This window comes from Oratosquilla oratoria, chromosome 12 (genome assembly GCF_046742065.1).
Source record: "Oratosquilla oratoria isolate Oo_2021 chromosome 12, ASM4674206v1, whole genome shotgun sequence".
NCBI classification, from domain to species: Eukaryota; Metazoa; Arthropoda; class Malacostraca; order Stomatopoda; family Squillidae; genus Oratosquilla; species Oratosquilla oratoria.
The window spans coordinates 61,274,735-61,402,007 of record NC_134788.1 but is presented as its reverse complement, the minus strand read 5'-3'; the positions used below and the strand labels follow the sequence as shown (position 1 = coordinate 61,402,007).

Below are 127,273 nucleotides of genomic sequence, written 5' to 3'. Positions count from 1 at the left end.
TTTGCGGTTTTTTATATAATTGTATTTCCAATCGATGTAATACTTTTGGTATTCCTCGTGACAGCTTTTACCACCACTCATAGTGAAATTCCTGTATCCTGCAAGATAATGTTTCATAAAGTTTTCCGATTCTTCCTCTTTAATTTCTCCGTCGAAATCTATTATGAGATCGTACTTCATCAGAGTACACTTAATTTTTGTTATTTCGTAACCTATTGTTGAACCCCAATATTTTCCCATGAAATCTCTTAATTGTGTCTGTTACTGCACTGAGTATTTTTTTTTTTTTTTTTTTTTTTGAGTGAGGCGTAAAGTTGGAAAAACTCATTCCTGTGCTCGTTATGAAGAGCATAGTTTTTCTACACACTTTCTTTTGGGTAATTCTTCGTCTTCATCTGTGCACTGCTCTTTGAACCGTGTTCATCCATTGCAGCGATGCTTGATATGGTACATGGTAGCTTTAAAAATATTCCTACACCATGGGGGGACATTTTTGCCGGATTTCGGAAGGAAACGCCAGGAAATTTTCAAAACTGAAATTTTTATTTTTTTATATACATAAGTACCACTGTTAATATCAGTATTAAGAGCCATTTGTTGCCTTTCCCTACTACATTTTTGTTAATGCCCCACTGTATTTGTTTATGCTCGTGTTACACCTTTTACAAGCTCTCAAAAAGTTAATGTCGAACTTATTTTTTTCCTACAGGTCGAGGGTAAATATCAACATCTTGGAAAAGGTATCTAAAAAATCTGTATATTCATCATGGAACAAAGAGAAACTCATGTGGCACACCTATTTCATGAGTCATCTTAAATATCACATGATGGCCCAAACTGGAGATAAGCCTTTCCATTGTGACCTGTGTGATGCAGCTTTCTCAGGAAAGAGTCATCTAAAAAATCACATGATGACCCACACTGGAGAGAAGCCTTTCAAGTGTGACCTGTGTGATGCAGCTTTCTCAAGAAAAAATACTCTCAAAAATCACATGATGACCCACACTGGAGAGAAGCCTTTCAAGTGTGACCTGTGTGATGCAACTTTTTCACGAAAGAGTGGTCTCAAAAATCACGTGATGACCCACACTGGAGAGAAGCCTTTCCAGTGTGACCTGTGCAATGCAACTTTTTCACAAAAGAGGAATCTCAAACATCATATGATGACCCACACGGGAGAGAAGCCTTTCCTATGTGACCTGTGTGATGCAGCTTTCTCAGTAAAGAGTCATCTCAAAAAACACATGATGACCCACACTGGAGAGAAGCCTTTCAAGTGTGACCTGTGTGATGCAGCTTTCTTATGGAAGAGGTCTCTCAAACTACATATAGCGACCCACACTGGAGAGAAGCCTTTCAAGTGTGACCTGTGTGATGCAGCTTTCCCAGAGAATAATGCACTCAAATATCATGTGATTATCCACACTGGAGAGAAGCCTTTCAAATGTGACCTGTGTGAAGCAGCTTTCTCACGGAAGGGTTCTCTCAAACGACACATGGTGAGCCACGCTGGAGATAAGCCTTTCAAATGTGACCTGTGTGATGCAGCTTTCCCACGAAAGGGAAATCTAAAACAACACATCATGATCCACACTGGAGAGAAGCCTTTCCAATGTGACCTGTGCAATGCAGCTTTCTCAGCAAGGGGTAAACTCAAACGTCACGTGATGACCCACACTGGGGAGAAGCCTTTCCAATGTGACCTGTGTGATGCAACTTTTTCACAAAAGAGTGATCTCAAACAACATGCACTGACCCACACTGGAGATAAGCCTTTCCAGTGTGACCTGTGTGATGCAGCTTTCTCATGGAAGATCTCTCTCAAGCAACATTTGATTATCCACACTGGAGAGAAGCCTTTCAAATGTGACCTGTGTGATGCAGCATTCTCATTAAAGAGTTATCTCAAACTACATATGGTGACCCACACTGGAGAGAAGCCTTTCAAATGTGACATGTGTGATGCAGCTTTCTCAGGGCCTAGTGGTCTCAGATATCATGTGATGACTCACACTGGAGAGAAGCCTTTCAAGTGTGACCTGTGTGATGCAGCTTTCTCAGCAAATAGTGTTCTCAAAAATCACATGATGACCCACACTGGAGAGCAGCATTTCAAATGTGACCTGTGTGATGCAGCTTTCTCACAAAAGGGTAATTTTAAACGACACTTGGTGACCCACACTGAGGAGAAGCCTTTCAAGTGTGACCTGTGTGATGCAGCTTTCTCAATGAAGAGTTCTCTCAAACTACATATGGTGACCCACACTGGAGAGAAGCCTTTTAAGTGTGACCTATGTAATGCATCTTTCTCATGGCGTAGTGGTCTCAGATATCACATGATGACCCACACTGGAGAGAAGCCTTTCAAGTGTGACCTGTGTGATGCAGCTTTCAGAGTAAAGGTTAGTCTCAAACGACACTTGGTGACCCACACTGAATAGAAGCCTTTTAAATGCGACATGTGTGATGCAGCTTTCTCAGGAAAGAGTCATCTCAAACTATACATGGTTAACCACACTAGAGAGAAGCCTTTCCAATGTAAACCATGTGATTCAGTTTTCCAACAAAAGGGTCCTCGAATGACACATGATGACCCACAGCGGAGAGAAGCCTTTCAAGTGTGACCTGTGTGATGCAGCTATCTCAGGAACAACTGCGCTAAAATTTCACGTGATGACCCACACTGGAGAGAAGTCTTTCAGTTTTGACCTGTGCGATGGAGCTTTCTCAGGAAAGACTGTTCTCAAACATCACATGATGACCCACACTGAAGAGAAACCTTTCCAGTGTGACATGCGTAATGCAGCTCCCTGAAGAAAGAGCACTCTCAAACATCGCGTGATGACGCTCACTGTAGATAAACCTTTCATGTGTGAACTGATGCAGCTTTCTCACGAAGAAAATAGACTTCACGTGGTGGCCCATACAGGAAATAAACCTTTCAATCTTCTCACGAAGGACTCAGTTCAAATATCACGTAGTGACTCTCACTTCCTCACGAAAGGTTGATATGTATTGGGTGATGACCCACGCTGGTGGGCGGGTGCACCGGTAATTTCATTAGACATGCATACATTATGAATCTTACCTAGCCCTTTCATGAATCTTCATTATGTGTGCATGCCAAATGGATCTGTTATCCGTGTGTTTAATCAGGAATTCATTATTGGTGTTGCACATTTTATGATTATTGATCTGTGCAGATTCACAGTGTGCGTTACATATGCTACCTAGGCCCTTAGCTTAGGCTTATCCTGTGTTGCTGGCTTCGTACCAAATGCTGCATTGCAAATAGCAATGCCTCGCCTCTAGCCTGCGGCGTTTGTTGAAGGCCTGACTTCTTCGACCTTTGGTCAATCTAGGGGTCGATCCAAGGGCTGGATTGAGTGCGAAGGTCGATGGGATCCCATCTGCCTTTAGACGAGGCCACACAACTCCCGAATATCCAATAGAATAAGCCAGATGCTTCACAAGACGGGCTCATAGTGATTCAAGCAAAATTGAGAATGATCCCTTTTTCCCGGTTATGCTCACCTTCCGCATCCATATAGCCCTTCGATCTGCATCACAGGGGAATTGAAAGAAGCTCCGACCACTACTTTACCCGTTGTTACAATTGGCAGATACACAATAGACCATAATTTATTCAATTTTCCCACAATTATTCAATGTTGAACAATGACGTGTGAATAGCGATGGTTAGCTACTCATACGTCACTCCTCCGAAGATTCTTGACAATAGCCGAATTGCTAACGATTTATTTAGGCTTGAAAAATAGCGTTCATGTGCCTGAATTCTAATTGGCAAAACTGTATCGTGGGTATGGTCGGCAATGTTTCTTTATTTACTCTCCTTGGAGTTTTAGAAAATTGTCTTCCGTTTTGCATTGTGACCTCTAAGTGTTCCATGAAGTGCACGGATCGTTTTGTAATTACGAAAAATCAAGAATATTAGGAAATGGTGCAACTGGTGGATATAGATATATGTACGTCATGACGGATAAAGTTCAGTTTGTCTTAGTGTTGTGTAAAGTTCTTTGGTGTATACGACATTGTTACTTGAAATCTGTGTTACTGTAAATATATCTACGGTAATATATTTAGCAGTGTTTATTGTATCCTTTGAGACAACTCTCGTATTTCAATAAAGTCTTTCCAAGAGTAATATCCGATGTCATATGATGAATTGTTCATTGTTGACGAATAATGAAATTGCCGAACGGTTTATAATTAATTATGCCAAGAAGAGCTTGTTCGTGGTGTCTAGTAGTATTATTGCATGTGCTTGTTCTCTCGTAACTCCTGAGGCAGAACCTTGCTGCTGCAAGTGTAGTTGCAAAGGGGCGAGAGTGAAACGCACCTAAGACTAATTACACGTTTATCAATCATTGGGTTATGTGTACAGGAGGGTGCGTGGTGCACGCAGGAAGACAAACGGGTATCTGTCGGGCTGGGCCCCGAAGGCGCGCGTCCCACCTCATGCCGAAGACTGCCGACAATCCATCTAGATATGTTCGGTTACGTGCATGTGACATCATGCTTCTGAATGTCTACACGCCTACGTTCCTTCTTACTCCTATTAGGTACCTATATAAGTAGTCATTCGTGTCTATGTGGCACTGTGGTCACGCTCGTAGAACCATCGCGAGGGGTACATCTATTCGCGAGCCGAGACGACCGACGGAGAATCATAGGGAATCTACACACGAAGACCGCGGGTCCTCCACCGAGGGATGGGACGCGACGGGGCCGACGGTGTCGGGAGTGCAAGGGGACACTGGGCGGAGGCTGCGCCACCAGAGTCTCCCGCTCGGGAGGTGGATTTCCTTGTCCTTGGACCTATCGCGGCCCATAAGCACCCCGATCTTGTCCCAACGGAGGGACAACCGGTCCTGAATCTGGTTGGGATGGCCAACACTCAATTGGAGGAGGGGCCGGGCGTGCTCGTTGTACCGGGGTTGCACCTGGTCAGCTTGAGCGGCGGCGCGGCAAACAGACTCCTCCGAAAAGGAGTCCGGGTGGGTCGGGACGCAAGTGCAGAGAGGGGTAGCGGCCGGTAGGAGACGGGGTGTTGCGTAATTATAGGAGGCCTTGGTCGAACTCCTCGCACTCGATATTACCGGTGGGCGCTGTCTTTAGGATGAGGTGCTTAGCGGCCTTAACTGCGGCTTCGGTGTGCCCATTGGACTGGGGATACTTCGGTAAGGTGACCATATGGTGGACACCCCAGTGTTCCGTGAAACGGTCGAATTCAGTGCTGGTAAAAGGGAGGCCACCTTCGGTGAGAAGGGAGAGGGGGACGCCTACCTTAAGTAGCAGCAGAATTTCCGGATGACTGGTAGACGTCATGTCCTGGTCGCAGGGTGCGATGACGGGTCAACCTGAGAGCTTGTCTGTGTTAGCTCCACCGCCAGCCACTAACAATTAGTCACTTGTGTTATTCATCTGTAGGCCCCATGCCTCTTCCTTCTCTTAAGTATGTTTCTATCAAAGCTTCGGTCACGAGTTATTAAAATTTCTTGATGGGGTAAATTAATATGAGACATTATCTCTTATCTTCTTTCTTCTTAGTAAATACACTTGGTTCAATCTACAACAAGGAACTCTTGGGATCCTTGTACATCCCACCATTCAAGTCTGCTCCGACGTCACAATTTAATTCATCCAATAACTCTGAACGTCACAAATAAGTGCTGCCCTTTTATGGGTGTGACTTTACCTCCATGCATCAATAATTTCTCTCCTCCTCCACCCTTTTCTCCAATCAGAAAGACTGTTATACTGTCTCAAGCAATACTGTTTACGTAAGCACTTATGTCGCAAGCGGAACATGGCTTGATGTATACATTTCGTCACATCAGCACTCTCTCGATATCCTAACCTATGTTTACAAAACGCAAGACGGCAAACGAGAATATGCAACTCTGCACTTCCTATCGGCCATTGTTTCAAAACATCCAAGTGATTAAATTTGCATATATTTTCATTTACACCTCTATCTACTTAAATGTCTCCCTCTACCGGCCTCTTACAGGGCTCGCTATTATATGCAGAATGTGAAGCAGGTGAATCGCGCCTTTGCTCCATGTTGCCTTGCTGGGTGGGTGTGGCCTGCATGGGTAGGCTGGTGCGTCGCGTGATGCCATGTTCGCTCTGTACTGTATATAGGTCACGGTCGCGGCGGGAAAAGCTCTGCCGAGAGGTTCAAGATCATGGTGAGTGGGATGAAAGGCCCCTATGTCAGCACCACTACATACCTACGAAAGCCTTACTCCACGTAACGTGGCGTCCACTGTCTAGGCCTATTACATCACAAATTTCCACTCCATCTTACCAAGTTGCTAAAATCCTCCATAACATCATTTCCCCTTATATCCCCACCACCTACTCCGATCAACCGAGGAATTCATTGACCTTTTAAATACCAACCAGACCAAAGGTTCCATAGCATCTTTAGACGCCCAAGAATTGAACAACAATGGAACTCTCCCCTTTCTAGACATATTAGTAGACTCTATACCCAATAGATTTACCTTGAATGTATACCGAAAACCTACTAACTTAAACAAATGCATGAATGGAAACGGGGAATGCACAGACAAATACAAAAAAAAAAAGGTGTCATCAGAGCTTACATAAAAAGAGCTTTGCTAGTGTGCTCATCATGGAAAGCTCTACACATTGAACTTAAGCACATAAGACAAATGCTCACAAACAATGGTTATTCTAATACTGATTTTGACAATATGACAAAAGAAATGCTTCATAGATTTTATTCCCAGAACACCCCCCAGAGTAAACCCAAAGCAAAACACCAAATAGATATATTTTATCATAATACTTATACAGAGACGTACAAAAAAAAGATGAGAAAGCAGTTAAAGACATAATAAAGAAAAATTGCCACCCCGTAAAAAAGGATGAAGAAATTAAGGTCATCATATACTATAAAAATCCCAAAACATCTTCACTAGTTATGAAAAATAACATGTTCACACCGGAGGCATTACAAAGGACCAATGTAATATATGAATTCACTTGTCCTGAGGAAGACATTGCACTTCCAGCTAGTTACATTGGTCATACACAATGCACGTTAGGCAGAAGATTAATGTACCATCAGCAAACAGGGGCAATAAAAGAACATCTAAAGAAATACCACAACATTGGAATCACAAGGGATTTAATATCTAAACATACCAAAATCATAGGCCACCATAACAATTCCAGAAAGCTCCAACTTCTAGAAGCCATGTACATTAGATATAAAACCCCCTCCATCAATTTGCAATGCGACCTAACATCTAATATACCTTTGTACAGTCATAAGATGCACTCCTTCGCCTCTTCCTCCCCTTACCCCTCAGCACAACCCAACTCCCCCCCCCTTCACCTTCTCCTCTCCCTCCTCCACCTCCTCCTCCCCTCCACACAGCCCCTCACCTCATCAGGTCGCGGGACCATTTAAAAGGCCAGAGGCCACGGGTAATCTGCTAATCACCTCACACCTTCCTAAGCGAAGGTCACCCAGGGTCAAGATGTAGCCACTAGCCGTTTAAACATTTCACCTATAAAGCATGTAGTAGTTATTATTTTTGTTAAATTTAAAATGTAATTTTAATAAGTTAAACTTAACTGTAATTCTAAGGTTTGATTTCTAAATATAATCTTGTATATGTCCAACCATTAATGTAATTCAAACTTGTAGTATCATAAATATTTATTGTATCTTTAAAAACAGAAATACCAGAAGATGTCTTTTTAGAGACGAAACGTCGTGTAATAAAATGGGGAATTATAAGGAATTGGTTTATGCCCACCCTATCCAAGGGAAAAATATAATTAGAAAAATAGAAAACACAAGAAAGAAAATTAACAACTTCCAGAATGCTGTCGTATTCAGCCAAACATGTTTAAAAGAGAACCTGCTCCCAAAATACAGTAATATAAGTATATATATATATATATATATATATATATATATATATATACATATATACAAATATATATATATATATATATATATATATATATATATATATATATATATATATATATATATATATATACATATATATATTAGTGAATTTAGGGAGCAGGTTCTCTTCAATGCATTTCTTATTAAATAACGCAGCAAACTGGGCGTTAGTTATCTTCTTATTGAGACTTTCTACTCTTCTAATAACTTTTCTCTCTAAAGGAGGGAGAAGGTATACAATACTTCCAAAGGAGTCCATGAAATAAATACATACATATATATTACAAATATAGGTACTTTAGGAGAGATCTAGGACTGTGACAGTTCATCCTATCCAGCCCTCTACTCGTGAACAAAATATGTGCGGGGCCCTAGAGTTGTATGGGTCACGAGTAGCGGGCTGGATAGGATGAACTGTCACAGTCCTAGATCTCTCCTAATGTACCTATCTTTATAATGTATATGTATGTATTTATTTCTGAATAAATTACCAGAAGATGCCTAATGCATGGACGAAACGTCGTAAAATGTTGGTTTTCCTACCCAATCATGGACTCGTTTGGAAGTATTGTATACCTCCTCCCTCCTTTAGAGAGAAAAGTTATTAGAAGAGTAGAAAGTCTCAATATGAAGATAACTAACGCCCAGTTTGCTGTTATTTAATAAGAAATGCATATATATATATATGTATATATATATATATATATATATATATATATATATATATATATATATATATTTCTAAACAGAAATGTAGTAGCACATTTGTAAATGACACACAGGAACCCACAGTCGGAGAAAATAAACTTCGAATAAAGAAGAATCCTATATTTCGGCTATCAACTGTAGCCCTCTTCAGGAAAATACATAGAGCAGAGTACAGAGGGGACTTATAAGCTACAGAGAAGAAGAGATGTGGACAGATGACCTCACTCAGGCGCGGGGCAAACTGGGGTGGCGGAGGAGGGAGGGGGTGAGGAGAGGGGGGGTTGTAAGGTCCGTACCAGCTTGTTAACTGTTGCGCGTGAAATGATGTCAGGTGTCCACTGCCCTTTAGAAATATTAATATTAGGGCATTCCTCAATTAATGCTGATTCGACTATTTTCCTCCTGAAACCGCAGTGGGACTTGAACACTAATCTGGCCATACCCCAGTCGAAAGAATGATTCTTATTTTTGACATGAAGAAATACAGCCGAATTTTCTTGCCCATACCTAATTGACCTTTTATGTTTTGCCAATCTAGTGTTCAAGTCTCTCCCGGTTTGACCCAAGCAAACCAAATCACAATCTTTGCAGGGCAAACAATAAACACCAGGTGACTCAACTTCCTTCGGTTTTTGTTGAACGTTCACAATTTGATAGGCAATAGTGAGACGTTCATGAGGAAACAACTTAGTAGAAGAACTGAAGGTATTATTGAATGGAATTTTTAAAATGTCCTTAAAGGAGCGGTGAAATCTTGAGGGGACGGAAGTTTTAAAATGGTTGGCCCTAGCCTTACTGAGGGCTTAGTCCAGAAACCAAGGTGGATAAGCCGACTTCTCAAGTTGACATTTGATCCCCTCAATCCCATGGTCCAGAAACTGAGGACTGCAAATCCTGAAAGCCCTCAAGAAAAGGCCAGAGGCAACACTTTTCTTAACATTGTCAGGGTGATTGCTAAAAAAGTGGAGGTAACTCCCTGAGTGGGTGGGCTTACGGTACACTGTAGGGAATAAATTATCATCAGTTCTTCTTATCAAAATATCCAAGAAAGGGATTTGGTGTCCTTCTTCCCATTCAACTTTTAATTTAAGATTCGGGGTCAACTGGTTCAATTTATCATGGGACACTTGACAGTTGATAGCCGAAATATAGGATTCTTCTTTATTCGAAGTTTATTTTCTTCGACTGTGGGTTCCTGTGTGTCATATATATATATGTATATATATATATATATATATATATATATATATATATATATATATATATATATATATAGATATATATATGTATATATATATATATATATATATGTATATATATATATATATATATATATATATATATATATACACATTAAAAAGGCGGAGCATACCAACAGAAGACCTTTTGGTCCATATCTAGGTCGGATGTGAAAAATAATAATAAATAAATGAATAAAATATAATATAAATAAAAAATGAAATATATAGATAAATGCATAGGTATAGTTAAATAATAAATTGGTAAATAGTAAATAATAATAAGTTGACATATAACTAATGATAAATGAGAATCAAACAAATAATGATAAACAAACAGACAAATGATAACAAAACAAATCAATAGTATAAAATAAATTATAATCATTACAGCATCTTGCTTTGGTGTTTATCTAAATGATTCTTAAAGCTTCGAACTGAACTACATTGCACTGCCTCTGCAGGAAGTTTATTCCATTCATTAACTACACGGTTGGCGAAGTTGTTTCTACCTACTTCCAAATTAGATCTATTTCCAGACAGTTTGAGACCATTGTTTCTTATCTGATTCTCATTTAGTGTGAAAAATTTATCACTTTTGATGTCAATTCTCTTTAGAATCTTAAATACCTGTATCAAGTCACCTCTGGGTCTTCTTTTTTTTTTTCAAGAAAACAGATTCATATGTTTTAGTCGATTTTCGCATGATTTATTTTTGATATTTGGAATCAGTTTTGTGTCTCACCTTTGTATTTTTTCCAATCTATCAATGTCTTTAATGAGATTCGGCGACCATACGGAAACAGCATATTTCAAATGTGGACAGACTAACAATTCATATAGCTTGTTAATGAGTGGTGGATATTTGAAGTCTAAAGATCGCGCAATCAGTCCTAGAATCTTATTTGCTTTCTCAGAGGCTGAAAAACACTGCTTGGATGATTTGAGATCGTTACTAATAATTGCGCCGAGATCCTTTTCACTATTCTCTTTTGTTAACAAATTTCCAAATAACTTGTAATCGTACTTACTGTTATTTTTACCTATGTGCATTACCTTGCATTTACTTGTGTTAAATTTCATTAGTCACTTTTCAGACCATTGCTGTATTTTATCTAAATCTTCTTGAATATCTAATTGGTTTAAGTGATCATTTGCCATTCCACACAGTTTTGTATCATCAGCAAATTTGGAAACAGTAGAGTTTAGTCCGTGGTCTGTATCATTTATATATACTATGAATAGAAGTGGCCCAAGAACGGAACCTCGAGGAACTCCACTCGTAACATTTTTCCATCCAAAAGTTTTTCTATTTAAAACAACTCTCTGTTTTCGATCATTCAACCAATTGCTAGTCTAACTTAATAGGCTACCACTTATTCCGTGCGAAGCTAATCTAGTAAGTAGTCTTTCGTGGGGGACTGTATCAAAAGCTTTTGCAAAGTCTAGATATATTAAATCTATATTGTTTCTTTTGTCATAATTCGGGATGATTGTGGTGTAGAATTCGAGTTAGTCACGCAAGAACGTTTCCGTCTGAACCCATGCTGGCAATCATTTATCAAACAGTTACTTTCTAAATGATGTTCGATAGCATCTCTGATGATAGTTTCCATCATTTTTCCTACGATTGTCAAAATTATAGGCCTGTAGTTATTTGGTTCCTTTTTGTCACTTTTTTTTTAATATGGGAGTAACGTTAGCTAGCTTCCATTTTCTTGTGACGTCTCCGGATATGATGGATTTCTTGAAAATAATTTCTAATGGAACAACACTCTCATTTTTCATTTCCTTTAAGATTCTTGGATGCCAACCGCCAGGCCCTGGTGTTTTATTAACTTTGAGTTTCACTATACACCTTTTGATTTTACCCCAGACTTTTCACAGGTTTCAGTTTGGAGTTCACTTTAAGGTGTTTCAATTACGAATAATGAACTAAAGTAATTGTTTAAAATATCACATATTCCTTCATTTGAATATTCAAGTTGACTGTCAGCAGATAATAGTGGACCAATGTGATTCCTAATAACCTTTTTATCTCTAATGTAACTATAGAATTCTTTGGGATCCTCTTTGGATTTATCAGCTATATTCATTTGTATTGTATTATATTGTATTGTATTGTATTGTATTGTATTGTCGTTTTTGTTTTTATTGTCTTTTTTTATTTTTCCTGTATTAATATATAACTTTGATAGTCATTATATGCACCAGAACACTTGTATTTCTTATAAGCCTGTCTCTTTTTAACAATACTTTTTTCAGTTTCTTTGTCAGTTGTAAAATTGCGAAGATGGTTCAAAAAGCATTTGGCATTTATGTTCCATTGTGGTTAAATGCTTGTTGTACTTTCCTCGTAATTTTACACACTGTATTTAAAACAAATAATACGCTAGTCTCATTTTCCTAGACTCTCCGCCATCATTGTTTACATACCGGATCCCAGTGTCATATAGTCCTCACTCTTCCAAAGAAAGAAGGTAATGTTTGCATTCGTATGTATTTGATTAATTGCAGTGTACAGGAAAGGAATAATGCTCATGGGGTCCCGTCTCCTACTCACCAATTGATCGTGCTTAGGCTCAAATTGGTATACGTTCATCGATTTGGAACCGCGCATGTTTCAGAGTTTGATCTTCAATACTTTGTTACTGTTACAAAATATTACATTCGCATTTCTCCCTTTCTCCCGTATTGGGGAAAGGGGTGAAAGGTTCCTTAATGGATTCACTCAATTTTATTTGGTGCTGCCAACATTTTTAACTTCATTATGTCTTTCGACTTGTCACAGAGCAAATACTAGAGAAATATTCCAAGGGATCAGATGATGAGGCAACGACTGGAATGACGCAGGGGCATTTTACAAAAAAATATTGGGGAAAGAATTGTCAATGCATAGGTTATTCAAAACCTAGGCAGTGGTATATGCTTATGTTATTCAGTAAATTTTTAGAAGTGCACACGTATGTGATATAGCAATAGAAAATTAATTTTGTGAATTATAAAACAGCAACATGATATCAATTTTCCTTGGCAGAAATCAATAACAAAACCTTGCTAAAAGCAAATATACTACTGAATGAAGCTGCGAGCATAGCATCGAGATGCCATGTAAGTTACACAATGACTTTCACGTTGTGAAGCGGGTGTTCTCCAAATCCAGTTGACATTAATTGATGCTTTTACAAAGATAGCAGGGCTTCCTTCAAGCTATGCAACAACTCTACTCCACACAGTCCAAACAAGTGCTTAATCAGGCCGTCAGCATCCATGACGACGACCTGATGGATCTATAGAGTTATAGGTACCACATTACTAAATACAGCTTAGGTGACATATGTTAGGTAGCATAGGTTAAGTTAGGCTAGGTTAGAATAGATGAATTTACCCTCCTCTCATTTCTTCAACCTTGGCATCCATCAAAACAAACATGATGTATCATTCACACACTGCAACTTTTTTTGTTAGTAAATCAGTTTTAGCAACGTTTTGTTATTAATTTCTGCCAAGAAAAGCGTATATTATGTTGATGTATTATAATTTACAAAATAAATTATTTACTAACATAGGTGTGCACTTCTAAAAATTGACCAAACCTAGGCAATGGTATATGCCACAGGTGGGGAACCTGCGGCCTTAAGGCCACATGCGGCCTTCCGGGCCATCAAGTGTGGCCTTCTGTGGCCTTTGATATACATATTATTTTTTAAAAGACCTTGAGTATTTCTTATGTCTGGAATCGTTATACACCTGAAACTTATATTAAAAGAAAAATTGTTCAGTGCGGCCTCTATGTGGGACGATGAATTGTAAGGTGGCCTTCATGCACAAAAAGGTACCCCATCCCTGGTATATGATAGGGTTGATGAAAGAATATTAGGATGGTTTGGACACATGGAAAGAATGAGTGAAGAAAGACTAGTAAAAGAGGTATGGAAGGCAGATGTGGAGGGAGTGAACATGAGGGGACGTCCTAGGATGAGGTGGATGGATGGGGTGAAGGGGGCTTTGGGGAAGAGGGGAATGTCTGTTGAGGAAGGAAGGGAGAGGACGGAAGACAGAGGTGAGTGGAGAATGGTTGTATATGGATGATGTTGTGATTGCATGAGGAGGAATGGGCTGGGGGGTGGGGTAGTATGTGTGAGTAAATTTTAACGCAGCCCGAAGGGATTTCTCCCCGTCATCTCCTTATATGCAAGGGGGGACGGAGAGGGGGGGTCGCCGATTGAATGAAGCGGCCTTGCTGTGGATGTGCTGTGTCTTGCGGCACTGCTTCTGACCCAGGGCGGTGGGCAGGGTGCAGGGATGACCCGTCATCCAGGAGGTGCTCAGATGAGAGGGAGGGTGGGAGGGGTGTGGAGTGTATTTGGGGATGAAATGGGTGGGAGTGTGTGTTTTTATGCCTTTCCCTTTTTGGCTACCTCCCTTGGAAGGGGGAAAAAAGCCTTGGTATATGTATGTTTGTATGTAATTACAGTTTATTTAGAGACCAGATTATGCCTCAAATCAGTACAATCCTAAACACACAATGACATGGATGAAGTAGTAGTGTTATATGAATTTCTTTGCAGACGACTCAAAAATACTAAAGAAAGAATGGAGGAGGATTGAAACTCATTACAACAAGACTTGGACGTGATCTGGAAATAGACTCAAAAGTGGGAAGTGAAATTCAATATCAAGAAATGCAGTATAATGGAATTTGGAAAAAGCAAAAACAGAATATTGAGAGATCATAAAATTGGTGAAAAAGAGGTCAAAAAAGTAAACTCAGAAAAAGGCCTTGGAGTGATGATCAGCAAAGACGTGACACTGAACGGACAATCTTATTAATGAAATAGTCAGAGAAACCTACTATTTATTGAGGTCAATAAAAGTGGCATTTGTCTTATAAAACAAAAACTCGAGTATGCAGCAACACTGGACACCCAATACCAAAAAGAAAAAAAAAAAAAAAAATTTAGAAAGAATACAAAGAGCAACAACAAAACTGGCACCAACTCTTTCCAAAATGACATATGAACAAAGACTGTCCAAATTAGAATTACCAGCTCTGGAACAAAGAAAGGAAAGAGGAAACCTAACTATAGAATTATGAAAGAAATTGAAATCTTAGATAGAAATTATTTACTGAAATGGGACAATGGAAAAACAAGAGGATACGAAAAGAAACTCAAAAAAGATAATTACAGAAGAGATCTGAAAAAAAAAAAAAAAAAAAAAAAAAAAAATCTTCCCACACAGTGATAGATACCTGGAACAAATTAGACAAAGAAACATACATACATACATATACCAAGGCTTTTTCCCCCTTTCAAGGGAGGTAGCCAAAGAGGGAAAGGCATAAAAAACACTCCCACCCATTTCATCCCTAAATACACTCCACACCCCTCCCACCCTCCCTCTTATCTGAGCACCTCCTGAATAACGGGTCATCCCTGCACCTAGCCCACTGCCCCGCGGCAGAAGCAGTGGCGCAAGACACAGCACAACCACAGCAAGGCCACTTCATTAAATCGGTGACCCCCCCCTCTCCGTCCCCCCATTGCATAAAATGAGAGGATGGGGAGAAATCCCTTTGGGCTGCATCAAATTTTGCTCACACATACTACCTCACCACCCATTCCACCTCATGCAATCACAACATCATCCATATACAACCATTCTCCATTTACCCCTGTCTTCTATCCTCTCCCGTCCTTCCTCAACAGACATTCCCCCCGTCCCCCAAGCCCCCTTCACCCCATCCATCCACTTCATCCTAGGACATCCCCTCATGTTCACTTCCTCCACATCTGCCTTCCATATCTCTTTTACTAGTCTTTCTTCACTCATCCTTTCCATGTGTTCAAACCATCCTAATATTCTTTCATCAACCCTATCTCCCAGCTCCTTTTCCACCCCTGTTCTCCTCCTCACCTCCTCATTTCTCACTCTAGCCTAGTAACCCCCATCATACTTCTCAGACACCTCATCTCAAACACATTCAAACTCCTCTCTTCTCTTATGTTCCATGATTCTGCCCCATACAGTGCTATTGGCACAATCACTCCTTCATACAGTCATGTAAGACAGATATGTGAGAAAGCTATAGGAAAGGGGAAGGATGTTTTTTTGGCTTTTATGGATCTAGAAAAGGTTTATGACAGGGTAGACAGGAAGGCACTGTGGGAGGTATATCAGATATATGGGATAGGAGGAAAGCTTTTAGAAGCTGTCAAGAGTTTTTACGAGAGTAGTAGAGCTTGTGTTAAGATTAGAAATGGAGACAGTGAGTCATTTGAGGTAAAGGTGGGACTTCATCAGGTATGTGTTATGTCGCCCTGGATATTCAATTTATACATGGATGAGGTGGTGCGAGAGGTAAATGCAAGGGTAGTGGGTCAGGGACTGGAGATAGTTAAAGAAAATGGAGAAAAGTGGGAGGTGAACCAGCTGTTGTTTGCGGACAACACTGCGCTTGTGGCAGGATCGGAGGAGGGATTGAGGAAGTTGGTGGCAGAGTTTGGGAGAGTATGTGATAGAAGAAAGCTAAAGATAAATGTGGGTAAAAGTAAGGTGATGAGATGTACAAGGGGTGAAAGTGGCAGTAATCTGGAAGTGAGTATTAAGGGAGAGCAACTGGAGGAAGTGCATAGTTTTAGATATTTGGGTGCAAATGTGGCAAGAAAAGGTGGAGTGAAGGTGGAGGTAGAATGTAGATTGAGAGAAGCGAGTAGGTGCCTTGGTGGATTAAAGAGTGTAATGAGGAATAGAGATGAAATGGGTGGAAGTGATTTTATGCCTTTCCCTTTTTGGCTATCTCCCTTGAAAGGGGGAAAAAGCCTTGGTATATGTATGTATGTACAAGGGAAGTTACTGGAATGGATGAAAGATTTCTTGAGTGGGAGCAAAATGAGGGTGGTACATAGAGATAAAAACTCACACTGGGAAGATATGAAAATTGGTGTCCCACAAGGCTCTGTATTGGCTCCATAAATCTTTGCCATATATATAAATATGGGTGAAAGAGTGAAATGTTACATGAACTTCTTTGCAGACGATGCAAAACTGCTAAAGAGAGTAAGCACAGAGGAAGACTGAAAATCACTACAAGAAGACCTGGACAAAATATGGAAATGGAGTCAGAAGTGTGAAGTGAACTTCAACATTAAGAAATGTAGTATAATGGAATTTGGAAAAAGCAAAAATAGAATATCGGGTCAATATAAAATTGGTACTAAAGAAGTCAAAAAAGTCAACTCAGAAAGGGACCTTGGAGTAATCATCTGAAGTGACTTGACACCTGATAAACATGTCAACAAACTAGTTGGAGAAACTTTTAACTTAAGATCAATGAAAGTGACCTTTGACTACATGCATGAAGAAAGAAAATATTAATTACACTGATAAGACCAAAATTGGAGTATGCTACAACACTATGGGCACCTAGTACAGAAAAAAGAAAAAGACAAAGAAATCAGAAAGGATTCAAAGTAACAACAAAAATGGCACCAACACTCTCCAATTTAACATACAAACAAAGATTGGAAAAATTAAATCTACCAACACTGGAACAGAGAAGAGAAAGAGGCGACTTGCTGAATATATACAGAATTATGAAAGGGATGGAAATTCTTGATAGAGACGATTTATTAAAATGGACAGAAGAAAAACAAGAGGATATGAAAAGAAACTAAAAAAGGACAGTTACACAAGGGATTTGAAAAAGAATAGCTTCCCACATAGAGTGATAGATATCTGGAACAAACTGAATGAGAAAACAGTGAGTGCCAAAACTATACAAGATTTTAAGAATAAACTGGATGCAGAGAGATACAAAAGCAGTACACTACGAGAATAGCTCTCTTCCCATAAGATATAACTAGGTAAATACACACACAAAATTGATGTGGTACATGCACCAGCAACATGCAAGTTCCTCAGCTTCAAAAAATATATTTCTACATTTTGTTCACTGTATGGGGCAGAAACATGGAACATAAAAGAGGAGGAGTTTGAATGTGTTTGAGTTGAGGTGCCTGAGAAGTATGATAGGGGTTACTAGGCTGGATAGAGTGAGAATTGAGGAGGTGAGGAGAACAGGGGTGGAAAGGGAGTTGGGAGATAGGGTTGATGAAACAGTATTGGGATGGTTTGGACATATGGAAGGAATGAGTGAAGAAAGACTAGTAAAAGAGGTGTGGAAGGAGTGAACATGAGGGGGTCGACCAAGGATGAGATGGATGGATGGGGTAAAAGGGGCATTGGAAAAGAGGGGAATGTCTGTTGAGGAAGGACGGGAGAGGACAGAAGATAGGGGTGATTGGAATAGGAGGAGGACAAAAGGAATCAGCAACTACCACCCCTCCCAACCTCCCTTGCACTGCGAGCATCATGACACAAAATATTGATAAAAATCCTTAATTTTAATTTTTTATGGCTTAATATGTGAAATCTGAATGCGCCATTGTGTTCAGGAGCTGTATATGTAGAGCATATAATTTATTCTACATTTGATATCATAATTGCTCTAAACAAAAATTGTAAATAAAGATGTATATAAATCTATATCTTTCCCTTGACTTCAATTCCACATAGTTACTCAGTTTTTTATCCTATAGAGTTTTGATTTTTTTTTTTTTTTTTTTTTTTAGTTGTAGAGTGACTGCTGTTTCTAATGATTGAAACTAAAATTTCCTATCTTATGAACAAAATGGAGAAATATAATATTTTCTGAAGGAGGTGAGGAATCTGTATGTTGCTGGTGCTTGTGTGGAGCCGGAGTCTAAAGGACTACCAACTGTACCAAGCTGCATGGCAGAAATCAAGTGTAACTTCTATTGGAATAGGCTTTAGCCATAGGTAGAAATAGGTAAAGCTCGGTTGACTAGATTAGTTTTTCTCACTCTAAGATAACAGACATAAACCTATTGTAGATTTATTTATGGGCTTGTGGTACTATTTCTGCCAAAATTCTCATGTTTACTCATCCTGGGGTGGTGTTCCCTGATAAATGGAAACCAAGTGATTTGCTGTAGAAACCAATAAACAATTCACAAAAATTACTCATTTCTGATATCCTTGGTGGGTGGATGTAAGCCTCACAATTTTTTTATTTCTCTTTGTGATATTTATTCATCTATTCCTGCATCTTGTTATTTTTCTATTAATTTTCATATTACCAGTCACCTAAAAATTCAATCTTATGTTGATTTATGAGTAAGATTGCTATATGACACAAATATTCATTCAAATTACTTGTAACTCATTTGAAGTGGCCATTTCCACTGAATAACTATAGCTCAATAAACTTTTCCCACTTTGCACCTTATTTTAGTGATTGACGGAAGTCAGGAGTGAATCTAACCTACCTTAGTCATAGGTAGGGACAAGTTAGGATAGATTGACTAGAAGTAATTTACTTCTTACTCAAGGATGTCAGAAATCAACATTTGATTTTGTTATAGGCTTGTGGTGGTATATGTGTGGAATATCACTTGTTTCCCCAAAAAACAAGAGATTTGCTGTAGAAATCAATATCAGATTCTCGTGAATCTCTCCAGTGGTGATTTAGGACATCCTTGATTGGTGTGTGTGTAGTGGTCCTCTCTGAAAATTTGACAAAGATATTTCATATCCAATGATGCTACTGTATACTTCTCTTTTTTCTTATGTCCTCTACCTCTATAATATTTATTCAGCCATTCTTTTGCCTTATTATTTCCTGATTATGTACTGTCCCAATCTATGTTCTGTGCAACCCCATCATTTTTAGTGTTTGTTCAACCTTCCATATCTTTTTCCTTTAACCTCTTTAATACAAGTCACATTCTTGTGTGCAAGATCAAATGCCTAATGGACGATGCATCACACTACTTGCATTATGAAATATGAAATCTGCTGTATTACTTGTTTTCTTTCACTGAGTAATGATAAACACAGAAAATATTGTCAAAACCAGTTCACAGAATTCAGGAGTCACTCAGCTACAACCACAAAATAAATATAATTTTGATGCCAACACCCTCATCCATGTATACCCACTCGCACTTCATGACGCCTGTTCATCGGCATCATCATAACAAAGAGATTTATGGTGGTATTCTTTAAAAAAAAAAATTCTTTCCTTATATAAATCTTATATAAATCTTTGAAAGTAAAAAATTTATTTAAGGAAAAGAATTTTTTTTTAAGAATACAAGATTCTTACAGTGGTATTCTAAAAAAAACTCCTTCATTATATAAATCTTCTCCCAAGTATTTATATAAAATTTATACAATATTAGGATTTTTTTTTCTTAGAATACCACCGTAATATGAGTCACTTGTTCCCTTTCCCTACTGTATTTTCGTTAGATGCCCCCACTGTATTAGTTTATGCTCGTGTTACACCTTTCACAAGCTCTCAAAAAGTTAATGTCGAACTTATTTTTTTCTTACAGGTTGAGGATAAATATCAACATCTTGGAAAAGGTATCTAAAAATTCTGTATATTCATCATGGAACAGAGAAACTCATGTGACACACCTATCTCATGAGTCATCTTAAATATCACATGATGGCCCACACTGGAGAGAAACCTTTCCATTGTGACCTGTGTGATGCAGCTTTCTCAGGAAAGACTAGTCTCAAAAATCACATGATGACCCACACTGGAGAGAAGCCTTTCAAGTGTGACCTGTGTGATGCAACTTTTTCACGAAAGAGTGGTCTCAAACATCATGTGATGACCCACACTGGAGAGAAGCCTTTCAAGTGTGACCTGTGTGATGCAACTTTTTCACAAAAGAGTGCTCTCAAATATCACATGATGGCCCACACTGGAGAGAAACCTTTCCAGTGTGACCTGTGTGATGCAGCTTTCTCAGGAAAGACTAGTCTCAAAAGTCACATGATGACCCACACTGGAGAGAAGCCTTTCAAGTGTGACCTGTGTGATGCAGCTTTCTCATGGAAGAATAATCTCAAACTACATATGGTGACCCACACTGGAGAGAAGCCTTTCAAGTGTGACCTGTGTGATGCAGCTTTCCCAGAGAATAATGCACTCAAATATCATGTGATTATCCACACTGGAGAGAAGCCTTTCAAATGTGACCTGTGTGATGCAGCTTTCTCATGGAAGGGTTCTCTCAAACGACACATGGTGAGCCACACTGGAGATAAGCCTTTCAAATGTGACCTGTGTGATGCAGCTTTCTCAGCAAAGGGTGCTCTCAAACGTCATGTGATGATCCACACTGAAGAGAAGCCTTTCAAATGTGACCTGTGTCATGCAGCTTTCTCAACAAAGGGTAAACTCAAACGTCATGTGATGACCCACACTGGAGAGAAGCCTTTCAAATGTGACCTGTGTGATGCAACATTCTCATTGAAGAGCTATCTCAAACAACATGCAGTGACCCACACTGGAGATAAGCCTTTCCAATGTGACCTGTGTGATGCAGCTTTCTCATGGAAGATCTCTCTCAAGCAACATGTCATTATCCACACTGGAGAGAAGCCTTTCAAATGTGACCTGTGTGATGCAGCATTCTCATTGAAGAGTTATCTCAAACTACATATGGTGACCCACACTGGAGAGAAGCCTTTCAAATGTGACATGTGTGATGCAGCTTTCTCAAGGAATCGTGGTCTCAGATATCATATGGTGACCCACACTGGAGAGAAGCCTTTCAAGTGTGACCTGTGTGATGCAACTTTCTCATGGAAGAGTTCTCTCAAAAAGCACATGATGACCCACACTGGAGAGCAGCCTTTCAAGTGTGACCTGTGTGATGCAGCTTTCTCAGAAAAGGGTAGTTTTAAACGACACTTGGTGACCCACTCTGGAGAGAAGCCTTTTAAATGCAGCATGTGTGATGCAGCTTTCTCAGTAAAGAGTAATCTCAAACTACACATGATGACCCACACTGGAGAGAAGCCTTTCAAGTGTGACTTGTGTGATGCAGCTTTCTCAATGAAGAGTTCTCTAAAAAATCACATGATGACCCACACTGGAGAGAAGCCTTTCAAGTGTGACCTGTGTGATGCAGCTTTCTCACAAAAGAGTGCTCTCAAATATCATGTGATGACCCACACTGGAGAGAAGCCTTTCAAGTGTGACCTATGTGATGAGGCTTTCAGAGTAAAGAGTAGTCTCAAACAACACTTGGTGACCCACACTGGAGAGAAGCCTTTCAAGTGTGACCTGTGTGAAGCAATTTTCTCAGGAAAGAAAGGTCTCAAAGGTCACGTGATGACCCACACTGGAGAGAAGCCTTTCCAATGTGACCTGTGTAATGCAGCTTTCTCACAAAAGGGTACTTTAAACAGGCATATGATGACCCACACGGGAGAGAAACCTTTCAAATGTGACCTGTGTGATGCGGCTTTCTCATTGAAGTGTTCTCTCAAACAACATATGGTAACCCACACTGGAGAGAAGCCTTTCAAGTGTGACTTGTGTGATGCAGCTTTCTCAGGGAATAGTGGTCTCAAATATCATGTGATGGCTCACACTGGAGAGAAACCTTTCAAGTGTGACCTGTGTGATGCATCTTTCAGAGTAAAGGATAGTCTTAAACTACATATGGTAACCCACACTGGAGAGACGCCTTTCAAGTGTAACTTGTGTGATGCAGTTTTCTCACGAAAGAGTAATCTCAAACGACACTTGGTGACCCACACTGAAGAGAAGCCTTTCAAGTGTGACCTGTGTGATGCAGCTTTCACACGAAAGATTAATCTCAAACGACACTTGGTGACCCACACTAGATAGAAGCCTTTTAAATGCGACATGTGTGATGCAGCTTTCTCAGGAAAGAGTCATCTCAAACTACACATGGTTAACCACACTAGAGAGAAGCCTTTCCAATGTAACCCGTGTGATGCAGTTTTCCAACCAAAGGGTCCTCGAACGACACATGATGACCCACACCGGAGAGAAGCCTTTCAAGTGTGACCTGTGTGATGCAGCTATCACAGGAACGACTACTCTAAAATATCACGTGATGACCCACACTGGAGAGAAGTCTTTCAGTTTTGACCTGTGCGATGGAGCTTTTTCAGAAAAGACTGTTCTCAAAAATCACATGATGACCCACACTGAAGAGAAACCTTTCCAGTGTGACCTGTGAGATGCAGCTTTCTGAAGAAAGAGTGCTCTCAAACATCGCGTGATGACGTACACTGTAGAGAAGCCTTTTGCGTGTGAACTGTTTTTCTCAGAAAAAAAAGACCTCACGTGGTGGCCCATACAGGAAAGAAAACCTTTCAGACTTCTCACGAAAGATTCGTTTCAAACGTCACATTGACTCACACCTCACGAAAGGTTGATATGTATTGGGTGATGACCCACGCTGGTGGCCGCACATAATTTTATTAGACATGAATACATTATTAATCTTACTTAACTCTTTCATGAATCTTCATAATGCGTGCGTGCCAAATGGATTTTTTATCCGTGTCCAATTATGAATTCATTATTGGTGTTGCACATTTTATGAATATTGATCTGTGATTCACAATATGCATTACATGTGCTACCAAGGCTTATAGCGTAGGCTTATCCTGTGTTGGTATAGTGCCACACGCTGCATTGCAATTAGCAATGCCTCGCCTCTAGCCTGCGGCGTTTGTTGAAGGCCTGACTTCTTCGACCTTTGGTCAATTTAGGGATCGATCCAAGGGCTGGATTAGGTGCGGAGGTCGATGGGATCACATCTGCCTTTAGACGAGGCCACACAAGTCCCGAATATCCAATAGAATAAGCCAGATCTTTCACAAGACGGGCTCATAGTGATCCAAGCAAATTTTAGAATGATCACTTTGCACCCACAACGATCCCTTTCTCCTGATTATGTTCATCTTCTGCATCAAAGGGGAATTGAAAGAAGCTCCGACCGCTACTTTGCCCGTTGTTACAATTTGCAGATACACAATAGACCATAGTTTATTCAATTTTCCCACTATCATTCAATGTTGAACAATGACGTGAAAAGCGATGGTTAGCTACTCATACGTCACTCCGAAGATTCTTGACGATAGCCGAATTGTAAACGATTTATTGAGGTTTGAAAAATAGCGTTCATGTGCCTAAATTCTAATTGGCAAAACTTTATCGTGGGAATGGTCGGCAATGCTTTATTCACTCTGCTTGGAGTTTTAGAAAATTGTCTTCCGTTTTGCATTGTGACCTCTAAGTGTTCCATGAAGTGCACGGATCGTTTTGTAATTACGAAAAATCAAGAATATTAGGAAATGGTGTAACTGGTGGATATATATGTACGTCATGACGGATAAAGGTCTGTTCATCTCAGTGTTGTGTAAAGTTCTTTGGTGTATACGACATTGTTACTTGAAATCTGTGTTACTGTAAATATATCTACGGTAATATATCTGGCAGTGTTTATTGTATCCTTTGAAACAACTCTCGTATTTCAATGAAGTCTTTCCAAGAGTAATACCAGATGTCATATGATGAATTCTTCGTTGTTGACGAATAATGATAAAATTGCTGAACGGTTTTGTTATCAATTGTGCTAAGAAGAGCTTGTTCGTGGTGTCTAGTAGTATCATTGCAGGTGCTTGTTCTCTCATAACTCCTGGGACAGAACCTTCTTGCTGTTGTAAGTGTAGCTGCAAAAGGGGGCGAGAGTTGAATGCACCTATGGTGATTTACGCGTTTATTAATCATTGGGTTATGTGTACAGGAAGGCGCGTGGTGCATGCAGGAAGGCAATAGAGTATCTGTCGGCCTGCGCACAACTTCGCCGTGAAGACGAAGGGCGAGAGCCTCTCCTCAAGCTGCTGGAGGCGGGGTTTCTCGACGGCGTCCACGAAGTAGGAGTTAAGGATGGGGATGAGCTGACGACAATCCGTCTTGAACGTGAAGTGGGACAAGCCAAACATATATATTTTGCATTTGGACGCGCCCCAGGTGACAGCGAGCATCTCCAATTCGATGGTGGCGTAGCAGGTTTCGGCGTCCATCAGGAACCGCGAGCCACACTGAACAAGAAGCAAGCGCCCGTGACCGTGGTCTTGGATTAGGGCGTACCCGACGCCGTAGAGGCCTGATGCATCTGTACCATCGGCAGGGCAGGGTCGAAGTGCGCCAGTGCTGGCGGTGATGAAGCTCGCTTAACGTCGGCGAAAGCCTTGTGGTCCGGGGTCCAGGTGAATGAACGCTTAGAGCTCATTGGAGGCCCTAAGTGTTGAGCTGTCTTCACTATGGCCGGGGTGAAATCCGTCAGTTGGTTCACCAGGCCCATGAAGGAGCGTAGGTCAGTCAAGTTGGATGGCGTGGGGAAGTCCCGTGTGGTCCTCACTTTTTCCTCGTCGGCGGTGATGCCGTCGGAGGAAAGACGGTGACACCACTCCAAGGGCTCCTCACTGACAGGCGTAATGATACCTTGCCGCACCATTAAGGCAAGTTCTTCCTTCACTTGATCCTAATATGTGAATTGCATCGGCCTGGGCTTGTGGACGGCGAAGGGCATCACGTCGGCTTTCATGTGGATTCTCATGGGTGGAGGTGCGGTGGTCATCCTTGGAGACCAGGACGTCGCTAAATTCCCGTAGAAAATAGTCGTGAGCGGCAGCTGGCGAGCTGTCAACGGGTAGTGTTAGCTTGGCGTACCTGTTCGAGTACGTCACCGCTACGATGAGCTTCGGGAAGTCGTGCGCAACTATGGCCAACTCCCAACAGTGGGCGAATCAGAATAGGGGGAGTTGGACCCCATCGTGTACCCGTGTATCGGCGGCGCAGTCTCTGTCAGCGAGCGTCAAGTTGAACCGGAAGCGTCCCACTGCGGGGGACATTTGGGACCCATCGGCCATGAACGTCGGCACCGAGAGCGACGACTGCAAGCTGGCCCTGGGTATCCCCAACATGTCTAGGTGTTGAGTGCCTATCACAGTGACGTCCGCACCTGCGGATAATGACAGGTGGCCGTCAGACACATGGTGGCAGATGCCGGCTTTCCCGTTGGGAGGTGCAGTAGCGTCGGGAATTGACGACTCATGGTAGTCCTTGTCCCGATCCTTGGTCGACTTGCAATACTCCCAGTGAACCTCTTTGTTGCAGGCGTGGCAGTGGACATCCCCGGCAGGTCACTTGGAGGTGCGAGGGCGGTGTTCTTTGTTCCCGCAGCTGTGGCAGGTGCTGTTAGACGCCCGCCATTTCCTGAGGTCGTGCCGGCGGCCGCAGGATTGACAGGGACCGCTGGATTGCGGGGGTGCATGCGTCATATGCTAGGCCCTTATGTCTGCCAAGACGGCGCTTAAGCTCGGGTCATCCTGGAGAGCCGAGGCTGTCACCCTCAATACCTCGTGTGAGCGGTAGCTGGTTAGTACCTCCTGCTCTGACGTGTTTGCAGCGAGGGAGCTGAGGCGTTGTACGGGTTTCTCGCCCCTGACACCGATAAGCATCACCATTTTCAGCTGGGCCTCCGCACAAGTGACGGGGTTTCCGGTGCACAGGTCTACTTCTTCAGCCTTATTCCTTATGCGGTCGTAGAAGTCGTCGAAGGACTCGCTTTGCGCCTCTCTGTGTCGGAGCAGGTCGCGGCGGTGGAGAGCCTCGACTTGCTTGTCCCGGAAGTGGGCTTGCAGTCGGACGAGCTTCTCATTGGTTGAGAGCGAGGTGTCATGCGGGATGTCCAGGGAGTTCGGTAGTATCCCCTGAACGTCGAGGGACAACCACGACCGGAGCTGTATGTCACGTGGCAACCTATTAACACCGGCCATGACGGCATAGTCGGTCCAGTCACTGCGGCACGAATGAAACGACCGGAAGTGTGCATCGGCCTGCAGTGCCAGGGGCTCACCCTTCCCGAATGCTCAACTCCCAAATGGACAAAGAACCCGAGTTCGAAGACAAAGAGCGCCTCAGCCTCTTCTTCTAATCGGGAGTCCCACAGTCCACCTTCAACCCATCGTAAGACGAGCCGGGTGATCAACGGAGCCCTTTCCATGACCGTTGGGCAGGAGGCCCAAGATGTACCCACGCGCGCGTTACTCGCCGGTACCTCCTCCTCGTCCAGAGGAGGGAGCCTCCCCTTTGAGTCCCCCGGACCATCCGCACTCAAGCGGGACTCTCCAAGCGGGCATTCCCAGGACCTCCTCCCAACTATCTGTTCACTCTTTAATACAATGAGAGAACAGATGGAGGAACAACGGAATTTATCCGGGCAACCCAAGCACGGTTCATGTTACACCCGGAAGCGCGTCAGGAGTCACCACCTCCAAGGGCCCCCCTAAACCATATTCCACTTGATCGGAACCCCCACGCGGTGTTTCTCGCTGACCGTGCAGACCCCTCCTACGACGACGACGTTGTCCACAGCGCCGTAGGGGAGGGGACAAGCTCCCTATCCCCTCACGATTCCCAGTCGGAATCCCCGATGGTGGTTAAACCTTCCTTCTCAGACATCCTCGCGAGAGTTGGGAGGGCGAATCGACTGGGTCCCCCAAAAGAAGAGGAAGCCACATTCGAGTCTGAGATCTTCAGGACGGGCAATTCTCAGAAAGCGAAGCCTCCTCCAATCCACCTTCCATGGAGTACGCAGACGGTAAGAGCCATGACCCAGGCCTCCGACGCTCTCGCAAAAAGGACAACCGAGAAAGCGCGTTGGCTTTCGGTTCCAGTGGAACACCAAAAACGCTTCTACACCCCATCGGGGACAAACCTCAGGGAAGCCTCGATCCCGGTGAGGTTACCAGAGCTGGTCAAAGCGGACGCGGAATCACTACGCAGAAGAAACGTCCTCTTTTCCGGCAGAGAAGTCAGAGACCACACTCAATCCCTGGCTCTGTCCCTGGCGGTGAACTCCTGGCTGGAACGCCTCCTTGCCTCAGTAAGGGAGTTCTTACCCGAACTGCAACCCCAGGAAGAATGCGACCTCCAGACTCTATTGGAAAGCGCGAGCAGAGCCCTGAAGCATCAGGCTGCCTGCCTCTCAACGTCCATGGCCAACTTCGAGTCCCGCAGGAGAGACACCATCCTCGGGGACCCCAGTGACCCCCTCCCCAGAGAGATTTATGCTCCTTTGAAGAGGGCCCCCCTTCTCACCCACACGCTGATTCCCCCGGAAATGGTGGACTCGGCAATCGCAAGCGCGAACCAATTGAGGCATAACAGAGCCATCGAGAGAACAGCCGTCCCTAGCTCGAGGCCAAGGACCCCCCCCCCACCCACCCACCATCGACCCCTAGGTCCTCTCAGACGCAGAGGTAGCCTTTTCTTCACCCTAAGAGAGAAGAAATGCCCCCCCCCATTCATAGTCGAAAACACAGACAGAAAAGCACCACCCGTTTCCGAATAGAGAACATAGGCGCAAACATCATAGAGGCTCCGGACCCCCCCCCCCCGCAGAAAATTCTAGGAATTCGCCTGCCCTCCCGCAGAGGATAGGAGGTTACCTCTCTCTCTACTGGAGGGCATGGGAAGAGGCCGGGGCGGACGACTGGACCATACAGCTCATCAAGGCAGGCTATCGCCTTCCTTTTCACACCGTCCCCAGCCTCTCCCTCTATCCCATCCAAGTCAGCAACTACCATCCGGACTCGGGTCGCGGGCGGGCCCTAGCGGAAGAAATCTCCGTTCTGCTTCAGAAAGGAGCTCTAGAGGAAGTCTCGACTCCGGACCCAGGGTTCTACTCAAGGCTATTCCTCGTAGCAAAGGCAACAGGGGGGTGGAGACCAGTCATCGATCTGTCTCCTTTCAACAAGTTCCTTTCCCTGACGAAGTTCCGAATGGACACCCCAGAGGCCGTAAGGGCGTCTATCAGGGAAGGGGACTCCATGGTGTCACTGGAACTCCAAGATGCCTATTTCCAAATACCAGTACATCCCTCATCCAGAAAATTCCTCCGATTCGTCCACAAGGGCACCACCTTCTAATTCACCTGCCTATGCTTCGGCCTATCCACAGCACCCCAAGTCTTCACCAGAGTGTTCAAACTCGTCTCAGCGTGGTCCCACTCCAAAGGAATTCGCCTACTCCGTTACCTGGACGATTGGCTGATCCTGGCACAGTCCGCCCAGCTATGCTAAATACACCTGGGAATGGTCCTAGCCTTTGTCCGCAAATTGGGCACCATAGTCAACCAGACGAAGTCAGAATTCATTCCAAGACAGGGAGTCACATACCTGGGTATGGTTCTGGACTCTTCCCTAATGAAGTCCTTCCCAGTAGAGAAGAGAATTCAGAATCTCACTTCTCTCGTTGTGCAAGCACTATCAACCGGGTTCCTGACGGCAAAACAGTGCCAAGTCCTCCTGGGCCATATGGCCTCCGTCGAGAGGTTAATCCCCAGGAGCAGACTAAGAATGCGACCGCTACAGTGGCTCCTCAAGTCTCAGTGGTCCCCGCAAGGGGGAAAAACCCGACAACGCATCACCGGAGAAGTCAAGGATTCTCTTATCTGGTGGAAGGACCCGTGCAAACTGCTCGTGGGAATACCCCTCGGCCCATCTCCCCTCGAATTCCTCCTATTCTCCGATGCCTCCAAGGAGGGCTGGGGGGCCCACCTCAACGACGATCACGTCAGCGGTTCCTGGTCCACAGTCGAACGGACAGCCCATATCAACTGGCTAGAGTTGAGAGCAGTACTGCTGGCTCTCCGTCATTTCACGGATCAAATCTCGGGGAAAGTAGTGGGCATCATGTCGGACAATTCCTCGGTAGTAGCCTACCTGAACAAGCAAGGTGGCACAGTCTCCCAGGACCTAAGCCTTCTGACTATGGACATCCTCAATATAGCCGAGAATCTCCAAGTGTCACTCAGAGCTCGCTACATCCCAGGGAAGAAGAATGTCTGGGCGGACCACCTCAGTAGAAGGAGTCAGGTAATCAGCACGGAATGGTCCCTCCATCGGGAAGTAGCGAACTTCATCATCAACAAATGGGGCTCCCCTCTGGTGGACCTTTTCGCCACCAGATGGAATCACCAGCTCCCAATATATTTCAGCCCTCTCCCGGATCCGCTGGCGGCAGGAGAGGCCGCTCTTCTGCAAAGCTGGGACAACCTCGACACCTACGCTTTCCCACCGTTTCCCTTGCTACAGAAGGTGCTCCAGAGAGTAAGAAACGCATCCAACGTTCGGATGACTTTGATCGCTCCCTGGTGGCCGGAAGCCCCATGGTTTCCAGACGCCCTCGAGCTAGCAGTGGAAGAGCCCCTGGCCCTTCAGGGAAGACCCGACCTTCTACATCAACCGATCAACGGGGCCTGGCACAAGAACCCGTCAGCTCTTGCGCTTCACGCGTTCAGACTATGGTCCGGATCTTCCTAGAGAAGGGTTTTCCCAGAGAAGTGGCGGAAGACATGTCCGCTCCTATTCGCTCTTCCTCAGCTAACCTTTATCAAGGTTAACCTTACGAACCCCTCCGAGATGCTCATTTGAAGGACCTCACCTTGAAGACAGTTTTTCTCCTAGCCCTAGCATCTTCCAAGAGAGTAGGGGAGTTACATGCCATCTCTTATAGAGTCGCCCACTCAAAAGGATGGCAAGAAGTCTCCTTCACTTTTCTGCCCCAATTCATTGTCAAAAACCAGGATCCGGCCAAAGCCGACCATAGATTCTGGTCCTTTAGTGTTCCTTCCTTAGACGACTTTGTAGGGGGCGAAAAAGCGGAAATGGTACTATGCCCGGTACGTGCCATCCGGACCTACCTCAAGAGGACTAAACATCTTAGACCAAATTGCAAAGGTTGTTCGTCTCTACTAAGGGTAAGCCCAAACCCGTCACTAAGAATTCCATTTCTTACTGGATCAAGGAAGTCATCCGCAGGGCCTACGGAATGAGCCCCACGGATTGCCCTAGAGCAAAAGCCCATGACCTGAGGGCAATAGGGACCTCCCTAGTCTTCCGAAAGAATCTGTCGGTCAACCAGGTCCTTCAAGCAGGTATATGGAAGTCCCAGACTACGTTCACTTCCTTTTACCTCAAAGAAGTCATGTGGGAATCTTTAGGGAACTTCTTTTTGGGTCCCATAGTGGCCGCCCAAGAAGTTCTGAGATGACATATTCCCCCCCCAATAGCACACAGCCGACCCTGACAACTCATCCAGGTTCTGGCTAGGCAAACACGGTGATACCTATCCAAAGTCCTTCTCATACTCCACATTCCCTTACCTCACCGAGGGCTCTCAAGCAATCCAAGGATATCAATTCAAGCCCTTCAGGAGGTACAAAGTGATTATACCCTGTCTGTCTCCACTCTTGGGAACAGAACTAGGTGCCCTTCATAGTTTAGGGGAATGTATAAGGGTCTGGTCAACGTAGGTATTAGCACACTAAAATTTTTCCTTACGGAGGTTTCCCAGGCTAGATAACTACTTCCTTCCCTCCTATAGTAAGGAGTACCGAAGAGTTTGTATTCTTCGGAACAAATGTAATTTTCGCAGGAAAATTAATTCTTCCCCGATACAAACCTGAGGTACTCCTTACCTCTAATGGCCCTCCTCAACCACCCCTCTAATAGTTCCTTCTCCCTTGCCTGTCAAACCTTGTGATTAATTTCATACCTGGCTCAGAGAATGGAGTTTAGTGTGCTAGACTTGTGGGGGAGGGGGAGCGTGCCCCAGTAGGGCCTCTTACTGAGAATAATCGTTGTCCAGACCCACGGATTGAGGTGTTTTAAAACAACACACGGTGTTTAGCGGTAGAAAACCTGCGCCACGCGAAAGTATCCTATGGTAAGGAGTACCTCAGGTTTGTATCAGGGAAAAATTAATTTTCCTGCGAAAATTACATTAAAAAAAAAAAAAAAGCGTAGACTCAGAGGTGACTTGATACAGGTCTTTAAGATTTTAAAGGGAATTGACAACATCAAAAGTGACAAAATTTTCACAATGAATGAGAATCAGACAAGAAACAATGGTCTCAAACTGTCCGGAAATAGACCAGTGTACCTATTGAATGGAATAAACTTCCTGCACAGGTAGTACAATGTAGTTCAGTTCGAAGCTTCAATAATCATTTAGATAAACACCTAAGCAAGATACTGTAATGATTATAATTTATTCTATATTATTTGTTTTTGTTTTGTTATCATTTGTCTGTTTGATTTTCATTTATTAATAGTTATATGTCAATTTATTATTATTTACTATTTACCTGTTTGTTTATTATTCAACTATACCTATGCATTTGTTTATGTATTTTATTTGTTATTTACATTATCATAGTTTTTATTTATTATTCTATTATTATGATTTTTTCGCATCCGACCTAGATATGGACCAAAAGGTCTCCTGTCGGTAGACTCCGCCTTTGTAATCCTTTGTAATGTGGACAAACTAACAAATCATATAGCTTGTTAATGAATGGTGGACATTTGAAGTCAAAAGATGGCGCAATCAGTCCTAGAATCTTATTTCCTTTCCCAGAGACTGAAATACACTGCTTGGATGATTTGAGATCGTTACTGATAATTACGCCGAGATCCTTTTCACTATCCTCTTTTGTTAACGAATTTCCAAATAACTTGTAATCGTACTTGCTGTTATTTTTACCTATGTGCATGTGTTAAATTTCATTAGCCACTTTTCAGACCATTGCTGTAATTCATCTAAATCTTCTTGAATATATAATTGGTTTGAGTGATCATTTGCCATTCCGTACAGTTCTGTATCATCAGCAAATTTGAAAACAGATTTTAGTCCGTGGTCTGTATTATTTATATATACTATGAATAGAAGTGGCCCAAGAACGGAACCCCGAGGAACTCCATTTGTAAAAAAATTCCATCCAGAAGTTTTTCCATTAAAAACAACTCTCTGTTTTCAATCATTCAACCAATTACTAGTCTAACTTAATAGGCTACCACTTATTCCGTGTGAAGCTAATTTAGTAAGTAGTCTTTCATGGAGGACGGTATCAAAAGCTTTTGCAAAGTCTAGATATATTAAATCTATATTGTTTCTTTTGTCATAATTCGAGATGATTGTGGTGTAGAATTAGAGTTAGTCACGCAAGAACGTTTCCGTCTGAACCCATGCTGACTATCATTTATCAAACAGTTACTTTCTAAATGATGTTCGATAGAATCTCTGATGATAGTTTCCATCTTTTTCCTACGATTGAAGTCAAACTTATAGGCCTGTAGTTATTTGGTTTCTTTTTGTCACCTTTTTTGAATATGGGAGTAACGTTAGCTAGCTTCCATTTTCTTGGGACATCCCCGGATATGATGGATTTCTTGAAAATAATTTCTAATGGAACAACAATATAATTTTTCATTTCCTTTAGGATTCTTGGATGCCAACCGCCAGGCCCTGGTGTTTTATCAACTTTGAGTTTCACTATACATCTTTTAATTTTTTCTTTTGTTATATTTACCGTAGTGAGTAAGTTTACTCCAGAGTTTTCACAGGTTTCAGTTTGGAGTTCACTTTGAGGTGTTTCGTTTACGAATACTGAGCTCAAATAATTGTTTAGAATATAACACATTCCTTCATTTGAATATTCAAGTTGACTGTCAGCAGATAATAGTGGACCAATGTGATTCCTAATAACCTTTTTATTTCTAATGTAACTAGAATTCTTTGGTATTCTCTTTGGATTTATCATCTGTATTCATTTCGTATTGTCGTTTTCGTTTTGTATTGTCTTTTATTTTCTTAGCAATACTTTTTTTCAGTTTCTTTGTCAAATGTAAATTTGCGAAGATAGTTAAAAAAGTATTTGACATTTATTTTCTATTGTGGTTAGATGCTTGTTGTGTCTCATAATTTTGCACACTGTATTTTAATTAACCACTACATGTATTCGTTGTTTGGTAGAGGTTATTTTTCGCTTCTGTCTCAGTAATACGCATTTTTTGTGTGCTCTTTGAGTAATTATTTTAACTATGTTATTCTTCCTCAGTACAATATAGCTACAGATAAATGATGAATATGCTTTTTAATTTAAACAAATACGGGTCGCGTTTTTCTTAGACTCTCCGCCATCTTTGTTTACATACCGGAGCCCAGTGTCATATAGTCCTCACTCCTCCAAAGAAAGAAGGTAGTGTTTGCATTCGTATGTATTTAATTAATTGCAGTATACAGGAAAGGAGTAAAGCTCATTGGGTCCCGTCTCCTACTCACCAATTGATCGTACTTGGGCTCAAATTGGTATACGTTCATCGATGTAAAACCAAGCATGTTTCCGAGCTTGATCTTCAATATTTTGTTACTGTTTCAAAATATTACAGTTGTATTTCTTTCATTCTCCCGTGCAGGAGAAAGGGGTTGAAAAGTTCCATAATGGATTCACTAAATTCTATTTAGTGCAGCCAACATTTTCAACTTCATTATGTCTTTTGACTTAGAGCAAATACTAGAAATATTCTAAGGGATGAGATGATGAGGCAGCGATTCTTGGAATCAGGGCCGTTTCTAGGCAAAGGCGACACAGGCGGGGGGGGGGGCGTCAAATTGCCATCCATAATTAATATATAAATAAATGAGAGACAAGTATTTTTTTTACGTGAATAATTCAAATAGATAAAGTATTTTGTTTTTGTTGTGGAACTTGTGATGGTAGTTGTGTTTGAAATTGTTTAGGTTATTATTTCCAGCCCAGACGGGGGAAGGAGGGAGGGAGGGGGGGGCACCATAACGAAATCTTGCCTGGGGCGCCTGGTGAACTAGAAACGGTCCTGCCTGGAATGACGCAGGGGTATTTTAGAAAACGGTGGGCAAAGAATTGTCAATGCTTAGGTTATTCAAAACCTAGGCAATGGTTAATCAGTAATTTTTTAGAACTGCACACCTGTGATATAGCAATAGAAAATTAATAATTTTGTGAAATATGAAACATCATGGTATCAGTTTTTCTTGGCGGAAAACAATAACAAAACCTTGCTAAAAGCAAATATACTACTGAATGAAGCTGCGAGCATAGCATCGAGATGCCATGTAAGTTAGGTGATGACTTTCACGTTGTGAACCGGGTGTTCTCCTAATCCAGTTAACATTAATAAATGCTGTTACAAAGATAGTAGGGCTTCCTTCAAGCTATGCAACAACTCTACTCCACGCAGTCCAAACAAGCACTTAATCAGGCCGTCAGCATCCAATGCGACAACCCGATGGATCTTTAGTTATGGGTACCACATTACTAGATACAGCTTAGGTGACATATGTTAAGTAGCATAGGTTAAGTTAGGTTAGGTTAGAATAGATGGATTTATCATCCTTTAATTTCTTCAACCTTGGCATCCATCAAAACAAAGATGATGTAACATTCACCCGCTGCAACTTTCTTTGTTAGTAAATAAGTTTTAGCAACTTTTTGTTATTAATTTCTGTCAAGAAAAATGTATGTTGATGTATTGTAATTTACAAAATAAATAATTTTGTAATGCTGTATCATGTAGGTGTGCACTTCTAAAAATTGACCAAACCTAGGCAATGGTACATGCTAATCAAGTACAGTTTATTTAGAGATCAGATTATGCCTCAAATCATTACAATCCTCAACACACAATGACATGGAAGAAGGAGTAGGGTGTTATATGAATTTCTTTGCAGATGATGCAAAAATACTAAAGAAAGAATGGAGGAGGATTGCAACTCACTACAAGACTTGAACAAGATCTGGAAATAGACTCAAAAGTGGGAAGTGAAATTCAATATCAAGAAATGATAGTATAATGGAATTTGGAAAAAAGTAAAAACAGAATATTGCGAGATCATGAATTGGTGAAAAAGATGTCAAAAAAGTAAACTCAGAAAAAGGCCTTGGAGTGATGATCAGCAAAGACGACACTGGACAAACTTATTAATAAAGAAGTTGGAGAAATCTACAATCTATTAATGTCAATAAAAGTGGCATTTGTCTATTTGGACGAGGAAATGATAAAAATATATTTTAACTACACTAAGACCAAAACTCGAGTATGCTGCAACACTTTGGACACCCAGTACTAAAAAGAATATAAAAAAATTAGAAAGAATACAAAAGAGCAACAACAAAACTGGCACCAACTCTTTCCAAAATGACATATGAAGAAAGACTGTCCAAATTAGAATTACCAGCTCTGGAACAAAGAAGGGAAAGACCTACTATCTATAGAATTATGAAAGGAATGGAAATCATAGATAAGAATGATTTACTGGAATGGGACAATGGAAAAACAAGAGGAAGCAATAAAAAACAAAAAAGGTAATTGCAAAAGTGATCTGAAAAATAATAATAATAATAAATAGCTTCCCACACAGAATGATAGAAACTTTGAACAAATTAGACAAAGAAACAGTGTGTGCAAACACTATTCAAGATTTTAAGAAAAAAAAACTTGATGCTGAAAGATATAATGACGGGTCACCATGAGCATAGCTCCCTTCCCATATAATACAACTAGGTAAATACTAGTCCAAAATGTGTTCCAAGGACCATGTAAATTCCTACATGAACTTTGCTGACGATGCCAAATTACTCAAGAAAATAAAAACGGAAGAAAATTGCAGATTGCTACAAGAAGACCTAGACAAAATATGTGAATGGAGTCAGAAATGTTAGATGAACTTCAACATTAATAAATGTAGCATAATGGAATTTGGAAAAAGCAAAAATAGAATATTGGGTCAATATAAAATTGGAAACAAGAAGTCAAAATCTGTTGATTCAGAAAGGGATCTGGGAGTGATCATCTCAAGTGACTTGACACCTGATAAACATGTCAATAAATTATTTGGAGAGACTTTGAACTTAGTAAGATTAATGAAAGTGGCCTTCAACTACATGGATGAAGAAATGGTAAAGAAATAGTGGTTACACTAATAAGACCTAAACTAGAGTATGCTGCAACACTATGGGCACCTAGCACAAAAAAGATCATAAGCAAATTAGAAAGAATCCAAAGAGCAGTGCCAAAAATGGCACATATACTATCAAACTTGACATATGAACAGAGATTGGATAAATTACATCTATCAACACTGGAACAAAGAAGAGAAAGAGGTGATTCGTTGACCATTTACTGAATTCTGAAAGGAATGGAAATACTCGATAGAATCGACTTATTAAAATGGGACAGAAGAGAAAGAAGAAGACACATAAAGAAGGACAGTTAAAGATGAGACCTGAAAAAGAATAGCTTTCCACATAGAGTAATTGATGTTTGGAACAAACTAAACAGACAAACAGTGAGTGCTAAAACTATACACAATTTTAAGAATAAACTGGATGTGGAGAGATACGAAAACGGGTCACTTCGAGCATAGCTCTCGTCCTGTAAAATACAACTAGGTAAATACACACACACACATACACTATAAAATTTGATATATGAACAGTGATTGGATAAATTACATATATCAACACTGGAACAGAAAAGAGAAAAGGTGATTTGTTGACCATTTACAGAATTATGAAAGGGAAGTTCTTGATAGAGATGAGTTATTAAAATGGGACAGAAGAGAAACAAAAGGACATGAGAAGCTAAAGAGGGCCACTTACAGAGGAGAGCGCCAAAATTATACAAGATTTTAAGAACAAACAGGATGCGGAGAGATATGTAAATGGGTCACTATGAGCATAGCTCTTGTCTAGTAAAATACAACTGGGTAAATACACACACAGATACACACACACACATGCATAGTAAAGAAGGTGAAAACAGAGGAAGACTGCAACTCATAGCAACAAAATTTGGACAAGATCTGGAATTGGACTCAAAAGTAGGAAGTAAACTTCAATATAAAGAAATGTAGTATAATGGAATTTGGAAAGAGTAAAAATAGAATATTGAAAGATTAAAAAATTGGTGAAGAAGAGGTGAAAAAAGTAAATTCTGAGAAAGATCTTGGAGTGATGATCAGCAAGGACATGACACCGGATAAGCATATTGATAAAATATTTGGAGAAACCTACAATTTACTGAGGTCAGTTAAAGCGGCGTATGCTTATTTGGACAAGGAAATGATAAAAAGATTCTAACTACACTAATAAGACCAAAACTTGAGTACGCAGCAACAGTATGGACACCCGGTACCAAAAAGAACATAAAAGAATTAGAAAGAATACAGAGCAACAACAAAACTAGCACCAACTCTTTCCGAACTGACATATGAGCAAAGACTGTCCAAACTAGAATGACCAACTTTGGAACAAAGAAGGGACTTGTTAATATGGGATAATTGTAAAGCAAGAGGACATGAAAAGAAACTAAAAAAGGATAGTTACAGAACAGATCTAAAAAGGAACAGCTTCCCACACAAAGTGATAGATACTTGGAACAAATTAGACAACAAAACAGTGTGTGCAAACGCTATTCAAGATTTTAAGAAAAAATTGATGTTGAGAGATACAAAGACGGGTCACCATGAGCATAGCTCTCTTCCTGTATAATACAACTAGGTAAATACACACACACACTAACGCACACACAAGAAAGGGATGGCTGGGCAGACTGTCTTCCTGGACCTACAAAAGGCATTTGATAAGGTTCCACACAGAAAATTGCTATAAAAACTGGAAACAATAGGAGGCATACATGGAAAACTAATGAATTGGATGGAGGACTTCCTACATGGAAGAAAAAATGAGAGTAGAGCTCAGAGACAAATATTCAAAATAGGAAGAAATGAGTAGTGGCACCCCACAGCTCCAACAATGTTTGCTATATATGTAAATGACATGGACAAAGGTATTGAAAGTTACATGAACTGCTTTGTAGATGATGCAAAGTTATTAAAGAGAATAAACTCTGAAATAGACTGTGAATCATTACAGAGTGATCTGAACAAAGTCTCAGAGTGGAGCAAGAGATGGGAGGTAGAATTTAACATCAAGAAGTACAGTATGATTGAATTTGGTAAAAAGCAAGAATAGAATATCAGGACAGAATGAAATTGACGAAAAAGAAGTAAAGAAAGTAAATTTTGAAAGGGACCTAGGAGTAATCATCGCCAAAGACATGTCACCAGATAAACATATAAATAAAATAGTTGGAGAAACATAACATTTGTAGAGATCAATAAAGGTGGCCTTTGAATACCTGGATAAGGAAATGATTAAGAAAATATTACAAACACTGATAAGGCCAAATCTGTAATATGTAGCACTGATATGGTCACCCAATACAAAAAAGAATATAAGAAAATTAGAAAGAATACAAAGAGCAATGACAAAGATGGCCCCAACACTTTCAAACCTGACATATGAACAAAGACTGGCCAAAATTCTCATGTTTACTCATCCTGGGGTGGTGTTCCCTGATGATTGGAAACCAAATAATTTACTGTAGAAACCAATGAACAATTCACAAAAATTACTCATTTATTTCTGACATTGGTGGATGGATGTAAACCTCTGTGAAATTTTTACCAATATTTATTATTTCCAGTTGACTGTGCTTGTATATCCTTCATCACACTTTTTTCTGATTTCCTTCTCTTTATAATATGTATTCATCCATTCCTGCACCTTATTATTTTCCTATTAATTTTCATATTACCAGTCACCTAAAAAATTCAATCATATATTGATTTACGAGTAAGATTGCTACAGGGCACAAATATCCATGCACATTACTTGTAACTCATTTGAAGTGGCCATTTCCACTGAATAACTATAACTCAATAAACTTTTCCCACTGTGCACCTTGTTTTAGTGATTGATGGAAGTAAGGAGTGAATCTAACCTAACTTAGTTGTAGGTAGGGACAAGTTTGGATAGATTGACTAGAAGTAATTTACTTCTCATTCAAGGATGTCTGAAATCAACATTTGATTTTGTTATTTATATGCTTGTGGTAGTATATGTATGGAATTTCACTTGTTTTCCCAAAAAACAAGAGATTTGCTGTAGAAATCAATATCAGATTCTTATGAATCTCTACAGTGTTGATTTATGACATCCTTGATTGGTGTGAGTGTAGTGGTCCTCTCTGAAAATTTGACAGATATTTTGTAACCAATGATGCTACTGTATACTTCTCTTTTTTCTTATGTCCTCTACCTCTATAATATTTATTCAGCCACTCTTTTGCCTTATTATTTCCTGATTATATACTGTCCCAATTTATGTTCTGTGCAACCCCATCATTTTTATTGTTTGTTCAACCTTCCATATCTTCTTTAACCTCTTAAATATGAGTCAAATTCTTGTGTGCAGCATCAAATGCCTAATGGACGATGCATCACACTACCTGCATTATAAAGTATGAAGTGACTGCTGTATTGTTTTCTTTCACTGAGTAGTGAAAAAAACATGAAAAATTATCAAACCAGTTCACAGAATTCTTGAGTCATTCAGGTACAAACACAAAACAAATATGATTTAGATGCTAATGCTAGCATCCTCATATACCCACTCGCACCTCATGATGCCTGGTAGGCATCATCATAACAAAGAGGTTGACGGTGGTATTCTTTAAAAAAAATCTTTCCTTATAATCTTATATAAATCCTTGGAAGTGAAAGATTTATATAAGAAAAGAATTTTTTCAATACCCAAAAATTCTTACAGTGGTATTCTTAAAGAAAATTACTTCCCTATGTAAATCTTTCCCTTCCGAGGGATTATATGAGATTTATATAAGGAAAGATTTTTTTTTCAAGAATGACACCGTTAATTTTTTTTTTCTTTTTTTCTTTTCTTTTAAGAACAAGGCACCGGCTATGCAGTGGGTGCCTTGGCCTGTGCCACTTGCTCACTGCTCTCGATCCTGGACCTCCGGTCTCTTTTATTTTCATTTTTGTTTCTATGGGACCCTCTCGATGTACTCATTGGCATCAACTAATGTAACGGATTAGAAGGAGAATTCATTCTGTTATATACCGAAGTTTGAATTTCAATTTCATCGTTTCCGGCCGTCTTATCCTCACTCCTGTATATATGTTCACCACCTTTGACTCTTTCATAGATCACCTCATTTATGTAATCCACGTCTTCGTTTCTAGGACATATCATGGCTCTTTTTTGAAAATATAGATAGCTATTGGCGTTAGCTTCGAGCTCTTCGTGGACCTTTTTGATCACATCATCCCTTGTTTTGACCAAAACGCCAAATTTCTTTGGAAACCTGAATCTACCTGTTTCGCCCATGCCAATCCGTAACAATTTTTCTGCGAATCTCCTGTTTTCTTTATCCTCAGCCTTCAATCTAACATTTTGTACCAATTCTTTTTTATTTTCATTTTTTTTTCATCTCCTTTAATTCTTGTTTTATTTCTTCGTTCTCCCTCTTTAATTCTTCTTTTTCTTGGAAAGTCCTTTCCCAAACCTTAAGGAGGACCGACACATCTGATTCCGATTCGTCGACGGCATAGTCGTAATCAGGCAGGATCATTGCCGTTGCGGCTTCTTTAGTTAGTAATATTGTAAGCTGAAGCAGGAATCTCAACGGATCCCAATTCAGGTTCCTCTTCTGGAATTACCTGCTTGCTGTTGATACCTTTCACTTAAGACTCCCCCCTCCCTAATGGATGGCATGTCCGAAAAAAATTCTTTATATACCACGTTTGCTGGATTTTTCACCACACATTCACCATTAACCTTATGGTAAACTGTTTTTCCTTGAGTTTGCTGATTTTGATATAATCATTGTATTTCCGATCGATGTAATACTTTTGGCATTCCTCGTGACAGCTCATAGTGAAATTCTTGTATCCTTCATAACAATGTTTCATAAACTTTTCCGATTCTTCCTCTTTAATTTCTCCGTCGAAATCTATTATGAGATCGTACTCTTCATCAGAGTACACGTAATTTTTGTTATTTCGTAACGTATTGTTGAACCCCAGTATTTTCATATGGAATATCTTAATTGTGGCTCTTACTGTACTGATTTTTTTTTTCTCTTTTTTCTTTTTAGTGAGGCGTAAAGTTGGGGGAAACTCATTCTTGTGCTTCCTGGTCAATTCTTTACGAAGAGCATAGTTTTTCTGCACACTTTCTTTTGGGTACTTCTTCGTCTTCGTAACCCAGGCCTAAAAGTGGTTAAACCTCCTTTTTCTCTGTGCACTACTCTTTGATCAACGTTCATCCATTGCAGCAACGTTTGATATGGTATATGGTAGCTATAAAAATGTTCCTACACCATGGGACATTTTTGCCGGATTTCGGAAGGTGGTGATAAAAGCGCCAGGAAATTTTCAAAACGGGATTTTTTTTATACGTAGATACTACCGTTAAAATCAGTATTAAGAGTCATTTCTCCCCTTTCCCTACTACATTTTCGTTAATGCCCCACTGTATTTGTTTAGCTCGTGTTACACCTACAATCTCTCAAAAAGTTAATGTCGAACTTATTTTTTTCCTACAGGCCGAGGGTAAATATAAACATTTCCTTGGAAAAGGTATAAAAAAATTCTGTATATTCATCATGGAACAAAGAGAAACTCATGTGACACACCTATCTCATGAGTCATCTTAAATATCACATGATGGCCCACACTGGAGAGAAACCTTTCCATTGTGACCTGTGTGATGTAGCTTTCTCAGGAAAGACTAGTCTCAAACGACACATGATGACCCACACTGGAGAGAAGCCTTTCAAGTGTGACCTGTGTGATGCAGCTTTCTCAGGAAAGACTAGTCTCAAACGACACATGATGACCCACACTGGAGAGAAGCCTTTCAAGTGTGACCTGTGTGATGCAGCTTTCTCAAGAAAGAATATTCTCAAAGATCACATGATGACCCACACTGGAGAGAAGCCTTTCCAATGTGACCTGTGTGATGCAGCTTTCTCACAAAAGAGTCATCTCAAACTACATATGGTGACCCACACTGGAGAGAAGCCTTTCAAGTGTGACCTGTGTGATGCAGCTTTCTCAATAAAGACTACTCTCAAAAATCACATGATGACCCACACTGGAGAGAAGCCTTTCCACTGTGACCTGTGTGATGCAGCTTTCTCAATAAAGACTACTCTCAAAAATCACATGATGACCCACACTGGAGAGAAGCCTTTCCAATGTGACCTGTGTGATGCAGCTTTCTCACGAAAGAGTCATCTCAAACTACATATGATGACCCACACTGGAGAGAAGCCTTTCAAGTGTGACCTGTGTGATGCAGCTTTCTCACAAAAGGGTAGTTTTAAACTACACTTGATGACCCACACTGGAGAGAAGCCTTTCAAATGTGACCTGTGTGATGCAGCTTTCTCTGGAAAGAGTAATCTCAAACTACATATGATGACCCACACTGGAGAGAAGCCTTTTAAGTGTGACCTGTGTGATGCAGCTTTCTCACTAAAGAGTAATCTCAAACAACACATGGTAACCCACACTGGAGAGAAGCCTTTCAAGTGTGACCTGTGTGATGCAGCTTTCTCAGGAAATAGTAGTCTCAAGTATCATGTGATGGTTCACACTGGAGGGAAACCTTTCCACTGTGACCTGTGTGATGCAGCTTTCTCAGGAAAGGCTAGTCTCAAACGACACATGATGACCCACACTGGAGAGAAGCCTTTCAAGTGTAACCTGTGTGATGCAGCTTTCTCAGGAAAGAGCCATCTCCAATATCATGTAACGGCTCACACTGGAGAGAAACCTTTCAAGTGTAACCTGTGTGATGCAGCTTTCTCAGGGAATAGTGGTCTCAAATATCATGTGATGGCTCACACTGGAGAGAAACCTTTCAAGTGTGACCTGTGTGGTGCATCTTTCAGAGGAAAGGGTGGTCTCAAACAACACTTGGTGACCCACACTGAAGAGAAGCCTTTCAAGTGTGACCTGTGTGATGCCATTTTCTCACGAAAGCGTAGTCTCAAACAACACTTGGTGACCCACACTAGATAGAAGCCTTTTAAATGCGACACGTGAGATGCAGCTTTCTCAGGAAAGAGTCATCTCAAACTACACATGGTTAACCAAACTAGAGTGAAGCCTTTCCAATCTAACCCGTGTTATGCAGTTTTCCAACAAAAGGGCCCTCGAACGACACATGATGACCCACACCTTTCAAGTGTGACCTGTGTCATGCAGCTATCTCAGGAACGACTGCTCTAAAATATCACGTGTTGACCCACACTGGAGAGATGTCTTTCAGTTTTGACCTGTGCGATGGAGCTTTTTCAGAAAAGACTGTTCTCAAAAATCACATGATGACCCACACTGAAGAGAAACCTTTCCAGTGTGACCTGTGAGATGCAGCTTTCTGAAGAAAGAGTGCTCTCAAACATCGCGTGATGGCGCACACTGTAGAAGCCTTTTCCGTGTGAACTGTTTGATGCAGCTTTCTCAGAGAAAAAAGACCTCACGTGGTGGCCCATACTGGAAAGAAAACCTTTCAGCCTTCTCATCAAGGATTCGTTTCAAATTTCACGTAGTGATTCACACGTCCTCACGAAAGATTGATATCATATATTGGATGATGACCTACGCTGATGGGCGCACAGATAAATACATTAGACATGCATACATGAAACTTACCTAACCCTTTCATGAGTCTTCATAACGTGTTCATACCAAATCGATTTGTTGTCCGTGTGTCCAACCATGAATTCATTATTGGTGTTGCACATTTCATGAATATTTGTGGAGATTCACAATGTACGTAACATATGCTACCTAGACCTATAGCCTAGGCTACGTCCTGTGTTGTTGGCTTAGTGCCAAACGCTGCATCGCAATTAGCCATTCCTCGCCTCTAGCCTGCAGCGTTTGTTGAAGGCCTGACTTTTTCGACCTTTGGTCAATTTAGGGGCCGATCCTAGGGCTGGATTGGATGCGAAGGTCGTTGGGATCACATCTGCCTTTATACCAGGCCGCACAACTCCTGAACATTCAGTGAAATAAGCCAGATCCTTCACAAGACGGGCTCAAAGTGATCCAAGCCAAATTTAGAATGATCACTCGGTACCCACAACGATCCCTTTCTCCTTGTTCTGTCCACCTTCCGCATCCATATAGCCCTTCGATCTGTATCACTCGGGAATTGAAAGAAGCTCCGACCACTACTTTGACCGTTGTTATATTTGGCAGGTACACAATAAACCATAATATATTCAATTTTCTCACATTCAGTGCTGAACAGTGATGTGTGAATGGTGATGTTTGGCTACTAATACATCACTCCTCCGAAAATTCTTGACGAAGGTGGCTCTATTTTCGAATTGCAAACGATTGAGGTTTGAAAAATAGCGATCGTGTGCCTAAATTCTAATTGGCAAAACTATATCGTGGGGATGGTCGGCAATGTTTCATTGTTTACTCTCCTTGGGATTTTGAAAATTGTCTTTCGGTTTGCATTCTGACCTCTAAGTGTTCCATGAAGTGCACGGATCGTTTTGTAATTACGAAATATCAAGAATATCAGGAAATGGTGCAACTGGTGGATATAGATATATGTACGTCATGACGGATAAAGTTCTGTTTATCTTAGTGTTATGTAAAGTTCTTTTGTGTATACGACATTGTTACTTGAAATCTGTGTTACTGTAAATATATCTACGGTAATATATTTAGCAGTTTTTATTTCATCCTTTAAGACAACTCTAGTATGTCGATGAAGTCTTTCCAAAAGTAATATCAGATGTCATATGATGAATTGTTCATTGTTGACGAATGATGATAAAATTGCTGAACGGTTTGTTATTGTGCTAAGAAGAGCTTGTTCGTGGTGTCTAGTAGTATTATAGCATGTGCTTGTTCTCTCGTAACTCCTGAGGCAGAACCTTGCTGTCGGAAAGGTAGTTGCAAAGGGGGCGAGAGTGAAACGGACCCAAGGCGATTTACACGTTTATTAATCATTGGGTTATGTGTACAGGAGGGCGCCTGGTGCACACAGGAAGACAAACGGGTATCTGTCGCCCTGGGCCCCGAAGGGGCGCGTCCCACCTCATGCCGAAGACTCTGCCGACGATCCATCTAGATATGTTCGGAACTCTGCCTAGCAGCTCTAGACGCGGTTACGTGCAAGTGGCATCGGCATGCTTCCGAATGTCTACACGCCTATGTTCCCTCTGACTCTTATCAGGTTCCTGCATAAGTAGTCAGTCATTCGTGTGTCTATGCGGCACTGTGATCACGCTCGTAAAACCATCGCGAGGGGTACATCTATTCGCGAGCCGAGACGACCGACGGGGAATCAGGGAATCCACGCACGAGGACCGCGGGTCCTCCACTGAGGGATGGGACGCGACGGGCCGACGGCGTCGGGAGGGCACGGGGACACTAGGCGGAGGTTGCGCCACCAGAGTCTCCCGCTCGGGAGGTGGAATGACTTTCCTGTGACGTGAAAGAAGACGGATATGTACTCGAAGAAGGAAATCCGCGTGGTTGTTGTATTCTACTTCAACCCAAAAACTAGCTCATTGGTAATAAAAAACAACCTGAATAGTAATACTGAGATCATGTTTAAAACCAACACAGTGTACGAATTTAAATGTCTTACCGGGGACTGTGTAACCCACGATTCATCTTATACTAGATGTAGTCTCAGTAGGAGAATATCAATGCACTTGCAAAACGAGGCTATTAAACATCATCTGAAGAAATAGCATAACCAAACAGCCACCCGTGAATGCCTAGTTAAGAACACCAGGATTATAGCAAGCAATAGGGCTGCACATAAACTTAAGCTTTTAGAAGCTATGTTTATAAGGGAATATAGCCTTATCATAAATATCCAAAGCAACATGATTTCCATCGTTGGTTTGTTTAACAATGCAGTGAAGCCACCACCAAGACCCGTCCCCAACGGCCCATGTATCGAGATAGGATTTGATTTATTGTCTAATTTTGATTTATTGATGTCTATTTCCATGATTGTGAATTTTTATCAAGGTCAATACCCTTGTTCTTTATTTCTGTATGTCGGTAATCTTTATATTACAGAATTTCCTGAAGATGTCTCCCTACAGACGAAACGTTGAATAAATGAATCATTTTGGCAATCTGGTTTATGCCCACCCTCCAAATGGCAGAGTACTTGTTAGAAAGCTTGAGAGTACCCATGAGAATATTAACAGCCTCCTTAATGCTGTCGACTTTAATAACGCACGTGTATATATATATATATATATATATATATATATATATATATATATATATACATACACACATATATATATATATATATATATACTGTATGTATATATATATATATATACATATACACTACAAAGGCGGAGCATGCCGACAGGAGACCTTTTGGTCCATATCTAGGTCAGATACGAAAAAAATCAGTGAATAGATAAAAACATATAGTAATGTCAATAATAGATTAAATACACAAATAAATGCATAGGCATAGATAGATAATAAACCGATATATAGTAAATGATAATACATTGACATATAACTAATAATAAATGAGAAAACAATGATAAACAGACAAATGATAATAAAACAAATTAATAATATAAAATAAATGATAATCGTTTGAGCATCTTGCTTAGGTGTTTATCTAAATGATTCTTAAATCTTAGAACTGAACTACATTGCACTGCCTCTGCAGGAAGTTTACTCCATTACACGGTTGGTGAAGTTGTTTCTACCTACTTCCAAATTAGATCTATTTCCGGACAGTTTGAGACCATTGTTTCTTGTTTGATTCTCAATCAGTGTGAAAATTTTATCACTTTTAATGTGAGTTCCCTTTAGAATCTTATAGACCTGTATCAAGTCACCTCTGAGTATAAGCTTTTTTAAGGAAAACAGATGCCTATGTTTCAGTCGATTTTCGTATGATTTATCTTATATATTTGGAATCACTTTTGTGTCTCGCCGTTGTACTTTTTCCAATCTATCAATGTCTTTAATGAGATTCGGCGACCATACGGAAACAGCATATTCAAAATGTGGATGAACTAACGATATATATAGCTTGTTAGTGAGTGATGGACTTTTGAAGTCAAAAGATTGCGCAATCAATCCTAGAAACTTATTTGCTTTCTCAGAGGAAGAAATACACTGCATAGATGGTTTAAGATAGTTACTGATAATCACGCCGAGATCCTTTTCACTATCCTCATTTTGTTAACAAATTTCCAAATAACTTGTAATCGTACTTACTGTTATTTTTACCTATGTGCATTACCTTGCATTTACTTGTGTTAAATTTCATTAGCCACTTTTTAGACCATTGCTGTAATTTATGTAAATCTTCTTGAATATCTAATTGGTTTAAGAGATCATTTGCCATTCCGCACAGTTTTGTATCATCAGCAAATTTAGAAACAGTAGATGGTCTATATCATTTATATATACTATGAATAAAAGTGGACCAAGAATGGAACCCCGAGGAACTCCACTCGTAACATTTTTCCATCCAGAAGTTTTTCCATTTAAAACAACTCTCTGTTTTCGATCATTCAACCAATTACTAGTACAATTTAATAGGCTACCATTTACTCCGTGTGAAGCTAATTTAGTAAGTAGTCTTTCATGGGCTGCGGTATCAAAAGCTTTTGCAAAGTCTAGATATATTAAATCTATATTGTTTCTTTTGTTACAATTCGAGATGACTGTGTTGTAGAATTCGAGTTAGTCACGCAAGAACGTTTCCGTCTGAACCCATGCTGGCTATCATTTATCAAACAGTTACTTTCTAAATGATGTTCGATAGCATCTCTGATGATAGTTTCCATCATTTTTCCTACGATTCAAGTCAAACTTATAGGCCTATAGTTATTTGATTTCTTTTTGTCACCCCTTTTTGAATATGGGAGTAACGTTAGCTAGCTTCCATTTTCTTGGGACATCTCCGGATATGATGGATTTCTTGAAAATAATTTCTAATGGAACACCAATCTCATTTTTCATTTCCTTTAAGATTCTTGGATGCCAACCGCCAAGCCCTGGTGTTTTATTAACTTTGAGTTTCACTATACACCTTTTAATTTTTTCTTTTGTTATATTTACCGTAGTGAGTAAGTTTACTCCAGAGTTTTCACAGGTTTCAGTTTGGAGTTCACTTTGAGGTGTTTCGTTTACGAATACTGAGCTCAAATAATTGTTTAGAATATAACACATTCCTTCATTTGAATATTCAAGTTGACTGTCAGCAGATAATAGTGGACCAACGTGATTCCTAATAACCTTTTTATCTCTAATATAACTAGAATTCTTTGGTATTCTCTTTGGATTTATCATCTATATTCATTTCGCATTGTCGTTTTCGTTTTGTATTGTCTTCAATTTTCTTAGCAACACTTTTTTCAGTTTCTTTGTAAAATGTAAATTTGCGAAGGTGGTTCAAAAGGCATTTCACACTTATTTTCCATTGTGGTTAGATGCTTGTTGTGTCTTCCTCGTAATTTTGCACACTGTATTTTAATCAACCACTACATGTATTCGTTGTTTGGTAGAGGTTATTTTTCGCTTCTGTCTCAATGATATGCATTTTTTGTGTGCTCATTGAGTAATTATTCTAACTATGTTATTCCTCCTCAGTACAATATAGCTACAGATAAATAATGAATATGGTTTTTAATCTAAACAAATACGGGTCTCGTTTTTCTAGACTCTCCGCCATCTTTGTTTACGTACCGGAGCCCAGTGTAATATAGTCCTCACTCCTCCAAAGAAAGAAGGTAGTGTTTGCATTCGTATGTATTTAATTAATTGCAGTATACAGGAAAGGAGTAATGCTCATGGGGTCCCGTCTCCTACTCACCAATTTATCGTACTTAGGCTCAAATTGGTATACGTTCATCAATGTGAAACCGAGCATGCTTCCTAGTTTGATCTTCAATATTTTGTTACTGTTTCAAAATATTACAGTTGCATTTTTTCCATTCTCCCGTACAGGGGAAAGGGGTGAAAAGTTCCTTAATGGATTCACTTAATTTTATTTAGTGCTGCCAACATTTTCAACTTCATTATGTCTTTCAACTTAGAGCAAATACTAGAAATATTCCAAGGGATGAGATGATGAGGCAGCGATTCTTGGAATCAGGGCCGTTTCTAGGCAAAGGCGACACAGGCGGTCGCCTGGGGCGCCATTTGCTGGGGGAGGGGGGGGGCGCCAAATTGCCACCCATAATTGATATATAGATAAATGAGAGACAAGTATTTTTTTACGTGAATAATTCAAATAGATAAAGTATGTTGTTTTTGTTGTGGAACTTGTGATGCTAGTTGTGTTTGAAATTGTTTAGGTTTTTACTTCCAGCCCAGACGGGGGAAGGAGGTGGGGGGGGGGGGGCATAACGAAATCTTGCCTGGGGAGCCTGATGAACTAGAAACGGTCCTGCCTGGAATGACGCAGGGATATTTTAGAAAACGGTGGGCAAAGAATTGTCAAAGCATAGGTTATTCAAAACCTAGGCAATGGTTAATCAGTAAATTTTTAGAACTGCGCACCTGTGACATAGCAATAGAAAATTAATAATTTTGTGAATTATAAAACATTATCATGGTATCAGTTTTTCTTGGTGAAAAACAACAACAAAACCTTACTAAAAGCAAATATACTATCAAATGAAGCTGCGAGCATAGCATTGAGATGCCATGTAAGTTAGACGATGACTTTCACGTTGTGAACCGGGTGTTCTCCTAATCCAGTTAACATTAATAAATGCTGTTACAAAGATAATAGGGCTTCCTTCAAGCTATGCAACAACTCTACTCCACGCAGTCCAAACAAATACTTAATCAGGGTGTCAGGATCCATGGCGACGACCCGATGGATCTTTAGAGTTATAGGTACCACATTACTAAATACAGCTTAGGTGACAAATGTTAGGTAGCAAGGTTAAGTTAGATTAGAATAGATGAATTTATCATCCTTTAATTTCTTCAACCTTGGCATCCATCAAAACAAACATTATGTATCATTCACACGCTGCAACTCTCTTTGTTAGTAAATCAGTTTTAGCAACTTTTTGTTATTAATTTCTGCCAAGAAAAGTGTATATTATGTTGATGTATTATAATTTACAAAATGAATAATGTTCTAATGTAGGTGTGCACTTCTAAAGATTGACCAAACCTAGGCAATGGTATATGCTAATCAAGTACAGTTTATTTAGAGACAAGATTATGCCTCAAATCATTGCAATCCTAAACACACAATGACATGGATGAAGGAGTAGGGTGTTATATGAATTTCTTTGCGGACGACGCAAAAATACTAAAGAAAGAATGAAGGAGGATTGCAACTCATTACAACAAGACTTGGACAAGATCTGGAAATAGACTCAAAAGTGGGAAGTGAAATTCAATATCAAGAAATGTAGTATAATGAATTTTGGAAAAAGTAAAAACAGAATATTGAGAGATCATAAAATTGGTGTAAAAGAGGTCAAAAAAGTAAACTCAGAAAAAGGCCTTGGAGTGATGATCAGCAAAGACGTGACACCGGACGGACAATCTTATTAATGAAATAGTCAGAGAAACCTACAATATATTGAGGTCAATAAAAGTGGCATTTGTCTATTTGGATGAGGAAATGATAAAAGAAAAAAAATAACTACACTAATAAAACCAAAACACTATGGACACCCAGTACCAAAAAGAAAGAAAAAAAAAAAAAGAAAAAAAAAATAGAATACAAAGAGCAACAACAAAACTGGCACCAACTCTTTCCAAAATGACATATGAACAAAGACTGTCCAAATTAGAATTACCAGTTCTGGAACAAAGAAAGGAAAGAGGAGACCTACTAATTATAGAATTATGAAAGGAATTGAAATCTTAGATAAAAATGATTAACTGAAATGGGACAATGGAAAAACAAGAGGATATGAAAAGAAACAAAAAAAATAATTACAGAATTTGTCTGAAAAAAAGTAGCTTCCCACATTGAGTGATAGATACTTGGAACAAATTAGACAACGAAACAGTGTGTGCAAACACTATTCAAGATTTTAAGAAAAAACTTGATACTGAGAGATACAAAGATGGGTCACCATGAGCATAGCTCTCTTCCTGTATAATACAACTAGGTAAATACACACACACACACACACACACACACACACACACACATGGCGCTGTGGTTAGAGCTCTGGCCTGCCACTACGGAGGTCCGGGTTCGACTCTCGCCCGGGGCTGAAATAATATCAGTATCGCAGCGCTGAGGGGTGTTACTCCAACTCTCGTGGGCGGGGAGTTGGGGGGGTGTGTGTGTGCAAGGTCATAGCATTACCCATAGATCGGACCTACGAGCTCTGAGCTCTCTTCCAGGAGGGAAATAGCTGTCGATCACGAGTCCAACACGTGATCCAAAGACCAAGTGAATACACACACACACACACCTATGAAAGGCATAGAAGTAAATAAGAATGAAATAATGAAACACTTGAGTAATCTTGATGTCAGAAAATTGCATGGACCAGATGAAATAGCAAACTGGATTTTGAAAGAATGCAGGAATGAACTGGCAGACAAAATACATAGCATAATAAACAGTTCCTTAAATGAAGGAAAAGTTCCAAAAGATTGGAAAAAAGCAAATATAGTACCTATATATAAAGGGGGAAATAAAGAAGACCCTACCAACTATAGACCAGTCTCTAACAAGTACAATAGCAAAAATTTGTGAAAGAATTGTCAAAAGTAGATGGGTAAAATATTTAGGAAAAAATATGCTAAATCCAAGGCAATTAGGATTCAGACAAGGACGATGATGCGTCACCAATTTGATATGTTTCTATTCAAGGCTAATAGATATAATACAAGAAAGAGATGGATGGGCTGATTGTACATTTCTAGACCTAAAAAAGGGTTTTGACAAAGTACCACATAAGAAGTTGCTTAAGAAATTAGAAACTCAAGGAGGAATACAGGGAAAACTGCTTAAATGGATGGAAGACTTTTTGCAAGAAAGAAAAATGAGAGTAGTGATAAGAGACAAACACTCAAATTGGGATGAAGCAATAAGTGGTGTTCCAAAAAGAACAGTTCTGGCCCCAATTATGTTTGCTATATACATTAATGATATGGATGAAGAAATTGAAAGTTATATGAGCTTCTTTGCAGATGTTGCAAAACTATTAAAAAAAGTGAACACGGAAGAAGATTGTGAGTCACTACAGAGTGATCTAAATAAAGTATGGGAATGGAGTAGGAAGTGGGAGATGGAGTTCAATACTAAAAAGTGTAGTATAATGGACTTTGGAAAAAGCAAAAACAGAATAACAGAATCATATAAATTGGGAGAAGAAAAAATAAATAAAATTAGAAAATGAGAAGGACCTGGGAGTGTTATGAATAATATGTCACCTGAGAAACAAATAGATAAGATTTTTGGAGAAACTTATAATTTGATAAGAACAATCAAAGTGGCATTTACATACCTGGATGAAGAAATGGTGAAGAAAATACTAATCACTCTGATAAGACCAAGATTGGAGTATGCAGCAACGATGTGGTCACCAAGTACAAAAAAATGTATAAAAAAACTTGAAAGAATACAAAGAGCAATTACAAAATTGGCACCAACACTCAAAACTATCATATGAAGAGAGACTAGCAAAACTTGAGCTACAGACACTAGAACAAAGAAGAGAGAGAGGAGATTTGATAGCTATTTACAGAATCATGAAAGGCATAGAAACTATTGATAGAGAGGATCTAATAAAATGGGATGATAGAAATACAAGAGGACACGGAAAGAAAATCAAGAAAACAGCTATAGAAGAGATCTGAAAAAGAACAGCTTTCCTCACAGATTAATAGACAGTTGGAACAAGTTAGATGAGAAGGTAGTGTGTGCAAAAACAGTACATGAATTTAAAGATAGTTCAGATAAAATGAGGTATGAAGACGGGACACCACAAGCATAGCTCCTCTTCCCGTAAAATACAACTAGGTAAATACACACACACACACACATGTAGACCGATTTACAGCGAATATTGGAGCTCCAAAGAAGGAGGGAAATTTTTGTGGATTTCAACAATGAGGAAGTACCCTTTTGTGTTTATTGGAAGGGGAAAGCTCGTGGTGTAGTGGGAAGGTGATGAAAAGGAAGAAGGGGAGGGATTACTGAGGGAAATAGAAGGAAATGAGGAAGGAGGTGCAAGGGCGCCATCTACGGAAAAAAGTAAACAAAAGATCAGCTGATGCTGGAGAAGTAAATAATTCCAGTAAAATCATTAAAACATCAGTTGGGAAGAGTGACCACATACTAATAGAGGTTGAACTAAAAGAACAAAATGACATGAGAAGAAATGAAAAACATAGAGAACGATGATTAATGTACAACAAAATGGACTTTGTAAAACTTAGAAAGTTTTTCAAAAATGCTAACTGGGAAATTTTTTCAAAAGAAGAAACAAAGAGGGAAGAGAACTGGAAAATACTATAAGAAAAGTACAAGGAGGGAATAGAAAGATATGTACCAAAGAAGAAACGAAAAGAGGTGTATATAAAGTGTTGGTATAACAAAAGGTGCAGTGAGGCTAAAGACAGAAGAGACAAAGCCTGGAAAAGATACAAAAAATCATCCAAATGGCAAACATATAAACAACTTAGGAATGAATATGTGATTGTATGCAGGAACATAAAAAGAAACTACGAAAAAAATACAATAGACAAATGCAAAGATCAAAGGTATGTAAATGATAAAATAAAAGATAAACATGAAATGGTGAAACTGCATGAAGGAAATAAAGAATATATAGATATAGAAATGGCTGAAGTTATGATCAGACACTTCAGGTCTGTTTTTACAATTGAAAGCTCACAAATGTGGGAGGATGGACTATGAGAAAGATCCCTTGAAATGAAAGAAATAAAGGTAACACTGTAAGAAATAATAGATCAAATAAAAAACCTGGCAAATCACGCAGAATGGATGGCATTGCAAATTGGATATTGAAGGAGTGTATAGATGAACTAACAGATAAATTACACAAGATAATTGACTACTCACTCAAAGAAGGAAAAGTACCACAAGATTGGAAAAATTCAAATATCATACCAATATATAAAGGAAGAGACAAAGAAAATCCTACAAACTACAGACCAGTATCCCTTACAAGCACAGTAGCAAGAAATGTGAAAAAACTATCAGAAATAAGTGGATCAAACACTTGGAAGAGAATAAGATACTAAACTCTAAACAATTTGGTTTTAGAAGCCTAAGATCATGTACCACAAACTTAATATGCTTTTACTCAAGATTAATAGAAATAATACAAGAAGAGAAGACTGGGTAGATTGCGCCTTCTTAGACTTGCAGAAGGCTTTTGACAAAGTACCACATAAAAAGCTGATAAGAAACATTGAAATAATAGGTGGAATAAAAGGGAAGTTACTGGAATGGATGAAAGATTTCTTGAGTGGGAGAAAAATGAGAGTGGTACATAGAGACAAAAACTGGTACTGGGAAGATATGAAAAGTGGCGTCCCACTAGGCTCTGTATTGGCTCCATTAATGTTTGCCATATATATAAATGATATGGGTGATAAACATATAAACAAGATAGTTCTCGAAACCTACAATTATTACTAAGAGCAATAAAAGTGGCTTTTACCTACTTGGATGAAGAAATGGTAAAGAAAATACTAGTCACAATGATAAGGCCTATATTACAGTATACAACAACACTGTGGTCACCCAATACAAAAAAGAATATAAAGAAGATTGACAGAATTCGAGGACCAGCTAAAAGGATGGCCCAGAACTATAAAAATTTTCATATGAAGAAGAACTGTTAAAATTGGAGCTTTCGATTCTGGAACAGAGGAGAGGAAGAGGTGACTTGGAGTCCCACATAGATCAGTGCTGGATTCTATAATGTTGTCTTTGTGATTAAGATTGCAATGGTCATAAATAGATTTACACAAAAAATGATTTGCAATTCATTTGAAGTGGTCATTTCTGGACAATCTTAACAAGCTAGTATCATTATTCTGTTGTAGTAGTTGATAGAATAGGGGGTGGGTGGTTGAGGGTAACCTAACCACTCCATTCCAAGAAGAAATTATATTTGATTTCTGCCATGCAACTTGGTACAGCTGGTAGTCCTTCAGACTCCTGCACCACACAGGCACCTGCAAGATGCAAATTCCTCACCTTGAGAAAATATATTTCTACATTTTGTTCATTGTATGGAGCAGAAACATGGAACATAAGGGAGGAGGAGTTTGAATGTGTTTGAGTTGAGGTGCCTGAGAAGTATGATTGGGGTTACTAGACTGGATAGAGTGAGAAATGAGGTGAGGAGGAGAATAGGGTTGAAAAGGGAGTTGGGAGATAGGGTTGATGAAACAGTATTGGGATGGTTTGGACACATATTCTAAATATAATATCATAATTGTTGTAAACATCAATTGTAAATAATGATGTATATGAACCTATACTATCTTTTCCTTGACTTCAATTCCACATAATTACTCAGGTTTTTATCCTATAGAGTTTGAAATTTTTGTTTTAGTGGTAGAGTGTTTGCTGTTTCCAGTGATTGAAGCCAAAATTTCCTATCTTATGAAGAAAATGGAGAAATATAATATTTTCTGAAGGGGGTGAGGAATCTGCATCTTGCTGGTGCCTGTGTGGAGCAGGAGTCTAATGGATTACCAACTGTACTAAGCTGCATGGCAGAAATCAAGTGTAACTTCTTATTGGAATAGACTTTAGCCATATGCATAAATAGGTAAAGCTCGGTTGACTAGATTAGTTTTTCTCACTCTAAGATAGCAGACATAAACATATTGTAGATTTGTTTATGGGCTTGTGGTACTATTTCTGCCAAAATTCTCATGTTTACTCATCCTGGGGGTGGGGGGGTTCCCTAATAAATGTAAACCAAGTGATTTGCTGTAGAAACCAACAAACAATTCACAAAAATTACTCATTTTTTCTGACTTCCTTGGTGGATATGTATACCTCTGTGAAATTTTTACTGATATTTCCAGTTGACTGTGCTTGTATATCCTTCATCACACTTTTTTTTTTAAGATTTATTTCTTGTTGTAATATTTATTAATCCATTCCTGCACCTTAGTATTTTCCTATTAATTTTCATATTACCAGTCACCTAAAAAATTCAATCATATATTGATTTATGAGTAAGATTGCTATAGGGCACAAATATCCATGCACATTACTTGTAACTCATTTGAAGTGGCCATTTCCACTAAATAACTATAACTCAATAAACTTTTCCCACTGTGCACCTTGTTTTAGTGATTGATGGAAGTCAGGGGTGAGTCTATCCTAACTTAGTTGTAGGTAGGGACAAGTTTGGATAGATTGACTAGAAGTAATTTACTTCTCACTCAAGAATGTCTGAAATCAACATTTGATTTTATCATTTATATGCTTGTGGTGGTATATGAGTGGGATTTCACTTGCTTTTCCAAAAAACAAGAGATTTGCTATAGAAATCAATATCAGATTCTTGTGAATCTCTACAGTGTTGATTTATGACATCCTTGATTGGTGTGTGTGTAGTGGTCCTCTCTGAAAATTTGACAAAGATATTTTGTATCCAATGATGCTACTGTATACTTCTCTTTTTTCGGATGTCCTCTACGTCTATAATATTTATTCAGCCACTCTTTTGCCTTATTATTTCCTGATTATATACTGTCCCAATCTATGTTCTGTGCAACCCCATCATTTTTAGTATTTGTTCAACCTTCCATATCTTCTTTAACCTCTTAAATATGAGTCAAATTCTTGTGTGCAGCATCAAATGCCTAATGGACGATGCATCACACTACTTGCATTATAAAATATGAAGTGACTGCTGTATTGTTTTCTTTCACTGAGTAGTGAAAAAAACATAAAATATTATCAAATCAGTTCACAGAATTCTGGAGTCATTCAGGTACAAACACAAAATAAATATGATTTAGATGCCGACGCTAGCATCCTCATATACCCACTCGCACCTCATTATGCCTGGTAGGCATCATCATAACAAAAAGGTTGACGGTGGTATTCTTAGAAAAAAGTCTTTCCTTATAATCTTATATAAATCCTTGGAAGTGAATGATTTATATAAGAAAAAAATATTCAATACCAAAAAATTCTTACAGTGGTATTCGTAAAGAAAATTACTTCCCTATATAAATCTTTCCCTTCCAAGGGATTATATGAGACTTGTATAAGGAAAGATTTTTTTTTTAAGAATTACACCGTTTTATTTTATTTTATTTATTTATTTTATTTTTTTTTTTCTTTTTTGAGGCTTAAAGTTGGGGAAAGTCATCCCTGTGCTCCCTGGTCAATTTGTGACAAAGAGCATATTTTTTCTGCACACTTTCTTTTGAGTATTTCTTCGTCTTCGTAAACCAGGCCCAAAAGTGGTTAAACTTCCTCTTTCTCTGTGCACTACTCTTTGATCAACGTTCATCCATTGCAGCAATGTTTGATATGGTATATGGTAGCTATAAAGATATTCCTACACCATGGGACATTTTTGCCGGATTTCAGAAGGTGGTCATAAAAACGCCAGGAAATTTTCAAAACTGGAAAACTCTATTTCTTATATACATAGGTACCACCGTTAATATCAGTATTAAGAGTCATTTGTTCCCTTTCCCTACTACATTTTTGTTAATGCCCCACTGTATTTGTTTATGCTCGTGTTACACCTTTTACAAGCTCTCAAAAAGTTAATGTTGAACTTATTTTTTTCCTACAGGTCGAGGGTAAATATCAACATTTTCTTGGAAAAGGTATCCAAAAATTCTGTATATTCATCACAGAACAAAGAGAAACTCATGTGACACACTTATCTCATGAGTCATCTTAAATATCACATGATGGCCCACACTGGAGAGAAACCTTTCCATTGTGACCTGTGCGATTCATCTTTCTCAGGAAAGACTAGTCTCAAAAATCACATGATGACCCACACTGGAGAGAAGCCTTTCAAGTGTAACCTGTGTGATGTAGCTTTCTCATGGAAGAGTTCTCTCAAAAAGCACACGATGACCCACACTGGTGAGAAGCCTTTCAAGTGTGACCTGTGTGATGCAACTTTTTCACGAAAGAGTGGTCTCAAATATCATGTGATGGCCCACACTGGAGAGAAGCCTTTCACGTGTGACCTGTGTGATGCAGCTTTCTCAAGAAAGGATATTCTCAAAGATCACATGATGACCCACACTGGAGAGAAGCCTTTCAAGTGTGACCTGTGTGATGCAGCTTTCTCTGGAAAGAGTAATCTCAAACTACATATGGTGACCCACACTGGAGAGAAGCCTTTCAAGTGTGACCTGTGTGATGCAGCTTTCCCAGGGAATAATGCACTCAAATATCATGTGATTATCCACACTGGAGAGAAGCCTTTCAAATGTGACCTGTGTGATGCAGCTTTCTCACGGAAGGGTTCTCTCAAACAACACGTGGTGACCCACACTGGAGAGAAGCCTTTCAAGTGTGACCTGTGTGATGCAGCTTTCCCACAAAAGGGAAATCTAAAACAGCACATGATTATCCACACCGGAGAGAAGCCTTTCCAATGTGACCTGTGCAATGCAGCTTTCTCAGCAAAGGGTAAACTCAAACGTCACGTGATGGCCCACACTGGTGAGAAGCCTTTCCAATGTGACCTGTGTAGTGCAAATTTCTCACAAAAGAGTGATCTCAGACAACACGCACTGACCCACACTGGAGATAAGCCTTACCAATGTGACCTGTGTGATGCAACTTTCTCACAAAAGAGTGGTCTCAGGCAACACGCAATGACCCACACTGGAGATAAGCCTTTCAAATGTGACCTGTGTGATGCAGCATTCTCATTGAAGAGTTATCTCAAACTACATAAGGTGACCCACACTGGAGAGAAGCCTTTCAAATGTGACATGTGTGATGCAGCTTTCTCAAGGAATAGTGGTCTCAGATATCATGTGATGACCCACACAGGAGAGAAGCCTTTCAAGTGTGACCTATGTGATGCAGCTTTCTCACAAAAGTGTACTCTCAAATATCATGTGATGACACACACTGGAGAGAAGCCTTTCAAGTGTGACTTGTGTGATGCAGCTTTCAGAGTAAAGAGTAGTCTCAATCAACACTTGGTGACCCACACTGGAGAGAAGCCTTTCAAGTGTGACCTGTGTGACGCAACTTTCTCAGTAAAAGGTGCTCTGAAACGTCACGTGATGACCCACACTGGAGAGAAGTCTTTCCAGTGTGACCTGTGTAATGCAGCTTTCTCATAAACGGGTAATTTAAAAAGGCATATGATGAACCACACGGGAGAGAAGGCTTTCAAGTGTGACCTGTGTGATGCGGCTTTCTCATCGAAAAGTTCTCTCAAACTACATATGGTGACCCACACTGGAGAGAAGCCTTTCAAGTGTGACCTGTGTGATGCAGCTTTCGTAGTAAAGGGTAGGCTCAAACGACACTTGGTGACCCACACTAGAGAGAAGCCTTTCAACTGTGACTAGTGTGATGCGACTTTCTCAGGAAAGAGTCATCTCAAACCCGTGTGATGCAGTTTTCCAACAAAAGGGCCCTCGAACGACACATGATGACCCACACCGGAGAGAAACCTTTCAAGTGTGACCTGTGTGATGCAGCTATCTCAAGAACGACTGCTCTAAAATATCACGTGATGACCCACACTGGAGAAAAGTCTTTCAATTTTGATCTGTGCGATGGAGCTTTCTCAGGAAAGACTATTCTCAAACATCACATGGTGACCCACACTGGAGAGAAACCTTTCCAATGTGACCTGTGAGATGCAGCTTTCTGAAGAAAGAGTGCTCTCTAATATCGCGTGATGACGCACACTATAGTGAAGCCCTTTATGTATGAACTGTTTGATGCAGCTTTCTCAGAAAAAAACAACTCATGTGGTGGCTCATACAGGATTCATTTCAAATGTCACAATGTGACTCATACATCCTCACGAAAGGTTAACATGTATTGTGTGATGACCCACGCTGGTGGGTGGGCGCACAGATAATTTCATTAGACATGCATACATTATCATTCTTACCTAACTCTTTCATGAATCTTCAAAATGTGTGCATGCAAAATGGATTTGTTATCCGTATATTCAGTTATGAATTCACTAATGGTGTTGCACATTTTATGAACATTGATTTGTGCAGATTCACAATGTGCGTTGCATATGCTACCTAGGCTTATAGCCTGGACTTTTTCTATGGTGTTGGTATAGTGCCAAACGTTGCATTGCAATTAGCAATGCCTCGCCTCTAGCCTGCGGCGCTTGTTGAAAGCCTGACTTCTTCGATCCTTGGTCACTTTAAGGGTCGATCCAAAAGCTAGATTGGGTGAAAATGTCGTTGGGATCTCATCTGCCTTTAAACGAGGCCACACAACTCCCGGATTTCCGATAGAATAAGCCAGATCCTTCACAGTGATCCAAGCAAAATTTAGAATATTCACTTCGTACCCACAACAATCCCTTTCTACCGGTTTTGTTCACCTTCCGTATCCATATAGCCCTTCGATCTGTATCACAGGGGAATTGAAAGAAGCTCCGACCACTACTTTGCCCGTTGTTACAATTGGCAGATACACAATAGACCATAATTTATTCGATTTTCCCACAATTATTCAATGTTGAACAATGACGTGTGTATAGTGATGTTTGGCCACTAATACGCCACTCCGAAGATTCTTGACGATAGCCGAAGGTGGCTCTGTTTTCGAATTGCAAACGATTTGTTTAGGTTTGAAAAATAGTTTATGTGCCTAAATTCTAATTGGCAAAACTGTATCGTGAGAATGGTCGGCAATGCTTCTTTGTTTACTCTCCTTGGAGTTTTATTTTTATTTTTTTCGGTTTTGCATTCTGTTCCATGAAATGTACGGATCGTTTTGTAATTACGAAAAATCAAGAATACTAGGTTCTGTTTATCTTAGTGTTGTGTAAAGTTCTTGGGTTGATACGACATTGTTACTTAGAATCAGTGTTACTGTAAATATATCTACGGTAATATATTTAGCAGTGTTTATTGTATCCTTTGAGACAACTCTCGTATTTCAATGAAGTCTTTCCAAGAGTAATATCAGATGTCATATGATGAAATGTTCATTGTTGACGAATTATAATAAAATTGCTGAAAGGTTGTGTTATTAACTATGCTAAGAAGAGCTTGTTCGTGGTGGGCTTGTTCTCTCGTAACTCCTGAGACAGAACCTTGCTGTTGCAAGTGAAGTTGCAAAGGGGGCGAGAGTGAAACGCGCATAAGGCGATTTACGCGTTTATTAATCATTGGGTTACGTGTACAGGAGGGCGCGTGGTGCACGCAGGAAGACAAACTGGTATCTGTTAGCCTGGGCCCCAAAGGGGCGCATCCTTCCACAGGTCGAAGGCGCTGCCGACTATCCATCTAAATATGTTCGGAACTCTGCCTAGCAGCTCTAGGCGCGGTTGCGTTCATGTGGCATCGGCATGCTTCCGAATGTCTACACACCTACGTTCCTTGTTACTCTTATTAGGTGCCTGCATAAATAGTCATTCGTGTCTATGCGTCTTATCTTCTTTTTAGTAAATAAACTTGGTTCAATCTACACCAAGGGACTCCCGCTTGGGATCCTTGTACATCCCACCAAGCCAAGTCTGCTCCGACGTCACAATTTAATTCATCCAATAACTTTGAACGTTACAAATAAGTGCCACCCTTTAAGGGCGTGACTTTGCCATGCCTCCGTGCACCAATAATTTCTTTCCAACCTTTTCTCCAATTAGAAAAACTGTTATACTGTCTCAAGCAATACTACGTAAGCACATGTCGCAAGCGGAACATGGTTTGATTTATACATTTCGTCACATCAGCACTCTCTTGATATCCTAACCTATGTTTACAAAACAATACGGCAAGCGAGAATATGCAACTCTGCACTTCCTATCGGCCATTGTTTCAAAACTTCCAAGTGATAAAATTTGCATATCTTTTCAACTATCCCTCTTCTTAAATGTCTACCTCTATCTACCGGCCTCTTACAGGGCTCGGCAGGTACCCTTGGTCGTCCCGACCAATGGTATCTGCTACCCTTTTACAGGGCTCGCTAGTATATTCTTGGAAATAATCATGTATTAGAAGCTAATCTACCCTTGTGTAAGCTGGTAAAATGGTATCAGTAAAACATATCAAACTTATACATATCAAATAAGCAACCCTCCAAAATGCACAATAATAATTCAAGCTGATACATGGCCAATGGGGTTCAACAGAGACAATGTCCTGAATACAAAAATTGAAATCGGTGCAGACAACGATATTGAAGAAAAGAGGACACCATGAGTAACTAAATAATTGGTAGAATAATTATTTGAGAGAGATCTTGACAATTTTCTTCTCTTAATTTTCAAAGGGGGAGAGTTTTCAAATAATGTGAATTTGAAGATTGAAATATATGAATCTTCAGAGGGGGGATTCTTGTCCTATTCCGCATCATGTTTAATAAATTGTATATATCTTCCTTATTTATGCATCAATTTTGATCATTCAAACACCATTCTATTGCAAATTTCAAGGAGAAAATTTTTATCAAACGTTTTTTTTCTTTATACATAATGATGTTATGTGAATCTGTGCATATATGGATACAGTGAGCAACATTCACCTTCCAATGTTTACCATCAAAGATAATGCACAAATCTTTGTTTTTAATACGTTTGTTCAGCACAAAATTCTGAAAAAAGTTTTTGAATGACAAAAATAGGTTGATAAATAATGATTATAATTTGAATGATTAAATTACGAGTTTTCGGGAAACGACAAAAAAGGAAACCTTATAGCTTATTCTTTGTAAAAATGGTTTTGCATTGTGTTTATTATCTGCAGGACACTATATTACCCTCCAATATAACCTTGGTTATGACCAGTTTACTGCTACTGTATGCATATATAGATATAGCTGCTGTATACTGTGGGCCTTTACCGGTACTATACTGCAACTGCTGTATTGTACCTCACCACTGGAGGATCATTAGAACAACAGTTTTGGCTGCATAGGCTACAGGGTTTTGATTAACCAGTGGTGGGCCTCAATGAGTCAATCACTCCTCCAAAACCAATGTGCGATTTATGACCCCTATTCAACCAACTTCCATCAAATGAAACTTCTACATTCAAAATTCCATCATCAGGCAAAAAATCTTCTCCACGAGACTCATAAAACTTGAAAACACAGTCAATCATCCTAGGCCTATTTTTTTTCCTCAAAATAACGGATTACACCTCCCACATAGTGCAAAGTATCATAGTATCTGCCCGTACAAAGAGGGTCAACATTCAGTGTGGCTGCCAACAACGAGCATTCTGCAAACCCACTAGTTCACAATTTTCTCTCCGCTCTTGCGAGTTCTATCGCTTCTTATAAGAATTCTTTCGTCTTCCCATCTTGATGTAAACACAATATAATATTTTGAAATGGTATCACACAAACAAGTCAGAACCAAAAGTTATCAGTCCTTCCTTTGATTAATTTCGTTTTTTCTCCACCTTTTGAAGCTCCATTCTAGGCAAAAACTTTATTTTTTCCTCCACCTTTTCAGCGCTTCATAGAAAATGGCAAGGGAAAACTATAGAAAAACACTTTCTTCCCTTTTTGCAGACGAAAAACATTTTTCTTCCCTTTTTTGACATCTGACTTTCCACCACACGTGTATTTGTTTACACTCAGCGGCGAGTGTGGGCATTTAAACACCCTTTAAACACCGTAATCATAGTAATAGGCCCCAAACAAAGTTCGCTCTTGTTTTCTTAGGTACTTTTGCGTTATTTGAAACAAAAAGCACAAATTTGATCAATTCGTCATAATTCGTTGAAAAATGCCCCCTTAAATACATGGAAATTGTGCCTCCATGTAATTCACAGGTGTCAAAAACTGATATAAGACCTTCAACCAATTCCAATTTAGGAATTAAGCCTGGACAAATTTTTTTTTTTCTTATTAGGGAAAAATAGATAACGGGAACCTTGTATGTTACTATGAGAAATCTGGTCTACCAATTTTTTTTTATAATGACAATTATTCATCACAGACACATTTCTAACCAGAGAAGCTTCACAAGAATTTTTCAAAGCTTCACGAAACACAAAAAGAGAAGAATGGCAAAGATAAAGATTCTTATTAACTATTTTACAATAATTTAATTTATCATTAGAGATCATGCTCTCCTTTGGGTTGTCTACAGAAAGAATGTAGTTGAATGGATCTACAACTGGAATATCCACTTCATATAATGAACCATATACCGCCACAGGGAAGGGTATCAATTTACACATGTTGAATCTCAGATCAGAAGAAAAAGGAATTTCTATTATTACTGAGGAAACATTTAGATATGCAGTTGATAAAGGGTAATAGAATGCCACATTAGCTTCATTAAAGAAATATTCAAAGTTCCAATCCTTCTTTGCTGAGTTAATCATTCTTATAAGTTGAGGTATTGGGAGAAGAGAAGATGTCACTTGACCAGAATTTGCTAGAATTAAATCTTGCACAATAGATTCCAACTGAATTTGCATCTCAGATAATTTCAAATCCATAGTAATAAGAAAAGAAGTATTGTATGTTCCTGTTCACTTTGTTTTAAACTGAGGCTCTCTAAGTTATCTATAGTTTCAGAGATCATTTCCTCAATCTTCTTTGCAGTTGTTTGTAAATTATAAATTTTTGCAACCTTCTCATTCAATTTATTCATAGAAAATTTTAAGTCAGCAAGGAAGGCAAAATTGGATATTCCCAATCCAGCAAGAGCTCCTAAAGCCACCACTAACATACTTCTCTTTTTAAATTTGAATCTATGACATCAAGTTTATGTTCTATCTCCTTTATCTTATTTACAAGTTTATTTTGAACATTTTTACTGGAAATGTTCTCTTTTAATAACTTCAAATTCACTCTCAAGAAGTCAACATTATCTTTAATTATTGTTATATTCTTGTAATCAAGAATTATCCTAATAAGCTTGTCTACCATTATTAGGTTACCTTAATGTTGTACTAATGCTCCAGGACGAATTGGATTCCAGTCCAGGGCACTCACCAAGTATAGTAATAATAAAATGGCAGTCTTCATCTGTAAAATGCATCAAGATTGATATTTAGTTACTAACTCCTCTATACTACAAAATTAATCAACCCTATCATTGGTTGACTAATGTTTCTAGAAAGTGCATCTGCCGCAACATTCTTTCTACCCGGAATATATTCAAATTTAACTTCATAGCACTGAAGTACTGCAAACCATCTAGCGAGTCTGCCCCTAAGATTCTTATGCTTAAATAAGTTCTGAATAGCTGTATGATCAGTCCACACTCTGATTGGATGTCCCAATATCATATCTCTAAAACTTTCTAATGAATATATCACTGCTAATGTTTCTCTTTCTGATATAGAGTAGTTTCTCTCTGCGCTATTACAAAGTCTTGAATTGTAAGCTATTGGTTTCAAAGTTCCATTTCTCTCTTGCAAAAGTATTCTTCCTAATCCTATGTCAGATGCATCAGTGTAAAGAATTAATTCTTTATCATAGTCTGGAAATATCAAATTGGAGAACTCGTGAGTTTATCTTTCAACTTGTCAAAAGCTTGCTGTTGTGCAAGTCCCCACATAAACTTTGAGTCCTTCCTCAACAAAGAACTTAATGGATTAGCAATGTCAACATATCGTTGAATAAAATTTCTATAATACCATGCCAATCCCAAGAAAGTTCAAACTTTTTCTATATTGTTTGGAACTGGAAAATTCTGTACGGCTTCAACCTTTGAATTCACTGTACTAAGTCCATGTCTGTCTATCATATGTCCCAAATAGATAACACTGTCCTGCAAGAACTTACATTTTTCAATTTCCACTTTCAATCCTGCTTCAACTAGTCTTGATAATATCAAATCTAATTTCTTAAAGTGTTCAACCGCTGTCTAGGAAACTATTAAAATGTCACCTAGAAATACACTGGCAGTGTTTCCTAACAATCCATCTACAATTGTATTCGTAAATCTCATGTAAGTTAATGGATTATTACATAACCCAAATGGCACTAACTTGAACTCATAATATCCCGTTGGAGTAGAAAACGCTGTGAACTCTCGTGAGTCTTCATGCAACTCTATTTGCGTCCTATTTTAGTGTCGTCCGCAAACTTACTAACATCACTATTTATCCTATCGTCTAAGTCGTTTATATACATAATGAACAACAAGGGACCCAAAACCGAGCCCTGGGGGACCCCGCTAGTAACATTGCCCCACTTAGATTTTATTCAATTTATGGTGACCCACTATTTTCTGTTACTAATCCAAGCTCAAATCCATTCTAACACTTTTCCTCCTATGCCATGGGCTTTGATTTTATTTAGTAGTCTCTGGTGGGGCACCTTGTCGAACGCTTTGCTAAAGTCAAGGTAAATAACATCATAATTTTCATTGTTATCTGACGCCTTATATACTTTAGTGTAAAAGGATAGAAGATTAGTCACACATGACTTATCCTTGGAGAAACCATGCTGTGAATCAAATTAAATTATGCCCTTCGATGTGTTCTCTGAGTCTATTTACTATTATTGATTCAAGCATTTTTCCTATAACTGATGTCAAACTGATTGGCCTGTAGTTGCATATAGACGATCTATCTCCCTTCTTAAAAACAGGAACAACGTTTGCCTGCCTCCAAGCAGTAGGCACAAAACAAGTGTCTACCGATTTATTGAATATTTCAGTTAACTGGTCGCAGATTTCAAATTTACACTCCTTAAGCATTCTTGATAAAAATTTGTCTTGAACCGGAGATTTTGTAGCTTTAAGTCTTTCAATCTGCTTGACTACTTCTTCTTTACTAATGCTGATATTAGATAGACTACTTTCTTCATCCCCTCTGTAAATCGGATCGCAGTCAGGTACTTTAACCTCTCATTCGTAAACACCGATGGAAAATAATTGTTACACTCCTCACTCATTTTTTCCTCCGATTCTATCATGACATTTTCATCGTTTTTAATTGGTCCTATTCTTTCTTTATTTTTTGTTCTATAGAGGTGAAAGAAACCCTTTGGGTTGGATTTTGCTTGACTGGCAACCTTGATTTCATAATCACGTTTCGCTGTACGTGTATTCCTTTTAACCAGCTTTGCCATTTCGTTATATTTTGATCAAAGGTGTGATTTCCCGTTTTTTATTTCTACGTAAAGTCCTCTTTTCATTCCGATCTCATGTTTCAATCTGTCCGTCAATAAAATAATAATAATAAAAAAAACTGGGTGCATAGTACAATCTGATTTTGGCATCAAAATCAAAGGAAAGTTCCACTCACTTTTACTATGTTCAATAATATCCTGCGATAACATTTCAGTGATTATTTAATCTACTATTGCTAATTTAGAGTGAGGAACTCTAAAGGCGGGTATGTAAATAGGTTGTGTTCCTGGTTTTAATCTAATCTGATGTTTTAAAACAGTTGTTTTGCCTAAGGCATTCCCCGGCAAAGCAATTGCTTTATTGTGATTCACGAGCAAAGCAACTAAACTTTCATCCAACTCAGGGCAATTAGTAGGTTCTAATTGGTTTTTGTATTTCTTTCCCTACTCTATTTCTTCCTGAACTGAACAGATTGATGAAATTGGTCATTCCACCTCCTCAGTACTCTTATTTAAAATCTAATGGGTTTTGTACACACCTGAAAACATTCTATTTTTGTACCATTCCTTAAAACTATATTTTTATTCAAAGTATTAACCATTAATATTTCTACTGTGTTCTTATTTGACTTATAAATCCCTAAGTCCAATTTCAAACCATTTAATCTAATTGATTCTGGGATGGTTAAAATTTCAGAGTCTACAGTGACTCTTTTCATCTGCACAACCACCCTGTTAATTGCTCTGGAGTGTAATAATGTAGACTTTATCACGCCACCATCCACAATTTGCAAGGCTTCAATTGTAGTTGATGTATTAGTAATGTCTGGGATTTCTTGAACATCTGAGTTGGGTTCACAATATTTGGCTTTACTTTCTGTTGGTCTGGACCACTCGGCCTCGATATCTAAAGTAAAAATGTTATCTTTCCTATCTATGTCTAGGGATTCATTGATTCCTGTCACTGGTCTTAAGTCTGGTTGATTTAGAAATGTGATTAAATGTGATTTCACTAAGATTCCTAAGTCAGCAAGACATATGACCATGTTCTCTTTTCTCATAGTGGCATGCCCTATCAATAAATCTGGAAAAAAAATCTTCTACAACTATCACTGGAATGTGCAAATTTTCATTTGTATATAATATAGCCTCTAGTTCAACCTTACCTAATGTTTTTAACTGATTTCAAGTTACTCCTTGCAATAAGTAATGGATTGGTTCCAAGATTTTCGCTCCTGGTTTCAACTGGTTTAAAAATCTACTAGTTATAACATTAACTACAGATCCTTAAATAGGTTTATTGAACACTCTACCAGCAATGAGAGATCTTACAGAAGTCCTTCCAATTGTAATTGTCATTTCATGACTATATTTGATGTTGGAGTTTTCTTTCACCCTTCTATCACTCGTATCCTTAACACAATACTGTATATTTGTATATATATGGGGAGTTCTAGAATGTTGGTTTATTCTGTGTCGGGGGTTTTCCTCTTGTTTCCTGGTGCATACGAAAATTCCTACATTCATGGGTTTTATGGCCTATTCTTTGGTGATACATACAGAAAGGTGGGTTTCTACACTAATACTCTTCATGACCCTCATATTTGCAATTTCTACAAATAACTCCATAATAACAGTCTTGTGCTTTATGTCCCAGAGTATTTCAATTGAAACACAAAATTCTAGTATCCATGGATGGACTTCTAACTTTCTGTCTATGTCCTAATTCTGTTTTCTTAAACTCTCCTTGTGTGTGTGTGTATTTCTGGATGTATGTGCATCTATGTATGTGCATCTATACAACGAAAGTCACAGGAAAGTAATATAGCTATTGACAACTTTGTAGATAAGTTGATAAGACATAGAGAATTTAAATAAATGAAAATATGAGGACCTAATTTCAATTTGTAGATCTTTGTACTAGAGTACTTATAGCCAAACACAGTATTCGTTATTATTTTGATCCCCAAAGGCCAAATATGTAATGCCTGATTTGTTTTTTAAATAATCTTCAATACATTAACAAACAAAATAAAATGAAATTATATTGTGAGCCAAGTGATGTGCTGTGTTTGGAGCTCTCCCTGCAATTACTTAGTACTGAAGGATTAGATAGCATAAGTGTAAACTCTGAACACAGCTAAACACCTTCTTACATGATCACTTTAGGCTCATCTTTAGACTCCCTAAAGAATGATTCGGTCACCATGTAGTGAGCGCTGAATCTATCAGTTGTTTTAAGAAAGGGTTAGACAGCTTTATGGATGGGGATGACAGGTGGTGATGGATATGGAGGTGCCAAGTGTAGGCCTTATGGTCTCTTGCAGTCTCCTTCATTCTGATGTTCTTATATCATGTTCTCCTATAGGGTCCCTCTGTTATCCCACTGTCATCACATATGGATTTATTATTCTAGTCTCCCTAAATTCGTAGCTGACCTGAGATCTTTATACAACTTCTCTGCCGTTAAATCGTCCCTATTTTTAGTCAACAATCCAAATGTGATCAATTTTATTACCTGAGAAACTTTCATTTTGTCACTTGATCTTTCTATCCAATCTGAATCTTTCAAGATAGAATTCATGTCTTTTGACCATCTATCTAATCTAGCTAAGTATTCTGTGTCTGACTCACTTGTTTTAACTTCTTTGATCATTCTAACCAAAGACCTGATAGGATCCTGATCACACTCTGACATTAAATGTTTAATGAAGGCTTTCTTATAGGCTTCATATTGGTTGATATCTTCCATTTGCTGGAAATTTATGATAAACCTAGCTCTACCTTTCTCATGATCTATACTCTCCTTTAATTTTTTATTTTCCTTTTTTCATTTTTTATATATTTACTTACAATCTGAATCTCTAGGAAAGACCACTCGCTTGCGCGGGATCGGGTTTTGTGGGAGGGGAAGAATGTCTGTAAGAAAATGAAAATATAGTAGCGTATAAAAGAGGGCTATTGCCACCGGGCGATTTGCGAGCAATTAGGGGTTCATTGGTGGTCGCGGCTCAGGAGAAATGGACCGGGAGCTTGGACGGAGGTGCTGACGCCGGGGTTAGGATTAGGATCACCAACGAAAGTTTAGAAAATGGTAGGAGGCGTAGTAGTAGAGAAAGATGGAAAATCGGAAAATTCTTTAGTGGGAAGTAAACTGAAATGATAAGATGTAGTAGAAGAGAAAGTTCGAAAGGAAGCGAATTTTATTCGAAGAAAAAGTAAGTTTAGATGTTTGTGCATGTGTTGTGGCTCTGTTCGTGAGAGGTGTGTGTGTGTATCTTACGGGAAGTGAGTAGAGTTCACTTCCCGCGTGTAGAGCGCGTTCCTGATAAGCCACAGGTGGGGCCTGAGTAGCCTGCTTTTCCCAAGGTTGGGTTTGAGTTCCATACAATTAATGTATCTATTAAGTTAAGGAATTTATTAACTCCTACAGGGTATTCATCCCCGTTGAATATGGGAATGTTTATGTTAGATGTATGAATTTCATGCTTTAACATACTAGTATTAGTGTTACTCATACCTTCAATAAGTTGATTTGACTTGACTGCCTCCATGTAGTCTTCCATATGTACGTCAACCTCGTCGTCCCTCGTCAGTCCTTGTTCACTGTCTTGAAGATCGTCTTGTAGATGATCGCTTTGAAGATCGCCTTGTTCCTCTCGTAGTATAAAGACATAGTATTGAAGACCCCTCGTTCCTCGTCTTGTCGTCCTTTGGTTTAAGTATACGCGTTGGTTGTGGTTGTGCACTGCGTGGTTATGGTTGCATGCACTGTAGATTGGTGTACCAGTAGACTTATCTTGTACTCAGTCTTGTAGTTTCTTGGAAGGAGTTCGTTTAATCACTTCGGAGGAGGTTCATCCCTAGCTGCCGCCACTGTTAGCTCCATTGCCACTAACAATTAGTCACTTGTGTTATTCATCTGTAGGCCCCTTGCTGCCTCTTCCTTCTCTTAAGTATGTTTCTATCAAAGCTTCGGTCACGAGTTATTAAAATTTCTTAATGGGGGGAATTAAAATGAGATATTTATGTCTTATCTTCTGTTTAGTAAATAAACTTGGTTCAATGTACACCAAGGGACTTCCGCTTGGGATCCTTGTACATCCCACCAAGCCAAGTCTGGTCTGACGCCACAATTTAATTCATCCAATAACTTTGAACGTTACAAATAAGTGCCACCCTTTAAGGGCGTGACTTTACCTCCATACACCAAGAATTTCTCTCCTCCACCCTTTTCTCCGATCAGAAAGACTGTATACTGTCTCAAGCAATATTGTTTACGTAAGCACTTATGTCGCAAGCGGAACATGGCTTGATGTATACATTTCGTCACATCAGCACTCTCTCGATATCCTAACCTATGTTTACAAAACGCAAGACGGCAAGCGAGAATATGCAACAGTGCACTTTCTATCGGCCATTGTTTCAAACCATCCATGTAATAGAATTTGCATATATTTTCACTTACCCCTCTATCTACTTTCATGTCTCCCTCTATCTACCGGCCTCTTACAGGGTTCGCTAGTATATACAGAATGTGAAGCAGGTGAATCGCGCCTTTGCTCCATGTTGCCTGGCTGGGTGGGTGTGGCCTGCATGGGTAGGCTGGTGGGTCGCGTGATGCCATGTTTGCTCTGTACTGTATATAGGTCACGGTAGTGGCGGGAAAAGCTCTGCCGAGAGGTTCAATATCATGGTGAGTGGGATGAAAGGCCCCTATGTCAGCACCACTACATGCCTACGAAAGCCAAACTCCACGTAACGTGGCGTCCACTGTCTAGCGTCAAACTGTACTTACGGTCCAACATGCACACTGCCGCCTAGTCCCTTCGACACTTCCGTCAACACTTCGTTCACGTACGCGCCACCGAATTGCGTATCATGTTACTGTCACTCTTCGTTCATGCGCGCGCCATTTATCAATGTATCGTCGGTTTTGTGTCACTGTTGTAAGGCCATCCTATTCACTGCGCCATGTTGCAAGCTCTGTTGCATGAGGGGTGACCGTGAAATGCACGTAGGGTTATCTATGCATTCATTAGTTGATGGGTTATGCTTACAGGAAAGTGCGTGGTGCATGTAGGAAGGCTAACGGATATCTGTTGGTGTGCGTGGCCCTGCGTGACTTTCACGCATAACAGCAGTATGAAAAGGGCCCTTGTTCGTCGTGCGAAATGGCTCTAGTTCGACAGGTGTTGCAGGTGGTTAGGGCATCACTGTGTCATGCTACACCGAGCTGTGCTCTTCGCTGTACAGCATACCATTCTACAATAAACTTTGCCACACTTGCTAGGTCGAGTTGTGATATCTTCTCTTGTTCTGTTGAATTTTTTGTTTTCTTGAATTTCAAGATAGTTTTGTTTCGGATGGTAGCAGTTTATGCATACACGAGCGCGAGAACACACACACGCCCGCGCGCGCGCACGCACACACACACACACACACACACACACACACACACACACACACACACACACACACACACACACACACACACACACACACACATCAGAACCTGAAATAGTGGAAAAGATAGAATACCAGACACCAATAAGTAAAAGTGACCACAAATTGATAGAACTAGAACTAAATGAGGAAAAATACATGAAAAGAAATTAACAATATAGAAAAGGAAGATTATTATTATTATTACTTTTTTTTTTATAAAATAAGAGAATTCTTTCAAAATGAAAACTGGGAAAAAATACACAATGAATATACAACAGTAGAAGAGCAATGGAACATTTTGATAAAAATTCATAAAAAAAGGAGTGGAAAAGTATGTCCCAAGACAAAAACAAGAAAAAGAATATGTAAAGTGCTGGTACAACAAAAGTTGTAAGGAGTTAAAAGACAAAAGAGATAAAGCTTGGACCAAATTGAAGAAAAACAAAAGATCTGAAAAATGGAAAATATATACTAGTTATAGAAATGAATATGTACAAGTGTGCAGAGACGAAAAAAGAAAATATGAAAAACATGCCATAGAAAAATATAAAGATATACCAAAACTATTTTACAGATTTGTAAACAACAAATTGAAAAACAATCAAGAAGTAGGGAAATTACGACAAGGAGGAGTTGAATACACAGAGGAAATAGAAATGGCAGATATAATGAACAAGCATTTTAAATCGGTGTTTACAAGGGAGAACATACAACCCAGAGATTTCGAATGGGAAGAGAAAGTCCCCCATATGAAAGTAATAAAAGTAACAAAGAACGAAATAATGAAACACTTGAGTAATCTTGATGTCAGAAAATCGCATGGACCAGATGAAATAGCAAACTGGATTTTAAAAGAATGCAAGAATGAACTGGCAGACAAAATACAAAGCATAATAAACAGTTCCTTGAAAGAAGGAAAAGTTCCAAAAGATTGGAAAAGAACAAATATAGTACCTATATACAAAGGAGGAAATAAAGAGGACCCCAAAAACTATAGACCAGTCTCTCTAACAAGTACAATAGCAAAAATTTGTGAAAGAATGATCAAAAGTAGATGGGTAAAATGTTTAGAAAAAAAAAATACTAAATTCAAGGCAGTTTTGATTCAAGCTTTTGACAAAATACCACATAAGAAGTTACTTAAGAAATTATAAACTGCAGGAGGAATACAGGGCAAACTGCTTAAATGGATGGAAGACTTTTTGCAAGAAAGAAAAGTGATAGTAATGATAAGAGACAAACATTCAAATTGGGGTGAAGTAATAAGCGGTGTTCCCCAAGGAACATTTTTGGCCGCAATAATGTTTGCTATATATATTAATGATATGGAAGAAGAAATTGAAAGTTACATGAGCTTCTTTGCAGATGACGCAAAACTGTTAAAATAGCGAACACGGAAGAAGATTGTGAGTCACTACAGAGTGATCTCATAAAAGTATGGGAATGGAGTAGGAAGTGGGAGATGGTGTTCAATACGAAAAAGTGTAGTACAATGGAATTTGGAAAAAGCAAAAAAAGAATAGAAGGATCATATAGATTGGGAGAAGAAGGAATAAAAAAGTAGAAAATGAGAAGGACCTGGGAGTCATTATTATGAATAATATGTCACATGAGAAACATATAAACAAGATTTTTGGAGAAATTTATAATATAATAAGAACAATCAAAGTAGCATTTGCATACCTGGATGAAGAAATGGTGAAGAAAATATTAATCACTTTGATAAGACCAAGATTGGAATATGCAGCAACGATGTGGTCACCAAATACAAAAAAAAAAAAAGAAAAAAAAAAGTATAACAAAACTTGAAAGAATACAAAGAGCAATTACATGATTGGCACCAACACTCTCAAAAACTATCATATGAAGAGAGACTAGCAAAACTTGAACTACAGACACTAGAGCAAAGAAGAGAGAGAGAGGAGGTTTGATAATTATTTACAGAATCATGAAAGGCATAGAAATTATTGATAGAGAGGATCTAATAAAATGGGATGAAAGAAATATAAGAGGACACGGAAAAAAAAGACAGCTATAGAAGAGATCTGAAAAAGAATAGCTTTCCTCACAGAGTAATAGAAATTTGGAACAAGTTAGATGAGAAAGTAGTGTGTGCAAAAACAATACATGAATTTAATTTTTTTTTTTTTTACAAAATGAGATATAAAGACGGAACACCACGAGCATAGCTCCCCTTCCCGTAAAATGCAACTAGGTATATACACGTATGCATACACACACACACACAAACACACACACACACACACACACACACATATATATATATATATATATATATATATATATACATACATATATATATATATACATATATATATATATATATATATATATATATATATATATACATATATATATATATATACATTTTTATCAACCACAATGCACTTTAAGGGAACCCCGGCCACGAAAACTCGAAATTTTTTGGAAAATGAACGAATTTTAGGTAAACATTTCAAAAGGTTCTCCATGATGGTGGTAACACTCAAACTAAATATTAGAGCTTAGTTCCGTTTCTTTTCTTATATATAAAATAAAATAGATGAATTTTTGGCGACCTCTGGTAACCTCTGGCAACCCATTGCATAAAAAACATTTGAAATAAGTCAAAATTTCGATAGCCAGTTGTTGTTTTTTTTACTGCAATTAATATCTATGGAGATATCTGGCAGCTTGATATGGAGGTATCCGGCAATTTTTACTAAACTCAGAGAACGATGCTAAAAGGAGAGACTTTAGTAGCTGTGGAAGTGTGAAAGCAGGATATCATTTTCTCATGCTATTCATGCACGCGATCGTATATATATATATTTTTTTAATATTCCGACAGATAAGCATTTCAAAAGATTTTCTATAATTATGGTAACACTTCGACCAAAAATTACATCTCATTTCCGTTTTTGTTCGTATATATAAAATAAAATAGATAAATTATTGGCGACATCTGGCAAGTATCTCTTGCATGTCAAATAAATCTTTCATTTATTCTACCAATAACCAATAACCAATATTCATTATTCTACCAACAATAACTGTGGGAGGGGTGAAGAGAAATAGTAACTTTAATTTGGTAATAAAATAAAATAAAGGAAAATATAATTTAATGTCCGTGCATCCCTTTAACTGTCCGTGCGGCATTTAAATGGCGCTACTGAAAAGTTTGTTTTCTTTCCATTCATCAAGCTACAACTCGCCCATTTATGTACCAATTTTCACAATTTTTTTTTCATTTAATAGAGAATTGTAAGACGTAAATATCTATGAGTCAAAATAAAGCAAATTCTTTAGCAGTATTTTTCTGGCTATTATTTTTCCTCAGAAATTTAATCTTTTTAACAATATGTACACATAGAAAAAAAAATCATTGCTATTCTCATAAGAGGTAAATAAAAAAAATAAAAAATCGATTCACCAAAATGTTCAGATAGGGCCACTCTTCAAATGGACCTTAAGCAAAAAATATTTGGTAGGACCTTTTCCACGGTATGAGTTTTTGAAATTACTGAATATTTTGCCTATTAACTCTTAGATAATATGGTATTTTTAAGTGAAAGGAAGTGATACTACATGTATTAATAGGTAATCAGAAAAGGAAATGATTTATAAATTTTGTTTGTCTGAATAACTAATTCGGTCGTACCGCACAAGAGTACGGGTGTCCGGGGTCCCCTTAATTCTAATCCATCAACATTGGTAGACCCGCGAAGTCCTTGGCCGTACCACGTTTTAATTTCTGCATGTTGGCCTTCACAGATCTCCCGCTATTAATGGCTTAGAACTAACTAAAGTGCATTGTGGTTGATAAAAATGTATCTGTTCACCGGGGCCCATTCAGTGTTGTACAAATACTTTTTCACGTTCGTATACATACATACATACATACATACATATATATATATATATATATATATATATATATATATATATCAAACAATCTCAATGACCGTCGCGCAGAGGATTCGAACCACTGCCAGTAGACCCAAGAGAGTCCACAGCACCCGCCTTTGACCACTCAACCACAGACGATCTAAAAGTGTACGAACTAGTAATCTATCTGATTACCGAGATTGGGGAGGTTGCTAACTGCCACCCATATAAACCCCTTTTTACAATACACCTAATCGCACCAGTGGGAATGGTAAGGACTAGAACGAATCCCCCTCACGCTTCTCGTCATCGTAACTATGTGAATAATTCGCTAGTGGACAGCGACATCAATCATACAATCTCCATGACCGTCGCGCAGAATTATTCACATAGTTACGATGACGAGAAGCGTGAGGGGAATTCGTTCTAGTCCTTACCATTCCCACTGGTGCGATTAAGTGTATGGTAAAAAGGGGTTTATATGGGTGGCAGTTAGCAACCTCCCCAATCTCGGTAATCAGATAGATTACGAGTTCGTACACTTTTAGATCGTCTGTGGTTGAGTGGTCAAAGGCGGGTGCTGTGGACTCTCTTGGGTCTACTGGCAGTGGTTCGAATCCTCTGCGCGACGGTCATGGAGATTGTATGATTGATATCGCTGTCCACTAGCGAATTATTCACATAGTTACGATGACGAGAAGCGTGAGGGGGATTCGTTCTAGTCCTTACCATTCCCACTGGTGCGATTAGGTGTATGGTAAAAAGGGGTTTATATGGGGGGCAGTTAGCAACCTCCCCAATCTCGGTAATCAGATAGATTACGAGTTCGTACACTTTTAGATCGTCTGTGGTTGAGTGGTCAAAGGCGGGTGCTGTGGACTCTCTTGGGTCTACTGGCAGTGGTTCGAATCCTCTGCGCGACGGTCATGGAGATTGTATGATTGATGTCGCTGTCCACTAGCGAATTATTCACACACACACACACACACACACACACACACACACACACACACACACACACACACACACACACATACACACACACACACACACACACACACACACACACACACACACACACACACATATATATATATATATTTTTATATATATATACATATATATATATATATATATACTGTATATATATATATATATATATATATATATATATACAAGCACCTGGCTTACGCCAGCCCTTGCTACGCCAGGGGTGCTTGGCCTTCGGCAAGACCCGCTGCGCGGGTCGCTGGCTTCGCTCGGTGAGCAACACGGGCAGTTCTAATCTTTCATTGTTGGTCTCTGTCATAATAAAAGTATAGGTCCAAATACGAATTATCATTTCTCCGTTCCGGCGCCCCTGTAAACGGTGAAGATTGAATTATTTTCTGAGCATCCAACGTGGACAACCTATGATATATCCTACCCTGAATCTTGTAAGACATCACTGACTCTGCTGCATTTTCTAACTTTTTGGAAGTCGAGAAAGACGTAAATGAGAACATATTATTCAACCCCACTAAATCATTGAAAAAACGTTTAGAGAGCTGCGACTTTCCCTTGTACAGATCTTTGAGTACCTTATCCTTTATCTCGGTGGGTACAGTGAGTGGCGTCTGCCCCTGGTTACAAGATATTGTCTGGAGCTCATTTTTCCACAGCAGCGCATTGCATATTTTACACTTTCTGCCCCCCAAAACCCCTATATAATTTAGTTTCACTTCTTTGTCTGCTTCGCGTAACGATCCCTTCACATTCTCATGCGCAAGTCCACGCGGATTACTTTCCTCATCTGTCTTCTTTTTGGCGATTACTGTACGTTGGTTCCTCATTTCAGTGAGAACACGGTTTTCCTGCTCTGTGTAGTCCTTCAATTCCTTTGGTGAACCCTCCAACCCACCCATCCGCTTCTTTTGTTGAGAGATGTATTCCGATTCATTATTATTATTTTTTTTTCTAACATTGTTTTCCGCAGCTTATTATCCACTTCATTATTTTCCGCTTGTAACCGTTTTTTCTCTTTTTGGATCTTTTTCAGGTCTCTTCTCAACTCTACTTTCAAAGCTTTGGTCCCTCTTATTTTCTTGCTGGCGCCTCACATTCTTCATAGCGAACACGTTTTTTCGGGCGTTTCTTTTAAATGTCTTGAACCTACGCTCTAAATAGTACAACTGGTATTGCCTGTGTCCTCTTCCACCATTACCACAAAAAATTTTGTAGCCTGCGTAATAGTGCTTCTTGAAATTTTCTACAACCTCGGAAGAAATATCCCCGCTATACGGTTCCAGGTCATCTATTGTACTATCACTGTACTCGTATGTTGGTGAATTGCGTAAAATCTCGTTGAAACTAAGGACTATACGTTGGAATTGTTGTATAGATTGCTCCGCGACGCATGTCGTAGATTGTCGGTTTATACACTTTTCGTAATATTCAGGGTGGCATTTCTTATGCTCTTTTGTTAACTGTGCTCTGAGAACTTTGTCAATCTTTTTTTGTTTTGTCACCCAAGCCCAGAAATATCGCTGTCGCCTTTTCATGGCAGCTTCACTATCACGGGGTTCTTTGACCTTTTCATCGTAAAAAGAAGGAAAATTTTCACGGTGCTCTTTCCGTAACAAACCTTTTAAAGACGCTGACATATTGATCTCCATCTTACTGATTTTCTTTTTATCCGCAACCCACTTCCAATAATGCATATTACGTCTTTTCAACCGAGCTGCTACGGGCAGAGGCATTGTGTCCAACGTCCAACCTTGACCACGATTGGGGTACTTTCTTTTAAATGTCTTGAACCTACGCTCTAAATAGTACAACTGGTATTGCCTGTGTCCTCTTCCACCATTACCACCAAATATTTTGTAGCCTGCGTGATAGTGCTTCTTGAATTTTTCTACAACCTCGGAAGAAATACGAACACCAAGAACTTCGAGATCTTCGAGACCTTCCAGAAGTTCGAGACCTTCCAGAACTTCGGCACTTTCGAGAACTTCGGCACTTTCGAGAACTTCGGCACCTTCGAGAGCTTCGGCACCTTCGAGAACTTCGGCACCTTCGAGAACTTCGGCACTTTCGAGAACTTCGGCACCTTCGAGAGCTTCGGCACCATCGAGAACTTCGGCACCTTCGACAACTTCGGCATCTTCGAGAATTTCGACACCTTCGAGAACTTCGGCACCTTCGAGAACTTCGGCACCTTCAACAACTTCGGCACCTTTGAGAACTTCGGCACCTTCGACAACTTCGGCGCCTTCGAGAACTTCGGCGCATTTGAGAACTTCGGCGCCTTCGCGAACTTCGGCGCCTTCGAGAACTTTGGCACCTTCGAGAACTTCAGCACCTTCGAGAACTTCGGCACCTTCGACAATTTCGGCACTTTCGAGAACTTCGAGAACCTCGACACCTTCGAGAACTTCGGCACCTTCGAGAACTTCGGCAGCTTCGATAACTTTGACACCATGGCTTAACGATGATCGTTCTTTACTCAACGATGATCGTCCATTGCAAAACGATGATCGTTGAAGGCTCAACGATGATCGTCCATTGCAAAACGATGATCGTTGAAGGCTCAACGATGATCGTCCATGACTCAACGATGAGCGTCCATGGACTAACGATGATCGTCCACGGCTCAGCGATGATCGTCCACGGCTCAACGATGATCGTCCACGGCTCAACGATGATCATTCTTGACTCAACAACGTCCATGGCTCAACAATGATCGCTCTTGACTCAACGATGATCGTCCACGGCTCAACGATGATCGTCCATTGCTCAACGATGATCGTTCATTGCTCAACGATCATCATCCACGGCTCAACGATGATCGTCCACGGCCCAACGATGATCGTCAATGGTTCAATGATGATCGTCCATGGCTCAACGATGATCGTACACGGCTCAACGATGATCGTCCATGGCTCAACGATGATCGTTCTTGACCACGATTGGGCTACAACCGCACATGAAAAATCCCCTATACCGGGCATGTCCACAAAAATTTGAATCGTCATTTGGGCACGGTTTCGAAAGTGTTTAGTTTTAATAGTTAGAAGTGTCACCGAAATACCACCTGTCCACGACTTCCACAGCGTTTTTTAGAAGAATATTCTTATTTAGTTTAGACTTATATATATATATATATGTATATATATATATATATATATATATATATATATATATATATATATATACATACATACATACATACATACATACATACATACATACGTACATACATACATGCATACATACATACATACATACATACATACATTAAAAAGGCGGAGCATACCAACAGAAGACGTTTTGGTCCATATCTAGGTTGGATGCGAAAAAAATCATAATAAACAAACGAATAAAAAGAAAATATAATAATATGAACAATAAATAAAATACATTAATAAATGCAAAGGTATAGTTAGATAATAAACAAACTGGTAAATAGTAAATAATAATAATAGTAAGTTGACATATAACTAATAATAAATGAGAATCAAACAAATAATGATAAACAAACAGACAAATGATAACAAAACAAATAAATAGTATAAAATAAACTATAATCATTACAGTATCTTGCTTAGGTGTATATCTAAATGATTCTTAAAGCTTCGAGATGATTGTGGTGTAGAATTCGAGTAAGTTAGTCACGCAAGAACGTTTCCGTCTGAACCCATGCTGACTATCATTTATCAAACAGTTACTTTCTAAATTATGTTCGATAGAATCTCTGATGATAGTTTCCATCTTTTTCCTACGATTGAAGTCAAACTTATAGGCCTGTAGTTATTTGGTTTCTTTTTGTCACCTTTTTTGAATATGGGAGTAACGTTAGCTAGCTTCCATTTTCTTGGGACATCCCCGGATATGATGGATTTCTTGAAAATAATTTATAATGAAACAACAATATCATTTTTCATTTCCTTTAAGATTCTTGGATGCCAACCGCCAGGCCCTGGTGTTTTATGAACTTTGAGTCTCACTATACATTTTTTATTTTTTATTATTATTATTATTATTTTTTATTTACCGTAGTGAGTAAGTTTACTCCAGAGTTTTCACAGGTTTCAGTTTGGAGTTCACTCTGAGGTGTTTCGTTTACGAATACTGAGCTCAAATAATTGTTTAGAATATAACACATTCCTTCATTTGAATATTCAAGTTGACTGTCAGCAGATAATAGTGGACCAATGTGATTCCTAATAACCTTTTTATTTCTAATGTAACTAGAATTCTTTGGTATTCTCTTTGGATTTATCATCTGTATTCATTTCGTATTGTCGTTTACGTTTTGTATTGTCTTTTATTTTCTTAGCAATACCTGTTTTCAGTTTCTTTGTCAAATGTAAATTTGCGAAGATAGTTAAAAAAGTATTTGACATTTATTTTCTATTGTGGTTAGATGCTTGTTGTGTCTCATAATTTTGCACACTATTTCAATTAACCACTACATGTATTCGTTGTTTGGTAGAGGTTATTTTTCGCTTCTGTCTCAGTAATACGCATTTTTTGTGTGCTCTTTGAGTGATTATTTTAACTATGTTATTCTTCCTCAGTACAATATAGCTACAGATAAATGATGAATATGCTTTTTAATTCAAACAAATACGGGTCGCGTTTTTCTTACACTTTCCGCCATCTTTGTTTACATACCGGAGCCCAGTGACATATAGTCCTCACTCCTCCAAAGAAAGAAGGTAGTGTTTGCATTCGTATGTATTTAATTAATTGCAGTATACAGGAAAGGAGTAAAGCTCATTGGGTCCCGTCTCCTACTCACCAATTGATCGTACTTGGGCTCAAATTGGTATACGTTCATCGATGTAAAACCAAGCATGTTTCCGAGCTTGATCTTCAATATTTTGTTACTGTTTCAAAATATTACAGTTGTATTTCTTTCATTCTCCCGTGCAGGAGAAAGGGGTTGAAAAGTTCCATTATGGATTCACTAAATTCTATTTAGTGCAGCCAACATTTTCAACTTCATTATGTCTTTTGACTTAGAGCAAATACTAGAAATATTCTAAGGGATGAGATGATGAGGCAGCGATTCTTGGAATCAGGGCCGTTTCTAGGCAAAGGCGACATAGGCGGTCGCCTGGGGCGCCATTTGCCGGGGGGGGGGCGTCAAATTGCCATCCATAATTAATATATAAATAAATGAAAGACAAGTAAGTTTTTTTTACGTGAATAATTCAAATAGATAAAGTATGTTGTTTTTGTTGTGGAACTTGTGATGCTAGTTGTGTTTGAAACTGTTTAGGTTATTATTTCCAGCCCAGACGGGGGAAGGAGGGAGGGAGGGGGGGGGACACCATAACGAAATCTTGCCTGGGGCGCCTGGTGAACTAGAAACGGTCCTGCCTGGAATGACGCAGGGGTATTTTAGAAAACGGTGGGCAAAGAATTGTCAATGCTTAGGTTATTCAAAACCTAGGCAATGGTTAATCAGTAATTTTTAGAACTGCACACCTGTGATATAGCAATAGAAAATTAATAATTTTGTGAAATATGAAACATCATGGTATCAGTTTTTCTTGCCGGAAATCAATAACAAAACCTTGCTAAAAGCAAATATACTACTGAATGAAGCTGCGAGCATAGCATCGAGATGCCATGTAAGTTAGGTGATGACTTTCACGTTGTGAACCGGGTGTTCTCCTAATCCAGTTAACATTAATAAATGCTGTTACAAAGATAGTAGGGCTTCCTTCAAGCTATGCAACAACTCTACTCCACGCAGTCCAAACAAGCACTTAATCAGGCCGTCAGCATCCAATGCGACAACCCGATGGATCTTTAGTTATGGGTACCACATTACTAAATACAGCTTAGGTGACATATGTTAAGTAGCATAGGTTAAGTTAGGTTAGGTTAGAATAGATGGATTTATCATCCTTTAATTTCGTCAATCTTGGCATCCATCAAAACAAACATGATGTAACATTCACCCGCTGCAACTTTCTTTGTTAGTAAATAAGTTTTAGCAACTTTTTGTTATTAATTTCTGTCAAGATAAATGTATGTTGATGTATTATAATTTACAAAATAAATAATTTTGTAATGCTGTATCATGTAGGTGTGCACTTCTAAAAATTGACCAAACCTAGGCAATGGTATATACTAATCAAGTACAGTTTATTTAGAGATCAGATTATGCCTCAAATCATTACAATCCTCAACACACAATGACATGGAAGAAAGAGTAGGGTGTTATATGAATTTCTTTGCAGACGATGCAAAAATACTAAAGAAAGAATGGAGGAGGATTGCAACTCACTACAAGACTTGGACAAGATCTGGAAATAGACTCAAAAGTGGGAAGTGAAATTCAATATCAAGAAATGATAGTATAATGGAATTTGGAAAAAAGTAAAAACAGAATATTGAGAGATCATAAATTGGTGAAAAAGATGTCAAAAATGTAAACTCAGAAAAAGGTCTCGGAGTGATGATCAGCAAAGACATGACACTGGACAAACTTATTAATAAAGAAGTTGGAGAAATCTACAATCTATTGATGTCAATAAAAGTGGCATTTGTCTATTTGGACGAGGAAATGATAAAAATAAATTCTAACTACACTAAGACCAAAACTCGAGTATGCTGCAACACTTTGGACACCCAGTACTAAAAAGAATATAAAAAAATTAGAAAGAATACAAAAGAGCAACAACAAAACTGGCACCAACTCTTTCCAAAATGACATATGAACAAGGACTGTCCAAATTAGAATTACCAGCTCTGGAACAAAGAAGAGAAAGGGGAGACCTACTATCTATAGAATTATGAAAGGAATGGAAATCATAGATAAGAATGATTTACTGGAATGGGACAATGGAAAAACAAGAGGAGACAATAAAAAACAAAAAAGATAATTGCAAAAGTGATCTGAAAAATAATAATAATAATAAATAGCTTCCCACACAGAATGATAGAAACTTTGAACAAATTAGACAAAGAAACAGTGTGTGCAAACACTATTCAAGATTTTAAGAAAAAAAAAACTTGATGCTGAAAGATATAATGACAGGTCACCATGAGCATAGCTCCCTTCCCATATAATACAAGTAGGTAAATACTAGTCCAAAATGTGTTCCAAGGACCATGTAAATTCTTACATGAACTTCTTTGCTGACGATGCCAAATTACTCAAGAGAATAAAAACGGAAGAAAATTGCAGATTGCTACAAGAAGACCTAGACAAAATATGTGAATGGAGTCAGAAATGTTAGACGAACTTCAACATTGATAAATGTAGCATAATGGAATTTCGAAAAAGCAAAAATAGAATATTGGGTCAATATAAAATTGGAAACAAGAAGTCAAAATCTGTTGATTCAGAAAGGGATCTGGGAGTGATCATCTCAAGTGACTTGACACCTGATAAACATGTCAATAAATTATTTGGAGAGACTTTGAACTTATTAAGATCAATGAAAGTGGCCTTCAACTACATGGATGAAGAAATGGTAAAGAAATAGTGGTTACACTAATAAGACCTAAACTAGAGTATGCTGCAACACTATGGGCACCTAGCACAAAAAAGATCATAAGCAAATTAGAAAGAATCCAAAGAGCAGTGCCAAAAATGGCACATATACTATCAAACTTGACATACGAACAGAGATTGGAGAAATTACATCTATCAACACTGGAACAAAGAAGAGAAAGAGGTGATTCGTTGACCATTTACAGAATTATGAAAGGGATGGAAATACTCGATAGAATCAACTTATTAAAATGGGACAGAAGAGAAAGAAGAAGACACATAAAGAAAGACAGTTAAAGAAGAGACCTGAAAAATAATAGCTTTCCACATAGAGTGATTGATGTCTAGAACAAACTAAACAGACAAACAGTGAGTGCCAAAACTATACACAATTTTAAGAATAAACTGGATGTGGAGAGATACGAAAACGGGTCACTTCGAGCATAGCACTCGTCCTGTAAAATACAACTAGGTAAATGCACACACACACACATACACTATAACATTTGATATATGAACAGTGATTGGATAAATTACATATATCAACACTGGAACAGAAAAGAGAAAAAGGTGATTTGTTGACCATTTACAGAATTATGAAAGGGAAGTTCTTGATAGAGATGAGTTATTAAAATGGGACAGAAGAGAAACAAAAGGATATGAGAAGCTAAAGAGGGCCACTTACAGAGGAGAGCGCCAAAACTATACAAGATTTTAAGAACAAACTGGATGCGGAGAGATACGTAAATGGGTCACTATGAGCATAGCTCTTGTCTAGTAAAATACAACTAGGTAAATACACACACAGATACACACACACACATGCATAGTAAAGAAGGTGAAAACAGAGGAAGACTGCAACTCATAGCAACAAAATTTGGACAAGATCTGGAATTGGACTCAAAAGTAGGAAGTAAAATTCAATATAAAGAAATGTAGTATAATGGAATTTGGAAAGAGTAAAAATAGAATATTGAAAGATTAAAAAATTGGTGAAGAAGAGGTGAAAAAAGTAAATTCTGAGAAAGATCTTGGAGTGATGATCAGCAAGGACATGACACCGGATAAGCATATTGATAAAATATTTGGAGAAACCTACAATTTACTGAGGTCAGTTAAAGCGGCGTATGCTTATTTGGACGAGGAAATGATAAAAAGATTCTAACTACACTAATAAGACCAAAACTTGAGTACGCAGCAACAGTATGGACACCCGGTACCAAAAAGAACATAAAAAAATTAGAAAGAATACAGAGCAACAACAAAACTAGCACCAACTCTTTCCGAACTGACATATGAGCAAAGACTGTCCAAACTAGAATGACCAACTTTGGAACAAAGAAGGGACTTGTTAATATGGGATAATTGTAAAGCAAGAGGACATGAAAAGAAACTAAAAAAGGATAGTTACAGAACAGATCTGAAAAGGAACAGCTTCCCACACAAAGTGATAGATACTTGGAACAAATTAGACAACAAAACAGTGTGTGCAAACGCTATTCAAGATTTTAAGAAAAAATTGATGTTGAGAGATACAAAGAAGGGTTACCATGAGCATAGCTCTCTTCCTGTATAATGCAACTAGGTAAATACACACACACACTAACGCACACACAAGAAAGGGATGGCTGGGTAGACTATGTTTTCTTGGACCTACAAAAGGCATTTGATAAGGTTCCACACATAAAATTGCTATATAAACTGCAAACAATAGGAGGCATACATGGAAAACTATTGAATTGGATGGAGGACTTCCTACATGGAAGAAAAAATGAGAGTAGAGCTCAGAGACAAATATTCAAAATAGGAAGAAATGAGTAGTGGCACCCCACAGCTCCAACAATGTTTGCTATATATGTAAATGACATGGACGAAGGTATTGAAAGTTACATGAACTGCTTTGTAGATGATGCAAAGTTATTAAAGAGAATAAACTCTGAAATAGACTGTGAATCATTACAGAGTGATCTGAACAAAGTCTCAGAGTGGAGCAAGAGATGGGAGGTAGAATTTAACATCAAGAAGTACAGTATGATTGAATTTGGTAAAAAGCAAGAATAGAATATCAGGGCAGTATGAAATTGACGGAAAAGAAGTAAAGAAAGTAAATTCTGAAAGGGACCTAGGAGTAATCATCGCCAAAGACATGTCACCAGATAAACATATAAATAAAATAGTTGGAGAAACATAACATTTGTAGAGATCAATAAAGGTGGCCTTTGAATACCTGGATAAGGAAATGATTAAGAAAATATTACAAACACTGATAAGGCCAAATCTGTAATATGTAGCACTGATATGGTCACCCAATACAAAAAAGAATATAAGAAAATTAGAAAGAATACAAAGAGCAATGACAAAGATGGCCCCAACACTTTCAAACCTGACATATGAACAAAGACTGGCCAAAATTCTCATGTTTACTCATCCTGGGGTGGTGTTCCCTGATAATTGGAAACCAAATAATTTACTGTAGAAACCAATAAACAATTCACAAAAATTACTCATTTATTTCTGACATTGGTGGATGGATGTAAACCTCTGTGAAATTTTTACCAATATTTCTTATTTCCAGTTGACTGTGCTTGTATATCCTTCATCACACTTTTTTTTCTGATTTCCTTCTCTTTATAATATGTATTCATCCATTCCTGCACCTTATTATTTTCCTATTAATTTTCATATTACCAGTCACCTAAGAAATTCAATCATATATTGATTTACGAGTAAGATTGCTACAGGGCACAAATATCCATGCACATTACTTGTAACTCATTTGAAGTGGCCATTTCCACTGAATAACTATAACTCAATAAACTTTTCCCACTGTGCACCTTGTTTCAGTGATTGTTGGAAGTAAGGAGTGAATCTAACCTAACTTAGTTGTAGGTAGGGACAAGTTTGGATAGATTGACTAGAAGTAATTTACTTCTCATTCAAGGATGTCTGAAATCAACATTTGATTTTGTTATTTATATGCTTGTGGTAGTATATGTATGGAATTTCACTTGTTTTCCCAAAAAACAAGAGATTTGCTGTAGAAATCAATATCAGATTCTTATGAATCTCTACAGTGTTGATTTATGACATCCTTGATTGGTGTGTGTGTAGTGGTCCTCTCTGAAAATTTGACAGATATTTTGTAACCAATGATGCTACTGTATACTTCTCTTTTTTCTTATGTCCTCTACCTCTATAACATTTATTCAGCCACTCTTTTGCCTTATTATTTCCTGATTATATACTGTCCCAATTTATGTTCTGTGCAACCCCATCATTTTTAGTGTTTGTTCAACCTTCCATATCTTCTTTAACCTCTTAAATATGAGTCAAATTCTTGTGTGCAGCATCAAATGCCTAATGGACGATGCATCACACTACCTGCATTATAAAGTATGAAGTGACTGCTGTATTGTTTTCTTTCACTGAGTAGTGAAAAAAGCATGAAATATTATCAAACCAGTTCACAGAATTCTTGAGTCATTCAGGTACAAACACAAAACAAATATGATTTAGATGCCGACGCTAGCATCCTCATATACCCACTCGCACCTCATTATGCCTGGTAGGCATCATCATAACAAAGAGGTTGACGGTGGTATTCTTAAAAAAAAAAAAAATTCCTTATAATCTTATATAAATCCTTGGAAGGGAAAGATTTATATAAGAAAAGAATTTTTTCAATACAAAAAAAATCTTACAGTGGTATTCTTAAAGAAAATTACTTCCCTATATAAATCTTTCCCTTCCAAGGAATTATATGAGATTTATATAAAGAAAGATTTTGTTTTTAAGAATGACACCGTTAAGTTTTTTTTTTTTTTTTTTTTTTTTTCTTCTTTTAAGAAGGCATCAGCTATGCAGTTATGCAGTGGGTGCCTTGCCCTGTGCCACTTGCTCACTGCTCTCGATCCAGGACCTCCAGTCTCTTTTATTTTCATTTTTGTTTCTATGGGACGCTCTCGATGTACTCATTGGCATCAACTCATGTAACGGAATAGAAGAATTCATTCTATTATATACCGAAGTTTGAATTTCAGTTTCATCGTTTCCGACTGGCTTATCCTCACTCCTGTATATATGCTCACCACCTCTGATACTTTCATAGATCACCTCATTTATGTAATCCACGTCTTCGTTTCTAGGACATATCATGGCTCTTTTTTGAAAATATAGATAGCTATTGGCGTTAGCTTCGAGCTCTTCGTGGACCTTTTTGATCACATCATCCCTTGTTTTGACCAAAACGCCAAATTTCTTTGGAAACCTGAATCTACCTGTTTCGCCCATGCCAATCCGTAACAATTTTTCTGCGAATCTCCTGTTTTCTTTATCCTCAGCCTTCAATCTAACATTTTGTACCAATTCTTTTTTATTTTCATTTTTTTTATCTCCTTTAATTCTTGTTTTATTTCTTCGTTCTCCCTCTTTAATTTTCTTTTTCTTGGAAAGTCCTTTCCCAAACCTTAAGGAGGACCGACACATCTGATTCCGATTCGTCGACGGCATAGCCGTAATCAGGCAGGATCATTGCCGTTGCGGCTTCTTTAGTTAGTAATATTGTAAGCTGAAGCAGGAATCTCAACGGATCCCAATTCAGGTTCCTCTTCTGGAATTACCTGCTTGCTGTTGATACCTTTCACTAAAGACTCCCCCCTCCCTAATGGATGGCATGTCCGAAAAAAATTCTTTATATACCACGTTTGCTGGATTTTTCACCACACATTCACTATTAACCTTATGGTAAACTGTTTTTCCTTGAGTTTGCTGATTTTGATATAATTATTGTATTTCCGATCGATGTAATACTTTTGGCATTCCTCGTGACAGCTCATAGTGAAATTCTTGTATCCTTCATAATAATGTTTCATAAACTTTTCCGATTCTTCCTCTTTAATTTCGCCGTCGAAATCTATTATGAGATCGTACTCTTCATCAGAGTACACGTAATTTTTGTTATTTCGTAACGTATTGTTGAAACCCAATATTTTCATATGGAATATCTTAATTGTGGCTCTTACTGTACTGATTTTTTTTTTTTCTTTTTAGTGAGGCGTAAAGTTGGGGGAAACTCATTCTTGTGCTTCCTGGTCAATTCGTTACGAAGAGCATAGTTTTTCTGCACACTTTCTTTTGGGTACTTCTTCGTCTTCGTAACCCAGGCCTAAAAGTGGTTAAACCTCCTTTTTCTCTGTGCACTACTCTTTGATCAACGTTCATCCATTGCAGCAACGTTTGATATGGTATATGGTAGCTATAAAAATGTTCCTACACCATGGGACATTTTTGCCGGATTTCGGAAGGTGGTGATAAAAGCGCCAGGAAATTTTCAAAACGGGATTTTTTTTTATACGTAGATACCACCGTTAAAATCAGTATTAAGAGTCATTTCTTCCCTTTCCCTACTACATTTTCGTTAATGCCCCACTGTATTTGTTTAGCTCGTGTTACACCTACAATCTCTCAAAAAGTTAATGTCGAACTTATTTTTTTCCTACAGGTCGAGGGTAAATATAAACATTTCCTTGGAAAAGGTATCCAAAAATTCTGTATATTCATCATGGAACAAAGAGAAACTCATGTGACACACCTATCTCATGAGTCATCTTAAATATCACATGATGGCCCACACTGGAGAGAAACCTTTCCATTGTGACCTGTGTGATGCAGCTTTCTCACAAAAGAGTGCTCTCAAAGATCACATGATGACCCACACTGGAGAGAAGCCTTTCAAGTGTGACCTGTGTGATGCAGCTTTCTCAAGAAAGAATACTCTCAAAAATCACATGACGACCCACACTGGAGAGAAGCCTTTCCAATGTGACCTGTGTGATGCAGCTTTCTCACAAAAGAGTCATCTCAAACAACACATGATGACTCACACTGGAGAGACGTCTTTCAAGTGTGACCTGTGTGATGCAGCTTTCTCACGAAAGAGTCATCTCAAACTACATATGATGACCCACACTGGAGAGAAGCCTTTCAAGTGTGACCTGTGTGATGCAGCTTTCTCACAAAAGGGTGGTTTGAAACTACACTTGATGACCCACACTGGAGAGAAGCCTTTCAAATGTGACCTGTGTGATGCAGCTTTCTCTGGAAAGAGTAATCTCAAACTACATATGATGACCCACACTGGAGAGAAGCCTTTTAAGTGTGACCTGTGTGATGCAGCTTTCTCACTAAAGAGTAATCTCAAACAACACATGGTAACCCACACTGGAGAGAAGCCTTTCAAGTGTGACCTGTGTGATGCAGCTTTCTCAGGAAATAGTGCTCTCAAATATCATGTGATGGTTCACACTGGAGAGAAACCTTTCCACTGTGACCTGTGTGATGCAGCTTTCTCAGCAAATAATGTTCTCAAACGACACATGATGACCCACACTGGAGAGAAGCCTTTCAAGTGTAACCTGTGTGATGCAGCTTTCTCACAAAAGAGTGCTCTCAAATATCATGTAACGGCTCACACTGGAGAGAAACCTTTCAAGTGTAACCTGTGTGATGCAGCTTTCTCAGGGAATAGTGGTCTCAAATATCATGTGATTGCTCACACTGGAGAGAAACCTTTCAAGTGTGACCTGTGTGGTGCATCTTTCAGAGGAAAGGGTGGTCTCAAACAACACTTGGTGACCCACACTGAAGAGAAGCCTTTCAAGTGTGACCTGTGTGATGCCATTTTCTCACGAAAGCGTAGTCTCAAACAACACTTGGTGACCCACACTAGATAGAAGCCTTTTAAATGCGACATGTGAGATGCAGCTTTCTCAGGAAAGAGTCATCTCAAACTACACATGGTTAACCAAACTAGAGAGAAGCCTTTCCAATGTAACCCATGTGATGCAGTTTTCCAACAAAAGGGCCCTCGAACGACACATGATGACCCACACCTTTCAAGTGTGACCTGTGTGATGCAGCTATCTCAGGAACGACTGCTCTAAAATATCACGTGATGACCCACACTGGAGAGAAGTCTTTCAGTTTTGACCTGTGCGATGGAGCTTTTTCAGAAAAGACTGTTCTCAAACATCACATGATGACCCACACTGGAGAGAAACCTTTCCAGTGTGACCTGTGAGATGCAGCTTTCTGAAGAAAGAGTGCTCTCAAATATCGCGTGATGACGCACACTGTAGAGAAGCCTTTTACGTGTGAACTGTTTGATGCAGCTTTCTCAGAGAAAAAAGACCTCACGTGGTGGCCCATACAGGAAAGAAAACCTTTCAGCCTTCTCACCAAGGATTCGTTTCAAATTTCACGTAGTGATTCACACGTCCTCACGAAAGATTGATATCATATATTGGGTGATGACCTACGCTGATGGGCGCACAGATAAATACATTAGACATGCATGCATAAAACTTACCTAAACCTTTCATGAGTCTTCATAACGTGTTCATGCCAAATGGATTTGTTGTCCGTGTGTCCAATCATGAATTCATTATTGGTGTTGCACATTTCATGAATATTTGTGGAGATTCACAATGTACGTAACATATGCTACCTAGGCCTATAGCCTAGGCTACGTCCTGTGTTGTTGGCTTAGTGCCAAACGCTGCATCGCAATTAGCCATTCCTCGCCTCTAGCCTGCAGCGTTTGTTGAAGGCCTGACTTCTTCGACCCTTGGTCAACTTAGGGGTCGATCCTAGGGCTGGATTGGATGCGAAGGTCGTTGGGATCATATCTGCCTTTATACCAGGCCCCACAATTCCTGAATATTCAGTAGAATTAGCCAGATTCTTCACAAGACGTTCTTAAAGTGATCCAAGCAAAATTTAGAATGTTCACTTGGTACCCACAACGATCCCTTTCTCCTTGTTCTGTCCACCTTCCGCATCCATATAGCCCTTCGATCTGTATCACTCGGGAAGTGAAAGAAGCTCCGACCACTACTTTGCCCGTTGTTACATTTGGCAGGTACACAGTAGACCATAATATATTCAATTTTCTCACATTCAGTGTTGAACAGTGATGTGTGAGTAGCGATGTTTGGCTACAAATGCATCACTCCCCCGAAGATTCTTGACGATAGCCAAAGGTGACTATTTTCGAATTGCAAACGATTGAGGTTTGAAAAATAGCGATTGTGTGCCTAAATTCTAATTGGCAAAACTATATCGTGGGGATGGTCGGCAATGTTTCTTTATTTACTCTCCTTGGGGTTTTAAAGATTGTCTTCCGTTTTGCATTCTGACCTCTAAGTGTTCCATGAAGTGCACGGATCATTTTGTAATTACAAAAATTCAAGAATATCAGGAAATTATGCAACTGGTGGATAGATATGTACGTCATGACGGATAAAGTTCTGTTTATCTTAGTGTTATGTAAACTTTTTTGGTGTATACGACATTGTTACTTTAAATATATCTACGGCAATATATTTAGCAGTGTTTATTGTATCCTTTGAAACAACTCTAGTATTTCAATGAAGGCTTTCCAGGAGTAATATAAGATGTCATATGATGAATTGTTCATTGTTGACGAACAATGAAATTGCCGAACGGTTTGTAATTAATTATGCCAAGAAGAGCTTGTTCGTGGTGTCTATATTAGTAGTATTATTTCATGTGTTTGTTCTCTCGTAACTCCTGAGAGAACCTTGCTGTTGCAAGTGTAGTTGTTGTAAAGGGGCGAGAGTGAAACGCACCTAAGGCGACTTACACGTTTATTGATCATTGGGTTATGTGTACAGGAGGGCGCGTGGTGCACGCAGGAAGACAAACTGGTATCTGTCGGCCTGGGCCCCGAAGGGGCGCGTCCCACCTCTGCCCGAAGACTCTGCCGACGATCCATCTAGATATGTTCGGAACTCTGCTTATCAGCTCTAGGCGCGGTTACGTGCATGTGACATCATGCTTCCGAATGTCTACACGCCTACGTTCCTTCTTACTCCTATTAGGTGCCTATACAAGTAGTCATTCGTGTCTATGTGGCACTGTGGTCACGCTCGTAGAACCATCGCGAGGGGTACATCTATTCGGGAGCCGAGACGACCGACGGAGAATCATAGGGAATCTACACACGAAGACCGCGGGCCCTCCACCGAGGGATGGGACGCGTCGGGATTGCAAGGGGACACTGGCCGGAGGTTGCGCCACCAGAGTTTCCCGCTCGGGAGGTGGATTTCCTTGTCATAAGCACCCCGACCTTGTCCCAACGGAGGAACAACCGGTCCTGAATCTGGGTGGGTTGGCCGACACTCAATTCGAGGAGGGGCCGGGCGTGCTCGTTGTACCGGGGTTGCACCTGATCAGTTTGAGAGGCGGCGCGGGAAACACAGTCCTCCTCCGAAAAGGAGTCCGGGTGGGTGGGGACGCAAGTGCGGAGAGGGCGGCCGTACATGCTCTGGGCGGGGGAGCGGCCAGTAGGAGACGGGGTGTTGCGTAATTCTAGGAGGCCTCGGTCGAACTCCTCGCACTCGAAATTGCTGGTGGGCGTTGTCTTTAGGATGAGGTGCTTAGCGGCCTTAACTGCGGCTTCGGCGTGCCCATTGGACTGGGGATAGTTCGGTGAGGTGACCATATGGTGGACACCCCAGTGTTCCGTGAAACGGTTGAATTCAGTGCTGGTAAAAGGGAGGCCACCTTCGGTGAGAAGGGAGAGGGGGACGCCTACCTTAAGTAGCAGCAGAATTTCCGGATGACTGGTAGACGTCATGTCCTGGTCGCAGGGTGCGATGACGGGTCAACCTGGGAGCTTGTCTGTGTTAGCTCCACTGCCACTAACAATTAGTCACTTGTGTTATTCATCTGTAGGCCCCATGCCGCCTCTTCCTTCTCTTAAGTATGTTTCTATCAAAGCTTCGGTCACGAGTTATTAAAATTACTTGATAGGGTAAATTGAAATGAGATATATATTTATCTCCTTTCCTAGTAAATACACTTGGTTCAATCTACACCAAGGGACTCTTGGGATCCTTGTACGTCCCACCATTCAAGTCTGCTCCGACGTCACAATTCAATTCATCCATTAACTTTGAACGTTACAGATAAGTGTCACCCTTTAAGGGCGTGACTTTACATCCATGCACCAGTAATTTCTCTCCTCCTCCACCCTTTTCTCCGATCAGAAAGACTGTTATACTGTCTCAAGCAATACTGTTTACGTGAGCACTTATGTCGCAAGCGGAACATGGCTTGATGCATACGTTTCATCACATCAACACTCTCTCGATATCATGTTTACAAAACGCAAGACGGCAAGCGAAAATATGCAACTCTGCACTTCCTATCGGCCATTGTTTCAAAACATCAAAGTAATCAAATCTATATAGCTTGTTAATGACCGGTGGACATTTGAAGTCAAAAGATCGCGCAGTCAGTCCTAGAATCTTATTTGCTTTCTCAGAGGCTGAAATACACTGCTTGGATGATTTGAGATAGTTACTGATAATTACGCCGAGATCCTTTTCACTGTTCTCTTTTGTTAACGAATTTCCAAATAGCTTGAAATCGTACCTACTGTTATTTTTACCTATGTGCATTACCTTGCATTTACTTGTGTTAAATTTCAATAGCCACTTTTCAGACCATTGCTGTAATTTATGTAAATCTTCTTGAATATCTAATTGGTTAAAGTGATCATTTGCCATTCCGCACAGTTTTGTATCATCAGCATATTTGGAAACAGTAGATTTTAGTCCGTGGTCTGTTTCATTTATATATACTATGAATAGAAGTGACCCAAGAACGGAACCCCGAGGAACTCCACTCGTAACATTTTTCCACCCAGAAGTTTTTCCATTTAAAACAACTCCCTTGTTTTCTTTCATTCAACCAATTACTAATCTAACTTATTCCGTGTGAAGCTAATTTAGTAAGTAGTCTTTCGTGGGGGACTGTATCAAAAGCTTTTGCAAAGTCTAGATATATTAAATCTATATTGGTTCTTCTTTTGTCATAATTCGAGATGATTGTGGTGTAGAATTCGAGTTAGTCACGCAAGAATGTCTCCGTCTGAACCCATGCTGCCTATCATTTATCAAACAGTTACCTCCTAAATAATGTTTGATAGCATGTCTGATGATAGTTTCCATCATTTTTCCTGCGATTCAAGTCAAACTTATAGGCCTGTAGTTATTTAGTTTCTTTTTGTCACCATTTTTGAATATGGGAGTAGCGTTAGCTAGCTTCCATTTTCTTGGGACATCTCCGGATATAATGGATTTCTTGAAAATAATTTCTAATGGAACAAGAATCTCATTTTTCATTTCCTTTAAGATTCTTGGATGCCAACAGCCAGGCCCTGGTGCTTTGTTAACTTTGAGTTTCACTATACACCTCTTAATTTTTCTTTTGTTATATTTACCGTAGTGAGTAGCTTTGCCCCAGACTTTTCACAGGTTTCAATTTGGAGTTCACTTTGAGGTGTTTCAATTACGAATACTGACCTAAAATAGGGTGGGCAAAGTCCGATTGCCACCTCCCTGTGGTGCCCCCTGGGTAATGCTAACGGCAGCGGCAAAGACGCTACGACAGGCCTAGCAAGCCGGTAACGTCCCCCTCCCCATTGCTTAAGAAACACTATTGATGCCTCGGAATGGACTGACCTTACGGCGACGACCACGGACCGGAAACGGACAGGCCAAGGACATCCGAATGGGAACGATTAATGCTGCTACTCTGAATGGAAAGGAAGAAGAGGTGGTTATGATGATGGAGAGGAGACTGGATTTGCTGGGAGTGTGCCAAACAAGAATGACGGGTTCTGGATCCAAACTTATCCATGATAATTATCAATTGATATACAAAGGGAGAGAACAAGAAAGGAAGTATAGAGTTGCATTTATAATGACCTAAGAAATGGCAGACAGAGTTGAAAAAAACAAGATTCATCAGCGATAGAATAATCACAATAACCATCAAATTATCCACCAGAAAGATAAATTCAATTGAAGTATACTCACCACATCAGGGAAGATCGCAAGAGGAGAAGGAAGACTTTTATCAAGCACTGCAAGAAACAATCGACGACAACAACGGAGTAGGAGGAGACGTAATAATAATGGGAGATTTAAACGCCCATGTAGGAACAGACAGAACCGGAATGCAAGGTGTAATGAGAGCATTCGGAATTGGTGACAGAAATGCGGACGGTGTGTTCCTAACTGACTTTTGTCTAAGAAATCAAATGTCCATCATGAACACACACTATGAACATCAGGAAAGACACAAATGGAGTTGGTATAGATGGAATAGTGAAGTTGGTAATTACACAGAAAAGTCCATGATAGACTTCTTCGTAACTAATGATAAAAAACTGTTTAGAGATGTTAAGAGCTTACCGTCAGTATTCCTTGACTCTGACCACTGGTTTGTCCTTGTTAAGCTGACAATAAAAGAAAAAAAGAAAAAAAAAAAAGGCAACGGAAGGTGATGAGGGAGAGATTTTGTTTGGGAAGGCTAAAAGAAAGGAAGGTAGCAGAAGGATTCCAATCAAAAGTAAGGAATCTTAAGCCTGATGGTAATGACATTGTCGATGACATAGAAACAGAATGGGAAAACTTTAAGAGCAAGGTAATCGAGGGGGCCAAACAAGTAATACATACAAAGAATATTGGAGGGGGGAAAAGAAAAAACAATATGGTGGACAGAGGAAGTAAGGGAAGCTATCAAAAGAAAGAACACATCGTTCAGGAAATGGATGCAAAGAAGAAACATTAATACTCGTACTAGAACAGCATATGTTGAAGCAAGAAATGAAGCAGAGCGCATAAAAAGGAAAGCAAAGAAGCAGGCATGGGAGAAGCTAGGTGATGCACTGGAACGAGACATACAAGGCATTAGGAAACTAATATACAGCATTGCTAGAAACTATAGGAAAAGAGAGGAACCTACAGCAGGAACCATAAAAGACAAAGAAGGTGTTCTACTCACCGAACAGGAAGAAATAGACGAAAGATGGCGAGAATACTTCTCTGAACTACTAGGGACAACTGAGGAACCACAAATTCAGGAATTAGAGGAAGAAGAAGGGATAACAACTGAAGAAGCTATAAATGAAAGTAGTATTAGCCGTGAAGAAATAAAACTGGCACTGAAAGAGATAAAAAAAAAAAAGGAAAAAGCCCAGGAGTCGACGAATTACCAGCAGAGCCGCTATCTGCAGGTGATGATATGATTGACTGGATTCACAGACTATTCTCTCAAGTCTGGAAGGAAGGGAAAGTACCTGAGGAATGGGGGAAGGCAATAATCTGTCCCATATATAAAAAGGATGACAGAAGTGAATGTAAGAACTATCGCGGAATCTCCTTGCTCTCTCACACTGGACAAGTATATGAGAGGATATTGGAAAGGAGACTAAGAAACTCAATTGAGGATGTATTGGAAGAGTGTCAGTGCGGCTTCAGATCAAACAGAGGCGTGATAGATCTAATTTTCACAATAAAAATGATAATGGACAAGAGTTGGGAATGGGCAAAGGATTTGTACATAGTTTTCATTGATCTAGAGAAAGCCTTTGACACTGTCCCAAGAGTTAAACTCTGGGAGGCTCTGAGAGATCCAGCTTATAGAGTACCACCACCATTGATAAGAGCTATAATAAGTCTGTACCAAAATTGCTCAAGTGTGGATTCAGGTGTGAGGCAAGGAGGGGTGTTATCCCCTATCCTGTTCATTATATACATGGACAGAATTGTAAAAAAGAAAAAAAAAAGAAAAAAAAAAGAATAAACGTAGGGGAGGATGAAGCACTGACCTTGGCACATACTGATGATGTGGCATTGGTCACAAGAACTGTCACGGAACTACAAGAAGTGCTTAACAAATGGAATTCTGAACTAGAAGACGCGGGCATAAAGATTAACAAGAGAAAGACTGAAGTAATGACGGTGAGCAGGCAAAGAGACGAAATAGAGGTGAGATTGGGAGATGCTGTACTGGAGCTGGTAGACAACTTCAAATACTTGGGAGTGATGATAAATGAAAAATGCAGTATGGAATTTGAAATAAACAATCGTATAGCCAAGTTTTCACAAAATGTTGGGCTAATGTACCCTCTACTTAAAGAAAAACACATATCTACCAGAGTTAAAATACTTATATATAAGAGTATACTGAGACCACTACTAGTATATGGTTGTGAGTGCTGGGTGCTGACAACAAAATCAAAAAGTAAAGTCCAGGCGGCTGAGATGAGAGTACTAAGCCTCATCAAGGGATTGACACGTAGAGACAGGCTAAGGAATGATGACATAAGAGAAGAGTTGGACGTGGAACCGATACTACATTTTATTGAAAGAGCTCAGTTAAGATGGCATGGGCATGACATGCGAATGGAGGAAAATAGAGGACCGTTGAAATATTACAAATGGAATCCAGCTGGTAAGAGACCCGTCGGATGGCCAAGGAAGCGATGGAAAGATGGAATACGTGAAGCAGTGGCTGCCCGAGGGGAGACGCTAGACCACGTTGAGGAGACCGAGTTGTTTGCAGACAGAGGAGAGTGGAGAGCATTCACGAGGCACCATGACTGACGACAGGGGAAACCCTACCTGGTGTATGGAGAGAAAGGTGAGAAAGACCTAAAATAATTGTTTAAGATATCACATATTCATTCATTTGAATATTCAAGTTCACTGTCAGCAGATAATAGTGGACCAATGTCATTCCTAATAACCTTTTTATCTCTAATGTAGCTATAGAATTATTTGGAATCCTCTCTGGATTTATCAGCTATATCCATTTCGTATTGTCGTTTTCGTTTTTTTTATTGTCTTTTTTAAATCTCTCTGTATTAGTTACTATCAAAAGACTATCAAAGTTATCTACTAATTTAGTAGATAACTTACTATCAAAAGATAAGTTACTATCAAAAGACTATCAAAGTTATCTACTAATTTAGTAGATAACTTTGATAGTCATTAGATGCACCCGAGCACTTGTACTTCTTATAAGCCTGTCTCTTTCTAACAATACTTTTTCATTTCCTTTGTCAATTGTAAAATTGCTAAGACGGTTCAAAAAAACATTTGACACTTATGTTCCATTGTCGTTAAATGCTTGCTGTACCTTCGTCGTAATTTTACACACTGAATTTAAACAAATGATATGCGGGTCTCGTTTTCCTACTCTCCGCCATCTCTGTTTACATACCGGAGCCCAATGACATAGAGTCCTCACTCTTCCAAAGAAAGGTGATGTTTGCATACGTATGTATTCAATTAATTACAGTATACAGGAAAGGAGTAATGTCCATTGGGTCCCGTCTCCTACTCACCAATTTATCGTACTTAGGCTCAAATTGGTGTACGTTCATTGATGTAGAACCGCGCATATTTCCGAGTTTGATCTTCAATATACATTGTTATTGTTACAAAATATTACATTAGCATTTCTCCCTTTCTCCCGTATTGGGGAAAGGGGTGAAAGGTTCCTTAATGGATTCATTCAATTTTATTTGGTGCTGCCGACATCTTCAACTTCATTATGTCTTTCGACTTAGAGCAAATACCAGAGAAATGTTCCAAGGGATCAGATGATGAGGCAACGACTGGAATGACACGGGTATTTTACAAAAAATATTGGGGAAAGAATTGTCAATGCATAGGTTATTTAAAACCTAGGAAATGGTATATGCTAATGTTAATCAGTAAATGTTTAGAAGTGCACACCTATGTGATATAGCCATAGAAAATTAATTTTGTGAATTAAAAAACATTAACATAATATCAGTTTTTCTTGGCGGAAATCAATAACAAGAAACCATGCTAAAAGCGAATATACTACTCAATGAAGCTGCGATCATAGCATCGAGATGCCATGTAAGTTAGACGATGACTTTCACGTTGTGAACCGGGTGTTCTCCAAATCCAGTTGACATTAATAAATGCTGTTACAAAGATAGTAGGGCTTCCTTCAAGCTATGCAACAACTCTACTCCCAGCAGTCCAAACACTTACTTAATCAGTCCGTCAGCATCCATGATGACGACCCGATGGATCTTCAGAGTTATAGATACCACATTTCTAAATAGATGACATATGTTAGGTAGTGTAGGTTAAGGTAGGTTAGGTTAGAATAGATATATTTATCATCCTATAATTTCTTCAACCTTGGCATCCATCAAAACAAACATGATGTATCATTCACCCGCTGCAACTTTCTTTGTTAGTAAATCAGTTTTAGCAACTTTTTGTTATTAATTTCTGCCAAGAAAAACGTATATTATGGTGATTTATTATAATTTACAGAAATGAATGATTTTCTAATGCTATATCATGTAGGTGTGCATTTCTAAAAGTTTACCAAACCTAGGCAATGGTATATACTAATCAAGTACAGTTTATTTAGAGACAAGAATATGCCTCAAATCATTACAATCCTAAACACACAACCACATGGATGAAGGAGTAGGGTGTTATATGAATTTCTTTGCGGACGATGCAAAAATACTAAAGAAAGAATGGAGGAGGATTGCAACTCATTACAACAAGACTTGGACAAGATCTGGAAATAGACTCAAAAGTGGGAAGTTAAATTCAATATCAAGAAATGATAGTATAATGGAATTTGGAAAAAGTAAAAACAGAATATTGAGATATCATAAAATTGGTGAAAAAGAGGTCAAAAAAGTAAACTCAGAAAAAGCCCTTGGAGTGATGATCAGCAAAGACGTGACACTGGACAAACATATTAATAAAATAGTCGGAGAAACCTACAATTTATTGTGGTCAATGAAAGTGGCATTTGTCTATTTGAATGAGGAAATGATAGAATAAAAAATACACTAACAAAACCAAAACTCATGTATGCAGCAACACTATAGACACCCAGTACCAAAAAGAATAAAGAAAAATTTAGAAAGAATACAAAGAGCAACAACAAAACTGGCACCAACTCTTTCCAAAATGACATATGAAGAAAGACTGTCCAAATTAGAATTACCAGCTCTGGAACAAAGAAGGGAAAGGGGAGACCTACTATCTATAGAATTATGAAAGGAATGGAAATCATAGATAAGAATGATTTACTGGAATGGGACAATGGCAAAACAAGAGGACACAATAAAAAACTCAAAAAAGATAATTGCAAAAGTGGTCTGAAAAAAGAAAAGAAAATAGCTTCCCACACAGAATGATAGATGCTTTGAACAAATTAGACAAAGAAACAGTGTGTGCAAACACTATTCAAGATTTTAAGAAAAAAAAACTTGATGCTGAAAGATATAATGACGGGTCACCATGAGCATAGCTCCCTTCCCATATAATACAACTAGGTAAATACTAGTCCAAAATGTGTTCCAAGGACCATGTAAATTCTTACATGAACTTCTTTGCTGACGATGCCAAATTACTCAAGAGAATAAAAACGGAAGAAAATTGCAGATTGCTACAAGAAGACCTAGACAAAATATGTGAATGGAGTCAGAAATGTTAGATGAACTTCAACATTAATAAATGTAGCATAATGGAATTTGGAAAAAGCAAAAATAGAATATTGGGTCAGTATAAAATTGGAAACAAAAAGTCAAAAAAGTTGATTCAGAAAGGGACCTGGGAGTGATCATCTCAAGTGACTTGACACCTGATAAACATGCCAATAAATTATTTGGAGAGACTTTGAACTTATTAAGATCAATGAAAGTGGCCTTCAACTGCATGGATGAAGAAATGGTAAAGAAATAGTGGTTACACTAATAAGACCTAAACTAGAGTATGCTGCAACACTATGGGCACCCAGCACAAAAAAGATCATAAGCAAATTAGAAAGAATCCAAAGACCAGTGCCAAAAATGGCACATATACTATCAAACTTGACATACAAACAGAGATTGGATAAATTACATCTATCAACACTGGAACAAAGAAGAGAAAGAGGTGATTTGTTGACCATTTACAGAATTCTGAAAGGGATGGAAATACTCGATAGAATCGACTTATTAAAATGGGACAGAAGAGAAAGAAGAAGACACATAAAGAAGGACATTTAAAGAAGAGACCTGAAAATGAATAGCTTTCCACATAGAGTGATTGATCTCTGGAACAAACTAAACAGACAAACAGTGAGTGCCAAAACTATACACAATTTTAAGAATAAACTGGATGTGGAGAGATATGACAACGGGTCACTTCGAGCATAGCTCTCGTCCTGTAAAATACAACTAGGTAAATACACACATACACTATAAAATTTGATATATGAACAGTGGTTGGATAAATTACATATATCAACACTGGAACAGAGGTGATTTGTTGACCATTTACAGAATTATGAAAGGGAAGTTCTTGATAGAGATGAGTTATTAAAATGGGACAGAAGAGAAACAAAAGGACATGAGAAGCTAAAGAGGGCCAGTTACAGAGGAGAGTGCCAAAACTATTCAAGATTTTAAGAACAAACGGGATGCGGAGAGATACGTAAATGGGTCACTATGAGCATAGCTCTCGTCTAGTAAAATACAACTAGGTAAATACACACACAGATACATACATACACACATGCATAGTAAAGAAAGTGAAAACAGAGGAAGACTGCAACTCATAGCAACAAGATTTGGACAAGATCTGGAAATGGACTCAAAAATAGGAAGTAAAATTCAAAATAAAGAAATGTAGTATAATGTAATTTGGAAAGAGTAAAAACAGAATATCGAAAGATCACAAAATTGGTGAAGAAGAGGTGAAAAAAGTAAATTCTGAGAAAGATCTTGGAGTGATGATCAGCAAGGACATGACACTGGATAAGCATGTTGATAAAATATTTGGAGAAACCTACAATTTATTGAGGTCAGTTCAAGCGGCGTATGCTTATTTGGATGAGGAAATGATAAAAAGATTGTAACTACACTAATAAGACCAAAACTTGAGTACATAGCAACACTATGGACACCCGGTACCAAAAAGAACAAAAAAATTAGAAAGAATACAAAGAGCAACAACAAAACTAGCACCGACTCTTTCCGAACTGACATATGAGCAAAGACTGTCCAAACTAGAATGACCAACTTTGGAACAAAGAAGGGACTTGTTAATATGGGATAATTGTAAAGCAAGAGGACATGAAAAGAAACTAAAAAAGGATAGTTACAGAACAGATCTGAAAAGGAACAGCTTCCCACACAAAGTGATAGATACTTGGAACAAATTAGATAATGAAACAGTGTGTGCAAATGCTATTCAAGATTTTAAGAAAAAACTTGATGTTGAGAGATACAAAGACAGGTCACCATGAGCATAGCTCTCTTCCTGTATAATACAACTAGGTAAATACACACACACACTAACGCACACACAAGAAAGGGATGGCTGGGCAGACTATGTCTTCCTGGACCTACAAAAGGCATTTGATAAGGTTCCACATAGAAATTTGCTATAAAAACTGGAAACAATAGGAGGCATACATGGAAAACTATTGAATTGGATGGAGGACTTCCTACATGGAAGAAAAAATGAGAGTAGAGCTCGGAGACGAATATTCAAAATAGGAAGAAATGAGTAGTGGCATCCCACAGCTCCAATAATGTTTGCTATATATGTAAATGACATGGACGAAGGTATTGAAAGTTACATGAACTGCTTTGTAGATGATGCAAAGTTATTAAAGAGAATAAACTCTGAAATAGACTGTGACTCATTACAGAGTGATCTGAACAAAGTCTCAGAGTGGAGCAGGAGATGGGAGATAGAATTTAACATCAAGAAGTACAGTATGATTGAATTTGGTAAAAAGCAAGAATAGAATATCAGGACAGTATGAAATTGACGGAAAAGAAGTAAAGAAAGTAAATTCTGAAAGGAACCTAGGAGTAATCATCACCAAAGACATGTCACCAGATGAACATATAAATAAAATAGTTGGAGAAACATACAATTTGTAGAGATCATTAAAGGTGGACTTTAAATACCTGGATAAGGAAATGATTAAGAAAATATTACAAACACTGATAAGGCCAAAACTGGAATATTTAGCACTGATAAGGTCACCCAATACAAAAAAGAATATAAGAAATTTAGAAAGAATACAAAGAGCAGTGAAAAAGATGGCCCCAACACTTTCAAACCTGACATATGAACAAAGACTGGCCGAACTGGAATTGCCAACCCTGGAACAAAGAAGAGAATGAGGGGACCTACTAACCATCTACAGAATTATGAAAGGAAAAGAATGCCTTGATAGAGAGGACCTATTAAAGTGGGACAGAGGAAAAACAATAGGACATGCAATGAAACTCAAAAAAGACAACTACAGAAGAGACCTGAAAAAAGAACAGCTTCCCACACAGAGTGATAGATATATGGAATAGATTGGATGAAAAAATAGTGTGTGCAAACAAAATACAAGAATTTAAGAAGAAACTTGATCTCGCAAGATACAAAAATGGGCCACAACAAGCATAGCTCCCATTCCCGTGAAATAGAACCAGGTAAATACACGCACGCACGCACACACACACACACACACACACACACACACACATAATGGGAACTGTGGAGACAAAGCTGAAAGATTCTCTTATCAACAAGTATGGTGGGAAAAGGTCTATACAACCATTGGGTGAAAAATAGAATGGGTAAACAGTGGGGGAGGAGTGTATTGACTAAAAAAGGCTTAAATGTGCTAACAGAGCACTAGGTTTCATTGCTAGGACGGTAACGAATAGAAGGGCAGAGGTAATTATTAAACTCTATCTAGCGATAGTTAGACCCATCCTTGACTATGCAGTACAGTTTTGGTCTCTGTCCTACAGAATGGACATAAATTCACTAGAATCAGTACAGAGAAGAATGACCAAAATGATACATGGACTCGGAAATTTGCCTTACGAAGAGAGGCTTAGGCACCTAAACTTACATTCTCTGGAAAGACGCAGAGTGCAAGGTGATCATAATAAAACAACAGGGCAGGACTCGCAGTAATGGGTATAAACTGGACAAATTTAGATTTAAGAAGGAAATAGGCAAGAATTGGTTCACTAATAGGGTGGTCGGTGAGTGGAATAAACTTAGTAACCATGTAGTAAGCGCTGAAACTATCAGTTGTTTTAAAAAACGATCAGACAACTTTATGGATGGGGACGACAGGTGGTGATTGATACGGAGCTGCCTAGTGTAGGCCTTATGGTCTCTTGCAGTCTCCTTTATTCTTATGTTCTTATGTAAGATAAAAGAAGGTAAATATAATGTGGAAATGATTATGATTATAGTTGTAAATAGTAATATGAAAAGTAGAAAATTTATAGTAGTATATGTGCCCCCAAAAACACAGGGCTGGTCTGACAGTGATCATTCCAAATTACTGGAAGACACAAAGAGTGCATTGAGTTACTGAAAGAGGGTGGAAACATAGTAATTATGGGTGACTTTAATGCAAAGAAAATGATCTGGGAAGATATGACAGTAAAAGGTGGAGAGGAACTCTGGAGCAACACGTTACTGGATTTGACCATTGAATATACTTTAACTCAATGGGTAAAGGAAAATACTAGATATAGAAACAATGAAGAACCATCGAAACTAGACTTAATATTCACATCTGAACCTGATATCATGAATAAAATGGATTATAAGACACCAATTGGGAAGAGTGACCACATACTAATAGAGTTTGAACTAAAAGAACAAAATGACATGAGAAGAAATGATTAATGTACAACAAAACGGACTTTGTAAAACTTAGAAAGTTTTTTCAAAAATACTAACTGGGAAAATCTTTCTAAAGAAGAAACAAAGAGGGAAGAGAACTGGAACATACTAAAAGAAAAGGACAAGGAGGGAGTAAACAAATATGTACCAAAGGAGAAACAAAAAGAGGTGTATATAAAGTGTTGGTGTAACAAAAGGTTCAGGGAAGCTAAAGATAGAAGAATTAAAGCCTGTAAAAGATGGGAAAAAATAAAAAAAAATCATCCAAATGGCAAACATATACAAAACTTAGGAATGAATATGTGATTATACACAGGAACATAAAAAGAAACTATGAAAAAGATACAATAGACAAATGCAAAGATCAACCCAAACTCTTTTACAGGTATGTAAATGATAAACTAAAAGATAAACATGGAATAGTGAAACTGCATGAAGGAAATAAAGAATGTATACATGATGATGAAATGGCTACAGTTATGAGCGGACACTTTAGGTCTGTTTTTTACAATTGAAAGCTCACAAATTTGGGAGGATGGACTACAAGAAAGATCCCTTGAAATGAAAGAAATAAAGGTAACGAAATAAAGGTAACACTGAAAGAAATAATAGATCAAATAAAAAACCTGGATGTTAGGAAATCACACAGACCAGATGGAATTACAAATTGAATATTGAAAAAGTGTATAGATGAACTAACAGACAAATTACACAAGATAATTGACTTCTCACTCAAAGAAGGAGAAGTACCACAAAATTGGAAAAATGCAAATATCATACCAATATATAAAGGAAGAGACAAAGAAAATTCTACAAACTACAGACTGGTATCCCTTACAAGCACAGTAGCAAAAAATGTGAAGATGTTATCAGAAACAAATGGATCAAACAGTTGGAAGAAAATGAAATACTAAACCCTAAACAATTTGGTTTTAGAAGCCTAAGATCATGTACCACAAACTTAATATGCTTCTACTCAAGATTAACAGAAATGATACAAGAAAGAGAAGGCTGGGCAGATTGTGCCTTCTTAGACTTGCAGAAGGCTTTTGACAAAGTACCACATAAAAAGCTGATAAGAAACATTGAAATAATAGGTGGAATACAAGGGAAGTTACTGGAATGGATGAAAGATTTCTTGAGTGGGAGAAAACTGAGTGGTACATAGAGACAAAAACTGGTACTGGGAAGATATGAAAAGTGGCGTCCCACAAGGCTCTGTATTGGCTCCATTAATGTTTGCCATATATATAAATGATATGGGTGATAAACATATAAACAAGATAGTTCTCGAAACCTACAATTAGTACTAAGAGCAATAAAAGTGGCTTTTACCTGCTTGGATGAAGAAATGGTAAAGAAAATACTAGTCACAATGATAAGGCCTATATTGAAGTATACAGTGACACTGTGGTCACCTAGTACAAAAAAGAATATAAAGAACATTGACAGAATCCGAGGAGCAGCTAAAAGAATGGCCCAGAACTATCAAAACTTTCATATGAAGAACTGTTAAAATTGGAGCTGTCGATTCTGGAACAGAGGAGAGAAGGAGGTGACTAGGAGTTAGACAAAGATCAGTGCTGGCTCCAATAATGTTGTCTTCATGATTAAGATCACCATGGTCATAAATAGATTTACACAAGAAATGATTTGCAATTCATTTGAAGTGGTTATTTCTGGACAATCTTAACAAGCTAGTATTATATTTGATTTCTGCCATGCAACTTGGTACATCTGGTAGTCCTTCAGACTCCTGCACCACACAGGCACCAGCAAGATGCAAATTCCTCACCTTGAGAAAATATTATATTTCTACATTTTGTTCACTGTATGGAGCAGAAACATGGAACATAAGAGAGGAGGAGTTTGAATGTGTTTGAGTTGAGGTGCCTGAGAAGTATGATAGGGGTTACTAGGCTGGATAGAGTGAGAAATGAGGTGAGGAGGAGAACAGGGGTGGAAAGGGAGTTGGGAGATAGGGTTGATGAAACAGTATTGGGATGGTTTGGACACATATTCTAAATATAATATCATAATTGCTGTAGACATCAATTGTAAATAATGATGTATATGAACCTATACTATCTTTTCCTTGACTTCAATTCCACATAATTACTCAGGTTTTTATCCTATAGAGTTTTTAAATTTTTGTTTTAGTGGTAGAGTGTTTGCTATCTCCAATGATTGAAGCCAAAATTTCCTATCTTATGAACAAAATGGAGAAATATAATATTTTCTGAAGGAGGTGAGGAAACTGCATCTTGCTGGTGCCTGTGTGTGTATATATATATATATATATATATATATATATATATATATATACATATATATAAATATATATATATATATATATATATATATATATATATGTATATATATATAATATATATATGTATATATATATTTTTTCTAGAACAAGGCACCGGCTATGCAGTGGGTGCCTTGGCCTGCGGCGCTTGCTCGCTTCACTCGGTCCAGGACCTCCGGTCTCTTTTATTTTCATTTTTGTTTCGATGGGACACTCTCGATACACTCATTGGCATCAACTCATGTAACGGAATAGAAGGAGAATTCATTCTGTTATATACCGAAGTTTGAATTTCAATTTCATCGTTTCCGACTGGCTTATCCTCTATACTGTATATATGTTGACCACCTTTGATACTTTCATAGATCACCTCATTTATGTAATCCATGTCTTCGTTTCTAGGACATATTATGGCTCTTTTTAGGAAATATAGATAGCTGTTGGCATTAGCTTCGAGTTCTTCATAGACATTTTTGATCACATCATCCCTTGTTTTGACCAAGATAACAAATTTCTTTGGAAACCTAAATCTACCTGTTTCACCCATGCCAATCTGTAACAATTTTTCTGCGAATATCCTGTTTTCTTTATCCTCAGCCTTCAATCTAACATTTTGTACCAGTTCTCTTTTATTTTCATTTTCTTTATTTTTTTTTCTTTTGATTTCCTTTAATTCTTGTTTTATTTCTTCCTTCTCCTTCTTTAATTCTTCTTTTTCTGGGAAAGTCCTTTCCCAAACCTTAAGGGGGACCGACACATCTGATTCCGTTTCATCGACGGCATAATCGTAATCAGGCAGGATCATTGCCGTTGCGGCTTCTTCACTAATATTGTAAGCTGAAGCAGGAATCTCAACAGATCCCAATTCAGGTTCCTCTTCTGGAATTACCTGCTCGCTGTCGATACCTTTCACTAAAGACTCCCCCTCCCTAATGGATGGCATGTCCGAAAAAAATTCTTTATACTGTACCACGTTTGCTGAATTTTTCACCACATATTCAACATTAACCTTATGGTAAACTGTTTTTCCTTGAGTTTGTGGTTTTTTATATAATCATTGTATTTCTGATCAATGTAATACTTTTGGAATTCCTCGTGACAGCTTTTACCACCACTCTTAGTGAAATTCTTGTATCCTGCAAAATAATGTTTCATAAACTTTTCCGATTCTTCCTCTTTAATTTCTCTGTCGAAATCTACTATGAGATTGTACTCTTCATCAGAGTACATGTAATTTTTTTTTGTTCTGTAACATATTGTTGAACCTCAATATTTTCCTATGGAATCTCTTAATTATGGTTGTCACTGTACTGATTTTTTTTTTTTTTTTTTGAGGCGTAAAGTTGGGGAAACACATTCACGTGCTCCCTGGTCAATTCATTACAAAGAGCATAGTTTTTCAGCACAATTTCTTTTGGGTACTTCTTCGTCTATGTAACCCAGGCCCAAAAGTGGTTAAACCTCCTCTGTATCTGTGCACTACCCTTTGAACCACGTTCATCCATTGCAGCAACACTTTATATGGTATATGGTAGCTATAAGAATATCCTTCCACCATGGGACATTTTTGCCGGATTTCGGAAGGTGGTCATAAAAACGCCAGGAAATTTTCAAAACTGGAAAACTTTATTTTTTCATATACATAGATACCACCGTTAATATCAGTATTAAGAGTCATTTGTTCCCTTTCCCTACTACATTTTTGTTAATGCCCCACTGTATTTGTTTATGCTCGTGTTACACCTTTTACAAGCTCTCAAAAAGTTAATGTCGAACTTATTTTTTTCCTACAGGTCGAGGGTAAATATCAACATTTCCTTGGAAAAGGTATCCAAAAATTCTGTATATTCATCACAGAACAAAGAGAAACTCATGTGACACACCTATCTCATGAGTCATCTTAAATATCACATGATGGCCCACACTGGAGAGAAACCTTTCCATTGTGACCTGTGCGATTCATCTTTCTCAGGAAAGACTAGTCTCAAAAATCACATGATGACCCACACTGGAGAGAAGCCTTTCAAGTGTAACCTGTGTGATGTAGCTTTCTCATGGAAGAGTTCTCTCAAAAAGCACATGATGACCCACACTGGTGAGAAGCCTTTCAAGTGTGACCTGTGTGATGCAACTTTTTCACGAAAGAGTGGTCTCAAATATCATGTGATGGCCCACACTGGAGAGAAGCCTTTCCAGTGTGACCTGTGTGATGCAGCTTACTCAGGAAAGACTAGTCTCAAATATCACATGATGACCCACACTGGAGAGAAGCCTTTCAAGTGTGACCTGTGTGATGCAGCTTTCTCATGGAAGAATAATCTCAAACTACATATGGTGACCCACACTGGAGAGAAGCCTTTCAAGTGTGACCTGTGTGATGCAGCTTTCCCAGGGAATAATGCACTCAAATATCATGTGATTATCCACACTGGAGAGAAGCCTTTCAAATGTGACCTGTGCGATGTAGCTTTCTCACGGAAGGGTTCTCTCAAACAACACGTGGTGACCCACACTGGAGAGAAGCCTTTCAAGTGTGACCTGTGTGATGCAGCTTTCCCACAAAAGGGAAATCTAAAACAGCACATGATTATCCACACCGGAGAGAAGCCTTTCCAATGTGACCTGTGCAATGCAGCTTTCTCAGCAAAGGGTAAACTCAAACGTCACGTGATGGCCCACACTGGGGAGAAGCCTTTCCAATGTGACCTGTGTAGTGCAAATTTCTCACAAAAGAGTGATCTCAGACAACACGCACTGACCCACACTGGAGATAAGCCTTTCCAATGTGACCTGTGTGATGCAACTTTCTCACAAAAGAGTGGTCTCAGGCAACACGCAATGACCCACACTGGAGATAAACCTTTCAAATGTGACCTGTGTGATGCAGCATTCTCATTGAAGAGTTATCTCAAACTACATAAGGTGACCCACACTGGAGAGAAGCCTTTCAAATGTGACATGTGTGATGCAGCTTTCTCAAGGAATAGTGGTCTCAAATATCATGTGATGACCCACACTGGAGAGAAGCCTTTCAAGTGTAACCTGTGTGATGCAGCTTTCTCACAAAAGTGTACTCTCAAATATCATGTGATGACTCACACTGGAGAGAAGCCTTTCAAGTGTGACCTGTGTGATGCATCTTTCAGAGTAAAGGGTGATCTCAAACGACACTTGGTGACCCACACTGAAGAGAAGCCTTTCAAGTGTGACCTGTGTGACGCAACTTTCTCTGGAAAGGGTGCTCTCAAACGTCACGTGATGACCCACACTGGAGAGAAGTCTTTCCAGTGTGACCTGTGTAATGCAGCTTTCTCAGGAAAGGGTAATTTAAATAGGCATATGATGACCCATACGGGAGAGAAGCCTTTCAAGTGTGACCTGTGTGATGCAGCTTTCTCATCGAAAAGTTCTCTCAAACTACATATGGTGACCCACACTGGAGAGAAGCCTTTCAAGTGTGACCTGTGTGATGCAGCTTTCGTAGTAAAGGGTAGGCTCAAACGACACTTGGTGACCCACACTAGAGAGAAGCCTTTCAACTGTGACTAGTGTGATGTGACTTTCTCAGGAAAGAGTCATCTCAAACCCGTGTGATGCAGTTTTCCCAACAAAAGGACCCTCGAACGACACATGATGACCCACACCGGAGAGAAACTTTTCAAGTGTGACCTGTGTGATGCAGCTATCTCAAGAACGACTGCTCTAAAATATCACGCGATGACCTACACTGGAGAAAAGTCCTTCAAGTTTTATTCTGTGCGATGGAGCTTTCTCAGGAAATACTATTCTCAAACATCACATGGTGACCCACACTGGAGAGAAACCTTTCCAGTGTTACTTGTGAGATGCAGCTTTCTGAAGAAAGAGTGCTCTCGGATATCGCGTGATGACGCACACTGTAGTGAAGCCCTTTATGTATGAACTGTTTGATGCAGCTTTCTCAGAAAAAAAAACTCATGTGGTGGCTCATACAGGAAAGAAACCTTTCAGCCTTCTCACCAAGGATTCATGTCAAATATCACATAGTGACTCATACTTCCTCACGAAAGGTTAATATGTATTGTGTGATGACCCACGCTGGTGGGCGGGCGCATAGATAAATTCATTAGACATGCATACATTATTAATCTTATCTAACTCATGAACCTTCATAATGTGTGCTTGCCAAATGGATTTGTTATCCGTATGTCCAGTTATGAATTCATTAATGGTGTTGCACATTTTATGAATATTGATTTGTGCAGATTCACAATGGGCATTACATATGCTACCTAGGCGTATAGCCTGGACTTTTTCTATGGTGTTGGTATAGTGCCAAACGTTGCATTGCAATTAGCAATGCCTCGCCTCTAGCCTGCGGCGCTTGTTGAAAGCCTGACTTCTTCGATCCTTGGTCACTTTAAGGGTCGATCCAAAAGCTAGATTGGGTGCGAAGGTCGTTGGGATCCGATCTGCCTTTAGACGAGGCCACACAACTCCCGGATTTCCAATAGAATAAGCCAGATCCTTCACAATGATCCAAGCAAAATTTAGAATATTCACTTGGTACCCACAACAATCCCTTTCTACCGGTTTTGTTCACCTTCCGTATCCACATAGCCCTTCGATCTGTATCACAGGGGAATTGAAAGAAGCTCCGACCACTACTTTGCCCGTTGTTACAATTGGCAGATACACAATAGACCATAATTTATTCGATTTTCCCACAATTATTCAATGTTGAACAATGACGTGTGAATAGCGATGTTTGTCCACTAATACGTCACTCCGAAGATTCTTGACGATAGCCGAAGGTGGCTCTGTTTTCGAATTGCAAACGATTTATTTAGGTTTAAAAAATAGAGTTTATGTGCCTAAATTCTAATTGGCAAAACTGTATCGTGAGAATGGTCGGCAATGCTTCTTTGTTTACTCTCCTTGGAGTTTTATTTTATTTTTTTCGGTTTTGCATTCTGACCTCTAAGTGTTCCATGAAATGTACGGATCGTTTTGTAATTACGAAAAATCAAGAATACTAGGTTCTGTTTATCTTAGTGTTGTGTAAAGTTCTTGGGTTGATACGACATTGTTACTTAGAATCAGTGTTACTGTAAATATATCTACGGTAATATATTTAGCAGTGTTTATTGTATCCTTTGAGACAACTCTCGTATTTCAATGAAGTCTGTCCAAGAGTAATATCAGATGTCATATGATGAAATGTTCATTGTTGACGAATGATAATAAAATTGCTGAACGGTTTTGTTATTAACTATGCTAAGAAGAACTTGTTCGTGGTGTGCTTGTTCTCTCGTAGCTCCTGAGGCAGAACCTTGCTGTTGCAAGTGAAGTTGCAAAGGGGGCGAGAGTGAAACGCACCTAAGGCGATTTACGCGTTTATTAATCATTGGGTTATGTGTACAGAAGGGCGCGTGGTGCACGCAGCAAGACAAACTGGTATCTGTTAGCCTGGGCCCCGAGGGGGCGCGTCCTTCCACAGGTCGAAGGCGCTGCCGACGATCCATCTAGATATGTTCGGAACTCTGCCTAGCAGCTCTAGGCGCGGTTACGTGCATGTGGCATCGGCATGCTTCCGAATGTCTACACGCCTACGTTCCTTCTTACTCTTATTAGGTGCCTGCATAAATAGATATTCGTGTCTATGTGTCTTATCTTCTTTTTAGTAAATAAACTTGGTTCAATCTGCACCACGGAACTCCCGCTTGGGATCCTTGTACATCCCACCAAGCCAAGTCTGCTCCGACGTCACAATTTAATTCATCCAATAACTTTGAACGTTACAAATAAGTGCCACCCTTTAAGGGCGTGACTTTGCCATGCCTCCGTGCACCAATAATTTCTTTCCAACCTTTTCTCCAATTAGAAAAACTGTTATACTGTCTCAAGCAATACTACGTAAGCACATGTCGCAAGCGGAACATGGTTTGATTTATACATTTCGTCACATCAGCACTCTCTTGATATCCTAACCTATGTTTACAAAACAATACGGCAAGCGAGAATATGCAACTCTGCACTTCCTATCGGCCATTGTTTCAAAACTTCCAAGTGATAAAATTTGCATATCTTTTCAACTATCCCTCTTCTTAAATGTCTACCTCTATCTACCGGCCTCTTACAGGGCTCGGCAGGTACCCTTGGTCGTCCCGACCAATGGTATCTGCTACCCTTTTACAGGGCTCGCTAGTATATTCTTGGAAATAATCATGTATAAGAAGCTAATCTACCCTTGTGTAAGCTGGTAAAATGGTATCAGTAAATATATCAAACATATACATATCAAATAAGCAACCCTCCAAAATGCACAATAATAATTCAAGCTGATACATGGCCAATGGGGTTCAACAGAGACAATGTCCTAAATACAAAAATTGAAATCGGTGCAGACAACGATATTGAAGAAAAGAGGACACCATGAGTAACTAAATAATTGGTAGAATAATTATTTGAGATCTTGACAATTTTCTTCTTTTAATTTTCAAAGGGGGAGAGTTTTCAAATAATGTGAATTTGAAGATTGAAATATATGAATCTTCAGAGGGGGGATTCTTGTCCTATTCCGCATCATGTTAAATAAATTGTATATATCTTCCTTATTTATACATCAATTTTGATCATTCAAACACCATTCTATTGCAAATTTCAAGGAGAAATTTTTTATCAAACGTTTTTTTTCTTTATACATAATGATGTTATGTGAATCTGTGCATAAATGGATACAGTGAGCAACATTCACCTTCCAATGTTTACCATCAAAGATAACCCACAAATCTTTGTTTTTCATAGATTTTTTTTAGCACAAAATTCTGAACAAAATGGTTTTTGAATGACAAAAATCGGTTGATAAATAATGGAGATATAATTTGAATGATTAAATTATGAGTTTTCGGGAAACGACAAAAAAGGAAACCTTATAGCTTATTCTTTGTAAAAATGGTTTTGCATTGTGTTTATTATCTGCAGGACACTATATTACCCTCCAATATAACCTTGGTTATGACCAGTTTACTGCTACTGTATGCATATATAGATATAGCTGCTGTATACTGTGGGCCTTTACCGGTACTATACTGCAACTGCTGTATTGTACCTCACCACTGGAGGATCATTAGAACAACAGTTTTGGCTGCATAGGGTTTTGATTAACCAGTGGTGGGCCTTAATGAGTCAATCACTCCTCCAAAACCAATGTGTGATTTATGACCCCTATTCAACCAACTTCCATCAAATGAAACTTCTACATTCAAAATTCCATCATCAGGCAAAAAATCTTCTCCACGAGACTCATAAAACTTGAAAACACAGTCAATCATCCTAGGCCTATTTTTTCCCCTCAAAATAACGGATTACACCTCCCACATAGTGCAAAGTATCATAGTATCTGCCCGTACAAAGAGGGTCAACATTCAGTGTGGCTGCCAACAACGAGCATTCTGCAAACCCACTAGTTCACAATTTTCTCTCCGCTCTTGCGAGTTCTATCGCTTCTTATAAGAATTCTTTCGTCTTCCCATCTTGATGTAAACACAATATAATATTTTGAAATGGTATCACACAAACAAGTCAGAACCAAAAGTTATCAGTCCTTCCTTTGATTAATTTCGTTTTTTCTCCACCTTTTGAAGCTCCATTCTAGGCAAAAACTTTATTTTTTCCTCCACCTTTTCAGCGCTTCATAGAAAATGGCAAGGGAAAACTATAGAAAAACACTTTCTTCCCTTTTTGCAGACGAAAAACATTTTTCTTCCCTTTTTTGACATCTGACTTTCCACCACACGTGTATTTGTTTACACTCAGCGGCGAGTGTGGGCATTTAAACACCCTTTAAACACCGTAATCATAGTAATAGGCCCCAAACAAAGTTCGCTCTTGTTTTCTTAGGTACTTTTGCGTTATTTGAAACAAAAAGCACAAATTTGATAAATTCGTCATAATTCGTTGAAAAATACCCCCTTAAATGCATGGAAATATTGCCTCCATGTAATTCACAGGTGTCAAAAACTGATATAAGACCTTCAACCAATTCCAATTTAGGAATTAAGCCTGGACAATTTTTTTTTCTTCTTTTTTTTTCTTATTAGGGAAAAATAGATAACGGGAACCTTGTATGTTACTATGAGAAATCTGGTCTACCAATTTTTTTTTTATAATGACAATTATTCATCACAAACACATTTCTAACCAGAGAAGCTTCACAAGAATTTTTCAAAGCTTCACGAAACACAAAAAGAGAAGAATGGCAAAGATAAAGATTCTTATCAACTATTTTACAATCATTTGATCTATCATTAGAGATCATGCTCTCCTTTGGGTTGTCTACAGAAAGAATGTAGTTGAATGGATCTACAACTGGAATATCCACTTCATATAATGAACCATATACCGCCACAGGGAAGGGTATCAATTTACACATGTTGAATCTCAGATCAGAAGAAAAAGGAATTTCTATTATTACTGAGGAAATATTTAGATATGCAGTTGATAAAGGGTAATAGAATGCCACATTAGCTTCATTAAAGAAATATTCAAAGTTCCAATCCTTCTTTGCTGAGTTAATCATTCTTATAAGTTGAGGTATTGGGAGAAGAGAAGATGTCACTTGACCAGAATTTGCTAGAATTAAATCTTGCACAATAGATTCCAACTGAATTTGCATCTCAGATAATTTCAAATCCATAGTAATAAGAAAAGAAGTATTGTATGTTCCTGTTCACTTTGTTTTAAACTGAGGCTCTCTAAGTTATCTATAGTTTCAGAGATCATTTCCTCAATCTTCTTTGCAGTTGTTTGTAAATTATAAATTTTTGCAACCTTCTCATTCAATTTATTCATAGAAAATTTTAAGTCAGCAAGGAAGGCAAAATTGGATATTCCCAATCCAGCAAGAGCTCCTAAAGCCACCACTAACATACTTCTCTTTTTAAATTTGAATCTATGACATCAAGTTTATGTTCTATCTCCTTTATCTTATTTACAAGTTTATTTTGAACATTTTTACTGGAAATGTTCTCTTTTAATAACTTCAAATTCACTCTCAAGAAGTCAACATTATCTTTAATTATTGTTATATTCTTGTAATCAAGAATTATCCTAATAAGCTTGTCTACCATTATTAGGTTACCTTAATGTTGTACTAATGCTCCAGGACGAATTGGATTCCAGTCCAGGGCACTCACCAAGTATAGTAATAATAAAATGGCAGTCTTCATCTGTAAAATGCATCAAGATTGATATTTAGTCACTAACTCCTCTATACTACAAAATTAATCAACCCTATCATTGGTTGACTAATGTTTCTAGAAAGTGCATCTGCCGCAACATTCTTTCTACCCGGAATATATTCAAATTTAACTTCATAGCACTGAAGTACTGCAAACCATCTAGCGAGTCTGCCCCTAAGATTCTTAAGCTTAAATAAGTTCTGAATAGCTGTATGATCAGTCCACACTCTGATTGGATGTCCCAATATCATATCTCTAAAACTTTCTAATGAATATATCACTGCTAATGTTTCTCTTTCTGATATAGAGTAGTTTCTCTCTGCGCTATTACAAAGTCTTGAATTGTAAGCTATTGGTTTCAAAGTTCTATTTCTCTCTTGCAAAAGTATTCTTCCTAATCCTATGTCAGATGCATCAGTGTAAAGAATTAATTCTTTATCATAGTCTGGAAATATCAAATTGGAGAACTCGTGAGTTTATCTTTCAACTTGTCAAAAGCTTGCTGTTGTGCAAGTCCCCACATAAACTTTGAGTCCTTCCTCAACAAAGAACTTAATGGATTAGCAATGTCAACATATCGTTGAATAAAATTTCTATAATACCATGCCAATCCCAAGAAAGTTCAAACTTTTTCTATATTGTTTGGAACTGAAAAATTCTTTACTGCTTCAACCTTTGAATTCACTGTACTAAGTCCATGTCTGTCTATCATATGTCCCAAATAGATAGCACTGTCCTGCAAGAACTTACATTTTTCAATTTTCACTTTCAATCCTGCTTCAACTAGTCTTGATAATATCAAATCTAATTTCTTAAAGTGTTCAACCGCTGTCTAGGAAACTATTAAAATGTCACCTAGAAATACACTGGCAGTGTTTCCTAACAATCCATCTACAATTGTATTCGTAAATCTCATGTAAGTTAATGGATTATTACATAACCCAAATGGCACTAACTTGAACTCATAATATCCCGTTGGAGTAGAAAACGCTGTGAACTCTCGTGAGTGTTCATGCAACTCTATTTGCGTCCTATTTTAGTGTCGTCCGCAAACTTACTAACATCACTATTTATCCTATCGTCTAAGTCGTATATATACATAATGAACAACTAGGGACCCAAAACCGAGCCCTGGGGGACCCCGCTAGTAACATTGCCCCACTTAGATTTTATTCAATTTATGGTGACCTACTATTTTCTGTCATTGATCCAAGCTCATCCATTCTAACGCTTTCTCCTATGCCAGGGGCTTTGATTTTATTTATGAGTCTCTGGTGGGGCACGTTGTCGAACGCTTTGCTAAAGTCAAGGTAAATGACATCGTAACTATCATTATTACCTAACGCCTTATATACTTTAGTGTAAAAATATAGATGATTAGTCACACATGACTTATCCTTGGAGAAACAATGCTGTGAATCAAATTAAATAATGCCCTTCGATGTGTTCTCTGAGTCTATTTACTATTATTGATTCAAGCATTTTTCCTATAACTGATGTCAAACTGATTGGCCTGTAGTTGCATATAGACGATCTATCTCCCTTCTTAAAAACAGGAACAACGTTTGCCTGCCTCCAAGCAGTAGGCACAAAACAAGTGTCTACCGATTTATTGAATATTTCAGATAACTGGTCGCAGATTTCAAATTTACACTCCTTAAGCATTCTTGATAAAAATTTCGTCTTGACCCGGATATTTTGTAGCTTTAAGTCTTTCAATCTGCTTGACTACTTCTTCTTTACTAATGCTGATATTAGATAGACTACTTTCTTCATCCCCTCTGTAAATCGGATCGCAGTCAGGTACTTTAACCTCTCATTCGTAAACACCGATGGAAAATAATTGTTACACTCCTCACTCATTTTTTCCTCCGATTCTATCATGACATTTTCATCGTTTTTAATTGGTCCTATTCTTTCTTTATTTTTTGTTCTATAGAGGTGAAAGAAACCCTTTGGGTTGGATTTTGCTTGACTGGCAACCTTGATTTCATAATCACGTTTCGCTGTACGTGTATTCCTTTTAACCAGCTTTGCCATTTCGTTATATTTTGATCTAAGGTGTGATTTCCCGTTTTTTATTTTTACGTAAAGTCCTCTTTTCATTCCGATCTCATGTTTCAATCTGTCCGTCAATAAAATAATAATAATAAAAAAAACTGGGTGCATTTTGGCATCAAAATCAAAGGAAAGTTCCACTCACTTTTACTATGTTCAATAATATCCTGCGATAACATTTCAGTGATTATTTAATCTACTATTGCTAATTTAGAGTGAGGAACTCTATAGGCGGGTATGTAAATAGGTTGTGTTCCTGGTTTTAATCTAATCTGATGTTTTAAAACAGTTGTTTTGCCTAAGGCATTCCCCGGCAAAGCAATTGCTTTATTGTGATTCACGAGCAAAGCAACTAAACTTTCATCCAACTCAGGGCAATTAGTAGGTTCTAATTGGTTTTTGTATTTCTTTCCCTACTCTATTTCTTCCTGAACTGAACAGATTGATGAAATTGGTCATTCCACCTCCTCAGTACTCTTATTTAAAATCTAATGGGTTTTGTACACACCTGAAAACATTCTATTTTTGTACCATTCCTTAAAACTATATTTTTATTCAAAGTATTAACCATTAATATTTCTACTGTGTTCTTATTAGACTTATAAATCCCTAAGTCCAATTTCAAACCATTTAATCTAATTGATTCTGGGATGGTTAAAATTTCAGAGTCTACAGTGACTCTTTTCATCTGCACAACCACCCTGTTAATTGCTCTGGAGTGTAATAATGTAGACTTTATCACGCCACCATCCACAATTTGCAAGGCTTCAATTGTAGTTGATGTATTAGTAATGTCTGGGATTTCTTGAACATCTGAGTTGGGTTCACAATATTTTGGCTTTATTTTCTGTTGGTCTGGACCACTCGGCCTCGATATCTAAAGTAAAATTTTTATCTTTCCTATCTATGTCTAGGGATTCATTGATTCCTGTCACTGGTCTTAAGTCTGGTTGATTTATAAATGTGATTAAATGTGATTTCACTAAGATTCCTAAGTCAGCAAGACATATGACCATGTTCTCTTTTCTCATAGTGGCATGCCCTATCAATAAATCTGGAAAAAAAAATCTTCTACAACTATCACTGGAATGTGCAAATGTTCATTTGTATATAATATAGCCTCTAGTTCAACCTTACCTAATGTTTTTAACTGATTTCAAGTTACTCCTTGCAATAAGTAATGGATTGGTTCCAAGATTTTCGCTCCTGGTTTCAACTGGTTTAAAAATCTACTAGTTATAACATTAACTACAGATCCTTAAATAGGTTTATTGAACACTCTACCAGCAATGAGAGATCTTACAGAAGTCCTTCCAATTGTAATTGTCATTTCATGACTATATTTGATGTTGGAGTTTTCTTTCACCCTTCTATCACTCGTATCCTTAACACAATACTGTATATTTGTATATATATGGGGAGTTCTAGAATGTTGGTTTATTCTGTGTCGGGGGTTTTCCTCTTGTTTCCTGGTGCATACGAAAATTCCTACATTCATGGGTTTTATGGCCTATTCTTTGGTGATACATACAGAAAGGTGGGTTTCTACACTAATACTCTTCATGACCCTCATATTTGCAATTTCTACAAATAATTCCATAATAACAGTCTTGTGCTTTATGTCCCAAAGTATTTCAATTGAAACATAAAATTCTAGTATCCCTGGATGGACTTCTAACTTTCTGTCTATGTCCTAATTCTGTTTTCTTAAACTCTCCTTGTGTGTGTGTGTATTTCTGGATGTATGTGCATCTATGTATGTGCATCTATACAACGAAAGTCACAGGAAAGTAATATAGCTATTGACAACTTTGTAGATAAGTTGGTAAGACATAGAGAATTTAAATAAATGAAAATATGAGGACCTAATTTCAATTTGTAGATCTTTGTACTAGAGTCCTTATAGCCAAACACAGTATTCGTTATTATTTTGATCCCCAAAGGCCAAATATGTAATGCCTGATTTGTTTTGAAATAATCTTCAATACATTAACAAACAAAATAAAATGAAATTATATTGTGAGCCAAGTGATGTGTTGTGTTTGGAGCTCTCCCTGCAATTACTTAGTACTGAAGGATTAGATAGTATATGTGTGAACTCTGAACACAGCTAAACACCTTCTTACATGATTACTTTAGGCTCACCTTTAGACTCCCTAAAGAATGACTCGGTCACCATGTAGTGAGCGCTGAATCTATCAGTTGTTTTAAGAAAGGGTTAGACAGCTTTATGGATGGGGATGACAGGTGGTGATGGATATGGAGGTGCCTATTGTAGGCCTTATGGTCTCTTGCAGTCTCCTTCATTCTGATGTTCTTATATCATGTTCTTCTATAGGGTCCCTCTGTTGTCCCACTGTCATCACATATGGATTTATTATTCTAGTCTCCCTGAATTCGTAGCTGACTTGAGATCTTTATACAGTTTTTCTGCCGTTAAATCGTCACTATTTTTAGTCAACAATCCAAATGTGATCAATTTTATTACCTGAGAAACTTTCATTTTGTCACTTGATCTTTCTATCCAATCTGAATTTTTCAAGATAGAATTCATGTCTTTTGACCATCTATCTAATCTACCTAAGTATTCTGTGTCTGACTCACTTGTTTTAACTTCTTTGATCATTCTAACCAAAGACCTGATAGGATCCTGATCACACTTTGACATTAAATGTTTAATGAAGGCTTTCTTATAGGCTTCATATTGGTTGATATCTTCCATTTGCTGGAAATTTATGATAAACCTAGCTCTACCTTTTTCATGATCTATATTCTCCTTTAAAAATTCTATTTTCCTTTTTTCATTTTTTATATTTTTACTTACAATCTGAATCTGAATCTGAATCTCTAGGAAAGACCACTCGCTTGCGCGGGATCGGGTTTTGTGGGAGGGGAAGAATGTCTGTAAGAAAATGAAGAGATAGTAGCGTATAAAAGAGGGCTATTGCCATCGGGCGATTTGCGAGCGATTAGGGGTTCATTGGTTGTCGCGGCTCGGGAGAAATGGACCGGGAGCTTGGACGGAGGTGCTGACGCCGGGGTTAGGATTAGGGTCACCAACGAAAGTTTAGAAAATGGTAGGAGGCGTAGTAGTAGAGAAAGATGGAAAATCGGAAAAAGCTTTAGTGGGAGGTAAACTGAAATGATAAGATGTAGTAGAAGAGAAAGTTCGAAAGGAAGCAAATTTTAGTCGAAGAAAAGGTAAGTGTAGATGTTTGTGCGTGTGTTGTGGCTCTGTTCGTGAGAGGTGTATGTGTGTGTGTATCTTACGGGAAGTGAGTAGAGTTCACTTCCCGCGTGTAGAGCGCGTTCCTGATAAGCCACAGGTGGGGCCTGAGTAGCCTGCTTTTCCCCAGGTTGGGTTTGAGTTCCTTACAATTAATGTATCTATTAAGTTAAGGAATTTATCAACTCCTACGGGGTTTTCATCCCCGTTGAATATGGGAATGTTTATGTTAGATGTATGACTTTCATGCTTTAACACACTAGTATTAGTGTTACTCATACCTTCAGTAAGTTGATTTGACTTGACTACCTCCATGTAGTCTTCCTTATGTACGTCAACCTCGTCGTCCTTCGTCAGTTCTTGTTCACTGTCTTGAAGATCGTTTTGTAGATGATCGCCTTGAAGATCGCCTTGTTCCTCTCGTAGTATCAAGACGTAGTATTGAAGACCCCTCGTTCCTCGTCTCGTCGTCCTTTGGTTTAAGTATACGCGTTGGTTGTGGTTGTACACTGCGTGGTTATGGTTGCATGTACTGTAGATTGGTGTACCAGTAGACTTATCTTGTACTCAGTCTTGTAGTTTCTTGGAAGGAGTTCGTTTAATCACTTCGGAGGAGGTTCATCCCTAGCTGCCGCCACTGTTAGCTCCATTGCCACTAACAATTAGTCACTTGTGTTATTCAGCTGTAGGCCCCTTGCTGCCTCTTCCTTCTCTTAAGTATGTTTCTATCAAAGCTTCGGTCACGAGTTATTAAAATTTCTTGATGGGCTGAATTAAACTGAGATATTTATTTCTTATCTTCTTTCTTCTTAGTAAATACACTTGGTTCAATCTACACCAAGGGACTCCCGCTTGGGATCCTTGTACATCCCACCAAGCCAAGTCTGCTCTGACGCCACAATTTAATTCATTCAATAACTTTGAACGTTACAAATAAGTGCCACCCTTTAAGGGCGTGACTTTACCTCCATACACCAATAATTTCTCTTCTCCTCCACCCTTTTTTCCAATCAGAAAGACTGTTATACTGTCTCAAGCAATACTGTTTACGTAAGCACTTATGTCGCAAGCGGAACATGGCTTGATGCAACCAAAAAACGAAAAGTCGAGCCCAGACAACGAATTCTCAATGAAGTTCCACGCGTTTGGTACAGCCTACCCTCCATCATACTATCTAATGTTACCTCATTAGCCAACAAAATGGAAGAAGTGATTGAATTAGTGCGCTCCACAGGCTGTGATGTGATGGCAATTACGGAAGCGTGGCAAATAATTCCCGAAGTGTGTAACATAGAAAATTTTGTACTTTTTCACCATCTCAGAGTAAACCGCAGAGGCGGTGGTGTGGCATTGTATTGTCGAGCTGACCTCAACCCCTTACACCTTAGGGTTGACATACCAGAGGGAGTCGAGGCTTTATGGGTCAAACTCACCCCCCGCTTCCATCCCCGCCACACCGCCTCTATCATAATGTGCGTCATATACCACCCTCCTCGTGCCAACACTGCCCTTCTCCTCAACGATCACATCATTGAAACTGCTGACTCCCTCCGCTTAAGGTTTCCTGCTGCCAAATTAGTTGTGTGCGGGGACTTTAATCGTCTGGACACAAGTGATATTTTACACCATTTAAATCTCAAGCAGGTAGTGACCTTTCCCACCCACGACCAAACAACCCTTGACCTAATTATGACTGACATGGCGCAGCTGTACTCTACCCCCAGACCTCTCCCCCCCATCGGTAAGAGCACGCACCTCACCATCCAATGGTCCCCAGCCCCTAGTGCAGCCATTCAGTGGAGTATAGTAACCAGACTGCACCTCCCTATGCCTGATTCCGCCATTAGGGAATTTGGCAGGTGGATAGTGGAACATCCCTGGCCAGAGGTTCTCAACGTTGAAGACGTGGAGACCAAGTGGACAAATTACTCCACCACCACAATTGAGGCCTTTCACCACTTCTTCCCTGTAAAGGATTTCTCTGTCCATCACTCTGACGCTCCTTGGATGACACCACATATCAAACGTCTCATCAAACAACGCAACAAGGCATTTTACACCGACTGAGCCCAGTTCAGGTTCCTGAGGAATAAGGTCATCAGAGAGATCATTACCGCCAAATCCTCTTACTACCCAAACAAATTGCAACACCTCAAACAGCAACGCAATAACACTCAGTGGTTCAGCAAGATCAGGGCTCTCTGTGGCCTGCAGGGTAACAAGACCTCCCACCTCCCTTGCATCTCGCACCTGTCACCTGACCTAGCAGCCCAGGAGATCAACTCCCACTTCGCCTCTATCTGTCAAACATTACCCCCTCTCGACCCGTCCCCCTCACCCCCCATTCAAGTTCAAGTTCAAACAAAATAGATTCACAACCCCCTCTGACCTTCCTATTAAAATCTACAAGGAATTTGCCCCTGAACTTGCCCTCCCACTCTCCTCCATAATTAATGCCTCTTTAAGCCAAAACACCTGCCCCAGCGACTGGAAAATATCATATGTTACTCCCATCCCCAAAACCCTCAGCCCACAATCACTAAGTGACCTTAGGCCCATCGCCATCACCCCTATCCCAAGCCTTATATGTGAAGACTTGGTTTTTAACTCCGTTTACAGCAACATAAAACACTCAATAGATGCACAACAATTTGGCAACATGAAATCATCCTCTACCACTCACTGTCTCATTGACCTACTCAACTTCCTTCACAGCAACCTAGACAAGCGCAACACATCCCTAGCTGTTATCTTTGTAGACTTCAGGAAGGCCTTTGACCTTGTTGACCACAATGTTGTTCTCACCAAAGCCATCCAACTGGGGATCCAGCCCCACCTAATAGCATGGCTGGCAGATTTCCTCACCGGACGACGGCAGGCGGTCAGGTACCAAGGGTCAACTTCCCCCCTCCTCCCTTTAACTTGTGGGGTCCCCCAGGGTACCAAAATGGGTCCCCTATGCTTCCTTATCCTTATCAACGACGCCCTCATGGACACTCCTCACAGATGGAAGTACGTGGATGACAGCACCATAGGCATCCCCATCAACACCAGGCGGCCTGATTACGCACCACTACAAAACACCCTGAACAAGCTCATGATGTGGACGGAAAACAACAACGTCACAATCAACACCAACAAGACCGTAGTGATGCACTTTTGTACCTCCACCCAAGCAGTACCTCCTCCACAACTTTCATTGGGCCCCCACCCCCTCCAATTG

General features: G+C 38.9%; 5 protein-coding genes across 5 annotated transcripts; 4 read left to right on the top strand and 1 right to left on the bottom strand.

Moving 5' to 3' along the window:
* The first annotated feature begins 10,503 nt into the window (after nucleotides 1-10,503).
* Nucleotides 10,504-24,284, top strand: LOC143031889 (uncharacterized). Its single transcript, XM_076196252.1, has 2 exons — nucleotides 10,504-12,404; nucleotides 20,349-24,284. Exon 2 carries the CDS (start codon nucleotides 20,441-20,443, stop codon nucleotides 22,664-22,666), a length of 2,226 nt encoding a protein of 741 aa, XP_076052367.1. The 5' UTR covers nucleotides 10,504-12,404; nucleotides 20,349-20,440; the 3' UTR covers nucleotides 22,667-24,284.
* Nucleotides 24,285-33,568: 9,284 nt separating this feature from the next.
* On the top strand, nucleotides 33,569-45,302 carry LOC143031888 (uncharacterized). The gene is made up of 2 exons (XM_076196251.1): nucleotides 33,569-33,905; nucleotides 42,157-45,302. Exon 2 carries the CDS (start codon nucleotides 42,254-42,256, stop codon nucleotides 43,637-43,639), a length of 1,386 nt encoding a protein of 461 aa, XP_076052366.1. The 5' UTR covers nucleotides 33,569-33,905; nucleotides 42,157-42,253; the 3' UTR covers nucleotides 43,640-45,302.
* A 4,003-nt stretch (nucleotides 45,303-49,305) lies between these two features.
* On the top strand, nucleotides 49,306-59,925 carry LOC143031887 (uncharacterized). Its single transcript, XM_076196250.1, has 2 exons — nucleotides 49,306-49,377; nucleotides 58,390-59,925. Exon 2 carries the CDS (start codon nucleotides 58,487-58,489, stop codon nucleotides 59,912-59,914), a length of 1,428 nt encoding a protein of 475 aa, XP_076052365.1. The 5' UTR covers nucleotides 49,306-49,377; nucleotides 58,390-58,486; the 3' UTR covers nucleotides 59,915-59,925.
* A 22,867-nt stretch (nucleotides 59,926-82,792) lies between these two features.
* On the top strand, nucleotides 82,793-92,481 carry LOC143031886 (uncharacterized). The gene is made up of 2 exons (XM_076196249.1): nucleotides 82,793-82,852; nucleotides 91,148-92,481. Exon 2 carries the CDS (start codon nucleotides 91,245-91,247, stop codon nucleotides 92,376-92,378), a length of 1,134 nt encoding a protein of 377 aa, XP_076052364.1. The 5' UTR covers nucleotides 82,793-82,852; nucleotides 91,148-91,244; the 3' UTR covers nucleotides 92,379-92,481.
* Nucleotides 92,482-94,663: 2,182 nt separating this feature from the next.
* LOC143030441 (uncharacterized) lies at nucleotides 94,664-95,305 on the bottom strand. The gene has a single exon (XM_076193590.1). The coding sequence runs from the start codon at nucleotides 95,303-95,305 to the stop codon at nucleotides 94,664-94,666; it is 642 nt and encodes a 213-aa protein (XP_076049705.1).
* Nucleotides 95,306-127,273: the final 31,968 nt, after the last annotated feature.

Coding starts and splice junctions, on each gene's coding strand:
- LOC143031889 (XM_076196252.1), top strand. CDS start 20,441: ATGAGTCATCTTAAATATCACATGATGGCCCACACTGGAGAGAAACCT.
- LOC143031886 (XM_076196249.1), top strand. CDS start 91,245: ATGAGTCATCTTAAATATCACATGATGGCCCACACTGGAGAGAAACCT.
- LOC143031887 (XM_076196250.1), top strand. CDS start 58,487: ATGAGTCATCTTAAATATCACATGATGGCCCACACTGGAGAGAAACCT.
- LOC143031888 (XM_076196251.1), top strand. CDS start 42,254: ATGAGTCATCTTAAATATCACATGATGGCCCACACTGGAGAGAAACCT.
- LOC143030441 (XM_076193590.1), bottom strand. CDS start 95,305: ATGACGTCTACCAGTCATCCGGAAATTCTGCTGCTACTTAAGGTAGGC.